The 144,179-nt window shown below is 34.6% G+C and overlaps 8 protein-coding genes across 10 annotated transcripts; 4 read left to right on the forward strand and 4 right to left on the reverse strand.

Moving 5' to 3' along the window:
- Nucleotides 1–11,171: 11,171 nt before the first annotated feature.
- LOC106100652 (protein naked cuticle) lies at nucleotides 11,172–20,482 on the forward strand. The gene is made up of 5 exons (XM_013279604.1): nucleotides 11,172–11,494; nucleotides 17,307–17,524; nucleotides 18,579–18,689; nucleotides 18,931–19,373; nucleotides 19,883–20,482. The coding sequence occupies exons 1-5, from the start codon at nucleotides 11,380–11,382 to the stop codon at nucleotides 20,232–20,234; spliced, it is 1,239 nt and encodes a 412-aa protein (XP_013135058.1). The 5' UTR covers nucleotides 11,172–11,379; the 3' UTR covers nucleotides 20,235–20,482.
- A 608-nt stretch (nucleotides 20,483–21,090) lies between these two features.
- Nucleotides 21,091–24,072, reverse strand: LOC106100653 (metallophosphoesterase 1-like). Its single transcript, XM_013279605.1, has 7 exons — nucleotides 23,819–24,072; nucleotides 23,553–23,739; nucleotides 23,243–23,384; nucleotides 22,896–23,062; nucleotides 22,137–22,213; nucleotides 21,673–21,951; nucleotides 21,091–21,347 (listed from the first exon to the last, which is right to left on the reverse strand). The coding sequence occupies exons 1-7, from the start codon at nucleotides 23,921–23,923 to the stop codon at nucleotides 21,213–21,215; spliced, it is 1,092 nt and encodes a 363-aa protein (XP_013135059.1). The 5' UTR covers nucleotides 23,924–24,072; the 3' UTR covers nucleotides 21,091–21,212.
- Nucleotides 24,073–24,397: 325 nt separating this feature from the next.
- LOC106100741 (ras GTPase-activating-like protein IQGAP1) lies at nucleotides 24,398–33,899 on the reverse strand. Of its 2 annotated transcripts, none has more exons than XM_013279755.1 (13): nucleotides 33,689–33,899; nucleotides 33,335–33,588; nucleotides 32,612–32,689; nucleotides 32,248–32,392; nucleotides 30,941–32,020; nucleotides 29,173–30,865; nucleotides 28,741–28,966; nucleotides 28,236–28,400; nucleotides 27,562–27,741; nucleotides 26,486–26,626; nucleotides 25,883–26,033; nucleotides 25,107–25,500; nucleotides 24,398–24,953 (listed from the first exon to the last, which is right to left on the reverse strand). In XM_013279755.1, the coding sequence occupies exons 1-13, from the start codon at nucleotides 33,732–33,734 to the stop codon at nucleotides 24,587–24,589; spliced, it is 4,920 nt and encodes a 1,639-aa protein (XP_013135209.1). In that variant the 5' UTR covers nucleotides 33,735–33,899; the 3' UTR covers nucleotides 24,398–24,586. The 2 variants fall into 2 exon arrangements, with proteins under 2 accessions (XP_013135209.1, XP_013135208.1); XM_013279754.1 differs by having other exon boundaries at nucleotides 33,335–33,603.
- A 1,135-nt stretch (nucleotides 33,900–35,034) lies between these two features.
- Nucleotides 35,035–36,348, forward strand: LOC106100638. Its single transcript, XM_013279581.1, has 2 exons — nucleotides 35,035–35,873; nucleotides 35,979–36,348. The coding sequence occupies exons 1-2, from the start codon at nucleotides 35,584–35,586 to the stop codon at nucleotides 36,187–36,189; spliced, it is 501 nt and encodes a 166-aa protein (XP_013135035.1). The 5' UTR covers nucleotides 35,035–35,583; the 3' UTR covers nucleotides 36,190–36,348.
- A 541-nt stretch (nucleotides 36,349–36,889) lies between these two features.
- Nucleotides 36,890–44,270, forward strand: LOC106100636 (GPI ethanolamine phosphate transferase 1). Its single transcript, XM_013279580.1, has 12 exons — nucleotides 36,890–37,798; nucleotides 37,870–38,325; nucleotides 38,671–38,801; nucleotides 38,903–39,102; nucleotides 39,319–39,817; nucleotides 39,887–40,062; nucleotides 40,131–40,318; nucleotides 41,031–41,242; nucleotides 41,887–42,080; nucleotides 42,430–42,534; nucleotides 42,813–43,004; nucleotides 43,770–44,270. Exons 1-12 carry the CDS (start codon nucleotides 37,551–37,553, stop codon nucleotides 44,013–44,015), a joined length of 2,847 nt encoding a protein of 948 aa, XP_013135034.1. The 5' UTR covers nucleotides 36,890–37,550; the 3' UTR covers nucleotides 44,016–44,270.
- A 1,422-nt stretch (nucleotides 44,271–45,692) lies between these two features.
- On the reverse strand, nucleotides 45,693–47,064 carry LOC106100639 (CD2 antigen cytoplasmic tail-binding protein 2 homolog). The gene is made up of 3 exons (XM_013279582.1): nucleotides 46,742–47,064; nucleotides 46,309–46,615; nucleotides 45,693–46,214 (listed from the first exon to the last, which is right to left on the reverse strand). Exons 1-3 carry the CDS (start codon nucleotides 46,925–46,927, stop codon nucleotides 45,733–45,735), a joined length of 975 nt encoding a protein of 324 aa, XP_013135036.1. The 5' UTR covers nucleotides 46,928–47,064; the 3' UTR covers nucleotides 45,693–45,732.
- A 286-nt stretch (nucleotides 47,065–47,350) lies between these two features.
- Nucleotides 47,351–48,879, forward strand: LOC106100599 (putative nuclease HARBI1). 2 transcript variants are annotated; one of them, XM_013279521.1, is made up of 3 exons: nucleotides 47,351–47,851; nucleotides 47,945–48,059; nucleotides 48,441–48,879. In XM_013279521.1, exons 1-3 carry the CDS (start codon nucleotides 47,558–47,560, stop codon nucleotides 48,815–48,817), a joined length of 786 nt encoding a protein of 261 aa, XP_013134975.1. In that variant the 5' UTR covers nucleotides 47,351–47,557; the 3' UTR covers nucleotides 48,818–48,879. The 2 variants fall into 2 exon arrangements, with proteins under 2 accessions (XP_013134975.1, XP_013134974.1); XM_013279520.1 differs by having other exon boundaries at nucleotides 47,353–47,851; nucleotides 47,945–48,879.
- A 448-nt stretch (nucleotides 48,880–49,327) lies between these two features.
- On the reverse strand, nucleotides 49,328–70,928 carry LOC106100598 (semaphorin-1A). The gene is made up of 11 exons (XM_013279519.1): nucleotides 70,584–70,928; nucleotides 62,573–62,706; nucleotides 59,435–59,531; nucleotides 58,836–58,887; nucleotides 54,951–55,203; nucleotides 54,012–54,205; nucleotides 53,766–53,907; nucleotides 53,009–53,690; nucleotides 51,886–52,190; nucleotides 51,510–51,699; nucleotides 49,328–51,137 (listed from the first exon to the last, which is right to left on the reverse strand). The coding sequence occupies exons 2-11, from the start codon at nucleotides 62,661–62,663 to the stop codon at nucleotides 50,915–50,917; spliced, it is 2,229 nt and encodes a 742-aa protein (XP_013134973.1). The 5' UTR covers nucleotides 62,664–62,706; nucleotides 70,584–70,928; the 3' UTR covers nucleotides 49,328–50,914.
- Nucleotides 70,929–144,179: the final 73,251 nt, after the last annotated feature.

Here is a 144,179-nt window from a genome sequence, read left to right on the forward strand (position 1 = left end):
GCGGCAGGTGTGCGTTGGCAGGGGCAGGGTCCGGGGCGAGCGGGGGAAGGTACCCGGGGCGAGATCTCCGGGCCTTTGCGCGTTCGCCGACGCGGCGCAGGCGGCGAGATCAAAGCGCGCCGCGGGTCGACGCACGCGGCTATCGGCTCGCTCGTCCCTTTCCCCGCGCCCCGCTGCACCCCGCACCTCTCCTTCGCGCTTAGTGCTGTACCAAATAACTTGTTATTATCCGTTATAAGTCGGCTATATCATTTAATTATCGTATAAGCATGAAGGAACCAAATGGAACCATTATAAGAATAAGATAGAAGCATTTGTATACCTGTAGAAGGTTGTTATACATCGTCCTCGTCGCTCACGAATGATACCAAGAAAATTAGCTATTTTCCTACGCTAATTTAGATGTCGACGCACATCATGATTAAGGACGAGTTAATTTTAAAAGATTATCGTTATAGTTGCTCTATTGAATGCAAGTAAAAAAGCGTGTTGCGTTTGTCGTCACTATTGTATACAACAATACGTACTGTGCGATTCGTCCGAGCGACTGCTGAGCCACGGAGATCGAATGCGCGCAAAACACATTCAAAGGGAACCAACATCTTTGAACCGGTTATTGTTTACCAACGACCGCCGTATAATGGCCATAAATTGCTCGAACAAAATATCTCCGCCCGGTTATTCTACGAAGTGTTTGGTCCTTCCGCATAAAACGACAGCGTCGAAATGGAGACACAAAGAGACAACTATTAGGCACTCGATTGGGACGAAAGTTTTTTTTAATGCAGGCAACTAATAATAAGTGATCACAAATAATGAGAACCGCTTTAAAACTGAAAAGGTTTTATTACATTATTAGAAAACGCAGGGCGGAGCCTAAATACTCTTACGGCTATCAATTGATGTTGAGTTAGATAAAAATAATGTATTATTGTTTTGTTTGTGCTATATTAAAATCACTATTCAAGTTTGCTTAGTACCTGTAACTTTATTTATTTTACATTTTGCTTGATCCAAAAATAAATTTGCCATATACACACTTATACAAACGCTTAGATTGTTTGGTATAACAAGGAACTTTGAGGTTATGTCAGCCGGCTACAAAGGTTTTTGCCTTCAAAGAGAATTAAAAAAAAAAACAAATGGTCGTTAAAGAGGGCGAGTGTGCAGTCAGTGCCTACCTGCCGTAATACAGGGCTGCCAAATCTCTTATAAACAATACAATGAAGTATTATAAAAATGAAAAAAAAACATTGTACTTGTAGTTATTCTTAAGTTATCACCATTTCTTTTAGTAATTTCGTTTGTCAGATGACGAAAGCTTAAAATTCTAACTGTTAGCGAGGGTGTTAACAGCTTCGATCAACAATATTATATTTGCTTGACTGTTCGCTGTCATAACATTATCATCCTGAATTCTAATATGTCTTATATTGATTTTAATTTTAGTCAATGTATGCGATGTCTCAACATGCTTTAGTGCTCGTAAATGGTCAAGTACATGTAAACGCGATGGCTACACGTGATATGGCAACCCTGGCTGCAGCACCGGCTTGGGCACCAAGTGGCGCGGGCACATCGTGGTGGATTGAATTAATTAGCAGCCCAGCTTGGCGGCGGCAGGCGCGGGCGGCGGGCGCGCCACTCGCTGTCTTTATAACATAATTTGCACTTCATGCGGCGAGATCAAAGCCGCGGCGGCCGGTGGCGGCGCCTTTGATCACCGCGGGCCTTTGACTGCCGCCGCCTCCGCACGCCGCGCCTCAAAATACTCAATTTGGAGGCTAGTTTTTTCTCATGACACCGTTGATATTGCGTACAAACACATGAGAATAAACCAGATTTCTACGTCAAATTATGTCTGCCACAATTTTTTTATTTCAATCGTGATTTCTTATGTTTAAAAAAATACTCTGGACTTATTTTACGAAGACATATTATTAATTTGATTAAAATTATTCATGACTTTTAAACACCTTGTATTATCCAAGAGCTTATAAATTAAATATTTTGCAGATTCTATTAAAAATAGTAAAAGAATGCTTTTAAGTTAATCGTTTGAAGTTTGAACACAAAACAAGTTTCGGTTGGCAATATATCTCCCGCGCCAGTGTGTCAGGGGAATAAATAAAATGGGCCAGCAGTTGCGTTGCGTGTGTTGTAATTTGTCACAGACTGTCGGCGATTGCAATTAGCTTGTCTGTGAAATAAATAACTTCGTAAATACGTGTCAAATGCACGGCCATTAAGCGACGTCGCGGCTAACATTGGTTCCGGCAATACGTAAGAGAATCTACGGAATGATGCCGGCATCAAAACATTCACTTGGCTTTCCCTTTACACTTAGAATATTAAACTAAATGATAAGAACTTTAATAAAATTTACTCATAGATATCACTCATAAACGAAGTTTATGTTAAGCGCCATCTGAGCTCGGCCACCTCAAGCCCAGTGAATCTGTAAATGCCTTTTCAAGGCAAACAGTCGCCATTCAGTCACAAACAATTTAATAAAATCTTCTGGTGTTCTATTACACGAATCAAAAGCCTAGAAGTCTAAAGTATGAATACAAGAATAGGTGCCAACCTACTACGAGTACTGCTGTTCCTATCTGTTTTTATACCTTTAAGATATAGCGATAGATACCTAATGATCAAGTAGGTAGCTTCTGACAATAGTATCTACTTACGTTAGTATTTTCATTATCGTGCGTTTATAGAGCCTGTATAAAAATAAAAACGGAGTTGACGACGGAGCTCATAGCCGAGGCCGAGGCGGCTACCGTGAAGCAGCCGCGGTCCGTCGACCCCGCGCACTCACGACGGAAGTCGCCGGTACCCGATTGATTCATTTTATCGCCCTCCTTACACAGTACGCACTGAATAATTAATGCGACCTTACATGAACAACGGTACGCCTATTGTTGGAATAATAAAGTTTAGGATATAAAAAGTACCTAATAAATACCCAAAAACCAACATAAAAACAACACGGTATATTTTGGGAAGATTGATTTATAACAGGATTTTATATTTATTAATAACTCATAACGCATATTTTCCTCTTCCCCAAATCAGAATTTACACGAGATACCTACTTCAAGTGACTATTAACTCAACGGTCCTACAATCCGATGGTAAACGGCATTCACATAGGTACAATGTGATTCGCTTAAGCGAAACTCGGCGAGAGGCGGGTGTCGGCAGCCCATGCGAGCGGTAGCCGACAAAGGGATAAAATATAAGGGTAATTAATTTGATGGCGCGCCGCAGCGGCCGCGCTCGCTTGCCATCGCCATCGACGACTGCACGCGCGATGCTATCGCGATGTGCAGCCGGGGGCTACACACAGCCCCAGGCCTTATAGCAAACACGTATGCTATGCTTTTTACACACTGAAACTCGATGTAATAAATTTAAAAGAACAAGCTGTTTCACTAGCGAGGCATTTACATTCATTTATTTCAATGAATTAAAAATGTATATTAAATCCACGCAACGTCGTGGACGCAGCTCCGGCTACAAGAAAGCATTTTAATTTCTTTTCATTTAATTATTTTCTCATCATTTCTTATTTATTAATTAAACACTTACTAATAAACTTAAAACGTATGAAGCCAGATGTGGTATCTAATAATAAACAAAATAATGTTATTCATTATGCCGTGCTTAAAGCTTAAAGACGAGACAATACGATGGAGTGCGGGTGGGGCTGGGAGGGCGCGAGGGGGCGCGGGCGCGGCGTCGCGTGGCGGCGAGATCAAAGCGCGCGAGATAAGCATCACCGGCCCGCCGGCCGTCGGCGGAGCGCACGCCCCCTATTTTTGGATACGTTTTAACAGTTTTTGTCTCTTATCTAAATTCGTGCAATGACTTTTTTGCTTTTATGGGCAATACGATAAAAATAAATACTACACTCCATTAAATATTTACATATCACATATCGTGTGTTATGCAAGAATCTACAACAGTATGTTATCAGTTTAATTCACAAATATGATAAACCTACGCTGCAAAATAACTGTAACACTACGTACAAACGTACCTCCTCATATGTAATTGTATAAATGTTGATGATGTGCACCTGCTTTATCTTAAATGTCTATTTCAGAGTCCGGATAAAAACGTCAATAAAATATAATTAATCAAATAGTTTTTATGAAAATTTGTAGCTAATAACAGCAATAAAACAAGTATGTTGTAATTTGTAATAATAGCTCGCCAGAATATAAGTCGGCTTTTACGTAAAAAAATGTATTGCGAAACAGCGGCGGCACGCGACACAAGCGTTGTCGGCGCCTTTGATGTGTGCCGTGTGCCGTGTATCGGCAATAGATCGGCACGGTCGGTGGCGCAATTGCCGCTGGTGCCGACAAAGAGCCCCGCAGTAGCACAAAGCCATTGATATCATTTAAATCCCTTTGATAGTCGCCGACACGTAGCATCCCTGTGGGAACCGTAAAGCCGCGCAACCCCCGCCCCGCCCTGCCCTCGCATCGTCAGGGCCCAGCTATGGCTTCCTGCCTGTTAAAACTCACTCGACCGAAACTTGCGATTTGTATCGCTCTGTGCTGAACCAATTTGTTAAATAGCACGTTTTGCAATAGAACATTTACAAATGCCAAAAAACCCTTTCGTTAATTATATTATAAGTTTTTTTTTTTTTTAATTTTAACCGTGATCAGATCAAGCTTTGAGGGAAAGTTATTTTTCTTACCTATGTTATTAAAATGAAAATATGAATTAAAATGGCGAGGTTCTTAAATTATTTTAAACCACGTTGAAAACTCGACACACTTAACTGGGCAGTGTTCTAATATTTTTAAGTATAACTAACATCTTCTGTGGTATTATTATACGAGTTTGTTATGTAATAGTAATAATGATAATCACACTCCATAGCTATTAAGTCGGAATCACTGAGAACATCCGACAGAGGGAACTGGTTCTTTGTCTGGAAAAAAAAAGTGTTCGCGCGGCGACGAGATGCGCGCGGGACGCGGAGAGGACGAGCGGACGTAAGTAATCGTATGTTATTGCTTTGAGATACCGCCGTGCTAAGTTATACTGTTGCTATACATAAAAATCATAATTACTACAACTGAATGTCATAGCTTAACTACCTGTAAGCTTTTAAACGTGTGTATTTCTTATAAGCTTTGATGAAACTTTAGTTTTAGAGATTTTTGTTACAATGAAAAGTCCTATATAATAACTTTACTGCTAGTTTTCTTATTATGTCATCACTTAGTGGAACATTATCCTAGGTTAGGAATGAACACGGCAATGCACTAGACAGTGCGCAAAAAAATGTGGATAATAACATTTGGCGCTAAGTTCGCGTCATTTAGTTACAAAGCGTGGGCTTTACCTGATACTGTAAGACATAAGATGTTTGAGATCTACAAATACAGAAATCACAATATTCATAGATAATAACTACATGCAAATAAAAATAATGCGTGTAGTCAAAAAGAATAAGATAATCGCACGAAATGACCTGGAATGTTGATAGAAGCGTTTTATTTCTGCCGCTGTTCAGTTATTTGGCAGTCGGCCAACGGTGGCCGGCCCACTTCGGCCGCGTGGGCATTGCCCACTCGAACATATTTTATAGTTTTTTTTTTAATAATAAACGATCTTCATAAAGTCAATACATGTCTTATTCTATTAGGAAAAATAAATTTACTACAGTAGTCACAACACAGATTGTGTAAACACGAGGGAATGACGTTGCACAACGATTGGGAATATATGTAGAAATATTTGTTATATTTATGTTGATTATCTTAAAAATATAAAAATGTTGTCTTGTTTATTAAAATGAGGAGTAAGCACAGAGTATGGTAGAAGCACTGTGCAATGTTTCTGCGAAATGTTAAAATTTCTTACTGAGATTTAACTAAATGTTATCGATTCTTTGTCCAGAGTAATGTATGGAATGTTCTGGACGTTATTAAATTCTTGTTTATTTATTTCTTTAGTAGGTCATTGGGTGGTCTATGTTTGACGATATCATTGTAAAACAGTTCAGAAATTGACGATCAGTTCCAATTACAATGGCGGTTTTTATTTTTGTAACAGGAGTGACGAAGTTTATAGATTTCGTATATAATAGAGTCCCGTGGGCCACCTCCGGTATACTAGGAAAATGCCACCCAAGTCGTGCCCGGGCCGGGCTACGTCTCGCATTCTTTTTGTTGTTTAATCGTGATAACTTGATTTTAACGGACACTTTAACGCCATGTTTCCTCGACTATCACGGATTTGTCGATCATTATTTTTAATTAACGACATAGCTTTGGAACAAATCCTCGTCTATTTTAATCATTTCTTTTTAATTGCACAATTTTTATATCCATTTGAGATAAATATTTGAGATATGCAGATATTTTTATTTTAAGAACAATAAATACTTTTTACTTTATTTAATCAAGTACCGTTTATTACACTTATTTAATTAAAATCGTAATCAATGTTTTGTTCAGATTTAGTTACTTTAATATCTATTTTTATTTTACATCGTTACATCTTCTGGTAGTCAGTTATAGGATTGAATAAAAAAATTTATATCTCATAAAATTTACATGAACAGAACAGAACTTAGTATAATAATAACAAACATACATCATTCGGTTAACCATAAACAACAAAGGAAAGTTCAAGGCGTTGTAGCTCTGCGATAATTTTCTTTATAACGAACATAAAACAATGTTTGTTGTAAGTCATTTTTGGAATACGACCTCATCTCGGTCGCAGATAAATCGTCGACAATAAACCTAACACGAAGAGGTAGTAAAATTCTAATTTGAAGTCGAGCGTTGGAGAATTCTTGATAGGGTGACTATAAAACTCACTAATCAGGGACAAATCAAAGTACACTGCCGTAAAAACATTTAATTTATTTGACTTCAATAAACGATTAGACACAACAATGCATATTCTATAGGTCAAATACCTGGTACTAAAAATGGGAATAGGTTTAAGATTTTAGCAACAAATTAACAGCTATCTATTTAAAACCCATTTCGGGTTTAGATCAGAACTAGAGAAACTGCAAATGACTAATATTGTTGTCTATTGTGCGAAGGATGGGTTGGCAACACCGTTCCGGAGGCGAGCCGCTCTCGCCAGCTGTTCCCCCGTATCAGCCCGCGCCGAACTCGATATTATCGCTCAAGTCACGTTTACCGAGATACCGAAACAATTATATTAATTGTTCTATTCCTAGAACCGTTCATTGTAACGTTTACACTTAGTATATCCGTTAATATAGTCTTTGTAACGTAACTACTATTATTATTTTTCACTTTCACTTTAATATAATAGTCATTGTTTTCTTAAATAATACTATAATTAATTTTTATATTTTAACAAATGATATAAAGACCTGTAATTTTACACAGTGTGTGTATTCATTGTCCTTTGATGAAATGCGAGTTCTTTATGTTAAAGACTAGAATTTGATGTATATTCTGTGAGGCGCCAAAATCAATGATACTCGGAGGTTAGCCTTAAGAAGCAGCAAAACTGGCTTACTAATTGGATTCATATACATTTTTGTTCTTGTCTATATTGCTTATGTTTACCGTAACGATTAGACGAATGGGTTCTGAGATTTGTTAAGTTTATTTAGTAAATGTGTTTTCTCACTCGAACGCAAATATGGTAGTTGCTACCTGAATCCCACTCTGCTAACAATTTCAAATTGTACCGATTTAACATTCGTAATCACGTAGACCAAAAACGTAGAAGGTCATAAGGTGGATATAAAAAGATGGGCTTCATGGGCCATTCATCAAACAGATCATCTAATTCATGACTTCTTACTAAGTGGTTTCACTAGTCGAGTTTCTAGTATGATATTGTCCATAAGATTCTTTCTTAAATTCCAGATTACATAATAGTGCGTGTAGTAACGATAAGATAGTAAGCGGCAAAGCTTAAAGTTACTATGGCCGGTAGGTACGAGCTATATAATCTTTTTTTGTAATCGGCGCGCGGGGGTCGTCGACCGCGGGAACGGAGGCTGGCTAGCGGACCTATGCGCGTGCGCCTTCCTTCATTACTGCCCTATACATATTTACTACTTTCGTTAACCCACTGTGAATCTAGTTACGTTAACAAACAACAAAGCACATATGTTGATACTCTTCTTTGGTGGCAATGCCTTACCTTTCTGTTTGATTAGCCAATATTTCCATTACAGTAATGAAAATCTGTGTTTTTTTAATGCATTATGTTTTTAAATTATGGGTGTGATTGGTATTTTTGAATTGAGTCATATGTACTTATAGAAATTATTAGCTTTCGCCCGCGACTTCGTCCGCGTGGGATTAAAAAAAAACAAAAGCCTATGTGTTCTTCCCGACTATCCTCTACATCTATACCAAATTTCATCGCAACCCGTTCAGTCGTTTAGGCAACAAACTCTGAGAAACATTACTTAATCCATCGATCCATTTAAACTTTCGCGTTTATAATATTAGTATGAAGTATGATATGAATTTATAAATGAATAATAATGCCTTCCAATGCCGAATAAATTCATAACTTAATAGTATAAGTAGACTGGTAAAATCCGAGAACTTTCGTTGCAAGTTTGCCGTCTGAGTTTTCTTAAAACATAAAACCCAATAGATAGCCTTTTAAAGTTAGTACTTACATCAATTTGTATTAGTTTCTTACCTCTTAAAAGTTTGGATATTGAATTTTGACAAAATATGTGCACCACCTGCATGTTAAATGATGAATTAAAGAGACATAAATACCAAATAAGTGTTCCGGCGTCGGATAGAAAGCAATCACTCCTAGTTTGTGGGCTAAGAGGGGACTTGGAAAAAATAAAGGTGAAGTGAAGATGCACTCTCTTGAACTCGTAACATCCTTGTGCGGTCGCCACCCCGGCCGGCGCGGCGGCGGCACGAGGAGAGCGCCAACTGGAGCAATTACAATCCATCTACGGCACACGCCTTTGATCACTGATTGACTACTGACGGGATGTTACCATCATGATAAATGAGTTCGCTGAAGTACCTTCTTATGCATGAGGTAACACTTCAATATAGACTGTAAAGACATATCATACTAATATTATAAATGCGAAAGTTTAGATGGATGGAGGTTTGTTAGAGTTTGTAGTCTAAACGGCTGAACGGATCTGGATGTAATTTGGCATAGATGTAGAACATAGTTTGGAAGAACACATAGGATACTTTTTTTTTAATTTCACGCAGACGGAGTACCGGACGAAAGCTAGTATGTTTATAATACTTTCTTTTCCTGCGTTCATAATAATAACTTTACTTTCTTCTACAACAGCTTACATACGCCATCGAGATATGCCAGGTACAACGCTACAACTATAATTAAATTAGTTTTAAAAAATGCAACCAGAATTTCAAATCTATACTAATATAATAAAGCGTAAACACACACTTCTTTGTGGCGTAAGATCTCAGCAATTACAGTATATTTTTTAATAATTCTTTTTTTGATAAAAAGCCCTACACTTGTGTCACGCTTTAGGTTATATAATTGCACGCTATTAAACTAAGGGGGTAAATAAATTAGATAAAAGCGCTAATGTGGAAAAGAGACCATAAGCTACGAGCTGCCAACATTAAGGAAGAAAAGGTATTATAGTTACGGTAATTTTGACATTTGCAATTGCAAATTTTTAAAAAAAGTTTATTTAATTTCAGAACAGCTAGTAGATTATATTCAGAGACGAGAGAAACGAATAAGTCCATCTAATGTTAAGGAACAATCTCTCATAACCGCCAATAGTTAAGTCAGGTATATACGGATATCCGATCACATGATACAAATATGATTTCACCATGTGATTCTAACAATTATTTTCGTAAACCGTATCCTTGTCCAAGTCTACAACTTAATAAATAGTAAAGTAGTTATTACAAAAATCTGCTAACTAACGTTGATAAATAAAGCTGGCTATGGATATAACCACCGGAAAACAGCAACATTGCACCTGTCACTTGTAAACGATATCCAGTAAATAGTAGCGTAATTTTGCTTACTTCTTATTTACTATCGCTTAATGTTGTGTAAATGTTCCATACTAACTTTTAAAAAGAGAATCACTTAGCGATTGGAAAATTTAGAGTAGGTAATAATATTACATGCTTATTGAATTCAATTGTTGTTGCTACTTTGCTTTGTGTTAAAACATTTCGTCGAGCTTAATTTAAGCGAGATTATGTTAAGGACATCAACGTCTTTTTAAAACTTAGCTTTGTTTTTAAAACTACAAATGGGATAAGTAACGGCGTAGCGGACATATAAAAGCATATCGTGAGAGATAAAAAAAAAATACTGCTATTCTTAGTCACGACGAATCTTTAAGACTTACCGTGGATTTTGACAAAACTACAAACTCAAGTCATCCCTTTCATTCCTTTAAAAAGAAGAGAGATGACAACATTTTCTTGAACAAATGATTCGGCAGTAGAAACTAACGTTAATAAAGAATGTGACTTGGAACCAAGAAAACCTACTGTTCTACCTATTGTGTACTGTTAAAAGCATATAGTGTTCACAAATCAGTTCAGTTAATCTTATTAGAACCGAGACGTGACCCGACATGGAGGGGCATTTCGTCACATAACGAATATCAATTTTAAGATCATTTAAGCCGGATGGGAGACGGACGCATGACCGCATTCGTCAGATCGTGAGTTAAATCGTCACCCTATGTACCATAGTGAATAAAACATAAAAATTAAATGCAAGTACTATTTTCAATAATATAATATTTATTTAACTAATGGCGTTTATATGGTGAATATGCAAATGTATGTATGATTTACAATCTTAGCTAAGAAACAAGGCATTTCAATAACATAAGACTATCAAAGCAGTTTTTTTGATCCAAAAGAAAATTATCTTAATTATCTCCAAATAAGCTATCAAATTTTATAGTACCGGAATCATTTTTTGTTGGCAAAATCGAAATTTTTACTTTTAATTTGGAACTTAATTCAAAGAAGTGTTCCATCTATTTATAGGTGAGGTTATTATTATTAGTGTATGTCACGAGGCCAGCCAGCCTCCGAGAGCGCCGCGCCGGCCGCGAGTCCGCGGCGGCAGCGCCGTCCCGCCCGCGCTCCTTCCCTTCTCCCATCCATCAGTCAGTCAGTCACTTTACAATACGCGTGGGGGACGGTTGTACGCTCCGGCTGTTCGTCCGACATTCACGCGGGCAACTGGGTCACGGGGTACGTTTTCAAATAGACGGATAACTAAAGGTGTTGTGTTGTGATCGCTTGTTGTGGAAGTGTTTTGTTATTAATAACAGTGAAATAACAAGCTAGCGGCTCTTTTGAAGTAACCGTGATGCGTGCGTGAGCGCAGCGCATGACGTGCTACGAAACGTTGAAAGCTTCGGCACCCGCCGCGGACGCCCCCATGGCGCACCACTTCGTCAAGTGGTGGCGCAACAAGTTTAGAAATGGATACAAGAAATTTAGCAGTAAGTTGTATTATTATCTATCAATTATTCGTTTGTAAACACAAGTTTAGGTCAAAACTGTGCCTCGTAATTATCTTTTACGCGGCTACTGAATTTGGTGAATGAAAATACGAATTTCATTGATTTACAAATGTTGTCATTAAATGAAGAACAAACAAGTTAATAGAAGCAAATTCCAGTGATACATAAAATTATTATTTGTATCACGTATAGCCTTGAACTTGGCAATGTTTACAATTTTACGTCGCGTTGTTTTTGAATGAATGGACGCACTTTTGTAAATATTACTATTATAACTTTCATATTTTTTCATAGATTATATAGACATAGGTATACAGAGTACCTATTTCATTTAAAGTAAAAGTTTCATGTTCTCCAAGCATTTATTTTTATTGAAATAACGTAGGGCATTACATTGTATCGCGTCTTCTAGCAATAGCAGCTGGAGACTTGATACGCACCCAACTGAACTATGAATATTTATTACGCACTTTATGTTTGCTTGTTTGGGTATTTTATGAATATTATCTGTCCTTATACGTTTTAAATTCCTTCGTTTGCTTAATATTATGGCGCTTATAAACGGTACTAGTGTAGGTAATAAATGTAAAACAGAGCCTAAAACAAAAACATGATCTCTCTATAACGACCAGGAGAATTTCATTTCCTTTTAAGTCGTTAAATGTTAAATTATGCATAGAATATTAGTACAAACATCATTTAAATTTATCAGCTGATAGGTATGCTATCTAGTAATAGTATTTACTTTTCTTTCTACTGTATTTCCTGGGATGTCAACACATTTGTAAATAGGAAAGTAGTCTATGTATGAATTTTTAAAAACTTATAATAAACAAAAATAAATAGTTTGTCATAATAATTATTATGTTAATCCAATGATAACGCATTATTAATAATGTAGGTATAGTCCAAAAATCAAATGAATTAGAAAGGTTGCCACACAAATATGTTTTAAAGCAATATATCGAGAAAATATTCGAATAAAGACAGTTTACCATCAAAGAAACGGTTATCGATGTATTAAAAAAATTTTAGCTATTTTTTATTATGGAAATGCCGATTAAATATATAGATAGGACCATGTTCTGCATCTATTTGTAATACAAGTTCTATTGTAGTCACTTCCTAGTGTTCTTAAAGCTTCTTATCTTTTAATCTCACCTCAGCGTAACGAAGGGAGTAAAAAAATCTTATCTCGACGGGTCCTACGCATAAGGTTGGAACTTGTTTTTATGAGAAAAACTACTTTTGATGATTTTCGAACTCAACTAAATAAGATATTTTTATTCTTGAAAACAAAAATGTTAAATCAGTTAAACACTGTATAGTTCTTCTAAAAATCGCTATTTTTGGTTACAATTATTTCCGTAGGAGCCTGTTAAATTGCAATTCCTAAGAATTATACTTTCATAAATATTAACAAATGCATTTTACTTTACGCTATTAAAATTAAAATTATTCTGAATAAATTATAATCTTCTAATACATGTTGCTCCAAAACACTGAAGATATCAAACAAAATAACTCAAAAAGTGCATTAAAAAATTTCTTTTAATATTTTTGCATATAGTAGGCATATCTAGTATGAATACCTAAGTACGTGTATATTTAGGTACTATATATCAATTGAAACGTCGTGTCGAGCAGTAAATGATATAATTTGCATAAAAAATAGTAACTTCCGGCGCCGAGACTGCTGACTACCCGTCGAATACTTCAAAGTAGACTCGGATCGCTTTGATCTGTTTGTATTTAGTTACAGCACACATACGTTCGCCGTACACTTCAATTAGAAGACGATACGTTTTTCGTTTACACACACAGAGTGCGCTCGACGTCACACTGGCGCGGAGTTTGTTAATATAGTTTTGGATACAAACCGAGGCGAGACGCTCATTTGATTAACTTCAAAGAGAAAAGTTGAAAGCGCGTCGACGAAGCGGAGACAATGATACCTTTTATTCAACATCAAAGACGTCCCCGCTCCGGCTTTAAACTCTCCACTCTAAAGTCTAAAGTGCGTGTGTACCGACTGCCTACAATTTATAGTAAGCGGCGGGCACAAAGAACATTTTCGGAGATACTTCGTTTTTGTTGCATAATTTAGGGTGCGCACCGTATAATGCTTTTTTTCTCGGCCAGTTTGAAAGAAGCCCGAAGCGATGAGGTTTTTTTCTCTATTTCTAATTTTGTTCCGCTGTTGAATGGACGGATACATGTCTAATTGAACAATAATTGCATTATTGGAGCTAAAGTTTTTTTTTTGTAAGATTAAAAACATGCAATAAAGGACATTAGCGGACATCATAGCTTCTGAAATAATGCCGTATAACTATTTATTTAAATGAAGTAAAATTGGGTATTCATGTTTGACGAGATCAAACACAGCTGGTATGCACTTTAAGACACCTATTTCTAGACTCTATTTGTAAGTACATAATTGTTAGGTAGTCACGTTCACATGAAAAGTACTTACCTAGCCGAGCGTTTGTGCAAGGCGATATCAAATGTCGGCGTACCCTCATTATTGCTCGCTCAAGTTACCCAACTTGTGTGTCACTGAGCATTTGTTTTTTACTTATACCAACCGAGATACGCAACGCATGTATGAGCAAGTAATACAACCTCTAGACATTACTACCGTGAGACTTTGAGTGCTGCGTCTGAAATCATATCTAAAATTAATATAACTACAAAAACATCAATATAGAATGACTAGCTTTCGCCCGCGACTCCGTCCGCGTGGAATTTAAAAAACAAAATTGAGTGGCCTATGTGTTATTCCAGGCTATCCTCTACATCTGTACCAAATTTCATAGAAATCCGTGCAGCCGTTTAGGCTACAAACTCTAACAAACATCCATCCATCCCTCTAAACTTTCACAATTATAATATTAGTATGAATATGATTATGCCTAAAACCATTGGTTGCGAAAAAAGGAGAAACGTCATAAAGATATGACACATTGATGTTGCTTTTCTATCTGAATTTAGTGTTTATTTTCAGGTAAGTTTCTTTATTATTTGTGTATCAAACAAGAACCTAACAACCCTGAAATTATCTGTCAAAAGATTTTGTTTATCGTCTTGTGATATAAAGTCTGCTGTCACTATTTAGGCTTAATAAAGTTATTATTATCTCGTTAATAAGATTTAATTTATTAGTTGAAAGTATGTGTAACTTCTCCTCACGTGTTATTCCAAATACCTAACTTCGAAATAAATATTTATCGCTTTCCAAACATTATGCAAATACGTAAATATCTAATTCTCATTTAGGAATATTAATTTAATCAAATGATAAGAATTTACATTTTATTGTAATAATCAATTTACTTTTTGTATTTTAAAAGGAATGCTGTCAACGCTGGTTTAAACTTTTAATTCGAAGAGAAACTCGAAGTGAATCAAGTTTAATCTATGGACTTTTCTTGGTTAAATTTTTGTTATCAATAATAATTATCGTGTTAGAACAAGGTTATTTTCACAAGCTTTATCTATCTTACTCTTACTAATATTATAAATGCGAAAGTTTGGATGGATGGATGTTTGTTAGAGTTTGTAGCCTAAAACGCTGAACGTATCTCGATGAATGCCAGTTTAGACATAATTCCAAATTATAAAACTAACTGTATGTTTGTGCTAGTACTTTAATAAAGCTTCTGTTTCATTCGCTAAATTAATAATATAACATTTGCGGTTTCAAAAACGAAACATTTCTCTAGACACTATTATCTTTTATTCTGAGAAAACGTTTAAGCTTCTGTTAGAGGTTCGTATACCTACTTTTTGGGAGTTAAATAAAAAAAAATGTTAGCAGCAGATGTCGGAGGCGCGGGCGCAGGGCCGAGCCATTTGAGCATTGAGGCGATCCGAACTCGGGCCCTTCTTGGAATCACAACAAGCTCGCCGACTTTACTACGCCCGCTCGATCGCTAGTATTACAAAACCCCTTTGTGCTTCGCCGACCCTTCTTATAAGTACGGCCCACGGATCGATTTCTTTTATGAGATACGTCTAACCGACAATTACGATCCGTACTGTAATTAGTTTTACGGATATCTGTAAGGAGAGTAACAATTACTTAACTGGACATTGGCATCAATGCTTCGACAACAGGTATAAAATAAATCAAACAAATTTTACCATCTATATTCATAAAATATATTTTGTTATTTAAAATGCTGTGCGTATTACATTGCGTTGTACAATGTTTTTATAAATCTTGAATAAAAATAGCGGAGCACTACAGTAAAAAACTTAGCAGCTTAAATTGAAAGTTACTGAATATTTAACTTACGGCATAAAAATAAGGAATATAGTTTTAATCCTGATTAGAAGAGTTTGCTAATCCTTGAGACGTTAGTACAGCCGGTATCACAGATCATCCAGACTTCTTCGAGCTGCTTACGTCATCGCTAAGCACGTGGTAAATCAACACTTAAATCGCATTCGCAATTAAAAATACATAAGTTGCCGATACCGGGAACTGAGCCGAAGAGCTTTATAGTATTTATTTTTTCGTTTGAATCGTACAGAGTTTTTTTTTTATTAACTTTGTCATAAGTAGTTTATTTTTATCTGCATCATATGATTTTAAAAGTCTGTCCCACCACTGGCCGATAGTCTCAGATAGCTTAAAAATTACGTCACTGTCAGATAATGTAACAGAATACGATATTTTCATTACATATCTTACACGTTGGTTTGTTATTAGACAATTTACAATTCGGTGGGACAGGCACTAAGTGTTTAAACAACGTCGTTGATAAAGGAAATCCAAACTCTACTGTTACATTGTGTTTCGGCCTTTAAGACAATCTGGTCTCGATGCAAATACTAGGAAAAACCACCGCACTTAATGTGTTATTTACATAAATATTTATAAAAGTATATGTAAATACAAGATGTTCGTATAGAATACATTTTATTACATAGTAAAACTGCACGCAATGTATTTAAGGCACTTTAAATATAAGTTTATTATCTACTTAAACAGTGGTTAGTACTACATATAGAGCTATCTACCATTCGGCAATGTTAAAAGTGTCACCATAACGTATGCAGGTCCTATTCTTAAATGCAAAATAATATAATTAGCTTTCCTGTTGCGTAATTTTGCGAGCTATGTTTATTATCAATTGTCACCGTGCTGTCGGCTAACAGCCATTGTATTCAAATTAACTAGATCGCTGTTTATTACGCGGAAGTTATATTTATATCCAATATTTACTGAAACTATGCTACCTTTAGAAGATTGATAGATTGTGCCATAAATTTATAACGATTGGACCACCTTTCGGATGTATCAGATTTCACATTTTAGGGCCCACTATATTGGCGAATAGTTGAATCTATTTGTGTTGTTGTGCAGCGCATAGTGCTAAATGCAAGCATTCTATTTACGTCAGTTTTACACTGTTACTGTTGTATACAAAATATTTGCCCTCGTTTAATTCCTTAGACATTTCGCTAATTGGTATGGGTACCCAATAAAACTGACCTAAATTTCTTATTCAAACTGTCCTGTCCCCGAATTCGGGCTAAATCTATTGAAAACTAGCTTTGTATATCTATACTAATATTATAAAAAGGAAAGATTTTAATTTATTTGATTTTTGTATGTATACAATTCACGTAGAAATTACTAGGTCGATTAGAAAAATTCATTCACCGTTAGAAAGGTTTTTCTATGAGCAACAAAAGCCATGTTATTTATTATTTTATGATTTCACGAGGTAGAGAAGTTTGTTTATAAACTTTGGTTTAATAATATTACTTTTTTTTACAGTTGGTACTGAGAGCGAGAGGACAGATACTGAGGAGCTGGTCGGTCGCGCGGCTTCTCAGTGCTCGGCGCCTCCAGACCTGCTCCCCAGCGAGGCGCGCGCACTGCTCAACCCCAGCACGCCACCGCCGCTGCCAGCGCGAGCACACGAGCGCACCCGGTTGCCGCCATCGCCGCGCACACCTGACGTGCACGAGGATAAACCTAGGCTACGATTCGAGGTAAGCATACCATATAACTCATAAGTCCAACTGCAGGGGTTTGACACTCGTGCCATAAATGGCACACGACATAATATTTTGGGCACGTCGTAATCCATATTAACGAAAAAATTATGAAGTATCTGCACCATGGAATTATCGTAATATTCTCAGTCAAAATTATTTGATGGCACTTTAATGCATGTTCACCACCCTTAGCACCAAGATCCAAAACATTATGCGTGCGTGTGTGCGTATATCTGTATGGTGAAGTAAGCAAAAAAAGCGCAAGGAACCAGGGCTTTTTAGGTCACGGTCGTACTGTTTTGTTTTTATTACAACGTATATTCGAACGGGTCATTAGTCTCGGTAACCGTCTCGACCAATCAGAATGCCCGTCATGGATGATTGCCGCGAAAATCACCGAGGACTTTTTGTCGCACCGTGTCCCTTAGCACTACAGTTCTAGTAATGGTCCATCGATTCTTAAGATTTTCTTTTTAAATTCCAAGCTGCAAGAGAATAAAAACATCCATTCAATACAATGTCTAGCCGACGCCGTCGCGACGCCGACAAGAAACATTTAACTAGTGTAGATAGATGTTTTGTCGGACATAATGTAACACTGTCTAGCATTAATCCGGGTTAATCGACGTCTATGAGAACACTTTATTTACCATTACTGCTAATTAAAAACATTTATGCGCAGCGCTCGGTGTGCATATTCATAGCCCGACACCGGCACCTTTGTATGAGGCATAAAAGAATTACCACACGGAACCGAGCGATCCGATCGTTCAACGCTTTTAGATAACGAATGATTACTCAATGTTGGTCAATAAAAAGCAACCTGGTTGCTTAGCGATTAAATTACTAGCTATCGGTTCCCAGGTTCAAATCGGGGTACAAGTAATTTATGTGGTTTCATTAAAGTTTGGTTTGAACGGACGTTTTATTTTCTTGCATTCAAGACGAGAAACGGATATTAATAGGGAGAACTTAACAGTATGTGTTTTGGTCTGTTTTTTTATTTTTAACACAATCAAGGTATTAAAACGTGTGTCTGTCATTGCAGGAGTTGACATGCGACGTAGAGCTGCAGCACCCGGCGCCCTCCAAGCAACAGCCGCTACAGTTTTCCTTCACGTTGTACGACCTCGACGGACACGGCCGCATGACTAAGGATGTTAGTATTACACTGTTATAACAACACTAATACCTCAGTACGTTATTTAAAACACGTCATCGTCTTCTTTTATTGACTTTAAACTGGGTGCTACAACTTGAAATGTACAAATTGTTATTAAGCGAAATGTTTTTGTACTAGTAACATTTCCACCATTCAAAGCTTCAATTTAGTAAACTAACATTGAAACTAAAGTAATCTTTGATCACAAATACTAATTTCACACATCATTTGTTCACAGGACATAGCTGGAATAGTGTCAACTATATACGAGTCGATCGGGAAGTCGGTGACCGTTCCGCATTACGGGTCGAAAACTATTCAAGTGCGACTAACGGTGGTGCCCGAGGACGGGCGGCGGCGACACGATCGCGACCGGCGAGAGGGCAGGCGACGTCGGAGGAGGGAACAGGCGCAGACTGCACCCGTCGAGTGTGACAACAGTGATGAAGACCACGAAAGACTATCATTTGACGATGACGCGTCGTCAAAATCTTCGTGCTCCGGAGACCGAAGACCGCAAAGACCTCCGCCTACAAGACAGAAGACCCACCGCCACCCACGCAGAGAGCATCGTGAACACAAACATACCAAGAAGCGCTCCGGCAGCCTGCAGCGGCGCGAACTCCTCGAGATCATACAGGCCAACATGGAAAAAAATCACCTGAGCTTTCAGACTTCCAGGTTGGTTGCTATTTTTTTTTTTTACCAGTTTACACCCGCGACATCGTCCCCGTAGAATTAAAAACAAAAGTAAGTAGCCTATGGGTTGTTACATACATGATTCCAGATGACCTATATCTATGCCAAATTTCATCAAGATCCATTTAGGCTACAAACTGTAACAAACATCCATCCATCCATCTAAACTTTCGTATACATAACATTTGTAAGATATACAGTGATTTTATTTCAGGTTCATCATTCTAATATTAATTATTTACCTAAAATAGACAAAACACGATAGTAAATGAAGTCGTTAAGTTCAATTCCGCAATCGATAGAGTAGTAAATGAGGGAATCGGCCTTTAGACCCGGCCCATTCAATGATATCACGTCATTTGATACATCTCAATGAAATAAACATTTTGCTTAGAAACAACATGTAATTGATAAACATTAGTGAAATGTAGTTTTCAAAACAAAAGTATTCGTATATGCATGTTAACATAAAATTGTTTCGTTATTTCCAGAAAGCCCAGTGACCCTGGCATCGAAGAGGAGATCACGCCCAAACACCAGAAGCATCGGAACAGATCGCACACGATCAGCGAGAAGCCGGCTCATGCATTCCAGAGGATAAAGTGCGATAATTCAGCCGATGGGTACTTAGAGCTAGCTGGAGGCGACTCTAACCTCTGCAGGTACGACCGCTACCTCCACGCAGTCATCTGCTCCTCAACCAAACACGCACATACTGGATATCACCACAAACAAGCACAACATAAGACTAAAGTCCATATGAACAAGCGTTCCCGGTCACACGACCTTCCCGGACAAACACATTCACATCAACCCCGAGTCCTGCAAATTATATTCTTATAGAAATTAATATTGGACTCTGTCTCGACTTTGTCCTCTAAGTGAGTATAAACTGTGGTTACCAAGACATGTACAGATAATGTTTGAATGTGTAAGTATAATTATGGACTATGAATGTGGAACCTAAATATTAAGCTATCAATGAGTTACATCACACATTATCAGTATTTACTACAAATGTAATGAAAAGGAATTAATAGACAGTTATGAATAAAATGTTACTATGTGTGTACAATCTGTATTAAAACAATTCCTATTACTAATATATTTGTATCAGTTTTGTGGAATTTGTACTTATTTTAATAATGTGCCTTATACATTTTGTATAATACAGTAATCAGTTAAGGGGAACCCCCGTTTCGACTGGCTTTTTTACTTGCATATTCACAATTTGTAATTTCAGATGTGCTCATTAATTGTTATATTGTAGGATGTCTCATCTGAGAGTATATAGACTGACTTTTAGTATATAAGACGTAGGTGCTTTGCTATACAGCCTAATACATTTGACTTGTACTTAACTTGAATCTCGTTCTTTTAATCCCATCGATTGACTTGGTAATATTTATGTACATTTCGTTATATTACCAACATCAGTATTTTGTATTAGATATGTATGAATCTCTAAAAACTTTTTTATCTACCTCTAATTTACTTTATTAGTTCATTAATAATTTATTTCGAAATCCTTAACTTTTAAGTAATTTTAAAATGTAAGTTTGTGATAATTTCTTAAGTGATTTAAGTGTTATTGTTTCACTTAAGTGAATGGAATCTGTAAGCTGACATTTATCAAATGGCATGTTTTATTTTAAATTATTGCTTTTAATTGTGGTTTGATTTAAAATGAAATAATACATTGTATTGTGCGCGAGCATTTATTTCCAATGTAAATGTACAGTGTACAAATTGCTCGGATCTTGTCAAAAGTATTTATTATGGAATATAATCATGAGATTGGAGTTTTGCTTTTCATTGATGTCATCTCCCGATTGTCCTTTTTGTGCTTAAAAAAATTACAAGACCGAAAATCATAATTATTGCTGTGAGTATTATTGTTCTTTCCCTTGGTAAGCCACATTTGTTCACCGCATATGTGTCTGGAGATATTGACACCTAAAAAATAACGAGAAATAAATAACCAACATTACACATAGTAAAAGAAATTATGTTACATTGTCTAGAGAAAATTATTTTAAGATAACATACTTAGAGTGTACACCTGTGACTAAACTATCGCAAAACTGTTAAATCGCGCTTTGATTGCTATGAGCTTATGTGGAGGTGCGCACACTATTTGATTTTTAGCTGTGCAACTGAACAGTTGAATTGGCTGCGAAACAATCGACAATCGCACAACTGTTATATGATAGCTTAATCAAAGGTATGCACCTGCTTGTACACTTAGGTTAAGTTATAAATTCTAAACAATTTTACATACCAACATAAACTTCGGATCAAGTCTATTCCTCCATGAAAAGGATGGTACTGAATACTCCAAAAACTCTAAATTTAAATTCTTGTAAGTATGAAGTAATTTACAACCGTGATGCGTATGACCTCCAAATACCGCTCGAGGTTTTAACTTTTCAATTAAATATTTTGTAGATTCTTTGGACAGTGCATCTATTTTTATTCGGAAATTTTTATTTCTATCCGGCAACGGTGGTGCATCTGGTTCAGTACAAACAGCGTCCGATACACGGTACAGTGGGAAATGCTAAAAAAAACTAACACAAGTTAATTTTATTGTTAAACAATTTTATTGGTTAATCTGCCATCAGTTAAAATGTTAATCAGACATGTTACAATATATTTCCAGTATAACACAAGTAATGACAACATTTAAAGTGAACTATAAAGATTGTTATACTTAAACATTGTTATTTGAAATATTTTACTCACCTGCATTATAATAGGACGAGAATTATTAAAATTAACTTGTTGGTTACATTCAACATTTTTTGTACAGTTTATTGAATCTAGAACAAACTATAGTGATCAATATACAAGTTAACAATCATAGACCCCACAATAACATATTTTACATAAATGCACAACTTTATGGAAGACTTTGTATGGAGTTTGCATACCAAAGTCCTGATCTTAATTTACTTTCCTTTCCACTTGTTTTTTTTTTTATAACACAAGGTGGCAAACGAGCAAGCAGCCACCTGAATCCGCCAAATTGGCGAAGCAACCGCTGCCCATAGACATCCGCAATTGCAGATGCGTTGCCTACCCTTATCCGACAGAGGAGGAGATGCACATAAAGAGGATGTTTCCCCTTCCTATGCATCTCCTCTACCGTCTAATCCACTTCCCGTTCCCATCCTTTCCTTATAAGAAAAGGGTGGTAAAGAGAAAAGGACTTAAATTAGGCCTCCAGCACCACACTCATCAGACGAAACACGGAATTGCTTCCATTTCACGCCTGTTTTCTGTGTGGTTGTGGTATTACACCGGGCTTGCCGGCCCATTCGTGCTAAGATGTTAAAGCGAGCACTACCACTATTGTTTTCTTATAAGGAAAGATAGAAGAAAGTGGATATTACAGAAGAGGGTATTTTTAAAAAAGGGGGAATGTTCTCTTACTTTGTGTCTCCTCCTCTAGCTTTATCGTTAAGATGCTTAGATTATACTAAGTTTCTTTTTAATTCTTACCCGAAATTCTATTAATGGAGCGTTTAGCATCAAGGCATAGTTCACATGTATCTCCATGCAGTGCCATTGAGTTAATTAGTATGAATTGACTGCCTTTCAATATAACATGTTGCACTGAAGGTGCTTGAAATAACTCCACAAACCTCTTAGCTGAGTATCTTCTAATGCTGAAAAAAGTATAAAATATCTGAATTATTGCATCAATTTAATTTTAAATTAATTAATATGTAAATAAATAGATTCCAAAAAACTAAATTTTTAGTAAAATCCACAAACTAAGAAGAAATCAAAAACAAAACAAATGTAGGGATTTCGAATGAGCTTTTTTTATTATAAATAATTCACACTTATTATGGAATCCTATATCATGGTTGCCAGCTACCACATGCATCTTTATCTCATCAGGTAACTTGAACAGTTTATGAAAACGGTCCACATAATCTCGAAATTGTTGCTCATTGGTCCATTCACCTTCATCAAAAAGATCTCCTGAATATAAAAATACAAGAAATTATTTAATATAAATCTATTATAACAAATACTGATAAAAAAAATTATTAAAAAGAAGATACCTTGTGTTAGTAATTTGTGACATTATTTATTTAAGGTTTTCAAACAGTTATGAAGCAGATAAATAAAATATGCTCAAACACTAACCTAAAACAAACACTACATCAGGTTTATGTATAGCTATAACAGCTTGGAAGGCTTGCTGCATCTGAAATTCCCGCCTCCATTTATCCAGCCAATGACCCCTAAAAGGGCCCAGCAAATGTGTGTCGGCAAGAATAAAGGCTTTCAGATATTGGCCCTCTATTAGCTTCTCAGATGTTGGCCAATAACACTAAAATTATTATATATTTCTTCCATTGAACTTTTAAAAGATATTGTAATTATTTATGGCAATAATACATTAAACTTACCTGTGCCACCACAACATAATAAATAAGATATTCGCAATAAAAATATGTAAACAGTAAACCTGATATGACTATTAAAATTTTTTGACTCACTCTGCGCATTAACATTGCGATAAAATCATAGTATTACTATTGAAAAGACAGCCTTTAATCGTAATTATCATCGTTTGTTATCGTTTTTATCTTAAGATAAATAGTTTATCGGAATTCGAAGACCCCTTTTTAAGGTGTCAGTTCAATTAAAAACATGTCAAGTTGACATTGACAACCAATCAACTGGCAATACTTTAGTTTTTTTCAACAACGAATTTTTACTGCTTTGGTCTCTTGTACATTTGAGTTGAAAACATGTGAAGTTTCAAGGATAAATAAAAAACAACAAAAAAACAAGCTTTTTCTATCAGCCTCATTTATTTTAAAAAATTATGTTTTACATAATTATAAAATACTTATTGAATATCTTATAAGTACAATAATAATAAAGAGTAGTATCACAAAACATGAGAATAAAGTAACAAAAAAATGCTTATTACTATAATTTTATTATTAGAAATGTAATTAAAATACATTAAAAGTAATCACAATCACAATTTAATAAAATGATAGAGAGACGAAAAATTACATAGATAACAATTAAAATTAAAAATGGTACATTGGTGTAAATATAAATAAATATTTGGTTAGCAATACTTCATGTGATGAAATTGTAATTTTGGTATATGCATACATGTTAAAGGTTTGCCGAATTCAGGTCCATATGAAATCACTAAACTACGACTTAGACTTACCATAGAACTTACTATTCAATAAAAATATTAGTAAATTTACATTAATTTTAGCTTTACCGAACAAATCCATTACAGCGCAGCCTTCGTACTGTTTCTGTAATAGATCTTGTATGTCAATATCTATAGACTCCATTTCCACGCCCATAAACTTCCCTTTTACAGTAAATACACCGTAATGATCAGTCGGCGTGATGTCAAACTGAACATTTTTGAATTGTGATTTTGACAATCCGTCAATTTCAAGCAAAACACCTCTTTCCAGTAATTTAGCACCAGTATATTTTACAGTCAATTTTGACTTCAACTTCTGAATATCCTTACCGGATCTTCTTAAACATGCGTGCACACTCCTGCAAAATAAAAGACTGTAAATCATCAATGAATATAATAAACTAGTTGTTCCCATGCGGCTTCATACGCATGACATTATAAAAACTTTGTTTACATTCCGTTAAATTTTCAATTGCAAACGTCAAAATTCGAATGTTTAAAAATAAACTTACTTTTTGCCCGTATGTAGATTAGCTAGACAAGATTTGATGTACTGATCGTATGATTTACATTTATCTTCGTAGTATTTAGTTTTTTCAATGAGACTTTCTCTGGTGCGCGTGAGTGTGGCGAGAGCGCGGCGCTGCGCCTGCCGGTACCTGCCCTTGTTGCAGAGGTCCAGCGCGATGGACGTCACCAGAGCCTGGTAGCCATCTTCTCTACTCACGTAACCCTCGTCTTCTAGCATTTGCAGATTCCGTCGCAGCTTGGCGATATGTTCGCGTAGAGACATCGCCTCATCAGGCCGAGCTTGACCGGAATAGATGCGTTTTTGCACCTTCTCGTTGTATGAGTCTTGTTGTTCCCGCGTCGTACCAATGCAAAGCGCTTCTAGGAGATGTTCACCTAGAAAAAAGAAAACGTTGAGGAAATTTTTAAATCTATACTAAAATAATAAAGCGTGAATACTTCTTTGTTATGGAGGATGTAAGCAATCACAGAATATTTTTGAATCATTCTTTTATTACCAAAAACCCTATACATTATATAGACTTTAGGCTGTATAATTTCAAGTAGAATAACTAAGGGGGTGCATATATTAAAATAAATAAATATATGAGAAAAAAACAAAAAATTACATACCAATACCAGAAAAATTCAAGGTTGCTATGGTAACTTTACCCAACCAATGGCAAGAGCCTTTGTTATTTGAAAATTCGAATTTAGAGTCTCGGAATGTTATCAATGTTTATTTATGTCATGTTTATATTATTGTAGTTTCTCTTACCATTAAGAAAGGGAATAATAGCGACGCATAACTCTTTAGTCTTGATGAACAACTTGTTGAGGTCCGTCATATCGTCGGCGGGCGCTTGGAACTTATTGACCAGCGCCAGACATACTTCTAACCTTGCATTCTCCTCCACATCCGCAGCTTGCTGGAAAAAAAAGTGCCTTAGTCAAGATTTCCTTTGACCCATGCTAATATTATAAAGAGGAAACATTTGTTTTGTATGAATTGAAATAACTCAAAAGTGGGCAGAATTCAAAATATTTTTCACCAATAAATAGCTATGTTATCATTGATTGAAATAGGCTTTGTAACAATTTTTACTTTTGCTCTGACGAAGACGCAAGAAACAATTATCTTATTCATTTTACTAATATAATGAATGCGAAAGTTTAGATGGATGAATGGACGTTTGTTAAAGTTTGTAACCTAAACTACGGAACGAATCTGGATGAAATTTGGCACAAATGTAAAGGATAGTTTGGAATAAATCCTACTTTGGTTTTTTTTTTAATTCCACGAGGACGGAGTCGCGGGCGAAAGCTAGTAAATTATAAAGTGTGTCCTTAGCGTCAGTGGTTTGTATTACAGCATACTTACAGAGTCAACATCTCTCGAGGCAAGTTGCGCCACTGAAGGCACATCCCCGAGCTCCTCCAGCAAGTCGTTTAGGCGATCATTCGGATCAGGAGCTAAGATATCTTGATATTCCACCAGAAGAGCGTGTGTGTCTACTATTTCCTAGAAAAAACAAACAATCGTCACTATATGCATAGGATAGTTTAATAACAATCTGTAGGACATTAAAAAATTTCTACGATAAGGATAAGGAGGTAAAGTAACTAAGGTCCAAGTACTGAAACGACATTGAATTTTCTAAAAGCGTCTTAAAAGAAAATTCACGCTTTGCAACCAAATTTTATTAAACTTTTCATATCTGACAAATTGTAACGACGCATACGAAGCAATATTTGAGATTCGTATCAGAATTCAGCCGTGTGTGTTCTACAAAGGCCATTTCAAATGTCTTGTCGACTCAAGGTCATCTACAGTTCGGATTGCCGTACATCTGAGCAGCGAAGACGTTTGAATACGTCTATACTTTGCTATAACTAATTTTAGTCCCTTTTCTTAGGAAAGGATGGGAAGGAAAAGTGGATTTGTCGGAGGAGACGCATATGAAGGAGAAATGTCCTCTTTATGTGCGTTTCCTTCAATGAAGGGTAGGCAACGCAGCTGCAATTGCGGATGTGTATAGGCAGCGCTTTCCATTTCGGTGGATTCAGGTGGCCGCTCGCTCGTTTGGCACTTTATGTCATACTAGTTGTTCCCATGCGACTTTATCCGCATAAAATTATAAAAATGCCTTTTATTGTTCACATTAGTCTAATTGCAAACCTTTGCCATCTTGCTTGCTTGATCAACATCAAGGAAGCAAGATTGCAAAGATTGCCAACGCATTAACTTATGGTGTCTTTCCCACATTAGGGTTTTTATCCAAAATTTTTACCCCCTAAGTTTAATGGCGTGAAAATATATAGTCTAAAGCGTGACGTAAGTGTAGGGGTTTTTATTAAAATAAGAATTATTCAAAAATATGCTGTAATAGCCGAGATCTTAGGCAACAAAGAAGTGTGTGTTTACGCTTTATTATAATAGTATATAAGTATAGATACCTGCACCGTGATGTAAATGTGCGGGCGGTGCAGCAGCGTGGCCTCCGTGTACTCGTCGACGGCGAAGTGGTCCTCCAGCGTGCGGCCGCGGCAGCAGCGCCGGAACAGCTGCTTCATCCGCTCGTGGCACTCCACTATGAACGGGTTCAGGCAGCGCAGGTGACGCGACTCCTCGCCGAACTGCCCAACACGTTTATTTCAAATCACACTAATATTATAAATGTGAAAGTTTAGATGGATGGATGGATAAATGTTTGTTAGTTTGTAGCCTAAAGGGCTTAATGGATTTCGATGAAATTTGGCATAGAAGTAGATGATAGTCTGGAAGAACATATAGGCTACTCACGTTCGTTTTTTTTAATTCCACGCGGAAAAAGACGGAAGACAGCTAATTTAAAAACATATCTTTAATATGGTTTTAGATTAACCTTTTAGTGGTTCGTCAACCCGAAAAAGACATTTTTTTATTGAAGACTAAGATAAAATACTCTCTTTTGCGTTTTTAAACATCTTTTTTTAGTCTAAAGCGAATACTTTCGTCCAAGATACAATCCTTGTCTATGTTCACTACATATAGTTTAAAATTATGTTTAACAAATCCCTTACAATTCTAACACAGTTATAATCATCATAAATATCCGTATATTTGAATTTTACGTATAAGTGTCACTTACGCCCTTTTTCGCTGCAGAGAAATGTAGTATCTTCGCGACGGAGGCGAGGTTTTTCCTTTGGTCGGTGGTGAGTCCGGCGCCGTTCGGCAAGTTGATGATATGAAAGGCATCCGGCGCTACGATCGCCGCGTTCAGAAACTGGTAGTAAACTAGATTGCCAATTACCTGGAAATAAAAAAAAATATACTTCTTTAATTAATAAATAATAATTTTGATAGTGTCCAGTGCGACAACTAACTTTAAAAAATCAACTGAACTAGTTTATCTCATTTCCAAAAAATATGACTTCTTTATAAAAAGTTTTGTTTTTTGCTATAAAAAAAAATTCCGTCGAATTATGGGTTAATTTCACGCGAGTCGGTGTAACAATTGTACTAATTTGAAAAGCGTAAGAACAAATATAACCAAGAGAAACAATTTAAACCAATGATGGTTTGCTAAAAATAATATCTAATCAACACGATAAAATAATAATTTTCATATAATAAATGTTTTTAATACTTACTTTAAGAATATCTTTTTCCGGTGTATGTGGAAACTTGGATGTCAACGAGCGATGTAGCACCCGCGACATATAAGTTATACAGAATGGTAAAAGTTCCGTTGAACTTATAATTTTATCCAAAAACATGGTTACGACAGTTTTCAATTGAGTCAACGCGACTTGAAGTCTCGATTTAACTTCTGGATAATTTAAGGCTTCTTCTTGAGTTACTGTATATGGCAGTTTCCTGTGAAATGAAAAATAAATATTTGAAACTAGCTTTCGCCCGTGACTCCGCGTGGAATTAAAAAACACTTTGCTACTAACTCTAACAAACATTCATCCATCCATAAACTGTCGTGTTTATAATATTAGTCGCTTCCCATAGACCTGTATATGACGACACCCGCGGTAAACAAACATATTTAGTTAAAGTAATATGGAATAACTTACGAAATCTGTCCTGTCTTCATTTCAGTTTCATTTCTCCAGGTTTTATAAATTTCAACAGGACCAGTTTCAATGTTTAAATCTTTATCTTTGAGCATCATTTCGACGAGAGGGCCAATGATGGTCTGCAGACTGTTGAGGCCCGACAGCTGCCGCGACAGGCTCACTGCCATCTTCAGGACCAGCGGCGTAGAAGCTATTATGTCAAATGGCTTCGACACTTTACAACTTATCTCCTCTTCTAAAGTAAATCGAAACAGTTTCAGTAACAAATATTCGTCCCTCGCATACGCACCGAAATTGTAAAGACTCAAAACCACATTCTGGAGAAAGAAATTAGTCTTATTTTGTGGTATACAAAATAACAGTTTAGACAAATACGTCGGATTCGTTTGAAGCTCATAAAATAAATGTTGATATCCATCTAGGAGTCTTTTACTCTCTTTGGTGAGAGATTTTAACCCTTTTACCGCCGTCGATATCGTCATCAAAGATCCTTTTCCTTCCCGATTATGAAACACTAGTTTCGTAGTTGAATTATTTTTAACCAAATTGTTCAACTTCAAGCCGTGAGCCGCCACCTCCTGTAAAGCGATACGATTCTGTACGAGCAAACCGATTTTTAAATCCATATCGTCTATTTGCTTCGAAAGTTCCTGGTTTTTCCTTATCGATTGTACTACTTCAGATTTTAAAGTTTGCAATTCGATTTCTCTGTCGTAATCCTCTGTTGCAAAATCTAATATCGGTATGAATTTCTTTACAACTTTTAGCGGCGGGTTTGGTGAATGGAACAGAGACACAAAGGCTCGTCGAGCACGACGACCACGCCATATAGCTTGTATTCTAATTATTTTATGCTCTTGCGCCTTATACCATACCCACGGGTTACGTTTCTTCTCCTGTCTCAATTTGGCTTCTATCGTTTTCATTTTAATTAATGTTCCGTATTTCTTCTGAGCTAGAATTTTTCTCCACCATGCCTGTATCTTTATGATTGAGTCCTCGCTATCTCTGTATAACTTCTCTTTTATCGTCGCCTGCCTCACCAAGTACCCCCTACAATAAGCTTGAAACTTCGTCAGTTTTTTCTCCGACAGTCCTTCTGATTGCGAATTTAATTGCTGTTTGTTTGTCTTCTCTATAATTACGCTGACATCTTTCTTTGTTAAATATCTATGATGAGGAACGAAATCTTTAGGAGTTATCCAACTGTAGTTGTAAGACTCGATGTCTATGTATACAGTATTTCCTGCTTCAGTATGACAAACGATCCACGGACAAATATAATGCCGCCGTTTCCACAGAGCTTTAGTAAACTTATGAAAATATGCATCCACACATTCTTCTTCAATGACTTCGGAAACCGAAAGTATGGGCGATGTTAAAATATTCCAAAATTCGTTAACATTATTTTTAATACAAGCCATATTCAATTGTACTAAAGCTTCAGTTAACTCCTTAGCTTTTACTGATTCGGCGTGAACTTCGTTTACTGCATTTAAAATATCATCATACCAAAGATTTTGAGATTCTTTCTGATGAAAAATCTTTTTCAATGTCCGCATGCAGAGATGGTATTCTTCTTTATGCAGAGTCACGGGCAGTTTTAATACGGGATTCTTTAATAATGTTATTAGCGTCGTCGTATCTTCTGTTGATACAGTTTTATTGATACTGTCTATCAAAACAACCACTGAAAAGAACAGACAACATAATTTATAAAAACTCTTTTAAAAATTTGCAGATTTCCTCTAAAAATAATACTTACATTCTTCATTATCGTCATCCTTAATATTAACCATTTCAATCGCATCACGAATATCGTCAAGCGTTAATAATGGGCATTGAAATTGTTCTTTAAATTTAACTTGCAACGCCGTCACCAACGCTGCGAAGTACCGACGTCTACAATGTGGTCTTAAATTTTCCAAATTTATCTGATTAGAATTAAGAGAATTCCATACAGCAGCTTCATCTCCCATCTCAACAGCGCGAGATATGTACGCAATAGATGATAAATACGCCACCGAAGCTGCGATCTCATTCTCATTTAGATTCCTTTCCAATTCACATTTCTCTAATCTCATCTCTTCAAATAATAATGGCATCGCAAACTTGTCAATGTTCATATTCAGTCCTAACTTCGGGTTTTTTAATGCAGCGTAAAGATCATTCGGACTGCCTTCGTCTAATGATTTATTAACAACACCGATCGCAGATTTATGATCTTTATGTTCAAACGCTTTTCTATTCCCTTCGTTGATGATATTTTGAAATATCTTGTGCCAATTTGTCACACTCTCCACATCTATATCTTTGTTACTTTCGATAATTTCTTTCACAACATCACAGTAAAAATCTAAATTACTATATTCGTAATTGTTGATTTTAACCCACTCCTCGTTGAATGTCTTATGCAAACTGCTTATATCATTATGCTGACATGCTGAACATAACTTTTTCCATAAATATCTGAAATTCGTTGCAGTTATATGACCTTGAATTTCAACAACAGTCAACATTTCGTCAAAATCATCTGGCACATAACTTTCGTTTAGGGAATGGTTGAGTGCCACCTGGATTTTCTCATGTTTTGCATTTTTTAAAACTTCCTTATATACCTCTATAAGTTGATTTTGTACATATTTGAGTTTTAGACTTGGATTTAGTATAGCTGTGGTGATTGGTTTTTCTGTGTCTAATAAATTATTCAGTTCAACGACAGCATCATTTAATATTGTATTATTATCCACATTGTTTCTTGAAAGGATGCCACCAATTTTTTGGAACATTGGAAGAGGATGTTTACAATTTTGTAAATCTTTCGATACTGAATCCAATTGTTCATCTGAAATGAAATTAGAAAATTGAGAACTCAATTTTTTAATTAATCTAAATACAAAAGTTGCTACAATACTAGTCAAAAGGTAAATAATATTTCTATCCAATCAAAAAGCTGTGTGTTCAATTCCTACATTTGACTATATTAGTGAATCCTAGGTCAATACCACAGCTTACTTTCAAATTTAAACCCTAAATCAAAATAATCATCATATATTATAAATTAATACCAACCTGTGAATACTGCTTTTCCAAACACATCATGTATAAGTGGAGCTTTTCCAAGCTTGAATAAATGTGAACTAAGTGCATGTATACAATATATCACCCTTGGCATATTCTTTTTGTCATAAATATCTGTGGTCTCTGGCTGAAAAGTCTGAAAACCAATACAAATATATAATACTAGCTGTTGCTCGCGACTTCACCCACATGAAATTAAAAGATAATAAAAAAACATAGCCAATGTTATTATGACAATAGTTAGGACATATATTGACTACTTAATTTTGTTTTTTTTCTTAATTCTACATGGATGGACTGGTAGGCAAAAGTTAGTTATATATAATTCTTTCATAATAGCATAAAATGTACTAACCACAGGCAGCTCTGTCCTCTTTAGCACTTGTAAAAACTTATTTATGTTGTCAGTATGTTTAAATTGTAAACCCATTATCTGAAGAAGAAAAAGTTATTCATTATATATGATTTTTAGTTAGGATAAAATATAATACAGTTCTATAAAATTCATGTAGAGTATAAAATAGAACATGACAATTAAAATAATTAGGCAATAAGTATGAATTTAACATAAGATTATTTTAGTCAAAGTTTTTATATATCAAGTTTAAATGAATTGGAATCACATAAAACTTGACATACCTCAGCTTATTGGACCTATAAAAAACATAATGAAAAGAGAAAACAAAACATTTAATAGTATAGAAATTATAAAGCTGCAATAACATGTTTATTGGTTTTTCCCACAATTTTCATTAGTTAATGACCTAATCTCGATTGTGTTGATAGCTTAATTTGTTTTTAAACTTAACAGAAATAAACAATGTCAGATGTTCTCCTACTTAATATCAAAATTTGTAATAATATAAGTTAAGGAATAATAGTTACCATATATTTAAGATTTTTTAGAAAAATAACTTTTTAGGCCATTTTAGAAAAACAAAAATAATTGGCATTATACCTAGTTAACTTTTCTTTATCATATTTACAAATAAGATGCATAATCATACAATTTTGTCTTCATTCATTAACTAGTAAAAATAAATTGATATAAATGTTCAATGTTACAAAATAGGTTTACCTTATATCGCCTCTGATCAATATCATAGATTTTATTTAAAGGCAATAATTCAGGAGATATGAAATTTCCTAATTTAGCCAAATAAACCCCGTTACGAAGACATTCTTCAAACTCTACAGGGTGAGGAAGTTTCTCTTTCAAACATGCCTCCATCCAAGTTTTAGCTTCTTCAAGTCGACAAAGATACTCGTAAGCTACAGTCCTTTCTCTTATAATATCCATTTCCTGTCCAGTTTTGCGGACATCTGTATCACCTAAAACCAATATATCTAACATATGAACTGTTAATAATTTCGGAATTTAACGTAACATCTGCGTAATTATTATTAAACATTGTTTAAGTTTCATACTTACAGTCGTCGATTTTTCCAATAAATGTTTCTCCAGTATCGTTTCCCATGGTTATTTTTATTACCGTAAATCAGTCAAAAATTGATTCTCATGATTCATCACTAATTATGGTATAAAAGAAATACTTAAAAACTTGAAACACGATGAAAGTTATTTAAAGCAAAAGCAAAACATTCGAAACGATGTTAACCGTTAATGTCAAAGAACAATGTTGCACAGATAGCAGATATTGTTTTGTTGGTATTTGCAGATCAATAATAGACAAAAGAAAACTGGTTCAGTACCTTGCAGTAGACAACTAGACCTATAGATGTACAAGATTCTTTTAGCAGCCGGCAAATTTTATGAAAGTGACATTTAATGTCAGGGTAATAATGACATAGTTTGTCAGTTCACTTCGCCTCTTTACTTAACGTAATTTGTGTGGTTTCTTAATGTTATTCCATGAAAAGAAATGATGAAAGTGCCTAAAAGTAGTATCAGGGAGGTTTTCTTCAAAGTGGAAGATATTTTTATCGCGGAAAAGAAGTAGGGGGTCCAGTAACTACATTTGAAAATGTGAATCATTGTGTCTGTTGTGACGAAAGTGTGATACCATTAGTTAACTCAAGAAATTCTCTGGCCTAATAGATGCCTATTCTCAAGGGGACGCATGATAATATGATTAGTTTTGCAATTTCGTAAAATTGTTAAACAATAATTGACTTATAGATATTTTTCTGATAGTTGTTTTATTACCTATTCATTTCAAATTGCAGTGACCGAACCCTTAGTTGTAATGTGTTTAGAGCAACTGGAAGTATTTTACTTCATGACAAAATAAACAAGGATTTTGGTTTTTAACATACTTAATTACTCACGTAATAAGGAAATTACTGTGAGTAATCAGAAATATAACAAGAAACTGGCTGTCTGATGATTTTATACCGCATCGTTTCGTTTAAACCACGGGGCATAAGTACCACATAGTTTGTACTGTGCGTAATTGTAAACAACAACCAATCATTAAGATTTTTATTATTCTGTAGATGGCCACTAAGTAAGACAGTTTCTGTTATGTTAAGACTATTCCTTCCCTAACTGTCTCAAGAGAGTGCATTGTTAAAAGTTTTCTCCAAAGATTTTTACTTATGGAGTCTTCTAAGCTACAAACGAAGTCTGGGGCATTTCCTAGTTACATTGTGAAGTACAAGTACTTCATTTACAATTTGCGTTTTCGTTTCCAAAGGAAAGATTTTTCCTTTAATGCGGACATATTACCTTGCTGGTAACCCTAATTGCCCAGAGGCGCCATCCTGTCAATGTCAAAAAGGTGCCACAAGAGCCTTGCGAGACTATACTCTTATGTTTCCACTGACAACTAAAAATGGATGGCCTAATAGATGCCTATTGTATTTTCGTCATTTTAGCGCTGGTGGTCTTGTTTTGCGGTAGTGAGGCTTCGAATTAATTATAGAGAAAGAATTAACTGTCGTTACCATAAGCAGGCGCATTTCAATCGAAACGAAGCTATCCTTATCAAGTAAATAACTATCCCTTTATAGAGGTCAGTGGCATTTTCTATAAAAACTGATAAAATAAATTCAAGTCGATAATGGACCAGTTTCTATTGAATGAAGGATGCTGAAATTATTAAAGCAAACGGCTTGAAATGCGCATATTGTGAGTGGAACAAGTTGAAGAAATTATCGGAAATCTTATTATAATTTAACTTAAAACCTCTTGTAACGTATTTAAAGGTTAACAATTACAATTTAAGAAAAAACAAGGTGACAAGGATTTAATTGAATTTAGCGATTAATCGAACTAGTAAAATAATTTAGATTGCGAAGTACTTTATACTTTGTAATCTAAAGAAGACTTCGGACCTAGATGTATAAAGGAAATAATAAAACGTAATGGAAGAAGAATACGAACCAGGTGTTGTTTATGTCTGTAAATGTGTTTGTCCAGAGTCTTCTTCGGAAAGGGTAGCAATCTCTGCGCATAAGAAACGTATTTTAGGCATTGTTTCTGAAACTGAAAATTATTTGCGAGAACGTAGAATCCCTCAACTGATAAGATTCTTAATATCGAAGATTTTGGCACAGGAGTCTGATAAGCCGCTCTTGTATTTAGAAAAGCTTCTGGATGATTGTATGCTATTTCGTGCGGGTGTTGGAGCCGCCCCTGTTTTATACGAAAATAGGTAAAGTGGTAGTTATATAGTTCAATATATAATAGTTCAAAGAAGTTAAGATTTTTATATAAAGGTTATACATGATGTGTGAGTTATTTTTACTATAATTTGCAGGCATCTTGAAGCGGTAATTAAAAGTTTTGATCCTGGACAGCGAGGATGGTTAACTGCCGGTCAAACTCGTCGCCTTTATGCAACTTTGGGACTTGCAATTAAAGATGAATTTAATGAAAGTATGCCGTGTGAGACGATATTTAAAAAAGTTACCGAGGCACAAGAAAATGAATTATTTGATTTAATATCGGCTGGAATGGATGATTACTGAAAGCTTAGAAACGCTCAGAAAGATTCTTAGAAGCCCACCTTTCTTTTTTTTGCTACCTTTCTTTTATGTTGTTTGTGCAAAATATTTGCTTCAACTTTTGTTATGTCTTGAGTCAGTGTAGTAGATTTGTTTGAATTAATATATCCTCACTTTGAATCTTAAAACTTTACTTATAATGTAGATAAGAGTTTAGAACTTTACCGTACTTTAGCGTAATATAATATGGGCAACTGGGGGCATCGCCTTCATGACATAAGATCAACAATGCTTTTAGTTTTTAACGTACATATTTACTTTCATAATAAAAAAATTATTGTGTGTACTCAGAAATATAACGAACTAACCACTGGGCATATTACATAGTTTCTACTCCGCGTTACAGCAAGCAATCATTAAAAAATCTGTTGTTCTCTAGATAAGCATTTTTCAAGACAATTTCTATAATCCAAAAGTTCTTTAGGTATAGTGTCCCCAACAAACGAAGTCAAGAGCATTTCCTTGTTGCATTGTAAGGTTGTTGTAAGGTACAATACCTTTACAATATGTAGTACAGTTCCTTTACAATATGCGTTTTTTTTTAATAAAAAGGGAACCTTAAACCATATTTTACATCCTCTTTGCCTTAAACCTTACCCCTTGCTGGTAACCCTAAATGCTCGCAGACGCCCTCCTGTCAATGTCAAAAAGATGCCACAATATCCTCAGGGCAATATAGTACTACAAGGATATTGTGGAACCTTTTCAAATAGAAACAAATACTTCTTTTAGCTTAACCATTTATAGTGGTCAGTTTCTGCTCCCCTATTGGTCAAAACATAACGCTGTCAAAATTACATTTTCCGACTGCAATAACATCTTTGTTGAACTATACGCCCTTTAATTTTTCAGTTATCAACTTACCAATTACTGAGTGGAAATTATGGAAAAAATCAAGTGATATGATATAAAATCTTACATAGTTAACTAAGAAATATGTTTTGCCGCTAAATATGTTGCAATTTAAGAGTTCTAGTGCAGCAAAATTGCATTTGTCTATGTTTAAAATTGGTGAAATATAAGGACTTTTGATGTGGATTGCAATTGCACCTAGACATAGCTGTATAAAAACATCATAAATCAATAACTGAACCAGTTGAGCTACTGCGCTGCTGCGCTTCTGCGCGCTTACACCTGTGGATGTAGGGCACAAAGAACACCTAATCAATGAAAAGTGGTAGTCTTAAGCCTGGTATTCAGATAAAGACTTAATTGAAATAGTGAAATCGGAGAGTTATACTTTATTGTTACTTGATTTAGTACAAGTGTATTATTATGAGTGATGAATCTTCATATCTCATTCAAATTTTGAAGTTACTTAAAGTATGAATTTCTTAATTGCAGAATTAATAAAAATGAATCCATTAAAGTTATCAAGGGTTGATTTTGGTATCCTTATACATCTTATATTTTTGTTTTCAATTTTTGACATATATTTTAAATCTCCGGTGGTCAAAGATGTTTTACCCTATGAACCGATCCATGAGCCAACGTCAAATCGACTTGTTCTTTTTGTGGTGGATGGGCTACGAGCTGAGACCTTTGTAAATCACACAACTATGCCATGTCTAAGGTAAGTAAAAAATGTCTAGTAATAAATGTGTGATAATGTCCAGCTTTTATGTAAAATTTGTTAAAATTCAGGACCATTGCTAACACAAAGGGAAGATGGGGAATATCTCACACCCGAGTTCCCACGGAATCCCGGCCTGGGCATGTTGCCATCATTGCTGGTTTCTATGAAGACCCCTCGGCAGTCACCCAAGGGTGGAAGGATAATCCTGTTGATTTTGATTCAGTTTTCAATAGAACAAAACATACCTGGGCCTGGGGAGCTTATGATATAATGGACATCTTTACTAAAGGAAATGTTGATGAACACATTTTTGTCTCCAAATTTGATCCATATGATAAAACATTTAGTGCTGACAAAAGTGCCCATTTGCTAGATGAATGGGTTTTCCGGCATGTAAAAGAATTTTTCCATGTTGCTGAAAATGATGAAGATATAAAGGAGAGATTACATTCTGATAAAATGGTATTGTTTTTGCATTTACTAGGCACAGACACTTCCGGTCATACTGATAAACCAAGAACAAAGTAAGTACCCAAATTATTAAAAATAAATTTTGACCCATCTCATTATTGTGTAAGACAAGTCTTGAATGTTGTCCATGTTTTTTAAGTTTAATATGCAACATGCAAGTGATGGGAACCACTATTTTAATTAAAATGTTTCTATAAAATATCTGTCTTAAATTTTAGTTTGATGGATTGATGTTTGCTAGAAGGTATCTCCCATATGGTTCAACAAATCTCGATGTAATTTGGCTTTTGGACTTTTCCATTCCATACGGACAGAGTGTAGTCAAGAGCTAAAATAAAATGTATGTACTTATAAAAAACTTATTGTTAAATTAATTCTATTTTGGTTTTTCCATACAGGAATTTCCGTAAAACGGTGGAACATGTGGACGTAAATATTATAGAAATAGAAGAAATGATCAGGGCATTTTACAAAGATGATGGTAAAACAACCTTTCTTATGACTTCTGACCACGGGATGACAAATTGGGGTGAGTTTACAAAACGTTATAAATAAGTAGTAATTTTAAGTAAATTTATTTGAATAAACAGAAAAGTACATGTTTCTATATTTCATGATATTGTTTACTAGGTTCCCATGGTACAGGCGATGACCATGAGACAGAAACACCGTACGTAGTGTGGGGAGCCGGTGTACAACAAGTTAAGCATGTGACTAATGATGCGGAAACTATAAATATGTCCTTGGAACATAGATATGATATAGAACAGGCTGATTTGGCACCATTGATGTCAACTTTTCTATCAATTCCAGTCCCAGTAAATTCTGTTGTATGTATATAGATATTTTTTTCCAATTATTATCTCCCTTGTAAATGTATGAATTGACATTAGTTTTTTTGTACATTGTAATATATATAAAAAAATTATTTATATATAGAATACTCCAAATTTAGTTCAGGATAGCTTCAAGTTACTACTCTATAATATTTTTTTAAATAGTTTAACTGTGCTTTAGTGTTATACTGACATATTTACATATTTTAGGGCAAACTTCCAATTGATATCTTAAACATGACATTACCAAATAAAGCCAAAGCGATGTACAGCAACAGCAAGCAACTCCTATCTCAATACAATAAAAAGAAACAAGATGTTGAAGAATATGTTGTTAATATCTTATATACACCCTACAACCCATTGAACTCGGAGAAAATTGAAGAAATCACAAAATTCTCACAGAAATTACTCAATGAACAACAATATGAAGAGTTGATTCTATTCAGTGAAGAAGTTATGAATTTAAGTTTATCCGGTCTGAATTATTACCACAACTATTATCAGAAACCTCTTTTGATTGCAACAACATTGTCTTTCCTCGGCTGGATTGTTTGCTTGTTTAATATGTTAGTAGAGGACAATGTTTATTCTCTCATTGAAATGTACAAGCTAAAATGTGCCAAGCCTAAAGAAAGTTGTATACTTAGATATATGATTAGATTTGCAACATCAACATTGTCTATTGTGACAATAGCTCTTATATATAGTAAGTTATTTTCTATTTAATAATGTAACTTTTGAATTGTTGTCCCTAATATGAATTTAATGTTTTCAGTGCAAAACTTACCAATCCTTTACTATCTATTTTTCTTAACACCAATTGTGCTATGGACAAATGCTTTCAAGTATTACAACCTCTGGGTCTATACAATCACACTGTTGAGAACCTACAAGGTTGTTTCAGATACAATAATTCAAGTCGTTTGTTATGCACTTGGATGTCTGGCAATGGTAAATAACATGACTTATTTAAACCCTTATTTGAAACTGTCAGTTATTAATATTGATAAATTTTTTAGGGCTTATCACTTACTCATAGATGGATGTTGAGTATTCCACTAATCGGTATGGGTGTTTGGCCATGTTTTTCCACGTCACGTAATTTAGTACCTTTGCCGTTACATGCGTTTTGGATGTTGGGATGCATGTTGCTTAGCTTCTTCTCTTTTATGCCAGTGGTGGGACGTGAAGCTTACATTGAATTGGTGTAAGTACATGATTCATCACAATTTGTACATAAGCCGACATAATCAAAATATTCTTATTAGATTAGTGGTCGCTTGCGACTATCCAGATTACCGGAACGAACCCGGCTTTGCGGACAGACAAATTTATTTTAAAGGATTTAAAAAAAATGTAAAAATATAGCCTATGTTAATTGGTGATAACATAGCTTTTTAATGGTGCATGTCTAAGTGCAAGTCCTGTAGTTTTTGAGTTATTTCAATACACACAAAAATCCAAAAATACAAATCCTTCCTCTGTATATTGGTATAGATATAGATTGGTTTTCGTTACCAACCATGCAAATACATCATATTCACGAAATATCATTTTTTAATTATATACAGACATTCCAGTTTTATTATATTTAGAAATAAGCGAATGCCTTTAAAGTGCGTACATATTGTAAATTTTATGCAATCGATTTTTTACAGTATACATGATTTTTTTTAATTTTATTTACAAGTGTCTTTGGAGCGCACGTTTTATATTTGATTACTTTAAGGCGTTTAGGTGTAATGTCGGTCAAATAAACACCATCCTGGCTTTCCTGTTTATAGTAGACCATAGACCTAGAGGCCAGGATGGAGTTTGAGTTGTGCGACTTTGTCTAAGAAATAATTAGGCGTATCGTAGACCTTATGAGGCGGTATGGTTGCTTTGTGAAAAATCTCCTTTAATTTTTTTTGTTGCAGTATGATTGCTGGATGTTTTTGGATGATTTCAATGTTGATACTTACAATAATTTGGAAAGACAGTCGCACAAATAGAAGGGATGTGATAGTAACTATGATTCAGTTTTCTGTATTGGCCCTATCTATGTTCATAGTAACTATACAAGGTCATCGACATGAGCAAAGACTTGCACTATATGGTTACCTTCAAACAATGTGTTGGGTTATATTAGGTAAATATGAATTTTTATTTAATCTTTTTGTTGATTTTTAAAATGTTTTCATAATAATGCTAGATATTGACAGTTTTTTTTAGGAGAGTATTTTATAAGTTAACTTTAGAGTTTAAGAATCAAGAATTTGTTAAGTATTTAGTTTGTATAATGGTAAAGTTATACAGTTTAACAGTGGTAGAGCCCGCTTTAACAACTGTGCACTTTAGGGCCGGCTGGCCCTCAGCAATACCACGACCACACAGAAGACAGGCGTCAAGTGAAAGCATGCCCGCGTGGCATCTGATTAGTGTGGTGCCGGAGCCCTAATTTTAGTCTCTTTACCTTTCCATCCTTTTCTTAGGAAAGGATGGGAAGGAAAAGTGGATTTGACTTCGGAGAGACGCACAGGAAGGGGAAATATTCTATTAATGTGCGTTTCCATCTCGATTAACGGTAGGCAACGCATCTGCAATTGTGGATTCCTATGGGCAGCGGTCGTTTTGCCATTTCGGGGAATCAGGTGGTCGCTTGCTCGTTTGCCAACTTATAATAAAAAAAAGGGAAGTGTTTGACCAGAAAGTTGAACTTTTGTGTTTTAAGTGTTGCTTATGGTGTTATTTGGTTATTGAGTATGTGTAAGTAGTGTCTGTGTCTGTGGGCAGTGGTGGCGGCGCTGCTGCCGCTGACGGTGACACGGCGCATGAGCAGCCGGCTGCTGGCGGTCAACACCGCCGTCGTTAACATCTACCTGCTGCTGGCCGTCGCACACGAGGCTCTCTTCATTGTCGTTCTTATATTCAACATCACCAGCTGGATGGCCATCGAATTCAAATTCCTCAATTTGAAAAATGCCCAGGTATGGTTTAACATTGCCTTCTTCATTTTGCAGAAATGTAATAATTATAAACGCGAAAGTCTACATAAATATTTGTTAGAAGATATCTCGTTTAACAAATCTGGAGGAAATCATACTAATATTAATAATGCGAAAGTTTATATGCATGGATAGATGTTTCTTATAGTTTGTAGCCTAAAGGGCTGAACGAATTTCGATGAAGTTTTGTATGGATGTAGAAAATCGTCTGGAAGAACACATAGGCTCACTTTTGTTTTTTTAATTCCACGCGGACGGAGTCGCTTGCGACAGCTAGTATAGTATAAATGTAGAATATAGTCTGAAACAACACTTCAATTTTTGTTTCCAGCTTACCGATTACACATTTTCTAAAGACGGCGAAGAATTGGAGATAGCTTTAGCACCAGCTTATAGAACCCTCACCAGACATGACTTCCGACGGGCATTCTTCTTTGTATCCTTTGCCGAATATTAAAACTGTTTTGTACTTTACATGTATGAAAAAATTTGTATTTTTGTATGTATTGAAATAACTTAAAAGCTATTGGACCGATTTCAAAAAATGTCACCATTAAAAAGCTATGTTATCAGTGAGTATAGGTTATATTTTTATTATTTTTTTAATTTCACGCAGACGAAGTCGCGAGCAACAGTCAGTTTTCAATAAAAGGAATTATATTTTTCTAATGTTATGTATTTCTATTGATATATCTTTTCTGAACCCGAAATCAGACAATGTACATTTTCCTGGCGTTCTTCGGTACAGGAAACATCGCTTCTTTGAACTCATTTGAAATACGCTGGGTGATATGTTTCACCACCTCCTACCAGCCCTTCATCATCACAGGTCTCGTGTTATTGAAGACCCTGATACCCTTCCTCTGTGTCGGTTGCACCTTCAAAGCGGTGCAGCATATCACAAAGGTATGCTAAACTTGTTTTAAACATATAAACTTAAAAGTACGCGCTTTTAACTAAACTATCGTATAACAGTTGTGCGATTGTCGATCGTTTCGCAGCCAATTCTTTTTTGCACAACTAAAAATCGAATAGTTTGCTATATAAGCTCCTTTCTCTTTCTCTCTCTCATTCCTCTATAGGAATCAAAGCGAAACTAAACAGTTGTGCGATAGTTTAGTCAAATGTGTGCGCTCTAAATTATAAATTTGTGTCATTCCAATTGTTAAATTACGTAAACGAAGCAATGTCAAATTTAATAAAATTAGAGTAGCTGAAAGCTTAGTTTTGGGAGAAATTTATAATGGAAATATTTTTAAAATTGAGTTTTTGATGAAAATATTTGGGTTCTAGATCGCTATATCTATATCTACAATTAATATTAAAAAGAGGAGATTTGTATCTTTTGATTTTTGTATTTGATTCATATAAAAAACTACTGTACCGATTTTAAAAATTCTCTCACCATTATAAAGGTAATTTATCTGTAATACGGGCTATGGTTTTATTTTTTTTAATTTCTCGCGGGCTAAGCGCGTGCCACAGCTAGTAAGATATAAACTCTTAGTGATGAGTTCATTTCTTAATTAATATTGGCATATGTTGACCGATAGTTCTAGAAAGGTCACTTGCATTAATCCCGATAGTTACGCAATTAAGAGGGAACAAACTAACAGTGCTTTGAAACGTTGTGCAAAGTTTTTTGTTAGTAATTTTTTTTTAACATTACAGGCGTCGCCGGAATTTGTTTTCACGATTGTGTTGATTTATTCCAACATCATGGGTACGCAGTTACTTTACTACGTGAAGAATACTGGCAGCTGGTTGGAGATAGGCACATCGATATCTCAATTTGTTATTGTACAAATTATAACAGTTTTCATTGTTATAATAAATATAATATCCAAGATATGGACCGAGGAGGATATGTACAGTTTCGCCTTTAAGATATTCGGAAAGACAAAAAAGAACGCTTAAATAATTTTTAAATTTGCATGTTATTTAATGGTTAGGTTTTTTTTACTTTTGTTAGGAGAATCATTACAATAATAATGACTCACGACTGGTGTTTACGACTGATTTATTTTAGTATTATCGTATGTATAATGCGTTTTGGAAGTTCGTTGGAAGTAAGAATTACAGGTATTCTATTATGGCCTAAGGCATTTTATATTGGAACAATTATAAAACATATATATTTATAGAATTTGGTCGATATGCAGTTATGATTTTATTTTTTACATAATTAACAAATTTAACTATAAATGTTCAATTAATTTTATTTAACATTAAAACATCAGTATTATGGGTATTTTTGAATAGAATATTTTAAAAGGAATAATGATTTAAGCCTCTTCCGTGCGGAGAAGATAATATGAGACTTCTACATTCAATATTATCAGAAGATAGATATCGAACACATTCCTAGTCATTAAGTACATAAATAATAAACGCTTGAGTAATCATTAATTGTTGTATTTTACACATTTTAACGTCGATGTCGTAGTTAAAGCATTTAAACTTCAATACAAATTAATGTGTCGGTAGAAATCTAGATGAATGGCGCTATTTGCTCAAAATATATCAAATTTAAACATATTTGTATAGTAGACAGGTCATTTTTAAGTTAACATCCATTTAATTATTCATATTGGTGTGAAAAAATAGGGCAATTAATTCTTCATCATTCAATTCTGTAGAATAATTATTAACTATAGACCAGAGGCGGATTATCGCTAAAGAGGAATACGCATGTATAGGTGAAATCAAACATCTCGGCGGCTCGGAACATCTCACGATTTACTGCGTAGATCACAATTGTAGGTGTGACAACTTTGAGCCGTTAAAATTATTGAAATGGTTAATACTTTATGCTGTAGAGATGTGCCACCAAAGTATTGAGAATGCGTAGTTCGAAAATTGGCGTAACAATCCTGTCCAGGGCTTCCTAAATGTGACAGCAAGATAGAATAATTATTTCACCGTCCGAGTGAACTGGTAGTGATTGTAGGTAATTTTTTTTCCGCCATCTAAGGCGTCGTGATCATATGTAGTACCTAATCCGCCTCTAAATAGGGTAAACAGTTTTTCTCTAAATGTTCATTCTTAGACAATATACCAACTCACATTAAGATGCGAATTAATATACATACTTTACAAATGTTAGAGGTATTAATAATATAGTTATTAACTGTCCAACTGTCGCTCTCGCTATTTCAAATAGACTGCTTAAATGCATTATTTCTTCTCTATGTAAAGTTAGATTGCAATAGATATAAAATTAATTAACATATCCAGTTCCTGTTTTATTGTTTTTTATACCTTTATAAATTATTAAAGTCTTTTAGAAGTTTTTTTGGAGTGTTTTGTAATTATAGACCATAGACATGGTTTGTGCCAATGATTTCGGTGTACATTTTTTCTTATTTTATCTGTGATCTCTTGTACTTCCAGTACTTTTTATGTTTTTCAATAATGAATGTAAAATATACTTACATATGAATGTTGTGCTAATAAATAAATGTCGTCCAAAAAGTGGCGTTTTAATCTTTTGTATTCATTATTTTAGAGTGAGACTTCATCATTACAAAAATAATTAACGGAGTTTTTCAAGTTAAAAATTTAATTGATTATTAAAAGATTTAAAATTTATACATAATATGTATATTTTCCTTAAAATTAATAACAATGTAGATCACATATAAAGCTCAAAATCCATTCTATTGGAACTATAAAACTGACTTTCTTTGCCATGTCTCCGAACCCATACACCACTTTTGAAATAACCCTCGGAAGACCACTTGTGCATCTGTTCTGTGGAATGAGGTCCTGATAACTCATCATCGTCTTGTTTCCATTTAAATTCCCATTTAACTTCTTCAGGTCCATCATCTTCATTATTTTCTGATGGTACACTTTTATTCATACTTTCTTTTTCTTTCTGATCAAAATCGTCAGCATACATATCTAATTCAGAATCATCCTTTTTCTTATTATCTTTGTTAATTATAGAGCTGATTTTCTCATATGTTTCCTGATATATATCCATGTTCCCGGTTTTGGTTAATATTTGATTGGCAAGTTCAGTTATTCTTGTAACAGTTTGGCTACCTTCATCAACAATGCCTGCTTTTTTTCGTTTCCAGCGCTCCGCACTTGTTACTTTTGAACTTGCACCTGAAATACATTAGAGTATATAATAAGACAATATATACAGGGTATATTGATGAACAATGAACATGTAAAATTATAAGAATGGTCAAATTCTTACCAAGGCGCTGTATTGTTTTTGCAATAGTTTCTTTTGGCTTCATATGCTGTAGAATTTCTTTATAATTACTGATTATATCAAATTTTTCTTCAACTACACCATCATCACTATCTGAATCTTCATAAGGATCATCACCATCTTTGTGAACTTTGTATTTGTCTTCAGGCCGACCTTTAACCTTCACCCAATCAATGTTGTCAAGCCAGCCATCACGAACCTCTTTCTCCTTCTTCCAATGATAGTGCCCTGCTGTATCAAAGTGTCCTTCCTCAAGTTCTTCCCTCATGTTGAAGGGGGTTATTGTGATCTAGAAATAAAGATATTTAAATTTTTTGTTATATCCAACGAACCAAAAACAGAAGCCAGACTGTAGCAGCTAGGTCGACAACTGCCATTTTTTTAGACAAAATTGTATTGATTTCAACATACTCACTTCACCTTCCAATCCCGCTACTCCTTCCTCTTCTCCTTCAATGTCATCAGCATTAAGTACGTTTTTTCTTTCTTCTTCTGCACCACTGTCTTCTTCATCAGAGTCTAATGAGTGCTTTTTCCCATCCCGCACTGTTTGAGTCGGTTCTTCGGTGTCGAATGCAGCCGAAGCGGACCTTTTAGCCATTTTTTCTTACAGGTAATGCTGTGATTTTTCAAATTTAAGCCGGTGAGTATGTTTATAAATGTAATTGTAATAATATTTTAAAGCAAACCTATTTCAAAGATCATTGATTTGTCGCTTTGTAAATCTACTTATTCCATTTGTCAACTTGACACTTGACATAGTCAAATTAAACAAGTTGAAGTCAAAAATTATAGCATTTAAAATTACAGAGATATAAAAATTAAAGCATTATCAAAATTCGTCCACGTCCCGATTGCGTTAACCGCATATTATAGTAAAAAAATAAACGCGTTTGAAAATAGTAATAACATTAGAGTGTTGATGGCAGAATAATATAAAAAGAAAAAACTGTCAATGTCGAAAAGTTTTTTATTGATTGTTTGACATTTGATAATGACGTGACATAACGCCGTAGTTATTGTTTTTGTTTTTGGTGCACTTTTGCGACGGTTTATGAAGCTGGGAATGTGTGAATTTAGTGTACCTTTTAGGCCTAGTGAGTCAAATGTATAAATATGTATACAGATAGAACATGTACAGAAATCTGGGTCAAGCTAAGGACTACAAGATTCAAAGTTTTTGTTTCACTATGAAATAAGATATTTTAACCTTACTATTATAGAATTTAAAATGAATTTCGATAAAGACTTTATCATGGAATTATTTTTGGACGATACTGTCTCCACACTGAACAAAGTAGTAGTCGCAGTAGCCAACGTTGTTAACGAGAATAATGAAAACACGAGCTGTTTTGATGAACTCGTAATAAAAGAACAAAGCACTCAAATGATGCAAGATCATATACAAAATGTTAAGAAAAAATCAGAAGTAACAGATGTAAAAGCCTATTTCGAAAATTTTGTTGTTAAATTTACTGAACAGGATTATATCGAAAAATATCAAATGAAAAAGACTACTGTACAGGTAATACCATTTCTATCTCTTGTTTAAAGTCTACTTCTTTATTGTTTTCTTAATTTTTATATGGAATAGACTAAGGTGTTTTTCTTTTTTCAGGCCCTGATAAACAGTTTGATGGAAATCCAATCTGGCTGTACAAATGTTCCCTTAGAGAAAAAAGTCCACATTTTCTTGTGGATTCTAACAAGTGATTACTCTTTTAGTGAGACTGGTGTGTTGTTTGGATTACATAAATCCTCTATAAGTTACATCTTTTATGAAATAGCCACAATAGTTACTGAGCAAAGATATAACTATATAAATTGGCCGTGTTTAAAAGAACAGCATATGACCAGGGTAAAAATAAATAGTAGACATAAATTTCCAAACTGTGTAGGTTTTATTGATGCTTGTAGACTCAAAGTGGGATCTACAAGAACCAGAAAGAATGTTCCAGAAACAATATTATTGCAAGCTGTCTGTGATGAATCCCTGAGCTTTCTTGATGTTCACATAGGAAAAATTGGAGACACTAGAAAGAGTAGAGTTTTCAGACAGAGTCAGCTTTCTAAAGAACTTAAAAATTTCATTGATTTTGAAAACCATATTCTAGGTGATTCAAATTATAGGTTAAGAAAAAATCTCATAACACCATTCACAAGTGAAGAGTTGTTGACAACTGAAGAAATTAAATTTAATGAGGTGCATTGGAAGGCTCGCAGTTACATTGGACATGCATTTGAATTGTTGAAAGATCGTTTTAAGAAATTAAACCACTTGGATGTTAACAAACAAGAATCTAATAACACTATTATCCTTGCTGCCTGTGTTTTACATAATTTTGTTATACTCCATGAAGGATGCTCTCAAATTAAACATGAGCCTGTAATTTGTGATGATCATATTATTGTTGATAGAGAAATTGTTACGACTGCAGTTGAAAAGCGTCAATACCTTTGTAACTATATTAATTATCTTGATAGCAATTAACCCATAAAAGCCTGATATTTTAAATCAAACTATACTGTGTTTCTTAATAAAGGGGAAGAATATTAAAAGAATCCAAACAATATTTTTATACATGTTCGTGATATGCTTTTTTTTTGTTTTCTAACTTGAAGATTATCAGTCAAAGGTAACACATACACAGCCAAATTTTAAAATAAAATCGATTGTAGGTGTCCAATGCGATTTACAACCCCAGTATGATTATAGCTCTTAGGACAATATTAAATACATAACTATATTGTTGTGATTGGTAAAAATGACAACTGTATATTTTTCTTTGTGTAAGAAACTTAATTTTGATAAAGCTGAATCTAGTCTTATTTAGATAATAATAAATGTTCTTTGTATTTTAGTCAAAGTATTGTTTTAATGCATGACAGAATTTCACTGCAATAAATTTATTTGGGTATTTTCATCATAATGGTGGCATCAGTTCGATAAAAATAGACTAGTAACAGGGAGAATTGAAAACAAAGAGTTGATAATATTTAAATTGGTTTATTTAATATAAAGTATATAAATAATACATAATCTTGAAGTACAATTCTTTTGAATGAAAATTGAATGTTTCATGTAATAGATTTTTTATACACATTCTCAATATTTATTATTATAAAATATATAAACAATTATTTTTACAACATTCAAGGAAAGCATATCAAAACACAATTAAACTAGTAAAATAATTTCGTGAGAAATACAGGAAAGATACAAGCAATTTCGGCTTAACTAAATAAACTTTGATTTGTTTCACGGTGGGAACACTTTTTAATTTTTTTTATAATCTCTGGTGGTTTTTTTTCAGCCTAGTGATAATCCCATTCAGGGTTATTCAATAATTTTTTTTAAGAATAAATACCAGACATCGAATTACTCATAGTAGATCGACGAAATGTTTGTTAGATAAAAAGAAAAAAATATACTGTAAATATGTGGCGGGAAAGAGCGGTAATTATATATGGAAATAAAATATGTAGACAGTCTTACAATTTGTGGGTATGTTATACAAAGCGGATTCAACCAACATCATATAGTCAATTCTGTTAAAAAAATTATAATACAACAGGTTACTAAACATCTATTATAACTCTTGTTGTATCCTAAATACATTAGGCACTAAATTGGCAACCTACAAGGCACTATGCACTTAGCACAGCAATTTATTTAATCATAAATCCTTTAAAACAAATTTAAAATAATTGTTAAAACATTACAGGCCACAGCTGTTTGAGCTAGTACTGCTTTGCAATATTTTATATATGCTTTAACTATACACAAAACATTGCCAACGCAAACAAGTTCACTTAGTGTCCAATGGGACTATGTCCACCTCAATCTCCTACCATCTTATATACAAATTTTTTATTATATTTACAAAGAACAGTATTTTGACTATTTCTAAAAATTTAGTTTTAACATGGAATGTAAAAAGTGAATATTTAATACTGCTAATCAGGGTTTGTTTAGCAAAGGACAGATTCAATTTTATTTAACAATTCAACAAACCTTTTAATGACCAACCATTTTGATCCTGATTTTAGTAGTTTTGTGTTATTTTTAACACTTTCAGTTATAATATCTTGTAAATTTAAACAGTATTAAATATTCACACAATATTCTCATTACATATCATAAAACTATTTATTTAATTGCAATATTATAATATTTATCGCAATTAAATAAATAGTTTTATGAGATGTAAATATTGGATTAAAATACTGAAGGAAATTGTTCCTATAGTTAATATCTAATATCTAAATGCAATCCTACACTGCTCAAACAGTGTCGTCACAAAGTCCTCACACCACCGTCCCAGGGTGGACAGGTATAGACAACTATACAAATGTTCACACACCAATTTATTTGGTTTTCTTGATTCACTATCAGTTTTTCGTACACACGCGGAATATTCGATAACGTTTTTACCAAGGTCTCCAAATGAAGGTCAAATCTCGGCTTCATTTGACTCGAGAGCGATATATTTACAGTTAAAAAATCGTCACACTAAGTCCGAGCGGTTCGCAACACCTCCACTTGTCACTATCACTTCCTAATGGAACCATACACCGTTTGTTGGTTTCAAATGTATGTCTTTTTAACTTTCTGTAGCGTGCCGCACTTGAGGTCCTTGTCGAGGGATTCCGTGGAGTTTCTCATGTCCAGGGAGCGGTCTTTGCCCAGCTCTAAATGCAGGTTGTCTTGTTTGACGAGTGGCCCTACATTGGCCACCATATTGACGTTCTTGGACCGGGGCGGCATGTACCCGGAGTTCACATTTAACGGAGTCTCCAGAGGACTTAGCCTGAAATAGAAGATTGGAAATCTTACAAATATTGTGAATGCAAATGTTTAGATAGATGTTTGTTGAGTTTGAAGCCTAAACAGCTGAACGTATCTCGATGAAATTAAGCATAGATGTAGAATATAGAAGGACACATAGGCTACTAGTTTTTGTTCATCTTAATTCCACGCGTACGGAGTCGTGAGCGAAAGATAGTCTTACTATGAATGTGATAGTTTGGATATATCTTTGTTAAAATTTGAAATAAAAGTGGATCGTAGTCTGGAATAATTAATTAAGTCTGTTTTTGATTTCGTATGTGGCAACTTGTTTAAGCATATATTCAATAACACAATAATGTGGTTATTTACTTAGTTTCATTTATAAGTATACCTGTTCAAGTGGTTGTGCTGTTCATTGAACGGCGAGGTGTCCGCGAAGAAGGGATGACGAAACCTCCTGGAGAAGAGGTATCCGATGACGAAGCCCAGCATGAGGGTGACGAGGCAGGAGGCCACTACGGCCGTCAGCAGTGCTTGCGCGCTGTAGATGTTGCCGTCAGCCGCCTCCACAGTCAGCAGATCTGCAATACATTACATATGTAGTTAGAACAGCGTATTATTTATATTATTTCATTATAGTCTTGTAATATACCAAAAATTATTAGACCAATTTTAATTCTTGCACCAGCTATTTAATTAAGACAAAGAAAATCCCTCCCCCCCCCCCCAAAATAAGAAAGATTTTAAAAGTATGAAGTCTAGCTCACCTGTCTCATGTTTATGATTGTCTGTCGCCTTGTCCTCGGAGACGACATTAGTTTCGACGACCTCTATGAGTATCTCGTTATGCAGGTCGCGCTGCGCGCCGTCCGCGGGCTGGGTGTGCAAGGTGTGCAGGTTGTGGCGGCGCTCGGGCAGCAGCGCGGGCAGCTTGTTGCAGACGTCGGCGGCGCCGCGCTCCACGCTCTGCAGGAAGCGCTCCGGGTTCGGGAACTGTCGGTTGCCGACCCACGAGCACTGCTGCTGCTTGGAGTCCCACGCGCAGTGCGGGTCTTGCAGCGACACGCATTCCCTGTTTTACAATAATAATAAGAATGAGAACGAAAACAAGAAAAATGTATGTAAAACATAAGACTTAATTAAATATAAAATGTGATTGTTTTATGCTAATAATATACCAATTGAATATGTGAATAAACTGCTTCAATAGCCCTTCCCTTCACCTCCAGAGTCCGGGGCGGCCGAAAGTAACCGTCCAACACTACCTGTCGCCTGCGACTCCGTTCGCGTAGAATTAGACAAAAAAACTTAGTAAGTAGCATATGTTTCTTCAGACTATGTTCTACACCTGTGGCAAATTTCATCGAGTTCCGTTCAACCGTTTAGGCTACAAACTCTATCAAACTTTCGCATTTATAATATTAGTAAGATGCGAGTTTGAATAGTTTGTTATTAGTGTTTGTAGAATCTGCTTAAGGGATTTCAACGAAATTTGGCATAAATGTAGAGGATAGTCGTAAGAAGTCGGTTACTTTGCTCCCGGAATTAGTTACGGTTCCCATGGGATACACAAATTTCATTGTTAAAGCAATGTTTATGACCATGTTAATTTTATAATAAGTAATTGAGTAATATGCATTGCATATATATCAATAAAAAATTATATTAATGACTAAGAGTACGTTTATCATAAATGATAAGCCACTCCTTTGTACTGACGTTGTTAACGAGTACAAAGTATACAAAGAATAACAAATATAACGAGAATTGTATTCTTATCTGTTTATATTTTAGAATGAAAAAAGGAGTCAGACAATAGGATTATTTAGACTACAACAAGGCAATTAAATGAAAAATTAGCAAAGTTAAAGAAGAAAATCAAGATATTACCTGCACGATAGTACGTTGGTGCAATGAGACAAAGAAACTCCTTTGATAATATCGCCCGAAGCAACAATCAGTTTCTCCGTAGTTAGCGCGACATGCATCTGCTTCACTGGAACCCCGGTCGGCAGAACTTGCACCTCCGATATAACCGCTGTCCTTACTGGGTTCCTACTGGATTCATCCACGCTGGCATCGAAAGAGCCATCATTCGCAGCCACATTCACAGCTTTAATAACCCTCCCATCATCAGTACCGATGTACATCACGTCATATTTGTTTCCATTCATAGCTTGCACCTGAGGATGGATGGCGATCGCTGAAAACCGATACTGTAAACTAACTCGGATCAGTATCGGCCGTGCTAAAAACGAAGGTACGGCTTTCTCCATCAACGGATGCGACTTTATGAAGTTTACACCGGAATCGGATAGAGTTCTACTATCCTCTACGCAGGAGCCAGGTCTAGGATGTGGTACTTTTTCTTTCTCTAACGGCAACCAATTTGAATTCATGCTCTCTTGTCCTTTAAAAGGTCCGTCGAATGCGTCTAATATATCTCTCATAGCGAAAGCGCAGACCGCGGAGCCTCCTATCGCGTTTTGCGGCGTCGTGAATACGGCGTATATTATATCGTTCCTTGTGTTCCCACTACCGTATATTCCGTTGATCAATTCAGTCGTTGCCTCTGTAAAAGGTTATTAGTTTTTACTGTTTGTTCAAAAAAATAGTGTAACTAATAATTTATTTTTAAGAAACTTACGTATTTCATCAAAATAGAATGGATATTCCCCAGGCACGGAGCAATTGAGTCTCGTCTTAAGGAAGGAAGTCCATCGCTCGCTAAAAGTGTGTGGTCCGCCCTTGTCGTTGAGGCAGACCCGGGCGACTCGCGAGTACACCGCCTGTAAGATAAAACTGCGCGTTATACACAACAATTCACTATCGCACAGCTGCAAAATACAATATCGTGTTTTTTAGAACTGGCATTAGATAGAAGTACACTGACCTTTCCACAGTTCATGTATTCCACGGCGGTTTCTCGATAGAAAAAGTAGGCATGGCTGGTGGAAGCGATTGCTCCGACGAATGACGGATCGTTGAGCATTCTGAGATCTGAGCGTTCTGTCTTCACGGGTTCGCGGTAGATCAGGGGATCCGTGCCGGAGAAATCAGCTGCCGTCGCAGTGTACAATTGACCGTCTGCAAATTATAGTAAGCAATGGATTTGATACAAAGTTTCTTTGTCAGCTGGATATGGTGTTCTTGCCTTTTGTCCACTCAAACCTGTAATTAGTATGGGAAATAGATAATGAGAGACTATTCCGTTCTCTCTAATTTTGTATCTAATTGAGATTACGAAAATACTCTACGTATTTTTTAGGATAATTTGAAGCGCTTAATGTGACTTTACGTAATGGTATGAGGACCACCAGAGTGACTTAGCCTCTGTGGTTACGTTATGAGTTATAAGAAAGCGTATTAAGAGTAACGGTGTAGTCAATTTGGAGAATCGTGCGCTCTCTGCTCCGGGTTTGTGGTTAACTCATTAACTTGTGCTAGATAACTTTTCATATACCTCTACATTTTCCGATTTAATCATGGAATGTGTTAACTTTTGCTTTGAAAACTTTTAGTACAAATTGAAAACAGAATTGTATGTTAATTAATCGGTGAGTCAGATATTAAAGATTATAGTGTAACAATTATAATAACAAATCATGAATGAAGTTGAGAAGGCATACAGTATTAATCATACATATGACGGAAGAGACTCTGTACTTGATAAAATAAATAAAAAAATATGGCAACTTTGTTGATCAAAGTTGGAGACCCATATCGCAACATTTTCACTTCTGAATTTGTTTTAGTTGACAATAAAGTTCCTAACGTCAATAAACAAATGAAATGTTAAGAGTTGTCTTGTCAAAATAAAGTTTGCTCTTACCAGTGAATATAGAAGTGGAATTATGCTCCGGGTCGTATGGGCATCTTCCTGAGCCGTCGAACTCTTCGAGGCGGTGGTTCTGTCGCGAGGTGTCGTATCGCCTGCAGAGCGGCTTGAAGGCGTTGGTGCCGCACACCAGCAAGCGGCCGTGTGATCGCGCCACCACGCGCGGGTAGTTCTGGCACTCGTCCGATGATTTGCCTTTTAACTGACATAGTTCTCTGTGCGCGTCTGTTGACTGCCATTCTAGACGCTACGAGCAAAGGGACAATTTAAATTATTAAAAATACTTACTGTATTGTACTAATATTTAATTTACTAGAAGAGATACGACTGAAAAGTGCACGTTTTCCTCTTGAACAGTGAAAGGTTTGTAATTTTTTTAAATGATTATTCTATATAAGAAGTGATTGTGGCGAATAAATTGCATATTAATTCGAGAAGTCATTGAAAATACTGGTTTGTTTGTAGCGAGAAACGCGCACATGCATTGACTTTCACAAGCCGGCGGGCACGCCGCGCCGACACGGTTCACTTGAAATCGGCTACAGGAAGTCGACCAAGCTGCGAGACTCATTTTTAATGCCAACCCTAACGAGGCCCTTGTACTAAACTGTCATTTATTTACTTGTGAAGGATATAGGTCACAGGGAACTGTTGAAATAAATATACTGTGTAACTGTTAGCCGTAATTTGTGACTTTACAGTAGGTATATAATTTCGTAAAATACTTGTATTTATTCAACGTTTGCTTTGATAGTAAAATTATTTAGATGTAAACAATTACTCGGACTCGTTACAGACTGACAAATATTCCCAATTTTCTACGGTGCCTGAAATGGAAGTATCGGTAACGAAATATGGTTCTGTGACGAGTAAACTTTACCAATATCTGGTGGAACATGGCGGCGTGCCAACAGCCCGACGCTCGTGTATTTGGTATTTTTATGCGTATTTTGTGATGCCATTAATTTTGTCCGATATTAAAACTACGCTGTTGGTTCTGAATATGTTATGAATTCTATATTGGATACATCAATATAAAAGATCTGTGTCGATGCGACCGATTTATAGTCGAGATGTCTGATTTTCATTATCTTGTAAAAATATTCTGATATTATATATATTTTGGTCGTAACAAAAAAAATTGAGCACTATCTAAAATGCCTAAATAAATTATTTTATATTGTTGTATAAGAATTACAATTACAATTATTTTATATTGTTTTACAAGAATTATTTACTAAATCGATTTTTGAATTAGCACTCAAATAAGCTAGCAATGTTTTTAGACCATAGTTCGTACTTCAAAGCGTTTAGGGATCTAATCTATAAGAGCAATCTAAACATTGAGATGGCTTTTGCGAGGGGCGGAGGGAAAACTACTTGGAACCCCACACTTATAGGAGGCCCGCTTTTCCTCATTCTGTGAAAGGTTAAAAATTCTGCTTTCCCCATTGGGTAAAGTGCTTCGCGAAACCCTTTCGTTTATGACTTCCAAAGATCTATACTTATGTATGTTACAGTAATAGCTAAATACATAGCCGTCGAAATATTTTACTTTACAAAAGTCATAAAATAAAATAAAAAATCCGATTAGAGTAACAAGTATACATAATATGTGGGAACGTTTGCATTTTATCTCGATTATGAATGTGGTTTCTATGTAAATATTTTACATACATAATAATTTAACTTATAATTAATACCTTTGACAAATTTTTACTTGCACTCTAACTTTTTGACTCGAAACTCGTGCAAGAGCAATGTAGGTCAGGTACAACTAAATAAATAAGGTAACAACAATTTGCATACAATTTTAATTTAATCTAAAAACTTATATTGCGTCGTGAATAAGAAGTAGGCGAACTATCGCGTGCGCGTTCATCAAAAGTGTGTAATGTAACTTTAGCAATTTGAACAGAGTATTGTACCTCAGAGATATCGCTACATGCTAACAATTGTTATACAACTTGTAACAAGGTTTCTGATCACATTTGTCATTGTAAAACAATATACAATTTAACATCTGAATGAAAAAGAAAGAAAATCATTATAATTGCCACTGGCATAGTATTGACGTCATGCCCATCCCCTTGTTTTTTAATGTATTTTTCGTATAAGTAAATTTTGCGTGAATTATTTTGTCAGTGACATGTTAGCGACTGATCCTGTGACATTTCAAATCCCGGCAGAAATGTGTTACATAGAAAGACGTACAATTTATATCTGTATCTATTAACCGAGTAAACCGTAAAACATACCAACATAACGGAATAAAAAAGGACATTATTATATCCATCATTAAAATAATTACTACATTTTATAAAATACGTTAGCGACTTTATCAATTTTCTACAGGTACGTATAACATCATGAACGAGAAGTATATTTAAATCCTCCTTGACTTGCAAATACTCGTAATGGCTACAATCACGGCTGCAGTGAATTCCGCGTATATATTAAAGCATGATGCGAACAAACACAATCATGCATGTAGTTAGGGCTGTCAACCTTTGGTTTGTATGATGCATATTTGCATTCGGACTAAGGGTTTAACATGTATTTGGAATTGATTCAAATGAACGAAGAACTGACAAATTCTTGGCCTTTTCGATTTATCAGTTTTAAGACCAAATTGTGAAATTAAGTAAAGTAAAATTGGTATTTTATTTTATATTGTTATGTGAAAAACAACCTTTTTTCGTCATCCATTAAAGAGTCATGGTGTATTTTTGCAGGTATTAAGGTTAACTTTTAATTTAAATTATGTAAGTATAAATTGGCAGCCCTACATGTTGCATGTAGGTAATACTGATGAATCACATTCCTATATCCATTCATAATTTACTTTGTATAAAAAATTCTTGCTTTTAAACTAATTTGTTTTATAAAGTTCAAGTAACGATTAAGCAATACATTTGTAACTTAAATGGATCGACTCTTATTGTATAACAACGAGTACAACTTTAAAAATTACAAGTGTAGACATGTTACCGCTATTTCTAAAATAAAAATTTATTAGAATATTAGCACTTTGAAACTTTTTATCACAGTTTAGATGGATGGATGGATATTTGTTAGAGTTTGTAGCCTAAAAAGCTGAACGGATTTCGATGAAATTTGGTATAGATATAGAGGATAGTCTGGCAGAACACATAGGCTACTTACTTTTACGTTTTTAAATTCCACGCGGACGGAGTCGCGGGCGAAAGCTAGTCTTTCATAAAATACAAAATAGAAAACAGGCTAATCTTTGTCATCAATTTCGAGTATTTTTTGATATAGAATTGCTGTACAGTAGTCACACCTTTATCATGCTCCAAATTATAGGCAAATAACAGATAAAGCTTGTCAACGTTTGATAAAAAATTGTCTCATTCCAAACGCAGTTCTGTGTATTCTACATAAAAAATATTGTTATCCCTTTCATACCCTTTAGGAATAGAGGATAACAATATACTTTTATACATAATACCTGTGGGTTTCAGTGGACAATGTTACAGTCGTAACAGTCAACATATCATAACGAAACGGTTGCTTCATAGAATGTTCTCGAATTAGTAAACTGAGAGTATATATGGGTTACTTAAGATGGTAAGTGTCGTTAGCACTGTTATAAGCCTAAGGTGGCCGTGACTGCAGCCATGTTTGTTTGACGAAAACATCCACAAGACCTCTACATACGAACCTTATAACCAACTATAAATATTTAAAATTACGGAATCAATTATTTATTCATATTTACCAACAAAAAAGTAACTGCCGTAGTCGCTAGGTGTAGATTTAGTGTGGTCAATTAACGACTATGAGTGCGATTAATATTATAATTAATATAATATAAATAATTTTAATATAATATAAATAAGTGGTATTAAATCTTACCTGATCAACGTTTTCAGACAAATCGTACAGGCTTAGATTATAAACGGCGTTTCTGTAACAAATGGGTATAATTAATTTCGTCATCCTCAATTTACGTAGGTGGCTTATTATTTGAAAAATTATAACATCCAAGGAGTTTTGAGCACCTGAATAAATATGTAATGGTATATTATAATTGATGTAACAATATATCTTGTTTTCAATACTTCAGTGCATATAACATTTATCTTTATTACCATAGTAATGCACAAAAAAATTAAAAAGACAATTAAATAAAGCACTTTTTTAATGTCGAAATCGATCGACTTTTCTATTAACTTATCTATTGTTAATCATGTTTCTTTTTAACATTGTATTTTGCGCTAAATAATATTTAACGTTACATGTAACAGTGTCAATGATAATACTGTACTCATGACCGATTTCGATTATAACCAATTAAAACACACAAAAAATGTGTTTGTTGATTTTATATCAGGTCAGAATATTTAATAAAAGTATAAGTGGTGGCTTAACCATTAATCTAAAACGTGATAACGAATTATAATCAATTACTTCTTTATGAGATATGATAATAATTGAGTACTTTCTCAACTCACCTGCCACCGACGATGATCGAGAAATCATCCTTGTCTAATATACGAAAATGATCAGGCGCTGTCGAGTTGCCCACGAACTGCTCTGAAGTCTCCTCGCCTGAAACAAAAGAACGCGTCCCTAAATATACAACCCACTCAAGATATATTTAGAAACGGCGCTAACATCCAAGCTAACGCATATCTTTGAATCAATTTTATAAGAGGATATAGGTTAAAAAATTCCATTACAGGATCTTAAAACACAGTATATTAGTAAAAAAAAACTCTAATATTTTCATCTAATTTTATTTATACAATTTGAGAAAATGTTTTACGTCAATTATTTGGTAAATACCATAGGAAGTTGAATACATAACTGAAGAACCCACTGTTGGTTCCATGTTTTGGTCTAATGGTATAAAATTGTTGAATTTGAGAATGTTAAGGTGCGTCTACTAAAGGTTGTGGCCGCGATAGTCTTGGCTGATAATCAAAAATGTCCGTTACTTTTACCGGGTTATGGTAGCTAAGTATGGAATGCGCTTATATACTTATGACCAAGTGACCTATTTAGTGGTTTACAATTCCGCTAATAATTATACGAAGTATATTTAAATGACTTTAAAATTATTCTTCTTCGTAGTTCATTACGTATTTGTTGCAAAAACTATGTTCATTATTCACGGTGATTAATGCAAAGTGGGTCGCGAGGTATTGTATCGAGTGAAATTCGATGTTTTGTCATTTGTCACTGCCATTTGCATAGCGAAGTAGTTTTAAACGTCTCAGATGGAGTCTTTTATTTTAATTACTTCTGAATGTTAATGATTATTACAATTATGCAACAAAATGAAGAATGTTGGAATAGAAGTTGTCCAAGAACAAAAAAAAAACAGAACACGATTATGTTTTACTAGCTTTCGCTCCTCGGTTCGCGTGGTATTAAAAAACAAAAACAAAAGTGAGTAGCCTGTGTTCTTCCAGACTATCGTCTACATCTATACCGAATTTCATCGAAATCCGATCGGCCGCTTTAGCTACAAACTCTAACATCCATCCATCCATCCATCCATCTAAACTTTCGCATTTACTATATAAGTATTAGTATGAAGTTTGATTACCAAGAACTTAATCATGTCATTTTTAAGTTTTTTTCCAAGATAATGAAAGGTGAAATCATGTAGAAATATAGGTATTAACAAGATTTACTGTAACTTATTGAAAGCTAACTCAATGCCTACAAAAGGCTTCGACGCTAGCGAGGCGCCAATGAACTAAGCATAATACAAGCTATAGGACAGCATTACAGCGCTTGTTGGTGCACGTAGTAAATACATTTACGATCCTGGCAGAGTTAACAGGATTCGTGGTAATTGGACGTGGATTATACAGATTTAGCCTGACCAGCTTAGCATTGCAGGTCGCGCGGCGGCCGTTGGCTAGTAACAAGCTGAATTTGATTACGGCTTTCACCGCCACGAGCTGTTACGCACTGCAATCAATTTGTTGCCAATTTAATTATTATGATAATGCGATGTTCACAACAGTATTGAACTACATTTGCATTGATTTTATACGAACAACGATAGCTATAATGTAAGTCGAGGTTGTATGAGCAACCTATAGTGATTTTTTATGGTGTTTTTAAATCAACTTATGGAATTTAAAGTTTATATCTGTATGAATGTACGAAGTAATCCTTAGAAAAAGCCTATTAAAAATACAAAGCCAATGTGAAAATAAAGGTAGGTTTACAATGGCGTTACCCAGACCTACGTGGAAGTGAGGACAAAGCCCTTCTGTAATGCGATTAAACAGCAATAAGAATTTACGATTTCATAACGATTATTCGAAAAATTCTCGCGTGTTTCGCACGATTAACATTGTCAGCCATGTTGCACCTGCAGTGTTAACCCACGTAAGAAATGCCTACTCCATTTAAATTCTGCACATAGCACGTATGAGGAAAATTATTGCATAAACGTTTACATTCCGTCCCCTACATACTACACGTTCTTAAATGAAAGCCAGAAAATATTTCATTATAAAACTTCTAATTTAATCTTTGAAAATAGTAAAGATTTGCTTTGATATATGCGGAATAAATTATTTAATTGTAATTGGGATTCAAAACGTATACATTAAGTTACGTTTTTAATTAACAGCACGTAATATTAAGATACTGTAATGACTTTAGCGTAACGTTACTATTATTAGAAAATATTAAGATAAACTTGCAAAATATTTGCCAACCATGGAAGTATGAAACCATAGCCAATATATACGTTATGTCTAAAACATGGAATTTAATACGTAAAGTCTCTATGGTAGGCAACGTAAAAGATCTCCCCTTTAACCCTTAGGATAATGATGATCACACTTATTATGAACATTTAAATGTGGCTTTTCTGTGTTATTAAGTTAACTTGTGTTTATATATACTGTGAACAAACTTTCGGTGTTTGTGTTTAAAAACTTTTATAGACTTTTAATCCCATACCACACAGGAAGTGGGATATAAAAATAGATACATCTGTTTAGAACATAGCTGTTTGAGAGAATTCGGTAGTATTGCTTAAATAAGGACAATGTTTTGAATACATACTTGCGGTTCTTGATTACCTACGTTATACACATACATACTATTAATAGATATCACACTTATTTCACAAGTACATCCTCAAGTAGATACTTTAATTTACATAAATGAAATTGATGTAATGTGTTACACTAATATTATGAATAGAAAATATTTATGAGTTTGTAAAAATGAACGCAAAAACTACTAGACTGTTTTATTATTGTCTTGCATCATAACAGTGTCACATCATACTAATATTATAAATGCGAAAGTTTAGATAGATGGATGGATGTTTGTTAGAGTTTCTGGTCTAAACGGCTGAACGGATCTCGATGAAATTTGGCATAGACGTAGAAAACAGTCTGGAATAACACATAGGCTATTTGCTTTTGATTTTAATAATTACACGCGGACGGAGTCGCGGGCGAAAACTAGTCCATGAATAAAGTAAGCATTTAATATTGTTATAACATATTAAAAATAATGTTCATCCGTGCGAAGCCGAGACGGGTCGCTAGTTACACATGGAACAAAGTACAAATGGTACTCAGAGTGAGATATGTGAAGGTATCAATTACCGTATTTAACGTGTATCCGTGCATTAGCATCCGGCATCCAGGCGTGCGCCGTCGACGCTAACAGGAGCAAGACCGCGCGGGCGACGGCCATTTTGGATTAGTGCCTAATCCTCTCCACACACGCCATCTTCTGCCTGTAACAATGGACGTTTGATTTAAGACCTTATATTTGTATTGATTGATGGTACCTCGTGTTTGACGATATCTAAAAGCAAATTGGAATTCGGTAGCGTCATATAGCTTTCTTCTTTTGTGATGTAAAAAAATACTGTTTCTTTTTTATTTTATATTAATTATTTCTTGAACTAATTGTTAATTTCCAAATATTATGTTAGGTTAAGTATCAATTACGCGCATGCCAGATATAAAATGCAAATTCATAAATTGTGTAGTATAATTCTGGGCAAGCCAGATGTTGCCGGCTTAATCTCCGGGCAAATTGCAATGTCTGAGAATGCATTTAACACCTACGTTTCCCCCGTTATTCCTACGTCACTTAGAGCGAGCACTCCGTATGTGAACGCAGGGTATCGAATGTGCATACTTTTGCATCTATTTAGCAATTACTGTGTACTTTAGTTTGTAGCTAAATTAAACACTAGTATATCGTTAACCATACTATTGTCTGACTGTTTTGTGTTATTTTATTGTTATTGTGTCTTTATTTAATAACAATAAATTTTCTCAAGCGTTGTTATATTTCTCAAGCGTATCGTTATGATAATGAATGTTTATGAGCGACTTAAGAATGATATAAACAAAATAATTCCTCATTTGTATGATTTTGTTTATAAATACAACACGACCTTGGTTGGCAGATAGATATTAACATTGGTGATAGCAAAAAGCACAAAGTTTGTTAATAAACGATTAAATACGGATATTTTAAAATAAAACAGGCATACGCATCAGATATACAAATAGCGATAAAACAAGAGTGGTGATAATAATTTGCGTCAGATACGAGATGCAAGAAATATGCATCAAGCTGGCTCCTTGTGCGTCAGAACAGGCCCCGACTCTCACATTCTAGTTTTTTACTTTAGCCACATTACTCGTTATCGTGGGAAAAACAACTTGGCACTTGGTCGCTATTATTAGATTTATATCTGTTTACAAGATAGCGAATTGCATTTTGAGTTTCCTAGGGAAAAAACTTATAAATTTTTATCATTTACTGTGATTTATTTTTATTATCTAACAGTGTCACCATAAGCGTCTCACGTCAAATATAATATACTATGTAACTCACAGATAAATTACCTTAATAATGGTGAAAGAATTTTTAAAATCTGCCCATTAGTTTTTACGTGAATCGACTACATACAAAAATTCAAATCATTCCACTTTATAATATTAGGACTAGATACAGATATATGTGCAGTCTTGATAAAGTACGGTTAGATAGAAAATCAATGCTTATTCTAAAGCTACATGTTAGATGGGTTGTCGGCTAAAGGGTTGAAAATATAAGAGGAGACAGGCCATTGTACCGTCAGAGTTACAAAGGATGAACATAATGTGGGGGATGGTATCGCCGCGTCTATATTTTGCGCTCGGGGCTTTGTGTAAAGTGCTCCAGTGTCGCAGTGTAGCTAGCAGCTAGCAGCATGCTCTGTAACCTGTTAGTGTTAATTCCCTTGCTATATATTACGCGAACCTGCAATTTATCGGCGTTGGATCTACCCACGCAATTACTGGCTTAAACAAACGAGCGGTTATCGAGTAGCGGAAGGCAATGGCTGATCTTTGCCAATTTTATTTAATAATAATAATTTTCTAATGAAATTACTTGAATTTTGAAAATAAAAAAAGTAAAACTTTTATTGAAGTGAGAGGCAAAGAGTAAGTAACGTTACATCCGGACGATTTTGTTTTCAAAAATAGTATCCTATTTGAAAAAATAAATATTACTTGCGAAATCAGGCTTTGATACGAACGTTTTTTGGCAATGTATGAAGTCGTGATTTCTAACATTGAATACGAAAGGAGAGACGTAAAGGAGACACTGGTATGAATGTTTAATGCTTTTGGCAATGTAAGGCGGTGGTCAGTTTACAAAACTAATGCTCCGTATCCTTGTTGCTTACATAAAAATATACAATACAAGTAGTTCAAAGCATATTATTAATTCAGCATTTGTTAACGATTCAATTAGTAGGCACCTACACCAGTTTGGTCATCAAAACACTTATAATGTATTCATCGAATCGATTTCGCTTTAAATAAATTGGGTAATGAAAAACGAGTTTTGTAATCATTTCTGAATACTGTTCAATGTGAATTTTCAAATAATAAGTTATTTAATTGATTTATGTGTTACATAATTGTTCACTAAAATGAGAAAATAATCAAGGAAAAATAATGTTTAGTTAATAATTTTAAAAACCCAAATTAAACATATCAAACAATTTTTACCTATAAAGGTAACCTACATTCTTAATGACGTGTTTTAACTAACTAAAGTGCATTAATTATTGGCAAAAATAACATGAGCGAGCAGTTTTAAAACCTCGTTACAATATTAAATTACGTAGTAGTTCGCTTGATTTATTTTTCGCGGACGTGACATGACGGCGTGTAATTACATACAGAATATGGACGCGGTTGACATTCGAGTCACGAGAGCGTGGTGTGACCAGCCTCCGCGCCGTCCCACGACGCCGGGGAAGCTGCGGTTCTTTACTACCAACCGCAAACTTTTATGGCATACCTTTACGTGGGCCTACCGAAGTGGTGGGAAATGCAACATTTAGAACAATAGAACATGTTATAACATTTTCATCGAAGGCGGAATAATCACGATTGAATTTGTAGTACCTATGGTGTCGCGGCGTTGATCACATTTTCTTTCCGGATATTATTTACCTTTTTTCCATACGCTTTTCGTCCTGGGTAATTAGGTAGCAGAAGTGATTACTTATTAGCTGGTTCTTGCATCTTTTACTATACTACTAATATTTGCTCCGAGGTGTCTGTAAATGGTATTTATATTATTTGTATGTTAAATTTCTATGTGCCAAAGGAGGCCCTCTTTGCGACGCCAGTCCGAAATAGTAAATTTATCGGTAATTTGATTGCTTTTATCGATTTATTTATACATCGAACAATGTGTAATTTTCTTTGTTCCCCTTGAAAGTGCCACGGCCATCGTAGATTGATCACAATCACAAAGTGATATATTATTACGTTTAACGTTGTGTTGAAATGACTTACATCCTTCACTGTTTCGTTACTTGATAAATTTAATACATCTGTTTTATTTGGTTTGGGATCAATTTATTGGGGCCCTGACATTTGTGGCGCTTTGATAGTTACAACTACCATCAAACTTAAGCAATGTTTCTGGCGGTAAACAGTTGTCCGAGTGTTTTAGTAGCGTCTATTCCCGAGCGACAAACTATGCGTCGAGTTACTTGCGGCGGACGGCCACATAATGTAATGGTCGTTTAAAGCGTAACCTAAAAAAATGTTTACATTAACGCTGAAAAGGTCAAATGAGAGGCGCTTCATACAAAAATAGTGCCTAAGGTTAGGTTAGTATACTCAAAGAGATTTAGTATAAGGATAAAAAGAAGAAAGAGACCGAAAAGAGTTTCGTTTAGTCATAAGCATTACCATAAGAGTTCAATTGTTGCACGTACTTTTTTACGATTTCTTTAAATTAGAATACTAATGGAATCAGTTGTTTTGATTAAGGAACCATATTCTAGTATCAGTTTTATTCTTCCTAACGTTAATTCTTTTTTTTTTCCCATCATTAGCTATCGTGAAATTTATCAATGTTATTTATAGTACTTGATACGACACATTTCATAAAAAACATTTTTGCATAAATAACAGAGCTTCGATAACTTTCAAGGAAGTGTGACGTCGAGATTTATCCTCAGAGCGGAGTGGTTAGCATACGGAATCACCGATAAAGACAGTTTGTCGCATTTTCTATATCGGCTCGTAATTTATGGCCTGCCTCGGGCGACGTCACGCGTGAAATGTTAGCTACGTACATGTCCAAACTGTGGAGGATAACTTCCTACACGAATAGAATATACAAACAGTGGATCAGTATTTAGCAAGTAAGATTTTAAAAAAAATATCTGTCTCCATATTTCTTACCTCTGATATGCGATTGTTTGCTAACGTGTTGCGGTAGTTTAAAATCAAATCGTTTGCTTCCTTCTTCGATAAAAGGTGGGTATAAAATTATTGTCTATTTAATGTACAAATATCCGTATAGTATAGTTATAATTCTTTAAACGATTGACAGACGCTTAACAATAGCGGATTAACAATAATATTTGCACTTCATTTGTCATACGACACGATATTAAATCGCAGACATCGTATCATTCGCGCTTTATGTATACAAGCGTGTTGAATGTCATGTAGTTTTATGATTACTTACAGCTCAATTTCATCGATGTTTATAAATTAGTGATGAATGACAGTAGCAATAGGAGTGAGAGACAAAATGGCGGGTGTACTATAGCGAACAAAATTATACCACTTACTAAAAAAATGTACTATTTAGTACATTGCTCAAAAAAAATGTACCTTCTCATTGACGTCAACATGGCGGGTGTAACTTAATTTCGTTATAGAGAATGTACTATTTTTCTAAGCGAGGTACTAAATAGTATATTTTAGGTACATTTTTTTTGTAAGTGGTATAATTTTATTCGCTATGGTACACCCGCCATTTTGACTCTCACCAATAGGAGTTGTTTTTCCAGGGACAAAACAATTGAGGAACTAATTGCTATTAGGTTACGGATTTTTGAGAATAGAGTACTAGGTGGCTAGAAGAGACCTGTATACAGGTAAGGAATTACAAAGTGTATATTTTATTTCATTTATACTAATATTATTAACAGGAGAGATTTGTATTTTTGTATGTATTGAAATAACTCTAAAACTAATTGTCCGATTTTAAAAATTCTTTTACTTTTAGAAAGGTCAGTTATATGCTCACATGCTGATGTTAATCATAACAAAGGTCATATTTTTTTATTATTTTTTTCACTTCAAGCGGACAAAGTTTGTGAATAAAGTTGTAATGAAACAAGTCTTGGAATGGGTGCCAAGCGTCAAGCGTAATGATAATTTCATTAAAGAAGAAATCATTTTTGTATTATACAATATACTTTATCAAGATAAACATTTTCTTAACTTATTAAGATATCAAACGTAATTTTCATTTAATACTTGTTTTACAGTCTATGATTTCTTTCTTTAAAACTGCAGTGGGACTCGATACGATCAAGATGATATAAAAATCCAGTATATTTAATATATGATAGCAATTTAAAAGATCAAAAGATGTGATATTACTTTGGTTGGTTCAAGATTTACAAAGTTCCCCGCATCTTGCTGCACGCTCCAGTGAACCGAGGTTTTTAATCTTGAAGAATTATGCTAAATGAAGATATCTGTTTAGATACTTTGAGACATAGAAGAAAGCATAGATAACAGTTTGAAAGTTTTTTAATTACCATAAGTTTTCTCTTTATACGTTCTCTGTGGAATATGATTCCTTGAATAATTATCGTTTTTTAAGCTTCGGTTAAAAAAGGTCTTAAACAATGTTTTTTTTTTGGAAAATTTACATTTCATAAAAAGCTAAAATCATAACCATGATAAAAATGCATTTATTAGCACAAAGAGTAAACAAATAACGTGAAAACTTTCTCCGTTTAAAATTCAATTTTCCCTTGCGGAGATCGTTAACATTAACAAGCGGTTCGGGCGCACCAAAAAATAAATGAATAATAAATTAACATTAATTTATTGGTCGAAGAGGAGTTTTGTAATGTTTCGGTCCGGTCCATCTGGCTTCCCCATCAGCTCTCGACTATCTTAACACAATATGACGCATACGCAATTACGCAGGATGTTGATAATGTCATTCACTAGATCCTCTTTAACTAAACCGTAAGTACATTATACATTATAAACGGTACGATAAAAGAAATCCAACACTAGTAACACCGGTTTGTTGTAGAAATATAATTAGGTGACAGAGTGAAATTTCGATACGGCATTTCAGCACACCTATAAAGTGACAATCTCTACCTCTTCTGGATGGTACGGCTACGCCAGTGTGTACTATTTAAGTGTGACGTACATAAAGCAACGGTTTACTCAGACTAAATAGTGTTTTCCCGTAACCTAAGTTCGCTTACAAAATAAGGACAAATGGTTTTTCCAAGCTATTTTGTTTATTCGGGTATTGAAACAATGTCAGTTTAAATGTGTTTGTTTGCACTAAACTACAACTTTGATCGATTATGTGTAAACTAGCTGATCCCGTTCGGCTTCATCCACATGAAATTATGACAATTTTATTTTATTGTTTACATTTGTCAAATTATCAATAGCAAATGTCAAAATGACATGACATGACAAACTTTGACAACCTTGCTTCCTTGATGTTGACAGCAACTTATGGTCTCTTTCCCACATTAGGGTTTTTATCCAAAATGTTTAGCCCTAAGTTTGATGGCGGGAAAATGTATAGCCTAAAGCGTGACGTAGGTTAAGGGCTTTTTATTAAAAAAAAAAATTCAAAAATATGCTGTAATTGCTGACATCTTAGGCAAAAAAGAAGTGTGTGTTTACGCTTTATTATAATAGTATAGATTGTACTATGAAATAAATTAAATTTTATTGCGATTGTTTATTGTGAACAATTAAAATACCATAAGGGGAAGTTGTGTGCAAATGATGAACCAATATCTGCAAAGTGCATAAAACGCGGGAATTACCATAAAGTTGAACGCTACAACAATTGTTACTTTTTTTTTAAATTGACGTAACTTTCGAACTCGAGTCATCAAAAATGATTTATAGGGGTCCAATAAATAAAAAGTGGACTCAAGTTGTGACAGTACATTTAAACAAAAAAAGCGTTCTTGCGTGATTGATTTTTACACTTAAGCATTGGTTATCGTGAAAGATGCATAATTCATCAGGGTAAACGGCGAACATGTTTCAAATTCAACTAAGTAAACGTAAATACTCTTTGAATAAAAGATCCTAAAAATTGTATTGCCAACATCGTTTAGTTAATCTTCTTTACTAAGAAATACTCGTAATTGAATGATGCACCCAACAAATTGTTATAACGACCAAATTTACGAGGTTTTTTTTAAATTATCTACTACTTAATAATTACACGAGTAACGCGGGTTAAAGAATCTCTCGATCATGCGTTAAAATGTTGTTTTTACGTAGAAAAGATGAACTCAGTAATTTGTACCTCTAAGGGAATTGAGAAAACAGTGGAAAATGTTAAGATCAAGGGATTTATAGACTTTTATTCTAGTTTGGTAGTTTCGTGTGCATTACTACTTATAATTAACTCCGCTAGATGTCGCTGCAAGGTAGTTGCAAGTTTAAAGTATAATATATAGCCTAGACTATCTATTTGCTGGTTTCTTTATGGCCAAGGTATTGAGATTTTTTTTATTTCATATGCGTTTTTACAACGCCTCATCGGCATAGGTTGGATAGCTTTTGGATCGGACCGGACCCACGACTAAATTGCCTGCAGCGTCTGTAGCGTCCATGAATATTTTATTTAAAGTGGGATAATTTTCATCCCTCACTTGAAATTGTAAGTATTTATTCATTTGATATTATGATTAAATAAGCGGTAATGTTTAATGTTGTTTAATATGTAATTTTATATTTTTTGTAAAAAAAAAAGTTTCTGCTATAAATACCCGCGCTTACGATATTTTTGAGAGATTTCGTTAAAAATTAACCGATCCAAAGTAATTCACCTGGCAATCTGTCTGAATAGGTTCTATTTTTTCGTTTTCTTTTCATAAACAATATGGAATTGTTCTGAACCGAAAAATCGAATATCCGAGGAAATGAAAACGGTTGGTAAGCGTAGGTGTGTCAACAATGCCCGCACACTCCATCGCCCCCTATACGATACAACTTTTTGTTGTATCGGACTCACGCTTCAATATGTTCAAAAATTGTTGAGAAACCAAACACTCACCAATTTAGATTATTCGCTGCCGTAAAGCAATCCAATTATAGAGAAAATTCTGTATATCCACTCACAGATTACTGCACTACTGATAAAATGATTCCACAAGCACTTCCAATTATCATTAAGTTAACTAGATTTTCACCAAACTATTCTAGGTAACACAAAAATCACAATCGGTACGTGTCACTCAGAAATATCGGGAGTAACCGGTTCCTAAGAAGTAGGAGAGTGTAACGTAACAGTTTGTTGTATGCAGTGCAATGTTTACAGTGGACGCCAAGCGCGGGGTCAACAGCAGCAGCACACACGCAACACAGTCGGCGACGGCGGCGGCACTGGCGGGCACGGCGCGCGAGGGGACCGCGGGGGGCTCCCTACGAACTTGCCCGACCACCTTTTCTATCTCTTTCACAACATGCGCGCGCGACGCTGCCGCGCTCACCTCGCCTCGCGTCTCGCTACAAGCATTGCCAGTTTCATTTTATAGGATGCTTTTTTGTTTTGTGTTGACGCTTTTAAATGAGGGGCCATAAAATAGAAACGTACTTCGTCGATTGGGAAGGGTAATAATAGAGATGGAGACTGGCACTATGTCTGTGGAAATATAAGTAACATGAAGCAAAACTTTCTCTAAGCTCCGAATCGATCAACTGCACCATTCGATTATAGATTTGGGTCGTTAATGTTAGGAACAGTTATAAGTGCTTTCAGATTATCAAACAACAAAACACTCAAGTTCTAAATTACGTATATGTATTCAAATGTCAGGCAACATTTAAAAAGGTTAAAATTTTTTTGCCTATAGACCAAGGAGTGAGGGAGACGGCTAAATCTTTTGCTACACCTCTGCTACTTACCTGAATGTGGTTTTTTTTTACACTATATCCTTCTGTTGCATTTGCCAGCCCCATGTATAAAGAAATCATAAATCTCTTGTTATCATAGAAATTGTAAGAGACTGATTATCGCAAAAGCCACGGAGTAGTAGAGGAAAATGTTGATAACATATTGTACTTTGAAAATTAGAAGCGGGTATGGAAATTACAACATTGAGCATTACAGCTTTTGAACAAATGCCAATGCAGCGGCTAAGCTCGGCAGAAAATCTAACTTAATGACTGCAGTTCAGAGAAAGTCAAAGATATAACGGGCAAGTTCATTGAGCTAGCAACAACGGAAACATTTTGCATATTAAGGAAGAGATGTAATATAATACTGTTGTAGTTTTGTTTTAATAGTTGCAAGTTAACAACGGAAATATTAATTATTTCAATACAATTATGTCCTCGTCAAGGTAAGGCATCTTCAAGAAAAGAATGAAGGCTAAGCGCAAGCAAATCTTCCTCTGATTCTAGTAGTTGATACTACGAAAATAAACCGTAAATATATGTTATTTTATATAGATTCAGAGCTACGTATCTAAAATTTACCTTCACTAAGAATGAAACGGCTCAATGATAAAAGGCCACACTTTTGCAGACTACTGCCAAAAATAACAGGTTCCCGCTAAGTATAAATTTAAAGTAGAACACACAAACTCAGTTTATCAAATGTCATAAATATGTTAACATAAAGAGATACTGTATCAAAAAGTTTGAGTCTCTTAAAAAATATAAAATAGGCATTTAAATAAAAAGTAATTCTTCTGATAAAACAGTAAAGGAAATAAAAAAGGAAGTAAGTGCGAAGGAATAAGAAAGTATAAAGTATTTTAAGGTTCGTTTAAAACAGTGATTCAGAAAATTGGTGGTCCTTGGTGTCCACAGGAGTCTCTGCAGGGGTGCACGATCGGTGTAAACAAAATTAAGGGTCCAGGAGTTCTAAATGGGGAATAATTGTAAAGATTTCGTTTGATTAATTTATGTTTCTTAGCACCCCTACAACAAAAATATAGGGACCGAAGAAAATAAGTTTAGGATCCTCTGGTTTAAAATAACCGGTAACCACGCTTGGCTGATTTGATCGAAGTTTGTTTTATCAATACACAGGATGTATTGATATAACAAGTGCGGTGCGTGCCCTGACATCATGACTGTCGATGTTATTCCATTTTATAGATACGGACCCCACGTAGCCTAGAAAACTTTTCTACGCAAGTGACGTTTTTTTTTAGCACGATTTTATTAGCTGCCTGCATTTCAAGGTCTCATTAGAATTAATTTATAATGATTTCCAGATGTTTACTAAGCACGTGGCCACAATTACTAAACGCCTTAGCAAAAACTATTTCATACAAAAAGTATCGTTACAAACATGGAGTTTACGCTTTGGTTTAGCACTAGTTGTTATCCGTGACTGTGTGGAATTAAAAAACTGATTCTTTCGTTTTGGAGTTATGGCGTAATTTTACAAAAAACAAACACAAATCTCAATCCCGAGGGAACTAACCTTTTTCTGAGTTGGCCTGTGCAAAATTTCATCTAAATCCGTTTACCCAGAGTTTTTCCAGAGTTAATTAATAACATATATTACCCATCAAAGTATAGAAAACTTTCTCATTTAAAATATTAGTCAAAACTTTTCTGTTTTAACCCGTTGAACAAACATAGCGGTATCATTTAATTGTATAATTGATACAAGAACGGTACAGTTAAGAAATGTTGAGTTAAAAGGAAAAACGTTGGTTATCTCGGCTGTTACAATGTAATGATAGGTAATTAGCCTTGTAATGACAAGCTGTGGAAGAGCCAGAGCCATGTTACGCTAACCATGTGCTGCACTCAAGCTAATTAAAGCAGCACAGTTACTCGAATGCGACATCTTACTTCCTTGTTAATATTTTTCCCCGGTCATTTTACAGTACTTGGTCTATTAGTAGATTCTCAAGACTCTCATCGAGGTTATAGAGGTTTCCCTTCAGCATATACATGTTAAGTTAACATCTAGTTTAAATAAAATCGAAGCGTAATGCAAAATTTAAAGTTATTCTACTCACCTTTAACTTTTTTATAAGCATAGATTTTTTAGACCAAATACCATCTTGTGTATCTTTAGATAATCCTTATCAAAGTTTTAAAATGATTGAAGGCTATACATATTTGAATGCAAACGGCGATTTTTATATCTTAGTAGCTGTTGCTAGCGACTTGGTCCGCGTGAAATTAAAAACTGTAAAAAAATGTAGAAAAAAACGGCGACAACGTAGCTTTTAATAACGAAACAATTTGTGAAATCGGCCTAGTAGTTTTTGAGTTATTGCAAAACAAATAAAAATGAGAATCTTTCCATTTTATAACATTAGTATATAGATATATATGTCTGGATTGGAATGTGAGTTTTTTCTAATCTTCGTATTAAGAAATATATTGCAGTTAGCTTCTAAACACTATGACGACGTGTGGGTCTGGATTAATTTAGTTATCTAAACGACTTGCGGCATTTGTTTTCCGTACTAGTTTTGCTTGTGCTTTGATCAAGTTGTTTGTGGGTCATGTTACAGAATTCTTGGTAGGACGGTATTGTTACAGCTTTGCTTATCGCTAATTATTGTCAACTAAAAGATCGTGTTCGTCTCCTCTCATATTCTATTTTAAAAAGATACTTGAGACAGAAACGAACTTTGGGGCTTGTTTTAAAACAAAGTCTGGTGACGTCTCTTTCGTCTTCCACGTGAATAATATATTACGAAAGATAAGCAAAAAGAGGCCCAAGATGTTTGATAGGCGGAGCAGGTAGATGGCGCGGCGGGCGTCCCGTGGGTTAGCCAACCTTTGTCTAAACATCTGCCTACGCGTTAAATTATAAAGAAATACTTAAACAATTACAGAGGACATTAAAAAGCTTTTTACTTTACGGAATTGTTGCTAGTTACTAAGAAAGAGGTATAAAGTTTTATAAATAACAACGTTGTATAAATTATAATTCTAAAATAAGAAACTTGGCACAACGAGAGACATAAATTATATTAATTACCCACTCGTTATCTAATTCTCGGTACAAATTTCTGAATTGAAGAAATAATTTAATTTGGCACAAGCATAATACCGAAATTACATGAAGTCGGTGTATTTCAGCTCCAAATTACGTTATCTGATATGGAACGGTTTACGATCTCGCCGGAGCCTATTTGCATATCAGAGGCGGCTGTAGAGGGCGCTGCAAGCTCGGGCACAATATATTCAGACGTAAGACGGCGCTATCTCCTTTTGTACAGAACAAGGCGCGAGAAAGGAACGAATTTTTGGCGGCTTGCCATTGACGAATGAACGTCCACAAAGTCGGATAAGATTCACGACCAACAATGTTGGTAGCGTGATCACGGATAAGTATGATTTGAGATGTTTAAAAACACACTTACATTATAAAAGTATAAAATTATTGATGCTGTAGAAGACATACCATAGTTGACGCACCAATGATTTCGAAATATTAGATTGGTTTATTTTTGAATACTAAACAGGATTAAAAATTGGCTAAAAGTTGCACCATTTCATTTGGTTGGCTCTTGAAGATTGGCTTGATTTATAATAAAAGATTTAATATCATTTCTGATAAGGAGAGTAATAGTTATCTTGAGTTTGTGAGGGTAGCAGTAGATATCGGCTAGATGTGTCCCTGCTAACGACGCGCTCCGACGTCCCACTTCGAACGCCGCATAGATAAGGGGAAGCGAGCAATTTTTCATTACCATTCCTTACTACCGTCCAATTAATAAGTTATCTCTCTAATAAGACTGTAGCAAACCTCGAGAACTCATTTCAATTCAAAACGAAGACATTTATTATTAAAACGTTACGTTCAAAGGATTCTTTGACTGGATGTAAGGATAAAGGCAACTTTAGTTTTTTTTCATATAAAATCTTTGCAGTTATATTAGTATACAAAAATGAACGCATGTGAAGAAACATTGTACTAGTAAACTAACTGTTCCTATGCGACTTCATCCGCATGAAATTATAAAAATTTAATTTTATTGTTTACATTTGTCAAATTATCAATTGCAAATGACAAAATGACATGACGTCAAACTATGGCAACCTTACTTCCTTGATGTTGGCAACAACTTATGGTCTATTTCCCACATTAGGGTTTTTATCCAAAATATTTACTCCTAAGTTTAACGGCATGAAAATATATAGCCTAAAGCGTGACGTAAGTCTAGGGCTTTTTATTAAAAAAAGAGTTATTCGAAAATATGCTGCGATTGCTGACATCTTAGGCAACAAAAAAGTGTGTGTTTACGCTTTACTATATTATATAGTATAGATTAAATGTCAGATTACTACTACCATTAGTAATATTTTTTTTTTATAACATAAGGTGGCAAACGAGCAAGCGGCCACCTGAATCCGCCAAAATAGCGAAGCGACTGCTGCCCATAGACATCCGCAATTGCAGATGCGTTGCCTACCCTTATCCAACAGAGGAGGAGACGCAATTAAAGAGGATATTTCCCCTTACTATGCATCTCCACCGTTAAATCCACTTTCCGATGCCATCCTCTCCTTTAGGAAAAGGATGGCAAAGAGAAAGGGACTTAAATTAGGCCTCCGGCACCACACTCATCAGACGAAACACGGAATTGCTTCCATTTCACGCCTATCTTCTGTGTGGTCATGGTATTACACCGGGCGTGCCGGCCCATTCGTGCTAAGATGTTAAAGCGGGCACTACCACTGTAAAATATTAGAACTAATAAATTTAGTTTTTTTTGTCTACCCCATTAAGAATCGAAAGAGCTTTAACTACATTAATTACTCTAATTGACCTATTAGTCTACATATTGATTACTTCGCCGTTATTACAAACTGGAATTATTTGCTCAATAAATACTTTTGAACAAGTTATACTCGTACCTACTGATTTTTCTTCCGCAATTAAATTTTATAGATCAAGCTACATTTAACAGACAAAAAATGTAGTTCAAATTTTTTTTTAACATGTACTGAAGGAATGAGTAGTATAGTTAATCGGTTGTTTGTACGGGAATTTCCAAATCGATAGTCCCAGTCTGTTAGCTTCCAATGAAAATGGTTTCAATCGTGTTACATGATCATAGCTTTTGCACACCACTTAGCTATATGATTCCTTTAAACTACACTTGGACACAAAAATATTGTCATCTCTCTTAATCATTTTAAAATAAACAGAGAAAGCAATATCAAATACAGTTGTAAAGCAATAGCACCCGCGGATAAGCCGCAAGTTTACCCTCCGATAGAATTCAAATAAAATTTAACAGCGGCATAGTTCTTGTCAGTTTTAATCCACAGTATAACTAAGTTAACTTTGCATCGGTTTTTATCTCGTCTCGTCCGTACCGTGGGGACCTTACTACATATTACATGTACAGCTTTATTACAAGCATTCTATATGATCGTAACTTCTCAAGTGAATGATTGAATCGTGGTTGCAAACGACAGTTTCATTAGAATGTATGATTTTTTTGTATGGTTACTGAATGAACCAAAATTTAATAATGAAATTTAGAACGCTGTTACACTTTTTTTTCAGATTTTTTTTATAATAGAAGGGGGCAAACGAGCGGCTTGAACACCAAGGTGGTCAACGACACCCATGGACATCCGCAACACCAGAGAAACTACAGATGCGTTGCTGGCCTTTGAGGAAATGATAGGCTCGCTTCTTGAAGGACCCTAAGTCGTATTGGTTTGGAAATATCGCCGAGAACAGACCGTGCCACAACGCGGCTGTGCGGGGCAGAAAGTTCCGCGATTTTTTTCCGAAGATTTTTGCGTAAAAAAACTTTTTTTTAAAAGTGTGTTCTTTTCAACTTCTAGTTTCATGTATGATGTTTTACGAATTTTCCCGATGGCAAATCGGTTTACAGTTTGCAATTATTGTCAACTGCATGCATGTAGTTAGTATTTCCTGTGTCACATTGTAATATGCGTATTGTATGCATGCTGTTCGCGATTACATCGTTTATCCTAGTTGTACAGCTTCGTTGCGTTGACGGATGTATGTACTAGGACACAGGTGTACAACACAAAGAGCTGCGGTGGACGCGACCGAGCTAATTCCAAACAAATGCAAATCGAGCGCGGGAACTAAATGGACATCCGCCTAATAGCGTATTGTGCTAAAGTTAATGTTCGAGTCAGAGGTAACTTTCCCTGTTCTTTAGACGAAGGAAACATGCTTAAATACATCTATTTAGATATATGTGGGAATGGACAAATTATAATGGCGTTCTGTAATATTACTTTCCCTCGAAGTAGACTTAAATATCAATTACTAATTGTTTTTTAACAAAGGACAGTACCGAAGTACACATGTAAATGACACGATTCTCTTATGGTATGTATTCTTTGAAGAGCTTTTTCTTTTTAGTAAAAGTTTAACTACTACCAAATAAGGTAGTATTTAGTAGTCGTAAATTTGGTTGCTAAATTTAACTAAATTAAAACTTAGCTCTGTTTGTAAGTATTACTGTAAATGAGCATCCTAACCTTAAAAGTCGGTTGTTAATCGGTCCAAGGGATTAAGCGAGGTCATCTAGGGTCAACCCTACGCGCTGGACACTATACCGGAGCCCCAGCGTACGCGGCCCTTCCCGCAACCCTACCCGCGCGTGCTCTCGACCGTAAGATTCAATTATACACGCAATTAATTCTTGTTACGATTCCAATGGCCGGTAAACAGCGGAACGTATTCCCTACGTCGATCGACCGTGACAACGTAATGCATCGTACTGAGATATCTATTTCACGGTTATATATATACAGGATTTTCTTGTCTAAGTTAAGCTAATATTAGATGCATATTGGTACTATAGATCGGCTTTTTATGTGCAATAGACTAAACATTGTGTTTAGAAGATGTTAACGGTGTGCCCAATTGACCGAGTTTAATGCGGCATGTAATCGCATGCGTCGGTTGTAATAGCGCAGAAGATTAGCGCGCTTAAGTGCCAGTGGGCCGTTCATTATGGATGTTAGGAGATAATAGTGCAAAATAGCGAGGCCGGTCGCGTGTCGGCCGCATGTCCTTGTTCGTAGCGCAGGAAGTGGCTCATTGAGCCGCTCTGACCCGCGTCCATTGCCGCTCCGCACCGCGCGCCCTGCCGCAACAATCCCATTCGCTCCGTAAAACGACAAATCATTCCAACCACCACACATATGCTAAATTCCATCCTGCCTCATACAAAGAAATCCCGTTGTAAACGCTCACGTAAACCTTCCTCAAGTCTTTGTGCCGGTAAAGTGTAATATTTTAGTATGAAGACAGCGACTGCGACATTGCAAAACGAGGATTGTACAAGGGAACGTTAAAAAAACCAACCACTGCAGCGTAGAATTATGTAACAGCGAGTGTTGACTATTGTTGTTGTATCTTCATTTATAGCTCATTTGTTCGAGTTTTTTTTCACTTTGTAACATCACTGGACCATTGTCACAGGATTTTAATACAGCGATAAATGTCCGCGCATTTCCTTTTTTAAATCGCCACTGGTCACACATTTCCATAGAAAAATAATACACAAAGGATAAAGATAAAATGTATGGTAAAACGTGGTATTTGCGACACACATTTCATGAAAACATTGATTTTTTTATTCAAAAGAGAAGATAAGCCTAGACAAATTTTTATTTGCAAAAATGTAGTCACGTTTTAACAGTGGTAGTGCCCACTTTAACATCTTCGCACGAATGGGCCGGCTCGCCCGGTGTAATACCACGACCACACAGAAAACAGGCGTGAAGTGGAAGCAATTCCGCGTTTCGTGTGATGATTGTGGTGCCGGAGACCTAACTTTAGTCCCTTTTCCTTTCCACCCTTTTCTTAAGGGCAAAGGATGGGAGGGAAAAGTGGATTTGACGGTGGAGGAGACGCATAGGAAGGGGAAATGTCCTCTTTATGTGCGTCTCCTCCTCCGTCAATTAGGGTAGGCAACGCATCTGCAATTGCGGATGTTTATGGACAGCGGTCGCTTTCCATTTCGGTGGATTTAGGTGGCCGCTTGCTCGTTTGTCACCTCGTATTATAAAAAAAAAAAACGTCAAAATAAAGCCACGAAATAACATATTGAGAAACGTATATGGTGTCTACTTTCTTGGGTATTAAGATAGCGAGGTACGTAGGCAGATAGGGGTGTTACCGTGGCGGCCGGACGTGCACAAGACGTCGAAATTATCTCCACAAGACGTCATGCGCCGTTGATTATCTCCCACGTAAAACGCGGCCTCTTATCGCCACAATTAAATCGCATTGACCCCGCCTGACCGAGGTCCTTGTCGCCTCTTTGACTCAATAAAAGAACTCCCTTGTTAACTTTTCAATAAGCTTAGATATGCCGATATCGCCTCAAGATTTAATTTATCACAAACCTATTTATTTTTTTCAGATATTATTGTGTCTCTCTTGTGACTGGCCAGACAATAATTCGATGATATTGAAGTTTTTTACCTTAGTAATTTATCTCAAACTTAAATCTATTTCAAAATAAATATATTACACAATAGCTTGTACAGATGCTATAAGCACAGATTGTAACAAATATTTGTTATACAATCAGCCATTAATCAAACACATTGTAAACGTTTATTCCGACTTCCTCTTCCTCCGAGGAGCCGAATGCGTCGCACAATCGATCTCAGGTTTTGAGTGTGAGAAAACAGTGTTAAGTCCCGCGGTCGTGGGATTTAAGAAAAACAAAACTTACTTCGGAGCTGCAAAATGCAATTTCCCACAAAGAGTACATGTGACGTCTTTACAACTTGGTGTCGGCTTCTAATCAGTTAGGACAGGAGCGTGTGATAAAAGTAATTGGCAAAATTTATTCTCACGTTGCACAATAGAACAAACCACATTATTCGCATGCTACCGCATTTACTTTGTTGTATCTATATAAATTTTATTGACTTACGATCGTCTGTTGTGGAAATTAATTCAACGTTAATATTACAATTTGATTACACTGTCATTAACAGTCTTCCGTCTTGTTACATAGTAAGTTTGCGGGCTGACTCACTGACGCCCTCAATTAGCAACAAACTACGAACACTGTTACATAATAACTTTATTTCACATGTCACCGAGTCAACTGCGAAGAGATGACAAATGATTGTGATAAATGAGACACATCATCTCCGAATTATGACGTATTTTAGTTTCGTTTCTCTACTATAGTCAAATAAGGATATTTGGCCCGGTGAGAGACGTTGTTATCAGTTGTTCTGTCAGAAAATATATCAAACCGGCATAGATATAGAGAATGAAAGGAGGGCACTAGTGAGGTATCACTTATGACCTTATTTAGTTTCACTTATGCCCAGGTCAGATAACTTGTCGGTCTATAGTTATGTATTGTGACATAACAGTGTTATGATCCAGTGGATTAAATATACAATATGGATTGCCATTTCACACGATAGTGTCATCTTTAAGTTTTTTTTTATATTTAGTTTTAAATATTCAAAGCTATTTGTTAGATTTCATACAATCCTATCGGTTCTTTATGTTGGTTTTGAATAAAATTCTTCAACAATTTCTGTTCAATGTCAGACTGTATGCCTCTAGGCGTGGCTTCGCCTTTTGCGCTTCGTGCAATCAACTTTAATAAATAAATAAATCGACGAGCCACTGTGCTGTCGATGGACAATTTGTTATGTAAAATAGTAAAAATGATTTTATGGTGTTAATATTTACATTTAAACAGCACTCCTTGTCCGTAACAAAACAGTTTGAATACATAAAAATCGCATAATGTAAAAGATAATAAATCAAGACTTTAAACTCAATTTTCTAAACTAGTTGGGATGCTAATTTTATCACGACAACGTGCAAAATATTCCTCAACAACTATAAAACAGATTATCTTCTATACCGTACATCGTTATAATTCAAAAGTTTCCTCTATAAACAAAATAATCTGGGTATAGTACGGCGTACAGCGTCCAGTACGCGAACACCCAGCCGGCCGGAGCGCCTCGCTCGCCGCTAACCGTCGATATTTGTTTACTCTCCGCGTTTAGCCCGTTGCCAGCGCTGCAGTAAACATTCCACAAACTTCCTAAATAATGCATGAATATTAATTTTAAATAGAATGGCTAATCGCTTTCATGTTCACTTCACTTCATAAGAGTGTTAGAGTCGTGAGGCGCTAACGCAAATTGTAAATATAGTACTTACAGCGGCTTAGGGGAAAGATGTTTAACGTAAGAGTGTTTACAAAAGTCCTTCAACTTTGAGCTAAGTATAAGTAGACAACAAGATTGTGTAGATAAACCTAGTTTACCAATATCGAAGAGAAATACACATCACATCACTAAGGTGTATTTCTGTAATATCGTTCTTACGATCAGATTAATTGGCACAGAACGTTATGAAGGAGGCGTAGTACTAAAATCAGTTCATGTAGTACACCAGTCTTTCTGTATAATGAGGTTATGGCGGTTCATAAGGTGGGGTTACTCGTATAAGGAAAAATAATAGGTTATGTTTTCGATACTTGTCTATTCCTTGAATGACAATAACAAGTCGGAAGGAATAAATTGTATCACTGATTTTAGGTATTGTTAAAAACATTTTGTTACGCTTTCAACTTTGTGAATTGTAATTTTTTCACAAAGCGTAAATATAAATTCAATGACTGACGATAATTCAGATCGCCTCGGCCTGATCGACCGTGTTGTTTTTATCCGCTTTATCCGGGATACGTTATTATCAAATATCCTTTATATGAAATGTATATCGCAGTATATCTTGTTTAATATATCGATTTATTGTCAATGGTAAACACATCATTACTGGCGTATAAAATGAAATATTTTAACATGAAATTATACCTTTACAAATGCTGTTAAACGTTATTACAGGCGCATTTCCCGTGAAATAACGATTTTAACAAAATTTTAATATCCTGTGATGTCCTACCAGCCTAGGTTTAACGTAATATTTATCGTAATATTTTACTCAATTATATTACAAAAGATTGTACTTGGGCTTAATAGACTTATCTATACTGTTATAATGAAGCGTAAACACACACTTCTTTGTTGCCTAAGATCTCAGCTATTACAGCATATTTTTGAATAATTCTTTTCTTGAAGCAATGTTGTCATCATGTCATTTTGATGTTTGTAATTCATAATTTGACAGATGTAAACAATAAAATAAAATTTTCATAATTTCGTGCGGATGAAGTCGCACGGGAACAGCTAGTTAGGTAATACGTGTGTTTGTCATTAAGACACGGAGTAATAAAACAATTGGCAATAATACGAGTATGAAGTGACTAGACTGTCGACTAGACGCTGTTACGGTTCTCTAGAGGGATCGTTGCCATTTAACCTAAATTATTTGATTGCCTCTTATGAGTCTTACGAGCCCCTTTTCTGCGGGCTTCGAGTCGTGTTAACCGTGAATCGATTTATCTTAATTGGACACAACAGTCAATGAAAACTTCATTCACTATGCATCGGTCGATATTATAAATGCGTTGACAGAATCGAAGTTATTTTAAAATTTCCCTTCGTTTATTTTGTTGGCCCTGGCTATATGACGTCATTGATACGAGGTACCATGTTATTGTGCTCGAGTAGTGCTTGTATTCTACAATTGTTCTATTTTATTTCGACTCGCAATCGCAACACTTTCAGCACGCAATTAATACGTTCGATCGTTTTAATTCATAAAATTAAACGAGCACATGTTAAAAGTAGTTTCTATGTTTACATTACAATAATGTAAACTGTTAATAATATGTACAATTTGTTAAAGTAAACAATAATTGCACTTGTTCGCGGAAAGTTGAAAATAGACGTAGGCGGCGCGGTGTGGCGCGGCGGTCGTAATATTGCCTTATGCTAGTTTCACACGGAGGTAGAAATCTGAGACAGACTAGTAGACAGTACTGCTATTATTTGAACACTCACTACGATACAGAACAGCAATATTTTGACAGTAGAAGTGCATTCAAATAATGTCAGTGCTGCACTTACTACTGCTCTGTCCGTTCTATCGTCGTGTATGACTAGCCTTATCGCCGGGTAGAGGCTGCGCCCATTCGCTGGTTTATACTTCCCGCGACCGAAATAATCCACAATCGACATCATCCGCTATTGAACATCGACTGCCTACCCGTATGTTAGCCGACGTTTAAAAATAACACGCGCGGTAAAACCGCTCTGAAACTAACTTCCACATTTAGATAAATTCACCTTCAGCTATTTCTATTTAATAAAATTGGGAAACAGAGCGCGCATTAGTATTGATAAAATTGCCTCGCGTTTTAAGCCCAGTATAAAAACTTTAGATGCAAATGTAATTCTTTTGATGTCTATATCGACTTACCGGGGTTGCCAACTTTTAATGAACGTTGACCCCAACACTTTCAGTCGAAGAAAATAACGCGTTTTTGTATCTATTAGTCCTGAACGGATAATGAAAGAAAACACCATCCAGTTAGTGACTTGATTTACAGTGACCACACTCTTTCCGAAGTTATGGATATCAAAACCTGATAATTACCAACCCGCACTTGGCCAGCGTTGTTGACTATGGCCTAGTCACCCCCTATTGGGGTAGGCTCCGAGCCCCTCGGTGGGGACGTATAGTGAGCTGGTGATGATGATGATGATGATAATTAGGCAAGAAGGAATTAGGCAATCCTAAAGAAGGCAAGGCAAGGTAACCCCAGAGAATTAGGCAACCCTATTTATAGATTAAGAAGGCAACAACCTGGAGATGTTACCTGTTATAAACTATGGCTAGTAATCCTAAAGTAATGTCCAGTAAATGCTACATGTGACGCATATCCTAGCATCCCATGACGGCGTCCATCGGAAATGAGGACCGGTTCTAAGCATTCCTCCTATAAATCCTCCAACGCACTATTACATGTTCATTGCCATCAGAGCATTGTGGAACAGGATATATTGAACTAAAATCTAGTTTTGTAAATAAAAAGTGTGATGTTTTTAAGTTATACCAAATAGAAAGGATATCACCTTGTGATTTCATTTTGGTTTGTTGTTTGTTTCCACAATCTATCACGTATTTATCTACCATATATTCTATTATGTATTATATCTACGTATATACTACTACTACTATTATATATTACGTATTATATCTATCATATATTCTACTTCGTAAAATAACCTGAATATTTCTATTACCGAATCAACTATGTAATGTAGTCAAGTGCTAATTTATTTATATTAAAAAATACTTTAAGCTTCGACTGGAATTTACAATAAAATTACGTTATTGATAAAGAACTAAATCACGTAGAGAGTAACACTTTTTGAAATACATAATATCGTTTTTGAATCGTACTTTTATACATAAATGCATTTATAAAGTTATTGTCCACATTCAAAGAGAGAGAATTTATATAAAATCGAGGTTTTCGAATTTCAATATTGGTATATTGAATTGTGAATAATTTATAACGTATAATCCGTGTAGCAATGTTCCATTTCAGACAAATGTACGACTTAATAAGTGTAAGGAGAGCGATGTATGCGAGCGGCGTTTGTATTCGGGAGGAGCACACATGAATATTGAATACAATATTGTATTGTATTTTTGTATTGTATTGTGTCTTGTTCGCTCAGCACGCGTGTACGCGCGATCGATCTATCACTATTGCGTGACCTATCACTCGACTTTGTTCTCGCCAACCGTGACATTCGTAATTGAGGAAAGAAAAAAAAAACGAAATTGGCCTCAAAAATGATTGACTTTCAAACAACAATAAACGTAATAAGGCCGCAGTGTGTTACACTCGAAATTATGGTTAATTGTTTTTTTACTGAAGGCATTTGGTCGGATGTATCATCTAAACTTCTAAAACGAGTTTGAATCTCAACAACAATGAAAAAAGCACTTACTTACGGAAGCTGACATCGGAAGTATGAGTAGGCAGGGCTTCCAGTTCGCTTAAACGCTAAAGTAGGTAACATAACAACACTTCCTTTTACGAATGTCAAAATAATTTAATACAAAACAATTTGGTTGTTCCATTAAGTGATGAGAAAACCTAATGTACTTTTAATGTTGTGGCAAAAAATATATTTACATAAAAATCCATTCATCGCATTACAATGTAACTATAAATTATGGCACGAAAAGACAATAGAATGGCGGCCAGTTATTAGATGGGCAAAAAGATCACAATGTAATTTCAATTTTGACGTAGGATATGTTTCCACACGCTAATTACATTCGGTATGGCGGTATTGTTCGCCATTACGCAAACCTGACAACACTTTCCCTTAACTTTATCACATTAGATATTTAAATGTTTGCGTAACAAATGTTGTTTCAATTTCACTTTTCGACTACGGTTTCAATAAAATAGTTGTAGTTAGTGTTTTTTTCTTTTTAATATTTTTTGTACTAATGTAAATTTCTTTCAAATATATCTTTCACATCAATTTCGTATTTATCTTCAAATATTCAACAGAAAATGTTTTATCGTACTAGAAAATGTAGTGATAACTTATCCGAAAAAACACTTAAAAGAGCTGATAGAAAAATTCACAGCTTGATTTCTTAGTTACAGTTGCCGCATTATAAAAACACAAAAAATGCTGCGTAAAAACCAACGGGTCAGCTGTTCGGTATCATGCGATTTCGTAACCGTGACGATGTTGCGGCTAAAATAGCCTCTGGAATCCGATCTCGTTGTTATTGAATGAGACGACGGAAGCTTTTCACCGAGGAGTGCCGGCACAAATTGTCGATCACAAAAGAGCAGCAATTGAGACGTCAGCGACGCAGGAAACGGCCAGATTGAAACTTATGTCTCCGCCAGTGTAGTCGAGAGTCGACACCGCTTGGGAAGTGGCAGCCTACGCGTAACTTCACTGTCTTAAATCGGTCATTGCCAAACTTCTGTACAGACTAACCAATGCTCGAGAGATATTATCGCCACGATACACGTGTGGGAGTTGTCATAGTATTGTTAACTTCTTATAATCTATTGTGGATGATAAAAAAAATATCTAATAGCTACTACTAATCAACGCAGTAAATAAATTCGTAGTTACCGATTATATTTATTCAAATTACATTTAGTCTAAAATTTTATGTTATTTATCACGTAGATTTTCTTCTACGATAATCGATTTCTTCACGCGTCAGTTCCCGCACGTTGTGGGTTTGTTAAAAAATATTTTTCAGAACGGCCATTAGCTTAATTGTTTACATTTCGGTCTATGAACAAATATAGAGCTTTTCACTCTCTAATTATATTAGAGACGATTACATTACATATAATAGTAAAATGTTAAGTTATTCACCGTATTTTAGTTAACAGTTTCACTTTTTAATGCCAAAAATATTGAACAATGAAACAAAGGACAATGAAAGTAAAACAAATTGAAGTTTGAATTCATCAGGTTGTACACCGATTTCATAAAAGATACGACCCATTCAAATTATCACATCAAAGTTGCGATGAAAGTCAGCTTGTAGCTACAATAATACTTCATTTCCGCTACATCCCATTGTTTGCAAATGACTCATTGACTTTTACAATAGAATGAGTCGAAACAATTGTCCCTATATATGTTTTTCTTGAGCAAATTGTAAGACACGTCCAGCCGGAGAAGGATGGTTCTTTCTTCGAAATATTTTTTAAGGTTATCGCAAAAAGTTGTTTAACGAATATGTTTATTTTAATCTGTTTGTTTTTCGATGATTTGGTTCTCATATATTTTATGTATAAAAGAAGAGATATTTAGTACAATTCTTTAGATACCATAATTTTTAAAGGCATACAAGAATAGATTACAATTTACCACTTACAAGTGTTGTTTCGCTCTTTATTTTTAATAATGGCTTCCATTGCTGCAGTTAGCCCTTACTTACACCTTTAGGAATCCCTGTCGATCTGAGTATCTTGGAGAATCTTAATGTTCCAGTCGGATTGCGGGTTAGCCAAGTCTTTCTATAAAAAGTTTTTTCTCCAATCTTTGTGCTAGCCCACCCCCACTTAAGTTTACATAAGATATGAAATGTCATTTATGATAGCAGGGTGAAAGTCCGAGACTCGACCTACGGCCTCCCGCCTCAAGTTCGCAATGACACAGCACACTTTCAGTTTCGCGATCGACGATAAAGTCGTAGCGTGTTCGCAGTTTTTGCGTCTCGAGTGCTTTTCAATAGATAACATCAATCAGGATTACGTTAAGTACTATCGACGACTTTGTACTAAACAGGAATACTAAGTATAGATGAGCGTTAAGGCTGATAAACTTATCACTTAATAAGCTTTAGTTTTATATACGAGTCCTAATAATTAATTGAATATTCTCCTTCTGTGCGTCCCTTCTCCCATAGAGAGGCATTTGCAATTTCGGACGTCTACGTGCAGCGGTCGCTGCGCAATTTCAGGTGGCCGCATACTCGTTTGTCATCTTATGATGTAAAAATAAAAATGTTCATTTTGTAAAGTGTCTTCGAGAGCTAAATATTGTTATGTATAATGGCGAGATTTATAGAGCGGAAAAGGAATGCCAGTTCTATGACTATCTAAGGAATAATGCAAAGGAAAAATGAATAAAAAGCGCCAGTGAATTTCAGAATAAGAGATCAAATAAGATCGATAACAAACAATTAGGTACCCCACGTTTTAAACTGAATGAGTTTTTTATTTAACATTTACTTCTTATTTATATGTTATTATTTATTTCTAAAACTTAAAAACCTGCCAAGCTTATTTGGTTTAACTAAGCTTTAATAATATATTGTGTTTGAAAGCTGACGTAATACAACGCCTGTATTATTCGCCTGACCTGTTGTTAATAAAAGCACTCGACCTTCGTCCTTATATTAAATCGATACGTTCTAATGCTTAATTTAACTTAAACATAATCAAGTAACACGGGTACAGTTATGAAGAAATTAGTCATTAAAATTGTACGGTTTAAGTTATTTTGAAAACGGTAATACTGTTTACGCACGAAGGTTTTAGCTTTGTAGTCGTAACTTTATTATTTGGCTGGTACTTCGATATTGTGGTTTTAAATTTTATAGGACTATTTAGGAGGGTCGTTTTGCGATACAATTTTACTATGTAAATAGGTAACTTTCGTGTGATCAACTATGCAATTAAGTTACCCAAGGTTAACTTAAGTGTTGATAGGAAATAAGCTTTTTAATAGAAACTTGTTACTTAATTATACGTTCTAAGCAAATATTTGTATGAACATTGTTTTCAATAAAACTGTGGTTCCCTTGCAGTCTCTTTAGTTCATAACTTTCTTTAGATAAATGTTTTTATTTATTGAAAATCTAAACTAGTGTAAGTAAAATGTATATAAGAAGAGAGATGATAAGCTTTCAGTATTTTATTATCGGTGCAATGAGGCACAAATTGGTGGACGCAATCACGGCGCGCCGACCGGGCGAATCTCATTAACGGCCCAGATTGATAGCCCCTGGAAAATGCTTCGAATTATTTCACGCTACATTAATATTGAATATTCACAAGCCGATGCTTCTATCAAACTCTTAACTAATAACTTCCAACCCATTATAGCGAGCCACAGAATGAAGTGTCGAAACGCGTAGATTGATTGTGGGTTGCAAGACATAGGAAGATTTATATACCTTGTATAAATATTCAAGTACGACCAGTAATATAATGTTTTATTAGCTAATCTCAATAAATATTATAGATTAAATGATTGGTCTAATTGTAATAGGTTAAGTCAAAACACTATTGTCGTGTGAAGTCAGTTTTAATCAATCTTTGATTGAACAATTGTGTCCGGCGTCATCTTGAAGATTACACTAATACCGTCATGTTATTGTTTTTTAAAACGATAAGTTAGTTTACGATATCTATATTAAAGTTAATTATGATGTGACTCTACTTACCAATTACATATAAAACATAAATATCACAAATACAGTTATTAATAGTGCTGCATGCGATTACAACCAGCTTTTGCATTTCTGTGCATACCTAAATTTCCCGGAAATATTTTGTTAAAATTTTAGTTATTAAGATTGTCTGGACGAAGTAAATTCAACAAAGTTTTTGTTAAAAATGATTTAAAGTTTACAAAACAGAACGTGCTTTGCCATGCGTTGTGACACAGATGACATAACACCAAGGAGTGGTTGGCTGTCACGTACGGACAGATTGACGCTTTTTATACTTAGATCGACGAAGATGTTGCCCCAAGGCGGGAACTCGGCAGCAGAACATCGAATTTATTCGAGCTCAATTTAAATAGATAGGTAACGGTTTGTTACGCAATGAAACATCGACCCGACTCCGAGTGGAGTCCATTTGATCACTTATGCATCAAACGGGTTCCGACATATCCCCATCTCGGGCCCATAAGAGTACGTCATCCAACAAAATTTAATAGCAATAAACTTTTTTCACTCCAGAGCAATGTTAATTGATGTTATATTTTTTTATCGATCAATTAATTTTATCATAGAATTTTGTTCACCGACACGTAACATCTGAGTTACGAATAAATTTTATATTCTAATTTGAATTTTAACCATATAATTAAGTTTTAGAACTAATGGTAGACAACTTGTTTTGGAAAAGGTGTGAGAGAATTCTTTCTAGCTACCTGTTACACGATCTTGTGATGTCAAATTGATGGTAAATAGATTGTTGGTGCGTGTGGGCACGCAGCCTTCATAGATTTACTTTTTGTTAGTTTAATCTTTGAAAGAATTCCATACACTAATAATACTTACATACCTTATTTTATAAAATTGGTTTCCATTTTTCATGGTTCTTCTAAACGTTTCTTAAAGAACGTGGAGTACGAATATAAATTTATAATTCTGTATGAACGAAATGATTTTTTTTATTTCTTTTTTTTATAAATATTAGGTTACTTCATAGTTAAAGTAGAAAATTGTGTACTTGTATATGTTTTCCATTTGTTTTCACTTTAAATTGAAGCTACAAATCCTACAGCAGAAACTACAGACGACTGGAAAGCAATTACTTGTACAATTGGTTAGACGAAATTACGGTTCGTCGGAAACAAATAGTACGACGAGGTATTGTGAAATCTTGACGAATAATTCATAACGGTCATTAAAATTTGTCCCGCAAACGTAACTGCCTTTTTTGTGTAACTGTCTGAGTAATTAGGCCGTCCCAAATTACTTTCGGTTAAATGATTGTTCTTGTCAATTACCCTTAAACACACAGTCGTTAAAGTTCAATATACATAAGTAAATAAGCTTTAATTATTAATGTTACGTTTTTACAAGTATTTTTCCATATTTTTCTGTAATTATATCTTTAATTCTTTTTCCATTGCAATTTTTATAATTATGATTATTTCTATTAAAAATTATGTAAAATAAATGTTTTAATAATAAAAAATGTCTATTGTTTTATGTACTTTTCATTTGTTTTTTTTGGAAAATATTTCTTCAAGATCATCTCAAAGTTCTTTTGGTATAAATGTTTATAAAGAAAATGGAAGACATTATTCTAATGATCTCTCATCGGCATTCAAGCAGGCAAAAATTACAGGCGCTGGCGGAGAGTTCTGTCGCAGACACGCTGCCTTACGAGCTAGCAAACTAAATATGCATGTGAAAAATTCAATGTACGAATATCATAGGTTCATTTTTTACATGGATTTTGAAAATATAATTATTTACTACCAAAACGTTAACTCAGTTCATCACCACATAATCACATTCTATACAAAACGTGATAAATACTTCTATAGATATAGATCTATCTAAACTTAGAATAGACTAGCTGTTCCCGCGCGGCTTCACCCGCATGAAATTAGTAAGACTTTATTTCATTGTTTACATTTGTCAAATTCTTAATTACAAAGGTCAAAATTACCGTTACCATAATAACCTTGCTTCCTTAATGTCGACAGATTGTAGTTTATGGTCTCTTTCCCACATGAAGGTTTTTTCAAATTTATTTACCCCAAAGTTCAATAGCGTGAAAATATAAAGCCTAAAGCGTGTCGTAAGTGTAGGACTTTTTATTGAAGCAAGAATTATTTTATAATATCATGTGATTGCTGATATCCTACGCCACAAAGTAGTGTGTGTTTACGCTTTATCATATTAGTATACATAAGTGTAATATAGCCTTTTTTAACCATTTCAGGTTCTCATTATAGTATCGTTGCACCACTTTTAATAACAATGTTTTAAAAACAAACATGAAACGCTAGTGCGGCACAAATTGAAAGCCAATCTAACAAGCCTTTTTAAAGCTAGAAGCCACTTTATGAGTAATCAGGCTAATTGCCGTCGGTCGTCCGCACCTCGTTGCTGTCAACCGCACCGCACCGCATTGAACGATAATCTGCACGCGTTGGTATGTTAAATAGTTCGCTTTTTATTTTCTATTACCTAAGCTATTGTACATTTTACTTTTCACCGTCCTTCGGGAATCGTCTAATATTAGTCGACACGTATTGTAGTTTCACGCACGTATACGAACAATGGATTGTGAATTCGGTGTAAATGCGTGAGGTCACGGCGACCCTGGCTCTTGTATTTCTTCTCAGGTACGTTTTCGTAAAAGTAATTCATCTTTCAGTCGCACTGGATTTACTAAAAGGTTGGGCTCAGGTACAGACTTTATTAGGTTATGTTTGGTTCATTGTGTTATGTCGACAATTCTAAATCTATGTTCCAAGAATTAAAATGACCTTTACACTCAAAGTACCATATAAATACAATAACCTTTGAATAAAAAGTAACCAAATTTAAAAAGACAAACTCATAATAATTAATTAATTAATCTTACTAACATCATAAACGCGAAAGTTTAGATGGATGGATTGGTTTATTAGAGTTTGTAGCCTATAAGGCTGAACAAACCTCGATGAAATTTGGTATAGACTTAGAGGATAGTTTAAAAGAACACATAGGCTCAATTTCGTTTAATTCCACACGGAAGCAACTAAGAACTAAAAAGAAAAAATGCAAAATTGATACCGGCCCAATACTGGATCAGTTCAGCTTTCCGTAGATGTTTATCACCGAAGGATTAAATTACAGAGCGATTTTTACAATCGTAAAATGGACATCTCTCCTAAAACTTAACACCCAAGATAAAATGGCGATTATTTGTCAGATCTTGAGATACTTAAATAAAATCGAAACCATAGAGACGGATGATGTAACGTGTAATTGTCTTTTATGTGGATCTGAAGATAAGCGTCCGAAAGCGTCACGCTGTAAGAAAAGTCATCAATCAAGCGACACAAAAAAGGGGGATATTCCGCAGTGGGAACAATACCAAGAGTATTAATATACCCAGATAGTAAGCCTTGGAGACTTTGTGGACTCTTTGAAATTGAGACGGATTCAGAGCCAACGATATTCTTATTATTTATGTTATGACATTCGATTTTGCTCTTTACTTGACGATAAAGTCGTTTTAACCATTTGAAATAATAAAAAAGAGAAGCTAGAAGAGTGGAAGTCAAATTTAATTAAGTTTTGATACGGACATAGTTTCTTTTGTTTATGATTATCCTATAACTTTGGAAGAAAACATCTGAATGTAAGCATTATCAAGTGATAGTATGACGATATGTTGTCTGAGAACGTAAGCAAAAGACGTTTCCAAGAAGCCTTCGATCTCTTATTACAGCGTGTATTTTGTCGTTCATATTGTTTGGTGCATTACATATTTTCGCACGATTAATCCTTTTGCGAACATCATTGTACGTGATGTGATATTTCTGAAATTGTGGACTACCCTACTTAAAATCTGGCATAAATTTTTGAATAAACGCTGCCTAAAGATTAAAAATAATACATAAAAACACTTGAATAATTAGATTCAGTTTGATCTTAACTAGAAAATTATGACAGTTATGAAAATGTTTTGGTAGTTAAACAGCATAAGAAAATGTATTTTTCAAAATTCCTTCCCAAAGAGAGAAAAGAGAGAGAGAGAAAAGAGACAAAGTAGCTTCCATAATTAGGTCTTTAGTGTAACAGCCTACTACGAAGTATACCATTACAATGTAAAGACTTATTTACAAGTTAAAGTTGAAACGAGGTGAAGGCTTACAAACTTTTTCCACGTTTATAGTGATGGTGAGAAATAGATCGTTTAGCATGTTTCTTTATCAAATTATCATAAGTCGGTGGCAGTGTGCCACTTGCTAGCGGCAAAGGGTCAGAGCGAACCACACGCGTAAGAAATGCTTACAGAATATATTATAATGTTTATGAGTGTATAACGGACCACTCATTATGCGATACCTGACACATATATACATATATACTGCGCGTATGTTTGTGCTTCGAGTGCTTGTTATTCATAAGTGGATGTTTTTCAAAGAACCGTCGCTCGCCGGCCAAGTTTATTTATGTGACATTTGTTTAACTTGAGCCAGAAATGAGCTGAGTCGCTTTAAATATATTGGGTTATAAAACAACAAATATTAATTAAAATCTATGCGATTTAAATATCTTTTTGATTATAAATACGTACTAGAATATTCATTATTAGATTGTTTTTTAAGTTTGAATTACTATTTGCTGCTCCGAAAGGGGAACTAACCAGCATTTTGTGATATTTTTAGGTAACCGCTATAAAACTGAGAAACTACGGCACCGTCTAAGAAATTGTGTGCATTTTGTTTCATCGTTCTATGACACTTTCTGGTCATAAAACACCCCAGTTCTTTTCCGGCACATTTAGCAATAACGCAGTGATGATAATAAAGCTTTACAAAGGAGAATTTTCGTAAAAACACAAATCATATAATTTTAAAATAAAGTTAAAGAAAATCCTGATGTTTGTAGTAGAAAAATCAATAATAGTTGCGTTGGAAATCGAACTGTGACTTGCAGATGCGTGTAATGTCTTTAATTTATAACTTCTGCTTCATTTATCAGTTATTTTAAATATAGGAGGAATAAAGTTCTCTTTGTTGAATTTGATTTTTGTTTATATCACAAACTATGGAATACTATCTTCTGCTCCTTAAATACGATACTCATACAGAAGTTTTGTTTAATAAGAAATAGAGATTTTAATCCATTTGAGATTGCTTTTCTTAAGGCTGAGATAAAACCAACAAAATTTCGACAATATCGAGAGTAAGATGTGAAAAAATTACATGTTAAATTAATGATCGTTCGGACGTTCGGCGATGTGCGGGCGGTCGGTCTCGCGGGACATCACTATTTGTTACACCGACCGCCAGACCGGGTACAACACTAGCCCCCGCAGTCCGCACCATTACTCAACGTACAGATTCTTTTTCATGCGATATCTGTAATGTCGCGATCACTCAGAGAACTATTATTTTTCTCCGCCATTAATCGCCCACTGAACCCTAATGGATTCGTTTAATTTCACTTTGCTCACTTTATTATCCTTTATTTGTAGGTATTAAAGAGAGAGTTATAAATCAAATTACGTTACAATTTATATACGATTCATTAATGTTAAAAACAACAAGACTAAGAGCAAGTAGGTTAGGTGTGGCGAACTATTGGGTCACGTCAAAATATTTTGGTGACGTCGATAATCATAAAACACTACGAAAAAATTATGAAGTATTTGCACCACGGAATTGACGTATTATAATAATCGCAGTCAAAATTATTTGATGGCAGGTCTAAGTCCGTTTTTAACATTTCTTTTAAAAAAATGGCACTTTGATGCATAAATGTTTGCCACCCCTGAGCCAGGTCATAGTCTTTCATTTTCGTATATTATAGGAACATATAATTATTATTTAGATTATCTTTTGTTCGTACTAAGGTCTCTGTTTACAAGGTCTTAATTGCGCTCGATTAATTTCAGCCAGTCGAAACAGGGAGAACCAGTTTAGATAAAACAAAGCTTGTTGCTTTGCGATTGTACAAGGCTTGTTTAGTTAATCACTCGACTTAGTACGTGGGTTAGGCGGTTACAAGTTTGGTTGCACGACCGTGCCCAGTCGCCTAGTGAAGACGCTACCAGTCACTTTGCATCATTCTTTGCATAACACTTATTGCGAATGCATTGAATGTCAACCGCGAGGTCAAATCCGGCTGAAGACGATTGAAACACGGCAAGATGTGATGATTTCTCGTCGTGTTTAAATTTAATGATATTTTGTAATAATGTTCTATCGAATACGACAGTAATCGCTTCAAAACATGAGACTTTAGGATTTTCAATGATAACTTATGTTCATGTAGAAAATAAATTTATTTTCACTAAGTCAATGGCACGTATCTAAATTTAAATGCTTTATAAAGTTTGCCTTGTTCCTTTAGTTATAAACGCCATAATTATAATGTACTTTACTAACTTATGTATGTTTTTATCTGACCTCCAGTAGCGTAACAAATGAAGAATAATAATATCGGTGCAACTAAACATCTAATTAAGCTTGCAATTGATATTTCGATACGCGATGTAATACTGGTATGCGTCTACTATATTTGCGTAGAAATCGCTAACTTGGTGAGTTATGGACAAACAATTAAGAACGATGCGAAGACCGTGAATCACGAAACGGACTAACTGACTCACGAGCGACGCTAACTGATTCCCAGAATAGCAAATAACCTTGACAATCAAAAGTAGATTGCTAACTCATTCACCGATTGCAATTTTCCAAAGATAAAGATTGTCAGAGTAAGATTGAGCCGCATACTGACTTAGATTGAATGGATAAGTTCAAATATAAATTTTGATAGTTTAGCCTTGTCTAAAATTTCAAATTTTTTGATCACTAGTTTTAGTCTGTGGTCTCATAGTTATTTAGTCTACTTTTACTATTTCTATTTCACTATTTTATTACATTTCATAAGAATTCATAATAGTGTCCTGTATAATTATTTTTTATCATAGAGTAAAATCGCTGAAATATTTTTAATCTCGCATTTAGTGATTTTGAACTGAACTTCATAAAATCTAAAATATGAACACCTAATTTACGATCCATTGATATCCAGTCTGTTGAAAAATTTAACGACCCGTCTCCGCTGACTGCGGATAATTTATTTTAACTAACGTTATCCTCCCATCTTTTGTTAATGTCTCGTGGACATGCCCGTGTGCTTGCTTATGTGTGAGCATTTTTAAATAACATTAGTCTTAATGTATTATTTAATTTTAACTAAATACATTCAACATATAGTCGGTCTAATTGTCTCACAAAACAGTACCTTTTTCATTTAGCAACTGGTGATAAATCCTTGTTCGAAGTAATTTAAAAATCTATTAATTAGCATCTGCGTTTCATTGTTTATTTTTTAAAGTAGTGACAATTACTATCATTTTAGGCGTCGAAACTGGCCTTTTACTCGTCTCGTATCAACATTAACTAAGGAATGTGAGGGCAGAGAAAGGGTTTAGATGTCCTGTCGAATAAAGATAAATGGGTGTTTAAGTGCGGGTTACAGGGTCGTGAGGTGTCGTGTATGGGGGCATGAGGGAACGGGGGCATAAAGCTAATTGGCTGTCAACGATGAGTCCGGTTTCCGAGTGCCGCTCTCTGCAAACCCGCTCCGTCGACTAACGCCCGACGCTAGTCTCTGAGTGGCGGCTGACGATGCGCCGAACGCCTCGGGCTACTTCTCACGTCACACGAAACAAACACATGAATAGGATGCCATTATATAGGTTAAGGTGTCAATTTAAAATACAAAGCGCCAAGATTAACTACAAAATATCCAGTGTTTCCGCAGGTCAGGTCATAGGCATTTGAAAAAACTTATCCCAAATTCAATATAGTTAGAAGTCGATTGATCCATTTATACATCATATTCTAAGGCAGTTGTTCGACCGGAATAATATTTATTAAAAACAATAAAAAACGATAAGATTACTCAATTAAGTCAGAGCATTAGCCACACCTCGCTTATACAATGCCAATAAAGTAACTGTAACAGCAATTGCTACTAGATCGATTACAAAAACATTGAATTATTAATTTGTGTTTGAGAAAAAACATTAAGCAAAAACGGCACAAGTTGTAAATTACTTTTTGCGATTACTTTTTCTTTCGATTTGTTAAATCGGAATACGGCTCAAGGTTCGACGATTTCAACCGCATCACTCGTTTCGGAAGACTAAAAGTAACAATGCCTACTAAAAGGAGCAACTTGGTAAGAAGTAATTCCCGTTTCGCGGATGAAACATTTAGCGTGATTTGTTTATTTTTGGCGGCTTTTACTGCAAGATATTTTCACTTATTTAAGAAGGGAAAACAAAACGTAATTTTGCTTTTACTGCTGTGAGAAAACATTGAAAGAATCCTGACATAAATCTACGGAGAGAGAAATGTAGAGCCTGGAGACTAAGTAATGAACTAATTACATTATGTGCAGAGTTTTTATTGTGCCAACGCCGTCGCCTGCCAGTAAGTGTTCCTGTCCGTAATACTGTTACGTACTTTAATAGTCATGAGTTCGATTCCACGACGCGACAAAAAATGTAATAAAACATAATAGACATATTGAAATTTCTATGCAGTTACAGTCGGGTCAATCACGTTGGAGTAGCTGTTTTAGCGAACTGAAATTGCTATTGATTTTTCGAACATTTGCAAAGGCTTTTTAATCACGTTAAAGGTATAAAAGTAGACACACATTGGTCACTGGAGTATGACCGTCTGTAATGACGAATAATGGGAATGCACGAGTTATCACAGCGCACAGGCCTCTCGTTACGAGAGGGCTCTGCCCTCCCGCAGCGCCCTCTCTGTTGCCCGCCTGCGCCTATGAATAATATAATTCTCGGGATGAAAATTTAAAAGCATCGACGGTGAAAAAATATATAGACAGGTTGGTAGGGAATATAATATTTTAATTTAACTGTTGAAACTAGATACATCAAACTGTAATTTACCATATTTAGATTATAATATTCTGCGATTCTAAGATTCTATGAAGTAAACAAATCTATATCATAGGTATATTATCTATTGAGATAATATAATACGTATTGACGAGTGTAATGACAGTAGGCAAACCTCAGGTATTTCACCTAATGAACTTACACGTAATTAACAAACAACGTAACTACAAATACTAACTACATTAGCACACAAACATATCGTTCATAATGTTACAAAAACGTCAGTCGGTATCGGTATACGAACATTTTTTCTTGATATAAATAAAATGATGCGATCGAATAAATTACATATTATAGGTTAGTTTTATATGTAGTGGTTAGATGGGTTCGTTTTTTGTGAGCGACAACTTCGGTCGAGTTTTTTGTATTCAATATCATATTTGGAGTAAGTCGTGACTGGTGCGCGTGAGGCTGAGGTTTCCGCGTAAATCTAATGTTCGTAGTTCGCTTGAATGAGACTACCCACTGAGTGAACCTGCTTTATCTGTAATACTGGTTTAGTTAGAAACGAAACACAAATGTACAACATGACTAATATGTTTGTATGTTTCAAAAGAAAGTCTATTTAAATACAAAACTTCATTTATAATAACTAATTACAACGCAAATATATCATTTTATCAGTGTTGGAACGCAATTAACATTCTGCACACCCGCCGTCTCAAGTATGAAGTCTTTAAAAAGGATATATCCGAGCTAAAGTTGGGGACGAAGGCGGTTGGCTTTCGCGGACTAGGAAGGATCTGCGTGGATTGTTATTGATGTGGCGGGCGCGCAGCCGGGACTATGGGATAGTTTTCATTATGGGTGATCATGCGTCGCGGTCTCACGCCGCCGGCTGCGGAAAAATCATGAAATATTGCCCAGATATGAGGAGCTCGGCGAGAAGAAAGCTGGAATCCGCACGTACGAATCGACACCTATTTTGTTATATTAGCTTTTAGTTGAAACGATATCTTTTTATAGCGCTGTGCCGATTTAAGCTGTGGAATTGCTAGAATGAAACATGATATTATTATTTATTGGTGTAATTTTCATTTATTTTCTCTCTTTTCTCTGCGTTCTGCAAAATCGCGAAAATTAACTGATTATTATTTCAATATGAACATTAAGCAACTAAACTATGAACTAATTAGTGAAATCCAGACCGTGTCAAGTGTTCGGTTCGGGGAAAATTAGGCTTTTTTATCTTTGTTATGACTCAGCGGTATCGCTCGTTAAAAGTTTTCTAAATGTACTTTAATTTATTTGATTTGTTCTCCTCTTAATTTAATATGATTCAAATATTTCAAGTCTTATTAAAGGATAAACAAGTAAATTAAATAACATTTTAACTGGTTAATTTGTGTTTTATAACAAAATTAATGTAAGTAAGAGCATGTTATCTGTATTTAGGACAGATGAGATGTCGTCCACAGTCCACACAGCGGGCTCGTGTGCAGAATACCGCACTCGGTATATCGCCCGCATGCCTAGCTCGGCTCGCCCATTACGCCATTATTTCCTACGCAGCTCTCCTACAGGAAATTATCTCGTGATGCCTCTGGTATTTCTTCATATGGAAAGTATCTTAAGCGTTTAAAGTTCTAGTGAATTATTTCTTTAACAGTAATCGTTTATACTGGCCGGAATCAATGGTTCATTAAATAAAACCTTTTAAAATGAGATGACAGCAGTGTTAAGATTGTTGTGATCGAAATAAATGGTATCTGTGAAGTTCAATTATGGTATTAACATATTCATTTGTTTTAAGTGAGACTGGTCATGTTACCATTATTGACAACAAGTTAGGACAAATAGCCGTTTAACAATCGACGCGTAAGTGAATCGTAGAGCAGTGGCCGATATCGTTTGGTGCGGGTCGCCGAGTGCCGGTCGCCGAGGCGCGCTCTTCATTTACAAACGAGCTGGCGGCTCAATTATTCCAGTACCGATGTCCCGGAATGTCTAATTTCCTCACGTAATTTGGTCGGAATTTGTCCCCAGTCGACGGATGCTTGGAACTATTTTTATTGTTTTTGCTTGTTTCCTATTTGCTCCGCTCCCTCGGGAACAATATAACTCGAAGCCGGCGAACTCTAACCAACTTGTCTCGGCACAAGTGTATTGTGAATTGCACGTCTACTCTCCGCAACCATTAACCATTACATTGCTTTTGTGCGACGATTACAATTGAAAAAGTAGGCGAGCTGTGGAATCGAGGCCAAACATTGTAATGAAAAGCCACTTTTTTGGCGAATTGCTCACAATAACTTCAGTAAAATTTTTAGGGCAAGTATATCAACGCCCTGCACATTTTCATGTAACTAAGTTTATTCTATAATATCAAATACCTAATATTTAATGGTAATCTGCGAGTTTTGCGCATCACAATCATGCTTCTTATCACTAGCCTATCTTGTAATTAGCCTTTATTGTTTTTTAGCCAACGGATTCGGTGTTGTCTTACGTCTGTAGACAAGAATAGTACTCATTGTGGTATGACTCAGTCTAATTGCAGGCTCATTCATTTGGTGTCCGTAGAACCGATACGTTTGTTTTAATTAATATGCACCCGCCGGTACAGTTTTAGTAACAATATCGTACTGAAGGGAGGACAAGTGAGTTTGGAAGGCCGCCAAGACATGGGCCGTCGCACCCCGCTCACTCCATTTGCGCTTTACATAACTTCGTATTCGAGGGATCATTAATCTTCCTAGTTGCACGCTAGCCTGCCTTTAATTTTAATAAACGCTTTAAGCCGTATTCATTTACATGACCGAATAATATTTAAGTGTTCATTGACCTCCAGATTTTTTGGGAAACTACGCGCGGAAATTTTGAAGGGTGTGTATTAACTGAGTCACTGCAACAAATGTAGGTCAAGTTTTATAAATTAAACATTGTGTTTTAAAGGCTTTAATGATAAATGGGATTACATATTTTTAAACATTTGAAAAAAATGTTATCATTACAAAAAGGGACCGATTTTGAAAAAGTTAACATTTAAATAGACATTAAAAACATTCTTCTTATTACGAGGGAGTGATTAGGGAAAACAATTAATTATACTAAGTAGTTAATAATATGATTGCTTCATGTGTTACTGTTATTAAATGTTTTTTAATCACACCTTAAAAATATTTCCTCTACAAAAATGTCAAGTATTATTATAGGCCATTTAACTTCTTGTGATAGTGGTTAATAATTTAATTACTGTTCCTAGGCTTGCTACTAATTAAAATTTTACATTCTTTACTCCGGAGATTAATTTAGGTTTCAGAGACGGTTAAATTATAAAGCTTACAAGATAAAGTCATAAATCAAAGGTGCAATTGGTTAAAGGTTTAAAAGCTACATCTTACTTCTTACTAATATTATAAGCCAGCTTTCGCCCGCTTCGTCCATCTGATATTAAAAAAAAACGAAAGTGAGTAGCCATAAAAGTAAGTATTTGCTCTTCCAGGCTACCCTCTACATCTATACCAAATTTCATAGAAATCCGTTCAGCCGTTTAGGCTACAAACTTTAACAAACATCCACCCATCTATCCATCCATCCATTCGACTAAACTTTGACATCATATCGTACTAATGTTATGTTTATGTTATATTATTATAATATTATAAATGTGAAAGTTTAGTTGGTTGGATGGATGTTTGTTAAAGTTTGTAGCCTAAACGGCTGAACGGGTTTCGATGAAATATTAGCACAGATGTAGAGGGTAGTCTGGAAGAGCACATAGGCTACTCACTTTCGTTTTTTTAAATCCCATGCGAACTGAGCTAGAGCGAAAGCTAGTCAAAACATAAAATACGGAAAATCAATTGCAAATTATTCTTCTAATAAATTTATTACAGTCCTAGTATTAGGAGTTAATGTGATAAATATTGTTGACTATAAAACAATGCTTGAGAAAGTACTAAGTGCACATTAATTATTTATAACACTAACCTTCAAACAGGCGTAATCGTTAAATGAAATAATAATTCTTGTAGCAGTGCGTACGCTCGTAATAATGTTAGCGGTGGCACGTATAAGATTTAGGAGCTACACTGACCCTTAGAGGTGACCCGACGTAGGAATACATCCTTCGTGAAACTAACGCTCTATGTTTTCATCGACAAAACATTTTTATGAAACATACTAGCTCTCGCCCGTGACTCTGTTCGCGTGTAATTAAAAATAAAACAAAGTTAGCCTATGTGGTCTTCCACACTATTTTTTACATCTATATCAAATTTCATCGAGATCCGTTGAGTAGTTTCGGCTACAAACTCTAACGAACATCCATCCATCTGAACTTTACAATATTAGTAAGATTGTCATCTCTATTAATATCTTTGAAAAAATCAAGATAACTATGTTTTTATAAAGGCTTCGCAGCAGTGGAAACTCAAATTTCTGTTTTACGGCCGAAGGTGGCACTGAAACTGGGCGCAGGTGTGCCCTTTTTATAACCATTTCATTTTTATATTGACAAATGTATTTGTGGCAGTAAAATTTTATATATTACCCAGTTGTAGTAAGTTAAAATATTAAACTTTATATGGGTGCAAATAAAAGCGACCTTAGCTAATTTCTTCTGGTTGTTTTAGTTAAGTTTGAATCTTATTTCTAATCACAATGGTTTAGGAAACAGAGCAATGAGTTAAAATCTTTTATAGTACTTGTACGAATCAAATTACAAATTATATTCACAAAACCACAGATAACATTTCCAAAAACTAAAATAAAATTGCCAACCCTGAGTACTAACGCGACGTAAGAACGACCATGCAATAAAATCTGAGGAGGGTTCGAGCGGAGTCAGCGACACCTGACAGTCATAACATATTCCTATCCGAAAACCAATAACAATGCGTATGACACAAACATGGTAAATCAAAATTAATCCATATAACCTTGTGCTTTCACATTTTTAACAATGAAGATGTTAGAGCGGGCTCTACTACTGAACATGAACCAACCAAGTGGATAGAGAGGTCTGGATACAAGAAATTGTGGCCTACAAAAATATATAAATCATCAAAAGAAAATTAGGTATATCTACTTTTACTTAAGTAAGTCATTCTTTGTTACCTGTTAGGGTACCAGCGGATGCTATTTTATTTTAATCTCTCTAGGTCAAAAGACCAACTTCTCTTTCTTCCTAGAAAGTTTGAGGTCTCTCAAAGTTCTTTAACCAAAGTAAAATTTGTACTTTTAAAATCTTTTTGTTTGTCCCTACGTCACAAGAGTTACGTTGAATAATATATATTATCTGGCAGAAGCATGCAATGCGTGATTTAGTTCTCTCTTGGGAAATACAACCACCGATGTACCGATGCGGACGTAATACCTTAATTCGCTGAATCTCGCTTTCGCCTTGAGCCCTGCGGTTATTCAGGTTACGGTCCTCGATCCCTGGTAAATGCTGTCTCGCCGATACAAGCTACAAATTCTAGCTAAATCTAAATGCCTAGGCATTAGTCTGCGATGGCAGCTTTGTTTAGGACTACATTTAAAAGATAGTGCCGTAATTAAAGCCGTTATATATCAAGACGAAGGCAGAGCTCTTTATCCTCGGCACGGAATTGTAAGACAAAATTGCAACTACAAATTATTTTAGGACACTCACTTTACAACTACAAGACTAGAATTTACTAGAAATGCTTCGTGAATATGTGTTAAGAGGATATATTTTTATACAGTTGGTAGTATTCGATTACGTCATTTTTCTGTTTTAATCATAAATTCATATTTTAGAATGATTATACGCAGTTGTTACTTTGCTAGAAAGTGACATAAATCGTAAGTATTTATCGTTAAATCGGTATGTTACATTGAAAGTTATATTTTTTTCGAAAGTGGGGCATTTCACAGAAGCAGACAAGTGGCTCGACGTAGCACAATTTTTTATCGGCACTCCATATCGACATGCAAATCTTTGTCACGGCACTTCAAGTAGTTTAAAAGTACTTTAAAGAAAAAGTGGCTTAAAGTCGCAGGAATCTAGTTCTCGCAGCTAACGTTAAAATGAACATAATGCATGAGCTGTGTGACTGCGCTAAATTCTAACTGCTAAGAGGCTTGCCTGAAGTACATCGAATATTACATTTATAACAACCTATATCATAGCATGTATTTTTGTAACGAGAAAATAAGTTATTATTTTTGTCCATTTTGCTTGTACAGATAGGATGATAGATTTACGTATTTTATACATGCTGTTTCTACTCATACACTTAATTTAAGCATTTACTTCCACATTTTTTACTTATCTAATTCGCTTCGTTTTTGAATTATTTACTGGTTTGGGTTTATTCAGTATGATGTTATGTTTCCATTATAATTTTCCATAACAAAGATTGTTTTAGCAATCGTCTTCCTTTATTCCGTACGTTAAATTAACAATTGTTTTTTTTAAAACGACATGCGTTACAGACATTATATATGTCATTTAAGAAACATCACGCCATAGACATTCAAAACATCCCGTTACAAGGGGGATTGCAATCCCCACCCTTGGGATTAGATAGCTTCATTAATTTATAGGTTTTTATCCTTTACTTTGCTATTCCTATAGGGTGTAGTGCGTGTTAGATTAATGAATTATAGTCATTTAAAATGTAATAATACTTTTAACAATGTTACAGGCCTCTCGTAATATTGTGATAAAAAGTTTGGGAATAAATTAAATGAAGGGATTTATTGCGTACTTTATTTCTATGTTTACATTTTTTATTTAGTCTATTTTATTACATCTAACTGAAGACAATGTATGTTTAAAAAATCATTTTTATTTCAAATACATATAGTTTAATATTGGATATCAGAATTTCAAAACTGTTGGTGATGACATGTTTCTAAACATTACTATAAAAAGAGCAAAACAAGTGGTTTTAAAAATATGTATCGTAAAAGTGGATAAATATCGGATAAAATGGATACCGATTTAGTAGTTGACCATGCTGTATATTGCAGATAACAAAATGCTCATTGCTCCGGCAGTTTACCGTTTCTTTATTACAACACTAACATGTTTAGTGGCCGTCCATATCTCACTATAACTATTTCACAGGGACACTTTTATCTGTTCTGTTCTCTTAAAAGCTTGATTTAAACATTTGAACTGTGCGCAGAAATTTACAGCTTCAAAATAAATGACTTCACATACAATACTTTAAACGTAGCTATTGGATTTTTACTAAGCCAGATGTTCTATGTTTGTTAAAATATACTTTCGAATTGCTATAATTGTAATATAGCTTTGCACTACAGTGAATAAATTATCGACACTTTTCGACCACTAAGAATAAAATCATACATTGTTTAAGAGCTAAAAATACGTTTTCTTAAAAAATAATATTGTTTTAACACTTTTTCTTTCGTATTGCGTCTTACTAACAGCTATGAAGCAACTTTATAACATTTAGATGAGAATGTTTTATAATAAAATAATTCTTCATCCAATAAATGTTTATGAACGCACGCTAAATTCATTTTTCTAATACAAGGTTCAATATCAATATTTTCTAAAAATATTATACATTAGGAGCCCCGCTTAGAAAGGTTATCTCTTGCAGAAAATTGCTTTGCATCTCTAAGGAAATATCACGGTAAGGAAAATTGTTTTTCGTAACTTTCGAAACCCACTTGCGATAAACAATATGATGCCTTATTTACGTTTCATAACATTGGAATCACTTCTCCCTAAGGTAAAAGATTTTTATTATTGTTTTACTTGAAATTAAACATAATTAAATATTGTTACGGACTATACTGTTGATCGATATAATAATAATGAATACAAAGTAACTGAACGCGACGTATCGGTAAATGTTCGTAAGAGGAAGTCAGGACCGCGTCTAATGGACCTCCTTGGTCACTGCCTACCCTAGTTACGGGCTTGATTTAAGTAATTTTAAAGTGGTAATGTTGTTCAGTTTAAAAAAAATAAAAATTAAAGACAAAGGTTTTAGATTATAATATTTTGTATCTACCAGGGCCGCATAATGACGTAGTAGTATTACAAGCGGAATACAAATCGCGTGACTTGTGCGAAGGTCTGTGTAGTCGACAACCTGTACATGACAGGTCTCATACTTACAGAAAAAAAAACATATCCACTTTATCATACTAAAAAAAACCTAGTCTTTGACGTGGTAGAAAACGGCTAAGGTTTTTGTAAAAATATATCAAATAAGTAAATTATATCTATACTAGCTTTCGCCCGCGACTCCGTTCCCGTGGAATTAAATAAAAACAAAAGTGATTAGCCTTTGTGTTCTTCCAGACTATCCTCTAAATCTATACCAACTTTCATACTAATCGGCTCAGCTAAACTTTTCCATTTATAATATTAGTATGAAAAGTGTTATTAATTGAAAAAAGGTATTAACTAACGATAATAATTATTCCGTAAAATTCTATTTTTTTAGTAACATGCATTATTTTTATCAGGCGAATGAAACGAAATGTCTATTATTTTAAATTAGGGATAAAAGCTTTTAGAAAAACAATTAATTGAATGATTCCCTTTCCATTGTTCAAATAGAATTGTTAGATAAATACATAGATATACCAACGTGACAGATGGTCGACTTGTCATGTGCTATTGATTTTACATTACATGTAACCAGAAGATAAAATTACTATTCGCTTTAAAGCTTGCATTGTAATGCAAGATTGAAAGAGTTTCAGTTAAAAAACTATGAACTTATGTAAGGTAGCAATAAATTTGTTTCAAAGCATGTGATGCTTCTTATGTCCTTACATTTTAATAGCGTAACACGTTGAGTTAAAATGCATTACCATCGAAACGTTGGTTTAGAACAGAATTAAATTCAAAAAGTCTAAAGTTCTGAGGTTCTAGAATGTGAATTTCGAGCTAATTGCGTATATGCTCCGAACAGTAGTATTTTCGTTATATAATTGTTGACTGTCATGCTTTGCTCAGCATACGGGGAGTTTAGAACGAGGGGGCAGTAATTATGAGGGTAAAATAGTGGTGTATAAAGTGAAAGGGGAGCGCAGTGCGAATGCGAGGAGCGGAGAGCCCCATGAGTCACGGGGGCGGCCAGCCGGCGCCGGCCGCCGCGCCGCGCGGGACACGCACTGTCTTGCCCCAAGCACTAATGCTAATTTTACACTAGGGCAGTACGGTAAGGTAGAACAGAAGGACAGAACAGTACTGCTATTGTCAGTGTGCGTTCAAACAATAGCAGTACTGCAACGTCTATTGGTCTGTCGCACTGTGCTGCCCTTGTGTGAAACTAGGATAAGTCAGACGCCCCACCCTGTTCGCTATAAATTTGTGGATCGGGCTATGAGTCGCTGGTATAAATTTACATTTTATATATATCATTTCATTAGAATACAATGAAAGATGTGGCAATGGATTTACATTACCTGTTTGTCAGTTTGTAAATGATTAATGATTTATCTTTCCTTGTTTCGAAATATCGTCTGGAAATCTTTTTAGTTGCAGTTTTTAGAAGAAATCTTCAAAGAGAAGTTACATTCGGATAAAAAGTTTTCATGTCAATGCGTACAAATAGCATTTACTTATTTGTACGCAATAAAATAGAAACAAGCCAGTCGGGATGTGGTGGCGGATGGACGTTGTTAGACTCTTATTTCTCATTAAAGCGATGCACGACGACCGCCGGCCGCACAGTAATTCATTGTTGTTGCTATTCCTGTCCACGTTGGCAGCGAGCAACACGCCTCCATCGGCGTAACATTATTGATTGCTTTCGCTAATACTTACCAACCATTTACGGCTGGCTCGAGGCGTACGCACTAAACGTTAGGAGTTAAGGGTGAATTCATATGATGTCGGAACAGGTCCTCTTGGAAAACATTTAATATCTCGAGCTGAGATAATCGTCTTGAATGGAACATCTTTGAATGTAATGAGTGAATAATTTTGATACGTTTATAGTTTCTGAAAAGATAATCAGGAATAAGTTATGCCCGTGCTGTTGGTTGTAGAAATTATTGATTTTGTGTGAACGAAACCTACAGATCTTGTTTAAATGCTGTTAGGTGGCGTGTCGGTGCGCAAGTCTGCTTCGTTTAGAATTCAAAGCTGTGTCCGCGATCGCGTTCCTAGCTCGTGTGTAATTTGCGATAAAACGCTCCGCGCATTTCTCCCCGTACGTATAGTCCCGTTAACTTATTCTTTTGATAAAATTGTGGCTACAACCAGCGATTTGCGACTCCGAGAAAAAGAAAGTTTTTACATGCTTTTGACGAAACTTTATTTAAAAATGTAACTTTATAGTGCTTGAAAGTATTTTATCGATTGCAATCAAAGCTTAATTTTATTTCACGATATATCTGATGTAAATGAACAACGAAAGATTTTAAGTATCATTGTTGATTTGCGAAAGTTTTATTTTACTGTATAAAATTTTTAAGAATCTTGCTTTCATGGTAGTAAATAAATAATTTCTGTGTTTTTAATGGGTTTATTTTTAAATTTAAACATAGTTCAGTTAAAAGCAACTAAGTAAAATCCAAACGTCTTATTGATTCTGATGATCGCTTACTAGTATTTAAAACTGACTTTTGCAAATTAGTTTACATAATCATGTTTCTACAACATGATATTATTTTTAACTTTTATATGAAGATCTTGTGCATCTCTTGGGTAGCAATGGCATATGGTTAATGAACTTAACCTGTTATCGAGCGATCCATCTAAGTCAAAACAACATTGCAACGTACGTATTTATTTAAGGCAGATGTTTTTAAATGTATTTGTAGAATGTTAAAGTTAAATGATCCATCGTTTAACTTTTATACTTAAGTAAAAGCTAGACCTTTTAAAAATAATCTATACTAATATTAAAAAGAGGAAAGATTTTTTTTTGTATGTATTGAAATAACTTAAAAACTGCTGGGCCGATTTTAAAAATTCTTTTACTGTTAAAAAGGTAATTTATCTGTGAGTAACATAGGCTATATTTTTAGCAACAGTTAGTAAGGAATAAAGGTTTTTCACTAATTCATTTAAATATGTTCTGAGTACAGGGACCGTTTTCTAACAGGAAGGCATGTAATCTGTACTTAGAGTACGTTTTAATGCATCCATTGAACGGTTGCTGAGGTAAATGTTTCCAGAAATAGAATACGAAGTAGTGAATTTATGCTCCGACCGAAGACCAGCGCTCTGGTTTTGCACTAAATATTATTTCGTGTACTAAATGCGTTCTAGATTATTCGGTGAATAGATTTACTCGAACATCGAGGAGTTTGTTCTAAAATCTTCTTTGATATTCCAATTGGAGTGTTTACTAACAACTATCAGACTGTTGTGTTAGTTTTAAAATAGCTAAATCGTGGAAAATAGAATAGGTACTCTCCTGCTCTAAATATATTATGACTCTTTGATGTTAAAATTAATGTACTTACGTATGACTTTACTCTGCCCTTCGTGCTGTTTGCAGTTTGCAAACTCAACTGTAACAAAAAATAGATGTTTTACTAATTAGCTACACAGAAAAAATATTCGATATCTTACACATTTTGTCGACAACAGTCGGTGTTTATGTTAACACAAAAGTGTTTTATTTTGCAGCATTAATTGTATATTCTCTACACATTGTAACGCATTTGGATAAAATTCCAATCTATTTTGGAACGCATTTCAAATAACGGAGGATAACTGTAGCTGTTTTAACCGCAACATATTACTATGCAATACGTAGAAAATGCGTTCCATTATTTAAAGCAAAACTTTGCAGATATAATGTGAGCTTGTCTGATTGCCATATGAAGGTATCAACATTCTATTCATTATTCAAACTTACGAGCCCAAACAGAGATATCTAAGACGAACATATGTTTATACATATTTTAAACTTCTTTGAATTGAACAAAGTTTAGTTTACATGTGAAATTAAAATGTTATAGGTTTATTTCAGAATTAAGCTTTATAATTTTATGAATTGTAAAAGCTCGTTGTGCGTCGTCCGTGTGGCGTAGACGCGTCGTTAGACGCACTCGGTCTTTTTATAGCGCAGACTGGCGCAGACGCTGCGAATATAATCGCCACAGACGCACATCACGCCGAGCCCCAATGTAAACTTGTACAACTGTTATTTTACCAAAACAGTTTTCAAGTACTGTAAGCTTTTGTTATTAAAATAACAATCTTATGCTGCTATTGCTAGACATTTAAAAATGTAATGACAGTAACTACAATTTTACTATAATATTTGCATTATAATTCAAGGTTTTATAAACATTTTTTACTTATTACAAAGGTTTATCGTCATTAATTTTACAGGACATCGTTAAATTTCAGATTCCAGAATATTATTTTTTAATAAATAAAGGACACGTAGCGTGCGAACTGCTTACCGCAATCATAATGAATGCGGTATCGCTGACCACTGCGTAATTATTATTTCTTTTTTTTTTAATTCCGTGCATTTTCATTTCGACCAGTCATTTTAGACTAAGTAAAATCTATTACTTTGTACCAATTAACTGGGATGTTCGGAGGATGGTAAATGCAATTATAGCAAAATGTGCAGAGTTTAAATGTGCATACATTCATAAACATTAGAAATGTTCTAAAAACTTCTCAAGAAGAGTATCTACAACTAAGTAACAATACAAACAATAACTGGCAAAGCCCAACGAAGCAAATAAAAACATTACATATTAACCACAAATTAAAATAATTGCTTGGCGGTCTTAAAATAACCCCGGTTCTGCAATCGGATAGCCTTATTAAGTTGAACAAACTGAGTGCTTCAATAAAATGAGATAACATGCACAAATACACGAATGCATGGAAACGAGAATTTGTTCCGATAGCGATGATGATCTTCCAACCGGTTCAGATTACGGCGACATCTTTCGATTACGATCAGAAACTGTCTACACATAACATTGCGGTATTGTCTCTACATGGAGATTACAAACAGATGGAATATTTGCTTTTACTAACATGAATGTTTGAATAGTAAAAATATCTTTTCATACAATATTTATTCACATACGAGGAAAATAGTCACCGTATTTAGCAAAACACTTAAGACTTAAGGTATTAAAAACCTTTAATAATTTTCTACGTGATGTTTATCTTTCATAGAGAAATTTCTACACCCTAGACGGAAAACAATGAAAATACAAATTTTTATCACTAGTACGTACAGAGTTACATGAATTGTATCCATTGAATGGGAAACTTTCACTTGGTTCGTTGCCCCGATTCTAAACACAACACGCGTTGTAATTGAGCGTCGACCACTTTCATGTCTCCCGTCTCTTTCTTGTATCATGTCAACCATTGTCTATCTGTATTTCTATGTATCTGTGTTCGGCTATCTTAAAAGTAAATACCCTTATCTTGATTGTTCTAACAAGAAAGGATACTTTTAAACCTTATCTGGTTTATGTTTGTGTTTGAATTAGCCGATACACTGCTTTAGCCTTGAGACAGTCGTGCTATTGATACTTATAAATACGAGAAAGTAAAAGAAGTCGACGCCATTTGTCATTTTCCTGGAGGAAGAAATTACTCACAAAACTGCAACGCAACGGTTCTTTTGCTGTTGCAGATATCCATAGGCGTCGGTAATCACTTCGTTTTGTTCTCTCCGTTCGTTAACTCCCTTCTCTTATACGAGTAAAACACGACGAGCATTTATTCCGTGGAATGATAAGACCCTCGCCTTTGTCAATTGCACTTAATGTCCATAATATGTGGGACCATTCAAACATTACGTTCTTGCGACTGATTAGTTATAAACGTAGAATATTGAAGCATAAAACTTGCGACGACGAGAATATAAAATAGGGCGTTGTTTTAAGTCTAATTAAAACGGTCACATGAATAACAAATCATAATATTAATTAAAACTTATGTATGAATGCGTAGGTAACTAACGCCGTAGCAATATTCATGAAAGGTCTCTTACAAGTTTTATGGGGCGCAGTCCCTGAAATAATTGAAATTTCATAAGCAATTTCTCTGTTGAACTTAGTAAGGATTCAATTTGAGCCCGAGAAATTGAATATAATTTATTTATTAGAGGCCATTCGCCGGGAACTGGTCGCTGGGTATCCTCCTGTTAAAATCACGCTCGAATGTAACTGATATTGTGGAATTCTGTTACTTTCTGAATAGATAGTAGAGTATAACGCGACCTCTACGTAATGTGTTGCAGCCATTACGTGGCCACACTAATGGATATACTCTCGGAGCTCACATAAAAAGTTACATCTTACAGTCGATAGTTCTTAGTTTTTGTAGACATTGTTTCAAATGCCACTCACGTCTTCATAAAACAAATTTAGTTTGAACGTCTTGAGATATAATTTAGAAAGTCATGATTAATGGGTACATTTCTAAAGTTTATGAAGGCTTGGTGAAGCGTGAGCGAAGGAGCTACGAGTATATTTATATTCGATAAATAAATCATAATAAAGTTTATCTAACTTTTTAAATGAAGCTGTATGTATATTTATTTTAATACATCACAGATATTAGAAACTGTTAAATTAAGTCTTTAATTGAAATAATTGAAACTTAACCTTTGTATTTGGTTATTGTTTACATAAATATAGCATAATGGTTAAACAGACGTAGCCTAGCGTGAACCTTGTTTCTAGTAACTAGAAAACTGTTTTTTAATACTTGGATACTCTGACCAAGCGTCATATTTATCGACGGAACTTCTGAAAGTCTCTCGACTTGCCACTAGTGAATCTATTTAAACAAGAAACCAACATAAAAGGTAACGGTAAAGGTACAGTCGGGAAACTCCGCGGTGGACAACTTAAGCAAAAATTGCCTTGTTTATTACGAAACAAACTTCACCTTTTCCTATAAATAACTAATTAGTTAGAAATGAGTGCAAACTAGGGGATAATAATAAAAAGAAAGTACATTTATAAGCGTTGTATTGGTTTTTGTTCCGCGTCTTGTTTCAAAATGTTCAAAAGTTTGTAGCTTTCAAGGTGGAACACCGCCAGTTTCCCCGATTGTACATGTTGACGCTGAAGGGTCTACGTCGTACTCTCGTATATATTTACATTGATTAGTGATTCAGAGCTCAGCAGCGACGCTGTAACTTCGTATCGGCGGTGCGGCGTGGGCGGTGACGCCGTGCACTCGGATTTCACGCTCTTGATACATAAACTTTAACTGACTTAGTGGTCTTGATCCGCACGATTATTGCTGTACATTTAAATAATGATTTATAAAATGAATAAATAATTTTTCATCAAAGCACAATAATCAGCAGATTTTTAGTATTTAATTTTTAAACAAATCTAATTACTTGTACAGTTAGGCGATGTAAGAATGAAAAAACAGCAATAAAAAAGTAAGTACTTTTATTATATATTGCGGTAATTATCCAAATTCTTAATAACTGCAATCAACTGAAACATGCTACTAAGAATGATAGTACCATAATAATTTATCCTGACAAATTAATGCACTCTACAGAAATATGAAGTCTCAGCGAAACACAAGTACGGTGCGCAGCGATCTTATAAACATGAGAGTAAGCAAAACGTTTTAATTACGTGCAGTACATTCCGGATCGGGCACACACCGAGCACAATGATGAAGTTGCGGTTAATTACTGCGAGCAAAGCCGGCGGTCACTGCTAGCGCGCCGGCCCGCCTCTAAACACGCCGGCTAATTGCTTCCATACAACCCCTACTAGAGATGGGACAGCTAGTCAATGAAAGGTAACGTTATTTTGCTTTCAAGTCGTTAATCAACTGGTTAGTTTCAACAACTCGTAAAATAACGGGTTAAATTTACCAATCTGTTGAAGTGTTAGTATCACAATAAATAAAGACTGGTAGAAAATATATGACGTTTAAAAACACATAGAGATAACCATACATAGAATGAAAAACTGTTAAAGGTTGATTACGGTTATTTCAACTATGGTAGATGGAAATCAACGCCAATCGCTATCCCGACCTGTCTCTATCGAATTTATAAGTACCTGGACGTGGTGATTAGCATTTTTATTACGGCACAAGTTAGACGCAAAACTTGTAGTAAAAACAACTCAACTTTCAAATCCAGTATGTCAAGTTTTATTACTTTTAAATTGGTTACAAAGCGTATTATTTCGTGTTTTTTTTTCCTATTGTGAAATGTTGCAATTGAACCGTAATATTTTCCTAATATTCAAGTTTGGTTTACGGAAATATTGATCTTTAAAATACACGATAATAATTTATTTACATTAACTACAGTATTAATTTTACGCTTAAATTAATTTAAAAATCTATTGTGTATTTTCTTTATTTAAACCTGAACATTTGCTGGTTAAATAAACCTACACGTTTGTCGTAAACTATGAAGGTGTAAGTTTTATAATAAGTTAGATACCTAAGTTATGGTATTTTCCCTTGTATTATTTGTCCTTGTAGGGCAATGTCAAACGAAGGTGCAATGAAAGGGCAGCTGGGTTCACGAGAGGTCGACACAGGTGCCTGAGGCGGCGGAGTCCGCACGCGCGCCCAATTATAACTACAATGGATATATTGTTTACTCTAATAAGTTCATCTTAAGTTTTCCATTTTTAAATTAATGATCCGACTTTATGAAAACGATACCTTTTTCTACAAAATGTCTCATACAAAAATTCTTATCAGATGTTAATAATGAGTAAATAAAAATAACTTAAACTGAAAACTAATATCTCAATCAACAGTGTTTGTAATTTTAAAATAACGGCGTAACTGCTTTTTATGTATATTTGCAACAATGCAAGTGAGTTATCTATGTGCTCTGTATTTATTTTAAATACAACTTCTAAATTAAAAACAAAACAAAAAATGTTCAAAGGGATGCTAACGCGAGCTTACTAAAAACTACGTCCGTATAAAATTTGTCTACATTTTGTCTATTTTTTCGGGTCGAATTTTTTTGATAACTAGTTGTGAGAGAATGAAATGTTTTTTGTATTTCTGTTATTTTCTACGCATTCTATTGCGAATGTTAAATTGAATAAAAAAAATTGTATGTTATACAATGTACTTTATTGTTGAATTTATTTTTAGACATTTTATTCACGGTAACATTTACAAAAAAGTCAAAATGGCTTAGTTTATATGTTTTGTTTGATTGTCACCGGACGTCGGTGTACTTGGAAATCTTTGATTTTGATAATTTTTATATGAAACATTTATTTCTTCAGATTGAATTTTTAAAAAGAGTAGCGTGTCGATTAATCTTTCACTCCATGCCACTGGGAGCTTGCACAGAATAACAAATACATGTATAGAGCACAAAGGCTAAGTCCTTTGGAACGGGTCGAGTCTTATTATGAATTCTAACTTTGTAGCATAATAAGAAAGGGAACAAATACAAAAAATACAATTTTTCCTTCACTATATTTGCAGATTGTTCACTTAAGATTTTTATTACTACTTCATTTTCAGTATTATGAATGTTGTGAATGTTTTTATATAAATCTATTGGAACTACGTAAGATACTAAAATCATGTCTAATGGTAATCACTAATCTTTATTGACACTGCATCCAGGATCGATCCTCTTTCTCTCACATTTCTATCTACTCTTTCATAATTTGTTTGTCGTAGTTTTAAAATAATGGTATAATAATAGTAAGCCATTCTTATTCTTTTAAGATTGCAATGTACTAGACATGATGGTTAAAACCTGTTCTGTGGTCGACTAGAATCATGTCAGTGTCAATTAAATTAAAATGCTAATAACGCTGTGGCTGTGAGTGACCTCTTCACTACGTCCCCCGCGCCCGCCATCCGCCGTCCCCCGTTAAGCCACGTGTTCAATTAACATTTATAGATAGCGAAACGAGTGTGATATCCACCTTGACTTTATCTTAAATTTCGAAAACATTTGTCGAAGAATTTTCAAAATTTCCTCACCCAAATCAACATAAAAAATCTTTTAATTTCAAGTCAATTGTACAATAGTTTCCAAAACTTAAACGATGTTATAAAATTCATAAGATCTTTGTATGCAAATATATTCGTAACCTATAACGACGATTTTACAACACTCGTGATGGCTTTAATACATAGAGGCGGTTTGTTGAGAATTGATCTGGTTCAGAGAGCAGACACAATAATAATGCTAATTCCGACATTTGGACGTGATCTCTCTCGACTTTACATTCAATCTCACAAATTGATTTAACGATATCAAATGTTTTAGATTCAGGTGTATATTTTTAAACTTTTATGGCTTTAACAAAAGTTATCTAAGAAACTTCTTATAACATTATTTGCACTTGCCGGATTATTATTTTTTAAGCCTTAGTGGTGTAGCAAACGTTAACAGTATTTGTTTGTATAAATACAAACTGCTAAAAATTAAATAATTTATAACATGCTAGCTTTTGTACGTGACTCTGCCCGAGTGGAATTAATAGAAACAAAAGCGAGTAGCCTATGTGTTCTTCCAGACTATCCTCTGTTTAGGCTACTAACTCTAAAAAACATCCATCCATATATCTAAACTTTCCCATTTATATAATAATATTAGTAAGATCTACGTATGAAATTTTATAAAAGTCTAAATAAATTTTTGTTACGTTATTCATATTGTATAGTCCAAAACTTGTTTTATGTTGAAAGATCGAATGTAAATAATGGTTGAGTATTTTATGATACGATTCTTAGAAACGCTACGTTGTTTTCTTTCCGATACCAACTGATGTTTGAGATATTTTCCTCTTAGATTTTGCAATATGTTGTACGGTTTGACGTCAGTATTAGCCTTGAGCATAGCTTTGCGTTTCGGCTAATTATAATGCAATCCAGCGTGCATCAATCAACATCAATATAGTTCCCTGTTCTAGTGTTGCCAGTTTGTATCAATATAAAGTGGTACCACAATATCTCTGCAATGAATTGGCAATAGTTGTTATTGAAATTTTAATTAATGTATTAACGACTAGCTGTTGCCCCCACTTCGTACACGTAATATTAAGATAAAAAAGTAGCCCGCCTATGTCAGCTACCCTTCAGGGAATGTCCGGTCGAAGCAACCCAACCGTTTCAGAGATTACCTGGAACAAATGCGGCTTGCGGACAGACGGATTGACAGACAAAAAAAAATGGTATTAACGATTACACTCTATACTTAAGACAATCTCGAATGCGACCTGGTTCATTAGAAACTCAGAGGTTCAAGTGGTTCTAAAAGTGAACACCGTCTAACAGGAATTGCTGAGCGCTAAAAAATAGAATTGCAGACCACCATAACACCTTGGTTGCAGTCTTACCCAAATGTGGCCACAGAAGGAGACTCAAAATGTCCACTATTATGTAACAAATAAGCACCGTTAATGTCTTCTGTAAAAGAAGTTTCTCGATGGAGAAAACATTCTGAAAAGTTTTAAAGACTGATGGCAGACAAAACTAAAGAAAAATGTAATTATGTTTACTAAAATTTAAGGTGTAGTTACGTCATCGTGATTTAGTCTATTTTTTGTGTTCGTAATATCAAGTTAGCGTTCCAGTGTTGCCAGATTGTGTGTATTTTATAACTTTTGTAACGATCAAATATTCAGTGTTTGTAGAGTAATTAAAATTTGCATACAGTTAGTGTTATGTAAATAACACTGCTAACGTTTGCTTACGCGTGTTTACAAAACAAAATTGAGTGATGTATTTGCGTATGTTGATCAGTCTAGAATTACATTATTGAATGATCAAACAAGGCAATAAAAGGATTAAGTCATTTTGATAATGATGATTACTATAATTTACTAGCTTTCCCCCGCGACGCTATCTGCGTGAAATTGAAAAAAAGAAAAGTGCGAAGCCTACGTGTTCTTCCAGAATATCCTCTACGTCCATGCCTATCATCATCGTTTGGGCTACAAACTCTAACAAGCATCCATCCTTCCATCCATCTAACCTTTCGCATTTTTGTTCGCTATTTAAAATCATAATTATTTTTTTTTAGTTTGAACGGCTGTAGGATGAAAAATTAACTATCAAACCATTTCAATCCCCAGTTTCTTTTAGCAATGTCATTTCTGTAGTTGTATACTGGAATACCGTCCAATATTGCCTGAGTTGTTTAAAAATGTTGCTTACTGGATTAATCAGATGACAGTCAACTTTGCTAAGGTTTTGTTTCCCATATACATAATGTACAAGTATTTGTTATTTAGTCAATATAATATAAATGTGTTGGTGTAATGTGGGCTAAGCATTCTCTATGGTAGGAACAGGTGCCTCCTTCGCCGCCCACCCTGCGATTATTCATTTAGTGGGAGCATATCGACATCGTTTGTTTTGGTATATTTTATTCTGGTTTATCCAGTTCATTCAGCTTGAGAGCGGCAATGCCCAGTCGAACCGAGCAAGGCTAAACTATCCTTTCCTCGAAGCGATTTAATAAAGCGATTTGTTTCTGTTCTTTTTTGTCTTTAATGTTTTTATCCTTTGCATTTCTCGAATTATTTTCATACTCTGCAACCTTAACGGTAAGAGAATAATTTAGACTGATGGAATTACAATGAAGGGAACCTTTTTTGATTAGCATTGATATACTTTTAAAATAGACCAGGAGACCTTGAAATATAAAAACATTTTCTTTGATATTTATGTGATCATTTCGCAAATGTCGTGGTATTTTTTTAATAAGTTGTAAATGTAGACCGGTCGTAGTGGCCCTGCAAGATATCCTGCGTTTATAAAAAATTAAGCGTTTTAGACTTCTTTTTATGGTAACGTGTGGAGATAACTATGTATACTTTATAATTTTCTATTTCCTTTTAACATCATTTAATACAAGTTCTTCATATTAATGATAATTTTAACTTGTTAAAAATATTCGATCAAATTATCTCAAGAGATATGAATGTCTTTAAAATAATTATACGAAACTTTTTAAATGATTTTTCTAGGTCAAAGAACAAATTATCTTTTAAGGAACTAACTAAATATCAATTAAGATACGATAAGGTTTCGTGAAATACTGAGCTTTCAGAGTTTCACGTAATCACGAACAAAAAGTTTTTTCATTATGCGTCACTTTTGTCTTTCCGAGAGATCGCAATACAATGTTGAGATAGGTAAGAAATTAGCTTTTTATATTAGTAGAGTAATTTTTGCTATTTAGGGTACACTGACTAAATTGTTTATGCTTGAGACAAGTTTCATTTAAAATAATGACAGAAGATTAACTTTAAATCAATCAAATGTTACGTAAACGATTCGCTAAGCTGTTATTTCACCCGTCACTAACTTTGACATGGCTGAAATGTATGCATGAATCCTTAAACGTATTTCATCGACGTCTGAACGAATACAACCAACAGATGGAGAGCTGACATGCATCAGTGCCGCTTGACTTCTTGACGGCTTAATTATCGAGATAAATACATTTCAACAGAGACGCCTTTGCAAATCATTTTGCATTTACATAACATTTATTGCTGATGATAGATCTTGTGATGGAAGTTCCTAAGTTCCTTCTAAACTATGCATACATGCTTTTCTTTATATCAATATTCCTTTGTTTCAACCCTACGAAAACCTTCATCGGTCCGACACTGCGTAATGACTAGTCGTTTATTACATGAAACATAATTTAGGGTTGACACAAAAAGATTATTCCTGATTTATCACGGTGAGCAATAGTTTAATGAAGGATTTAATGTCCATCCGCGGGAAACTCGGCCATAATTACCATTAATCATAGCGACGCAGCGAGAGCGCTAATTGTGAACATCACTTCTCACAGAACCGGCTTATTTCTCTCATACACGATATTTAATAGCCGCTTTATCAAAAGAAACTTTAACATTGCAAATATTTTTGCGACTTCTAGGAGTTTTGAAGACCCTTTTAGTGTGTTCTTAACTTTTTGAATATAACTTTCCTCGCCCAAGTAGTTTGGATACTATTTTGGCATCTTTTTATTGCTGTCATTTCTTGTTCGTGTTATAAACCATGTTTACTGCAACCCTTGAATATTAAAAGCAAATTTCGTGGCTATCGACGAAATACATCATTGAGCTATTCAAATATTCGAAGTGATCGTAAAACGCCTTTATTTTTATTTGACGTTTCCCTTACTATAGGGTTGCTTTACTGGCAATTCCAAACGAAATAAAAGATTTTTAATATGATTTTTTACGATTTAAGAAACAAATGCATCGTGAGGAAATAGGTTAAGGATAGATGGTTCTAAATTTAAACTGAATATTTGTAATAACTTTAGTACATTTGGTGATATCGAAAATTAGGTAACATATTAATCGAGAGGTGGCAAGATCAATAACATAAATTAAACCTGCAATTTATTTTATAAAGCACTTCATAAAACAATATTATTGACAGGTTCACATTTGGCCAATACAGTTGGACAGATACGACAGCCAGTCATGTATTGTATGAACCTAATGATACTAGCTACCATTCACACTATACCAGTGGATTGTCCAATTATTGAGCGCTACTGACCAATTAATGGCCAAGTGTAGACTTCGCATAAGACCATAGAAATTTCAAGGTAGCAATCAGTTTTTACTTGAACACGTTAAGAGTTATAAACATAATTTTAGTATGATATAATTGATGAATGAATAACAAATACGTGACATAATTGATGTAATAAAAGCATAAACAAATAAAGTAAACAAACAAAATACTCGTAGACAACACAATGAAGAGGAAGATGTTATTGTGTGTGTAGTTTTGATATTACTATTAGACAAATTTTGTAATAACCTATTGTTCGTGCTTTGTTCTAAACTCTGATACATTCTGGCTTGTGTTGATTAAATCTGGGATATGCATGTTCTTGATTAAACCACTTAGTGGCTTCTGTCATCCTCCTAACAGGTTTTGCATAATGCAAACGGCAGCAAGTTAGTTAGTCACTGTGATATTGTCAGGTGTGAAATGCATTTGTGGACACTTGCTTTCTAATTTCTCGCAAAATTAGTTTCTATGCCTTTATTTCGTATTTAAATACCTTGAGAAACTCTTGAGCTTCGAATAAAATAGTTGTTTGTATAATACGTTTGTGTAAAGTTTGTTTGAAACATGCGACATTGCTTTATGTAAAACAAATCAAAAACCAATATGTCTTTGACTTTGCAATTCAAATTCCCGTGAATTTATATTTTTTTTTATTACAATACATGTTTATGTGGTGCTAAAACAAGAAACAAACATGTGTCAGAATTAAAAAAAGAATAAGACACCACAATGCAAGGAGGTTTGGTTAAAATATTTTTAAATATGTTGTTAAGCCAGCAGTTGCATTGTATGCTGAACAGTTAAATGCTAATCTTGATAAAAAAAACGAGAAGATGAATACAAATCTCGTCTTTTCAATTATTTGATTTATTCATGACAGTTAATGTTTCCTTTTCATTACTTTAGATTATGGTAAAGTGCAATATATTAATGAAATCATAAACAGGATAGCTTTAAATGAGTCATCGGGAATAACGTCTTGTAAAAGATTGTTGATCCTCGCCCATACATCTATTCTAAAGCTACGCTTTCCTTCTGTGGTTTAAACATAAAAATGAATGCTTATCAACTTCGTCATTCATGCAAATTGTTAAACGCTAATTTTGTTCGTTCATCGAATGTCGGATTGTGCTAGCTGTCCTGTCGCGTGTCGGTAAAAACGAAATAGTCAATTCGTCATGTAGGTCGTTAAAAACTGAATCAGAAGTTGGTGAGTCTCACAATCATAGGCAGCCCTATCACCCTGCTGTCGCGTGACGTGACGCCCGCCGTACCAGTCCTGTCACGCTGGGTCGCGTGACGTGACGCCCGCCGTACCAGTCGCCCGGTGTCCCGCCGCCGTGTCTCCGGTCACGCCACCAACTTGCCGTGTCCCATCTCGAAAGCCTCGGGCGAAATATCGTGTTACAATTACACTCGATTATCAGTCCGCATGATTCCTGTTTCGCTTTTTGACTTTGAGTGGTATAGAATTGGCTGATATAAGCGAATTGATTACTTGATTGAAGTTTAATTGAAACTCGCTTTTCACAAGCTCAGAATAGCCATATGTTAGGCGAAATGCAGGGAGTAAGATTGTAAAGTGTAGTGCTTAGACGTTTTCTTACTCCGTAAGATAAAGTCTGCGAATTTTCTGATTGTAGATGCAAATAACTACTCGGGTCACTGAACGGCAGTTGTTTCTACGCTATCATACAAGTATAATACTAACAAGCAAATTGAATTCATACCGACCGTATGTGTCGAAATAACTGAAGTGAATAAAAGGAATTTCATTTTTCAATATAAAATCTTTCAATGTGATGAAAGTATGGTGGCCACGGTGAAATATTATTCATGTTCCCTGTTTGCCATTCTAACGTACGCAGAGAAAATATCCCAGACCACATTCCCTTTTAGCTGCTCGTGAATTTATCATTCGAGGTTTAATCCATTAATGTTATAACGTAAAAATGTATATAAACGCCGCGTAATGCGGCCGAGCCTAATCCTGAATAACAATTTTTAATAAAAAAAAAGCTCTATTAAAAGCGAAGCAACGAAACATGATTAAACTCTCACCAGACGTGATAGTAATTTAGTTTTGTGTTATTTATGGTGATATTAAAATTAATTGTTATCCTGACCTTGAAGCTTTTTGGAAAAGTCACATTGAAAAAGTCGATCGTTGCTTGTTTGTAATTGAATTTATTTACAGCATTCTGTTTGAGGTTTAAAAACTCGTCATAGAAAAAATGTTGTGTTTCCCGGCCATTTTGCTTTATTATATTAAATTATCAATAACTGATGATAAAATATATTATCGTAGTCTTTTTTGGGATACAAAATGCGTCGTATTATCTCTCTAGGCTACATATAACAGCTTAGAGATATATTCGTCTGAAACTTAACCTCACATCTATCATTGAAAGAAGAAAACTATTAGAATTTGGATTGTGATGATCTTGATAGAGGCGGTTGAGGCGACGCCCAATTACACACGGTCGTTAGTGCGATAACGTCACTCCACTCAGCTGCACCCTACTCAACATCTGAACCCTGACGTTTTTTCGGAGTTTACAGAAAATTGATCGACCTATTTTTGCGCTAAAAGCATTCGCATTCGAATTCCAAAAGAAACCAACGAATTGTGAGACAAAAATAGTTCAATAAAGAATACAAATGGAAATTGCACAGCAGTTCGTATTGGTTGACGTGCTTATTATTTGCTAAGACTACACTGAATTTGATAAATTTACAAAATAAAAGACATAATCTTTAATATTCAATAGCTAATACATTTTCCATATTACTGAATGCAAGTTAAAACGTAATAAACATTTTATGAATCGAGTTAATTATCTTCTTAGCATGAGATAGTAAACCTTTTCATACTCACCTTTAGTAGTGTCCCATAAAAAAATAAACTCAAGCTATATTATTGAAGTTAAAGATAAATAAACAACTGACATTTACAACTCGTACGGACGCTATTTTCAAAAGCTTTCAATAATATTGAACGATAAAAACTTCATATCGAGTATGCTTGTGTCTGCGAAGTGAATGCTCTTTACAATAACGTGATAATGTTAAGTGTTTCGTTTCATAAAATATCTATACAATTTAACATGTTGGACAGTTAATATTATTGCATACATTAAAAAAAATACTAGACTCTTTTTTACTCATTTCTTCAGAACTATTCAGTATCTATGCCAACAAGGGATTTAATAGCTGTTCCCGTGCGGCTTCATCCGCATGAAATTATATTCACTTTATTTTATTGTTTATATTTGTCAAATGTCAAAATTCAAATGCACAAATGACAACCTTTCTTCCTAGTTGTTGGCAGCTTGTAGTTTATGGTCCCTTTCCCACATTAGGGTTTTTATCCAAAATATTTACACCCTAAGTTTAACGGAATGAAATTTATATAGCATAAAGCGTGACGTAAGTGTAGGGCTTTTTATTAAAAAAAAGAAATATTCAAAAATATTCTGTAATTGCTGAGGTTTTAGGCAACAAAGAAGTGTGTGTTTACGCTTTATTATAATAGCATAGATATACCAAACGCATAGTAAATACAAGTCGTGGCATAAAAATGTTAACATGTTATATCAATAAAAACTATAGGATGTAATAGAATAACATCTAAGATATCTTATTACAATCTTTTAGGGTGAGACATTTACGAAAATTTACTCTGTAGGGACCGTTTCTTTTTACTGCTGATTGTGCGGTTTGAACACCTGGTCACAGGCAGACCTAAATGAACAGAACCATACTTCTCGCGATTTAATTGAGGGAATTTTTAATTATTTAAACTTTTAATTTTCATTCATAATATATAAACGAAATTAAGTAGCATTACAAAATCCTACAGTGACATAGAGTATAAAAGATGCCAGAGCTACAAGGTACAACTCAGTAGGCAAAGCAAACACTGACTGAGTTTAGGAAACGTAACTAAAATAATATACCTTTATAAAGTAAAGACTAGAAATGTATATCAGTTTGCAATACCCAAGATACCAGTAAAGTCCACGTTAAGTCGAAATGTAAATGGCGTTAAGTGTAATTACTGCAATAAAAACGGGGCAAAAGTCTGACCGGACGCAAAACTAATTACATTTCTACTGGCTTTGAATTTAAATCGTTTATGGAACGCGTCAAGGTGAACTCGTAACTTCGTTCACCCTAACCCTGCAAACGTCTCGATATAATTTCTTACGACTTTCAACAATAATTATTATAAGTGTAAAGAAATTTGTATTCAACTCTATAAATATGTAAAGTAATTAATAAATTTAATACTACTTTACCATCAAAGAATAAGCTTGTTAATGTAAAAACTTTTATAATAAAACTTTGAGAAAATAATTAATTTTGTATTTACTGTAAAAGAAAGCAGCTGTTTATTAATTTGAAGTTTCGATATTAACATAAAGTATTTAGATTTTCTATTACTATCGTATTCATACCTACGCCTAAAATAAGTTTTTGTAAAGTTTGCGTCATCTTTGGTTAAGTTGGACTACTTGTTTAGGATTTTCGGTTTTTATTAAAACATTTTCGACAAAAACTTAGACAAGATAATATAAGATAGATTAAGGATGTTGATAATGTTACTTTGTGAAGAATTTAGTTCAAAACTATGAATTTGATTAAAATTAAATACAAACGCATAAAAAATCCTTTTAAAATAGACATAAGTTGAATTGCATCAATAAATTAAAAACTTACGCTTTCGTATTCAAAATTATTATAAAATGCGAGCCCCTTTAAATATCCCGGTCTGGTGTCGAGGGGAAAAAATAAAATTATATATGCAATGATAGCAAGTTTGTTTTATTAGCGCTTCCTTTAACGGCAGGTGCAGATGTACGGCGCTCGGGACGCGCTCCGATTGGCCGGGAGCGATGCGCAGGCGCAGATTTACTGCGCAGCTGCCTTCCTCTCATGCGGTCGCATTTTAATGCGGAGATGCAGTTCAGATGCGCATAGAGGAAGCTAAAGTAACTTGATACTTTTTGATATAGCAAGGTGTGATTTTTTAATCTTTACCGATGAAATTTATAAAATTAAACATTAATATGTCAGCTTACTCGTAGCTAAAGTTACAAATAATGTAAATTACTTATTTAGTTCAAAGTACTTTTTTGTGGTTTACTCTATTTCAAAGAAGGTTCGGAATAGTGTTACAGCACAGTTTCATATGCGGAAGGGAGAGCCGACACAGTAAAATAATAATAATGTAATAATGATACATAGTTATTTTCACAGATACACAAAAACAAATGAGCATAGTTTATAGAGAAATGTTTTTGAAATTCCTTTAACATAATCTCAAGTGCATACGAATACAAGAGCAAACAATAATATAACACGTGTATTCTAAGAACAGGATAACCGCTGAGGCAAGAATATATTATGCACATAACACTATTGCGTTGTTCTTGCTATAGCTGTTTGCGTTGGTCGGTCGTAAGCGACTATCGCTCATCTTATATTTACAAAGTCCAACTTTACACTCTAACTCGTATTACAAATAGAATGAACGAACGAACATGAAGACATGCTTCTTTTTAAAATCTTCTATTTCGCGTTAAATTATTAATATATAATGATAAGAGTTACGTTCATGCTACCATAAGTGCGCCCTCCTGATCTACCCAAGTTAAAATGATGCGCTCCATAATTTAGGAACTAAAAGAAAACAATTACTGACTTACTTTCAATCTACATTATAGCCATTAAACAAAGATAGTATGTCTATCTATAACACAATTGTTACATTTCATTGCATATTTCCAAAACTTCGGTACCTTCATCTTTTAAATGTTTATCGTTCCGTTTTATCTGGTCCCTTACAAGATCCCATTCGCTGAACGAGTTCCACTTTACTTTGATATTGTAACAGCGATCATTGAATAATATTCCATATTTATTTTCTGGAGAGCCCTCGATTTCTGACACAAATATTTGTCTCAACCGAGATTCGGTCTGTGAGCGCTCGAGGACGACGCTATCAATTATGTCGGCCGCAGATCGGATCGTACTTCAGCCGAAATACATATACAATTGCTAGGAAATGCACTTTTACCAACTTAATCTCTGCAGTAAATCGAAGAAGATTTAGTAGACAGAACCTATTATCTAGATTTACTGGACGGATTTTGCAGACAAGAAATCTTATTATATTTGTATCGGTTTCAATTCCATTTCTTGGATTATAAAAATCAAAATGGAAAATTCACGAATGTATATTAAAAATATTAAAAAGGATTATACTCTGAGGTACTTATTTTGAAGATTACTACGAACATTGTTTGTCTCAGTTATCATGTATGTGATTTAACTCAAAAGAAATGTCATAGGAGACTAATTGTGTTGGTGTGTAAGCCGTGCAGGTGTTGTATTGCATCAGACTGACATTCCTCGTATTGACCACGATTAACGATTCACATCGCTACAGCTTACTGTTACATTAACCAAAATGTTACGTAAAATACGCTTTAAGCGCTCTTATGATAATTTTGATGATGTGATAAATGTTATTGATGTTCAACTTTCTGTATTTCTCAGGCTTATTTAAATTAGGATTGTCCATTTATGGAAATAACTACATAGATTTGATATTACTTTAAAAAGATTGCTGCAATGCTAATGAAGAGAAAACTTTAAAAATTTTGGTGATTAAGATAGGCAGAAGACTTTTATTTTTCATAAATCAATCACTTTTACGTTCACATCAACGGAATAGTCTGCTAAGATGACATCAAACATAAAACACTATGTCGAATCAAAGCACAAGTCCAGAGACTATTGAGGTCAACGCGCTGGTGACAGGTGAGAGTACCATACTAGAAATCTTACATCATAATGAAGTAGTAAATTTAAATGACTGTCGTATTTACAGCTTTCTGCGTGTTAACAAAATCCCGAGATAAGAAACACTTTGAGCCCTCGACGTGAATGTGTGAGAGTGATTTTGATGAAAGCTTATCTTTATTGCGCGCCGCAATCTCATAGGTGGAAGTATTCGGATGCTTAGCTTATCTCAGACGATACAAAAAATGCCAAAAAAGATACTGAGGTACTTAAATTTAAATCGATATTTAACTAGAAAACATAGATCTTTATTCTATAATAGCTTTCGCCCGCGACTTCGTCCGCGTGAAATTTAAAAAAAAACAAAAGTGAGTAGCCTATGTGTTCTTCCATACTATCCTCTACATCAATACCAAATTTCATAGAAATCCGTTCAGCCGTTTATGCTACAAAACATCCACCCATCCATCCATCTAAACTTTCACATTTATAATATTAGTATGTAGTATGATTAGTATGATTTTAATGAGAACTCTGTCAAATGTTATTGAAAAATAAAATCGAAAACAGTTTTTTGCAATATTACTAATAGAAGTTCTTTTGTGATTAGCTGGCGAACTCTTTCATTTTGGAGTAATTAATCAAATTTATTAAAATAACATGAACCTAAAACTTAATATCAGTATATTTATTGACATTGAAACCTTAAGAAAACTTTTAAAAGATAGAATTTTACAATAGAATTAGCAAAAGGCATTAAGCTACCGTCGTTTATCTGGAACCAATCGATCTGCAAGTTGATGGAAACTTGTAAGAGATTGCGCTGTGTCCAATCGATTTGGAATTATAAAGTTATCTGCATTGTATAACTTCAAACTAGACGATATGACGTCATGGCATCGCACAACTACACCTAATGATGTAAAACTAGAATCAAGCAATTGTAAGTTCTATTTAATCTAACTAAACTGATTTCATACAGATTTATATTTCTCATATGGAAAGGTTATTTCTTAAGTTTTTTTAATTGGTTGCAAATAAATTTAAAAAGGGTTAGTCAAACTATTTTATATACAAACTGACTTGGACTTTTTTACTGGTACATTTGACTTTTCATTGACGTTTTCAAAGCCTTAGCGTAATCTGATTAGTGATATTTTATCGGCTATATTTCTTTCAATAAACACGTAAAAGGGCAGCACCAATTCACAAGACAGACCATAAGAATACAACATTTCTTTCAAACAATAAAGTATTAATTCAAACATTATAGAAGGATCTAGCATTACTTACAATAGGTAAATGTATCGACGCCTGCTTAAGTTATTAGCGTTATTACAGTAATAAATTAGTCTCGGACCACCTACGCGCGGGCTAATCAGTCGACCAAATAAAACCTGAAAGCTCCGTCCAGTTTGTTATCTAAAACTTAACACCTTCGAAATATCACAAAAACCAAGTTGCTGTGACACGTATCAGTTACACTCTCGGAAACCTGTTTATTTTAAATTGGTTGCGGTAATTTTTTATTGTCGAGAGAGTACTGGTTTTCTTGGATTTATGTGTACTTTGCCTAAGTACTTTATTATTTTGTAGTGACATATTGTCGATGAATTAAATATTTTTTTAGGTTATTTTAGTTCAATTGTATTTTTAAATCCATTGAAGCTCCTGTGTAAGACATCTGTTGTTATTTTGATTTGTAAATTAAAAAAGCATAAATAATTATCAAACCCTTTAGCTCGTCCTACTATCCTCTTTGCCTTTATAAGTTAGAAGGATTTCTAAAATCTTGTATCCTTTTCGTTTTTACGCAGCAAAACAAAGTGCACGATAGTTGATGTAAAATTCAGTGTTACGACAAAGGCGATATCGAAGCGTGTTTAAATAATTAATAAGAACAACATAATGATGAATGAAGTATCAAGAGCATACTTTGATAAATAATAAGTACGAACTGACGGAGCTCTATAAAGTCGTTAGATAATTTGCTATGTAACAATTAAATTTACACACAGCTATCGGGTATTTCATTTGACATACGTTCTTAAACATATTGTTATCTCAGTTTTTTCAAACAGGATGAAAGGGATGCCAATATCGTTCTTTCGAGTGTTTGACAATGGAGTGGTAATTTTGACAAGCGTATAGACGATGAACGGCTTTTAAAATAATGTAATTGATTAAAAAATATTACAATCTTTTTTAAATTTATCTGCGTCTAGAAAAAAAATGTGAAAAACTTCAAACGTTTGAGAACCACGGTTTCTAATGAGCAATAAAAATATTATTTAACTTGTTCTGCGTATCTTCGCCATGATAATGCGTTCCTATTTAGTACTTCTTTCAAATTCTGAGATTATTGTACTTTGCATCAGTTTCCACTTAAAAAATAAATATTGTTTAAACATCTTTCCGATTTATAGAAGGGAAATTATGTCTTAATAACCTCAATGTCAAGTTCGATCGTTTTAAAGCCTATTTCTTGAAATATACTTATAACAATGGTGAGTGGTAACAGTTGGACGACGGACAATGCCGCTCAAACGACAGCTTGTCTACCCCACCCTATAGAACAATGGACTCATTAATTTTCACAATAACCTTCTGATCTTTAGTCTCGTCAAATTGAAATAGAAAAAAAAATAGGATCCTTTTGTCCATAGAAACGAAGTCCTAAGTTCTATTTATTGTTAATTTATTGATCTTTGCAATGTTACAAGGTTCAGCAACCGGTCTTTTAGTATAGCTAAGCTTGTACACGCAACCGCATAAACCAGCTTTCCGTAGACTGGCTGAGTAAACATTAAGTTTTATTACTTGGCCGTGTTCCACGCGTGGATGTCGACTGCGTATTTGCAGGGTTGTTTGTAGTTGCAGTTTGTAGACAGTGTTGGGATGTAGGGCGCGGGCGTCGATCCAAAGTCCAGGAAACGTACGGTTAATCCTTTATGTATCCGCCTCTGTTTCCTTGTTCTATTACGAAGAATATAGGAACAGTTCAATGAAATCCGCAATGTTCAGTAGTTATACGACAATGAACACTTTCCTATTTGACAAACTAGCAATTCGCACGCGACTACATTCACGCCTAATTAAAAAAAAATCTTAAATCAAGTTTAACCTACTTGCATTCGTCGGCGACTCTGTCCGCGTGGAATTAAAACAAAAGCGAGTAGTCCATGTGTTCTTCCAGACTATCCCCTACATCAGTACCAAATTTCATCGATTTCCGTTCAACCGTTTAGACTACAAACTCAAACAAACGTCTATCCATCCATCAAAACTTTCGCATTTATAATATTACTTACTTACTGCGTTGGCGCACGGACCCATTTATAATATTAGTATGATATTATTTAATGATATCGGAGCTTTCTATTGATGGAAAAACAATTAAAATCATCCCATTAAAAATATAAATCCATTATTTTGACCATTAAAATGGTTGCTTACTCGACGTCACAAACAGGCTTTCTATATCGCACACTTATACGAGTACACATATAAACATAAATATGACACTTGTGCGTGTCTAACCGTTCTCATACGTGTATATACATGTGTTAATTGACCCCATGCGTGGAACATTGTCAAATAATATTATTATCACGTGTTTCACAACATCTCGTCTTAAAGATAACTGTAAATGTAAATTTGCTGATTTTATTAAATAAACTTATTTACAATAGGCCATGAGTATATTGTATTTAAATTTTCTCTTTTATACAAGAATTGTAATATATTTCTACCTATCAGTAAGTATCACGATTTAAATAAAGAAATAGGCAGTATAAATTAAAACATAGCTTAATCAAGTCATATTTCTATATATTTACTGATGGATATTTGTTAGAGTTTTTAGCCTAAACTGCTTTAAGTGTCTCGGTGTAATTTGACATTTGTTTGTTTTGTTTGTTTGAACGTTTGTTTTTTTTTTAATTCCATGTGGACGGACTCTCAGACAAAAGCTTATGTACAATAATTTGAATACGTTTCAGTCGATTTCCGTAAATAAATGGTATTCATGCTATAGATATACAGTCGGTATGTTTCAGACAGTGGAGTTAATTATCCCGTAAAGGGGAAAACACATTAATTACTGTTCTGAAGCGGCATTTGGCGTCGTTGAAACAATTTCCTGTTAACTAAGAGTAACAAACAACGAACAGTGCAGTCGGGTATTGGCAGTCGGTACTTCAGCGGTTAGTCCGTCTTGATAGTTACAAATGGGTGGCTGCCAAGCGGTAACTAATGCCAAAGCCGAGCGTAGTACCGTGACAATGTTGCTATGCCAAAATGCTTCAGCTTCACGATAGGCTCAGATAAATGCAACACAGACTTATCAGTTGCATCCAACACGATTAATAAAATACGTGGGATAACGTATTTTGTTATATGGTAACACTTAAAAGTGTAATTTAAAATACTAAACCTATTAAGGTTGTTCTTAAGAGTTGCATGAATTATTCAATACTAGCTTTTGTCTGTCACTCCGTCCGTGGGGAATTAAAAAACAAAAACAAGTAGTCTATGCAATCTTCCAGACTACGTTCTACATCTATGCCAAATTTCATCCCGATCTGTGCCGCCTTTTAGGTTACGAACTCTAACAAACATCCATCCATTTAAACTTTCTCACGTCTAATATTAGTATGATAACACATAAATAAAAAAATAGTAGGAAATTTCTAACGATTACTTCTAATTCTGTCTAAAATAATATTTAAACATGATAACTGTTTTTAAAGGAATTTAATTACGCAGTCCTGTGCTTTGGTATCAGATAAACGCATGCACGCACTGTAAGCAAATCCGCTTTGCTATTGACCCTTTCCGTCCTAGCCGCTTGAAAACATTGACGCAGGGAAATAACTACAGCCCTTTGATGTAGCATACATTAAAAACGGCAACTCCGAATATTTCGTAAATGGAAATATGTATTTGTACATTCCGTACATAGAATCTGAAATTATATAGTGTGAAAAAAGATAATTAAAACATAGCAAATGTGATAATGGGTTTTTATAAATTGTGGTTCTAAATTCAAAATACTAAGCACGTTGCAATCTACTAGCTTATTTTTGTAGCGTAATTGTGTGGTAAAATATTTTATGGTTATATTTATTCCTAAGTATCAAACAAAAATGCATGATTTTCTTAAATGATCGCTAATGCTAAATGCAAATTTTATGTTCAAATAACCAAGATCTTGTTAACGGTTAACCAAGCGACAGTTACTTTTTGTTGAATTCCTAGCGAGATGCAGTTACCGGGGCAACGGGTATTTTGAAATATATCTCCGTCTATCTAGACGAGCTCATATCTGATGAAAGCGGCATCTGTCCGTTGCACTAGATGTCCCGATTTAACTATTATTAGACAAGTAATTCATCAATAACGATAATTTATCCTCTAGACTAATACATTGTTAAATTAAATAAAGCGCCCTCTATTGAAAACGATTAGAAACTAAGCTGACCTGCAGGATGTACTAGTGCGTGCAAGTATGCAGTATTTGTTATGCTTCGGTGTCATTAACCTATTTATATCAGCCTAGAGACAGTTACTGGTCTCATGATAATTTGTTTAATGAAGGTACCTTTATTAATAGCTTGAATAAGATAATATATTCATGTTTATTTTAATTGCTTCATTTTAATATAAAAAAGATTGACATTTTTGTATATCACAGATTAAAACATTTTCTTTTTTATAAACAGATCCGAATGTGCCCAATATGTGTCTTTTAATGTACTAGTCGTAGTTTAATGTCGTAGGTAATGTATCAAAACCGTGATTAACAATTTTATGTGGCACTGAAATCGTTTATAGCTTCAATATCATCGCGAACTTGGAATGATCCATAACGCGAGCCCAGTTTACTATATTACGATTCTAATCTCCGTTTAAAATACCATCGTATTGTCTGACACAGTTTCTATTTAATTCAACAACAGCAATGGACGCTAAATATAATTGCGTATTGGCATTCCTGTCGCGTGGGCGTCTGTCACACCGTAGCATCGCAATAGGCTCGCCCTGCAGCGTACGGATGAGAACATAATTTTATGTTCTGGATAGTAATGCCCTCCAGAACAATAGCATACGCGTCTGTACTACGAGCTATGTTTGCGTGGGATAAATAAACATATAATATAAAACCATATTCAATGGTACATAAAAAGGTAATAATTTTTATTATTCCATTTGCTAAAAATTGATATCGTTTGATTTGTTTATACAAATGATTTAGCGCGACTCCACATGGTTAGAACTAAAATTATTTTTTTTGTTACATGCGTGTAGCGACAATCATTAAAATGAAATTAAAGATAAAATATTGTTATTTAATTTATATTACGCCTACGTTTTTAAGTCATGATGCAGAAAGCGCATTGGTGTGGCTACGAGTGACTTCCACTGCGGACCTCGTTATAAACCAGAACATAATGAGGACGTAGCCTTTGCCCGGGAAGTCATTTTAATAAAAAAATACTCGATAAATAACTACAATAAATTGTGATAGTGTATACTGATTTTTTGTAATCCAAATATTTAAGAGAATGCTCCAGTTTGTTTCTAGAATTAGCACCAGTAGATAAATTATAAATAATAACAATGTTATGTTAATTCGGTAAGTAATTGGATCTTCGACGCATTCTTTTTATGATTTTAAATCCAGTTCCCCTATCTATCCTTCTTCTTAAAAGATAAGGATAAGGATTAAAATTAGGCCTCCGATACGCACATTCATCAGACGAAACGTGGAATTGTTTTCACTTCAGGCATGTGTGTGTGGTAATGCACCGAGCGAGCCGGCCCGTTAGTGCAAAAGATGTTGCAAAGGAGGTTGTTGTTGCCGGCCTCTACCATAGTTAAAGAATATTGGTTCACAATAATATTCCTTTACGATATGAGAAGTTTTTAATCCATACATGTCTCATTAAATTGTATTCCAACTTCGCCTATTTATTATGTGCCTTATTTCTAAGACGCCAATTCGTTGTCTTACCTGCAGTATCAAATGTAACACGAACTTAATACGGCTCGTATTTCCTACCAGATAAGCCTGCGTGGAACACTAATGATTTTATCTAGACAAATGACTGCCCTGACAACATCCAGCTACTTTTTTTAGATAAACGAGTGTACGTGTTTCGTTAGTACACGTTTAGAATGCCAGTAAATGTAGGTCTGTGGAATATGAAATTGTTAAAGTTAAACCCGATTTAAAATCGATTCCGTCAATATCGATAATGAGTAGTATCGATTAAATTATTTCGAATTGAAGTTCGAAGTGTAAGGTAATATTGTGCGGAGTGTGTAGTGTAAACAACGGGACGTACCGCTAGCCGCTAGCCACGCCTCCGACTCGGCCAGTTTAATGAAGAGATTTGGCACGACTTCACAAGCTTTAACGGTTCCTATCCGCAGATAAATATTTAATCTTCCAAACAATATACCCTTAACACTTTGTTCTGCATAGTTTCTAAAATAAATACTATCCTACTGAGACCTGAGATTAATGTGCGTTATTTATAAAATATATTTTTGTATTATTATTTTATTCGTGCATTACCTATCCATGGTCATAAAACATTTTGTCTTTTATTTTTAAAAACGATCCCATTGTCTATGTTCGTAATGACTATAATGGAATAAACAAAGACTGACAAAATTAATATGACGTTAACGTTTCTAACTTTAAATGTGAAAACGTGTTGCGAAAAAAAAACACAGCAGACACGATTAATATCAAACGTTTTGTCATTCGGTGGACGAGCGTCGGTAGCCACACGCACACTCGCACACGCATACATACATAAATATTCATACACACAAGGCGACAATGGCGCAGCGCCTCCGTCTACCACCAATTCTGCTTCATTTGCATATCCCACTGAGCACTGTCGTTATAATTCTACGTAGCATGTCGCGTTTGAACCGCACTATGTAATAGTTACGGATACCCATACATAACTGCATCAAAATACTTGATAATCCAACAGCCAAATACTGAACACTATTTAAGCGTCGCTCTATAATCTCATGTTATTTTAATTTAGAGTTTAATCATGGTAGAGTTTAAATTTTTCACTTTCGACCAGTTGCTTTGTCTAATCCCATTATTATCCAGCCATGTCGTTACTATACATTTTTAAAAGCATTACCTGTGTTTGTTTTTCTCTTAGCAAAAACCAGACTGGTCATCGCTTTATTTGATCTATAGGAACAAGAAATCACTTCTAATCATGCATATATTATGAACTTGTTTGAATATTTCCTGATACAGGTTATGTTTTGCGTCAACAAGTTTTCCTATAATAGAAATGCACACTATTGAACGCGTTAGTTGAAATCAATAGAGATAGTATTAAGTAATACAAACATCATTTTTCCACTGTAATTACATAGAGACAAATGTGTCACCGTTCACTTTTCATAGAGCCTATTAGAGTCTGCATATCCATACGTAGAGAACGAACTAAATTGACCATAAAACTGTTTCTTGATAAAAGAAATAACCACATAATAAAACGTAGGCATTTCCAATGTTGCAATTGTAGAAAGAAAATTGCAACAAGACAATTCCAAAACCGACAAAAAGCTGGAAGCAATTCAGCGGACTTGCTCTTAATTGGATGAGACCTCTTGGTACAAACGACACTGCGCCCCCTAGCGTAGCGCCTCTACACACTCCCCTAGTTAACTCACAAGCCTTACCTAAATTTCGCTTACACTAAGACCGTCTGAAATAATTAAGTCCTTCGTTTAGCTAACGCTTTTAACGTCTTATATTTTAATTTGAAATTAAAATTAACGGGTCAGTTTTATAACAGCGACGATAAATCAAGCTAAATAGCACTTAGTACTGTTTCTGAACCTAAGTCACGCGATTCCTTTTGTATTGCTGTTTCATAAAAGTGTTGACTAAAATGCAAAAGTTGAGCGCTTACTTCTTATTCGATTTGTAATAACAACTGGGAGTGATGATTACATTAAAGTTTGATTATGCCAAACTAAATTACTACATTTTTCGCTTCGTGCGGATATTTTGTATAGTATTAAATGGTACAGACATCATCATCATCTTTCTCCTTATCGTACTCCCGTAGGGTCAGCGTTTTTGTCCTCCAAATAACTCTATCATACGTCATTTTAGACATCACTCCCTTTTTGATCATGTCACCTTTTACGCAATCCATCCATCTCCATCTACGTCACCTCTACCGGTGTACCCTTCCACACTCATAGCTAACGTTCTCCTTGTAACATGTGATTCATCCCTCCTCATGACATACCCATACCATGCTAACATTTTACTCCTTACCTTCCCTACTACTGAGGCTACTCACAAAGTTCCTCTAATATACTCATTAAGTGTTACATAACAAACACATAAATTTTTCGTTTCTTAATTATTGATTAACATCACGTCTCTAAGTTATGAACGTCAACGAACTGAACCGGTTTTGAATGACGTCATAAACGCACAGGTGGAACTGATAACTGAGCGGTTTTTGTTTATACTTCTAGTCAATATGGTAAAATTACAAAGCTTTCATATATATTATTTTAATCAAGATAGACAACTCGAAAATTTATTTAACGTTATTGACTGTTGGTTATTAAGTACACCAATGTCTTTAAATGTTTGCTCTAAATTATGATGTTAAGGGTTTCCATAGAATATTAATAAAATTAAATTTCTTTCAAGTAAAATCGCATTACTTCAAAAACAACGAAATTAATTCGTTAAAATGAATGTAAAAATGTTATGCTAGCCCGAGATATTTATATCCCAAATACGATTGCCAAGTTTATCAAATTAATCAAAGTGAAGTTGTATAAAAGTAAATTTAATAAATTAACGATCAAAGAATTACGTTCAAAGTAATTAATGTACTCAGAGGAAAGGACTTTGAGAAGTGTGATTAAATTGTATAATTACGCCATTAGCACGGATTTCTAAGTATGTATAAAAGTAAAATGTAGAACTTGTATAAAAACACGTTAATTATTAGTTGCCGGTAGTTTAGCGTCTAAAAACCTGTAGTATTTAAGGTGCGGCGACACATAAATGGAGTAAAATCGATTCTCATTCACCTTACATAATAGCACTAGGCAACTATTTACGCGCCCAGTTATCGCACGTGTGTGGCGTTCTTAAACTCTTAGATGTATTAGAATTCGAACACCAGAAACTAAATGTAATTGTACCGAACTGTGCTAAGATATTGAATTGCCTTAAAACGTCCTTATATTCCGTACACGTGATTACCTTCTCATTCAAGTCGTGCCGGAAAATGTTTTAAAAATTTGAATTGCTAATTCGTCATTCATAAAATTGTAAATTTAGAAGCACTTTACGTGATTAATACGTTTAAGCCATAGATACCTAAATATTAGTACATAAAATAGCTATTTTGTTGTTATCCTTTTTACTTTGTTACAGAGATTTGATTTGCATACTAGATAGTGAAAAGTATTCCGTTTTAATTAATATTTCAGTGAAAGGCTAAATAAATTAAAAAAAAGGCAAATTAAGAAAAAAAAAATATTTACAATTAAATTTAGCGAGTATTATTTAGTACTCTTTGACATTGTAAAGATAATTTCAAGGAAAATTTTATTTTCACGAAAATACAATAAAATTTGGTCTTTGTCAAAGTCTCTTTGAGATGAGATGATCTATTTAGAAGCAACGGAAAAAAAAGTAAATTATTCTACAAACTTAACTGCCTTATATGTTACTATTAGAATAAAACTAGAGTTTTATTTAGATTTTAAATCATTTTATGTAAGGAAGGATATTTAAAATGTACATTACATCAATTACATCGAAGAGTAAATAAATATATTCACTGTAAAGTGAAAGTCAAGCAATAAACTTACATTCTGTAATTAAAACCCGCGAGACAAATTGAATTCAGCGGGACTAGGATACCATGAATGCTTAATTACAATTAAGTTATAATCCGCGGTACTTTTAAGGCCAAGTTACATCCAATTGTAAATTCGTCGTGTGACACTCGTATGGCCTCTGGAATCATTAGTAACGGCATTGAGCCTTGTTAAATTGAATGCTTTGTTAGCCCACATGCCGGTGCTCACCTCGTACTACAGTACCATTCAAGCTTTATGATGGCTCGAAATTCGAAACGATGAGCAAATAATTTTAAGTATTGACTTACCGTGACAAGATCCAGATCCTGTGGATGCTTTTGCACATTCATTTAGTCCATTCCGCGCCATATTGTTGACACAACTAATTCCGAGCTGCTATAAAGTTTGAATTGTTTTATGTCGGCCGAAAAAATTGATGTTGGATAACAACGTTGTGCAAGTGAACTATTATTAAAACGGTATTATATGATTGTTCAGTCCACAGTAACTGGTTAAACAAATGATATAAACAAGTCAAACTGTAACATAATTGATAGGTAATAAATTGTAAGTTAAATTTGAATACATGATTAGTTATGGCATGAAGGTTTTAGATATCTGAGTAAAATCTTGTTTAGTAATTGGCAGAGTTTTACAAAAGTCTTTTTATAGGGTAGGCAACGCATCTGCAATTGCGGATGTCTATGGGCAGCGGTCGCTTCACCATTTCGGCGGATTCAGGTGACCGCTTGCTCGTTTGCCACCTTATGTTATAAAAAAAACAAAAAAAAAATAGAATTTGTCGGCCTTAAAATATACATCACAATCGCAAGGTCACAAATACAGATATCATAATGTTATAAAAGACCCAGTAACCTCGGCACAAGGGCATATCCACAATTGAGCGGAAGTGAATACAGATAAACGTATTAATTTATGTTCCTACAAAAATAAGTATTTGATAATCACATAGGGTACCTATTTTTAGTATCAATTTACCAGATTACCTTAATTAAGTCTATAACGTGAGTTCGAATTATAAAACTACTAGTTGTTACCTGCGAGTTCATCCGCAAGATATTTTAATAATTCAATAAAGGTTTTTATTGTTTACATTTGTCAAATTGCAAATGTCAAAATTCAAATGTACAAATGACAACGAAGGCCTTTGACTTTGGATAAAATTATTTTCTTGATGATGACAGCTTGTCGTTACCGTCGCTTTCCCACATGAATGTTTTTTTTCCAAATTACTTACCGCCTAAGTTTGATAGCGTGAAAATGTATAGCCTAAAGCGTGTTGTGAGTGGAGGGCTTTTTGTTAAAGAAACAATTATTCAAAAATATCCTGTAATTGCTGACACCTTACGCCACGAAGTAGTGTTTGCGCTTTATTACATTAAAGTATGGTATAGAAGTATAGATAGAGTTTCTTTTTGCGCTGTTATAGATATATTTGGCTTCTACAATGAAAAATCGTAACATAGACCACTCACTTCGATATCCATGAATAGATTATATTAGGCCGTGCTCGCTGCGGGATCTGTCTTGCCCCCAAAAACTGTATCATAATATTCAAAGAGAATACGTTGCATGTTAAGTAACAAAAAGCCTTTGTAACGGATTCACGAAATAAAAACTGAAAGAAGTGTGTTCAGTAGACGAGACTAACCTACTTTAGTGATTCGGCCATATAACTGGTTCATTATGAGAAATGATAACACAATATATATTTATTTGTACCTGGACTGGATTATTCAAACTTAAAATTGCTAATCAAATCGTTTATTGTTTAATTAATGTTAGTTAACCTTTATTGCTTGAAAGGTATTGATAATTAGAATTGCAGGTATAGAATTATTCCATCTACGCCTTTGGACTAACAAATATTGCATTAACTAAGAAGCAAATATTTAGTCATGTAAATTTATGAGATTGAAATTCGTGATCTGTGATAATGTGGTTGTAATTAATTTACGTTAAGAATTAAACCGTAAACATACTAATATTTTTACATTCAAAGAATTAAATTTGTCCTCCAGTTAGAACAAAATGCTCTACAGTAATACCATAAGAGCTATAATTTCGCACATATGTATGTTGTTATGAAATGTTTTCGACCTAATTGCATTAATAAATTAGGTAGGAAATGAAAGTCCTTGTCTACATGAATAATAGTATACCAAACCAAATTCTAATCTCATAAAAGGATGACGTATGATTAATTTTTGTATCACGACCGTTCTTGAGATTATATTTTAATAAAAAAAAAACTAACAGAAGGATAGATGGTATGAAGATTATATGATTCGATTTGGTGAGAGAAATAAATTAATGGTTGTAATAGATTAATTTGTCTAACGTATTCTTTTCCTATCTTCTTTGTATGGCTAAAAAAACTTTATCGCATTATTTCACTAATGATGGAGTAAATTAATCTACTGATTAAAACAGTACTGTTTTTGAATAGGAAATAAAAATGACTGGAATTTTATTTTCACGCTGCTTTTATTTTGTCCTCAATCTGTCCTTATTCCTAGAAATTGTTGTTCACAGGCTTTAATTATTTTTTTAAAAGATATTATTACAGTATAATATTTAGACCATTTTTATGTCATTAAAAGTAGCTGGGAAACCGGTCATAATATTTATAAATTGGTGCTACTTTAAATAGGTGCAGCAATTCAAAGTTACTTTAATAGTGGAAATTTTAATAGCCTCAGGTAGAGTCATCAACAACAGTGTTCAGTATCACAGGATATTATTATTGCTTTTATAAATTTGCTTAACTATCGATCTTTGAGCAGACGATCGCATGATCGCTGCGAGCTATAGACCTTTATGCTATAGCTATAGACCCATATTTAGCAAAATGGCATTATACAAAGGTATTTTATATTTTATTTTATAGTAAAACCATCATTTTTAACAAAAAGATTTACGACTAATATTCAATCTTACACTCACAAATGCGAAAGTCAAGATGGATGGATAGACGGATGTTTGTTAAAGTTGGCAGATAAAATTTGGCATAGATGTAGAGTATAGTCTGGAAGAACGCGTAAGCTACTTGCTTTTGTTTTTTTTTCTAATTTAACGGACGAAGGCGAGAACGAAAGCTAGTTTTAATAATTATTTTAAACATAATATGTTATTTATAGATCATGCGGAATGCGTTAAAATGTACATCAAACTAATCTTTATTCTCTCAGTATATTGTTCTATACATTAGTGTAAATTCCAGCAGTAAAATCGTTTAAACTTGATATATCGAGAATGCGCTTGAACCCGCCCGATCAAAAGCTATTAATATAAACTTTAGAGAAAACTTTTCCATTTAACGGTCTTGTTATTTTAAACAGTAAATTTAGAATTATTTGAATTCAATGTTACACATGAAAGAGCACAAGAAACGAAATCAAATAACTCTATTTTACTGCGTTGTTGAATCTGGTCTGAGCATAAATGTTTATTTATTAAAGTATCGGATTCTATTATGAAAAATATTGGATTTGAGTAATTGATGATCGAGATATAATCAAAATAATTTTGTTATTGTTAATCCTTTCCTTTACAAGTATAATATTTACATACATAGGTAAAAAGTTAACCTCACTACTTAATATCTTAGTATTGAAACAAATGGAATATAGCAATAATTGGCAATAGTTGTTTCGTAATTCCTGTTACGGAGATGAAGTTGCTTTGTTATTATACGTGTATTTTAAAGTGGCAATGATCCATCTGCCAAGCCTATGATTACGGTTAATCCCTGCAAATTGGAAAAGGGTTACCATATTTGACTGCATAATTATATTTACGGACTGCTACTTTGTTGTAGATGTTGTACATATTATATCCGACTATAAAAAACTAAAAAAACGTATATTTTTTATTATCAACTAGCTGTTCCCGTGCGACTTTATCCGCATAAAATTATGAAAATTTTATTTTATTGTTTACACGTGTCAAATTCTCAATTGCAAAATGACATGACGATGACTTGCTTCCTTGATGTTGGCAGCAATTTATAGTCTCTTTTCCACATTAGGGTTTTTATCCAAAACATTTACCCCCTAAGTTTAATAGCGTCAAAATATATAGCCTAAAGAGTGTCGTAAGTGTAGGGATTTTTACTAAAGAAAGAATTATTTAAAATAATGCTGTGATTGCTGACATCCTACGCCACGAAGTAGTGTGATTGCGCTTTATTTTATTAGTATAGAGTATAGATAAAAAAGGTCGACCTAAAAGAGAATATGGTACGATTGTTATTTATTATGTTTTCTTATACCTTTGTACGATAACACGTATTTTGACTTTATTAATAGGACTTTAAAATTGTCAGTCATAGTTTAACCTTTCGCTAAGTTTCAGAGTTAAGTTTATGATACAACAAGGCGAATTGATGCAATTAACCAACTTAATCTATTACTCATGAAACTTTATGATACGGAAACTTGGTGCCTTCTTAGTAAATTTGATGGCGCAAATGAGATTATTTACAAATCCTCGTTCCGTGGCTGGTGTTATGCGTAATTTAATTTTAAGCTTACATACGTATTGTTGACGGTAGTAGCCATAAGAACGTTAACGTGCCACAACCGAAACCAAACTATCGCACAACTGTTTAGTCTTGCTTTGATTCCTACGTGCTTCTACGGAGGTACGCACGCTAGTGGATTTTATCATTGTGCAACTATACAGTTGAAATGACTGCGAAACAATCGACAATCGCACAACAGTTGTGCTATATTTTAGTCAAAAGTATGCGCCCGCTCTAAGAACGGACAAATCTAAATCCTGATATTTATGCCCCACTTAATACGACAACTGCTGCATTTTTTAACTTGTTACCTTATCTGTCATATTTATTTCCACTGCAGGTAGACGATCAATCTATCCGAGCGTTAACATTTTACGTCCGTACGTTTTTTCTTTTAAAAATTTTCACATAAAAGGACAGGCTAGTGACTGCTGTTCTATTATAAAAATCGCTTTTAGCTTTATTAGGTCAAAAAACACTTTCTGTTCAGAGTCATGTCATCTCTCCAAACTATTTTAACATGTGGCCATCACCTCTCGTTTCTTAATTAGGGTTAATATAATTTCACTCAACATCTTATTAGACGATAAGCGGATTGCTGCACCAGTAGAAAACAAGAAAGCACTTAAAGTGGTGTAATGAATGAACAAAGAGAAAGGATCTAATGAAGTAATGTTGAGAGAAACGTCTGTGGAACATAACTGCAGCACTGCGCTGTCGAGGGAGATAATGCGATGGCTGGTGACGCGCACATCTGCTTTGGAAGCGTGCGAGCGAACTCTTATATTATGTTATTTATTCATACACCGTAGTTTATACTATCGTAGTAATATAGTACATTGTAAGTACTGCTAGAAAAGAAAATATTAAATTGTTTTTAGCACTTTATCTTCTTATAGTCTACCAAACCATCATAGGTTCTTCTTAGGTATAGTTCACTGGCCCGTTATAAGGTTATCAATCGGAAACCCTTTTCCAATAGTTATCGATGCCAATGCGTGTGACTCGACCATTTTCATTTTACCTTGAGCCTTTGTGTTACGTCCGTAATTCTTGTTCTATTGCGGATGGTCTCGTTGTGAATTCTATCACGCAGACAAGTCGTGCGGGCTCCGCTCTATAGCTTGTCGGGATCAATTTGCG

Source organism: Papilio polytes, unplaced genomic scaffold (genome assembly GCF_000836215.1).
Source record: "Papilio polytes unplaced genomic scaffold, Ppol_1.0 DF824047.1, whole genome shotgun sequence".
Classification (NCBI taxonomy): Eukaryota; Metazoa; Arthropoda; class Insecta; order Lepidoptera; family Papilionidae; genus Papilio; species Papilio polytes.

Coding starts and splice junctions, on each gene's coding strand:
- LOC106100741 (XM_013279754.1), bottom strand. CDS start 33,734: ATGGGAAACGATACTGGAGAAACATTTATTGGAAAAATCGACGACT. Junction 33,604..33,688: donor TATTGGAAAAATCGACGACT/GTAAGTATGAAA, acceptor TTCATATGTTAG/ATATATTGGTTTTAGGTGAT. Junction 30,866..30,940: donor GGATGACGATAATGAAGAAT/GTAAGTATTATT, acceptor TGTTCTTTTCAG/TGGTTGTTTTGATAGACAGT.
- LOC106100652 (XM_013279604.1), top strand. CDS start 11,380: ATGACGTGCTACGAAACGTTGAAAGCTTCGGCACCCGCCGCGGACGCC. Junction 11,495..17,306: donor TGGATACAAGAAATTTAGCA/GTAAGTTGTATT, acceptor TTTTTTTTACAG/TTGGTACTGAGAGCGAGAGG. Junction 19,374..19,882: donor CTGAGCTTTCAGACTTCCAG/GTTGGTTGCTAT, acceptor CGTTATTTCCAG/AAAGCCCAGTGACCCTGGCA.
- LOC106100653 (XM_013279605.1), bottom strand. CDS start 23,923: ATGTTAATGCGCAGAGTGAGTCAAAAAATTTTAATAGTCATATCAGGT. Junction 23,063..23,242: donor GATATAGGATTCCATAATAA/GTGTGAATTATT, acceptor TACTTTTTTCAG/CATTAGAAGATACTCAGCTA. Junction 21,348..21,672: donor TTGATCCGAAGTTTATGTTG/GTATGTAAAATT, acceptor GTTATTTTTTAG/GTGTCAATATCTCCAGACAC.
- LOC106100636 (XM_013279580.1), top strand. CDS start 37,551: ATGAATTTCTTAATTGCAGAATTAATAAAAATGAATCCATTAAAGTTA. Junction 39,103..39,318: donor CAGTCCCAGTAAATTCTGTT/GTATGTATATAG, acceptor TACATATTTTAG/GGCAAACTTCCAATTGATAT. Junction 42,081..42,429: donor TCAATTTGAAAAATGCCCAG/GTATGGTTTAAC, acceptor TTTTGTTTCCAG/CTTACCGATTACACATTTTC.
- LOC106100599 (XM_013279520.1), top strand. CDS start 47,558: ATGAATTTCGATAAAGACTTTATCATGGAATTATTTTTGGACGATACT. Junction 47,852..47,944: donor TGAAAAAGACTACTGTACAG/GTAATACCATTT, acceptor TTCTTTTTTCAG/GCCCTGATAAACAGTTTGAT.
- LOC106100638 (XM_013279581.1), top strand. CDS start 35,584: ATGGAAGAAGAATACGAACCAGGTGTTGTTTATGTCTGTAAATGTGTT. Junction 35,874..35,978: donor CCTGTTTTATACGAAAATAG/GTAAAGTGGTAG, acceptor TATAATTTGCAG/GCATCTTGAAGCGGTAATTA.
- LOC106100639 (XM_013279582.1), bottom strand. CDS start 46,927: ATGGCTAAAAGGTCCGCTTCGGCTGCATTCGACACCGAAGAACCGACT. Junction 46,616..46,741: donor TAGCGGGATTGGAAGGTGAA/GTGAGTATGTTG, acceptor CTTTATTTCTAG/ATCACAATAACCCCCTTCAA. Junction 46,215..46,308: donor AAAAACAATACAGCGCCTTG/GTAAGAATTTGA, acceptor AATGTATTTCAG/GTGCAAGTTCAAAAGTAACA.
- LOC106100598 (XM_013279519.1), bottom strand. CDS start 62,663: ATGGCCGTCGCCCGCGCGGTCTTGCTCCTGTTAGCGTCGACGGCGCAC. Junction 59,532..62,572: donor ACGGATACACGTTAAATACG/GTAATTGATACC, acceptor CTTTTGTTTCAG/GCGAGGAGACTTCAGAGCAG. Junction 53,691..53,765: donor ATTCTATTTTGATGAAATAC/GTAAGTTTCTTA, acceptor AACCTTTTACAG/AGGCAACGACTGAATTGATC.